Source organism: Schistocerca serialis, chromosome 7, assembly GCF_023864345.2.
Source record: "Schistocerca serialis cubense isolate TAMUIC-IGC-003099 chromosome 7, iqSchSeri2.2, whole genome shotgun sequence".
Classification (NCBI taxonomy): domain Eukaryota; kingdom Metazoa; phylum Arthropoda; class Insecta; order Orthoptera; family Acrididae; genus Schistocerca; species Schistocerca serialis.
In genome coordinates, this window is record NC_064644.1 from 389,456,547 (window position 1) to 389,600,725 (window position 144,179).

A 144,179-nucleotide genomic window follows, 5' to 3' on the forward strand; every position below is an offset into this window, starting at 1 on the left:
ATGTTCAACTGACCTTTGGAATATTTGTTTGAGCCCAGCTGCTGCCATCCCAACACTTGACCTCTGGTAATTCTTGCTGAACACTTTCTTGTGTTCTCACTGTCACCTTTCTTCTTCACTGTCATCACTGTTTTTTCTTGTGTCACACTGAGAGAAATATTTGTTCATTACTTGTAAGTTTCAGATTTTCCCTGTATCCACACTAAGGACAGATGACACACCATGAAGTGATGTATGGCCCCTCTTCATCCAGGTTCCATCACAAGCAACACACAAATCTTCACTACAAAGCGTTCTTCTCACCCTTCATTGTTAATATCTACAGCTTCTTCAACAGCTGCTTTCATGTCCTCCTTTCACTCGACTTCAAGATCACTGAGGAGTGTTCTGTTGTAACGACTGTATCTAGTCACTGGAGTTCATGTTCATCAAGCCACAAAACAAATTTTTGCCTTCTCTGCCTACACCTGAGTATCTCATGGCGTAACATAATCTTTTATTTGCCTCGTACATCTACCCATGGAGAGCAGGAGTCTTGAATTGAACATCATCTTTACAAATTTTACGCAAAATATGTATATTACTTACAGTGCCAATTCTCTCACTGTCATCATAGAGTCTGAGGCCCTTTGAGCCACGATTATTACACGCACATGAAACATTAATCATGTGAGCAAGTATTTCTAAGTCAGTGAACCTAAAATCCACTGGAAAACTCGTCTTTGGCATTGTACACAGCATCATCAATTCCTTCACTAATTTTCTTATTCGATGAACTTAGTGACTTTTCCGCAAAATTGTTCTTCACACTTAGCATCTGTAACACTATTATTTAAGTTTCCTATACCTTCTCCAAGTGAAATTTGACATTTCCTCACTTTTTTGATTCTGAGTCAACTGTTATGAGTCATATCGAACAAAACAGGTTGATATATACAAAACTGGAAACTAAGTTTGTAGCATGTAATATTCAAAAAACCACGCTAAAACATTGGAATACGGAATTATAATCTTCCTCACAGCCTTCTAGACTCATCTGCAGCTCGTTTTTCGATTGTGTGAACGAAAAACTAACGCACAAAAAATATCTAGCGTGGTTAAGGTGTGGATCACAGTATAGAAAAAGTGGGCGTGCCAGGTGCAGACGGCCAAACAAGCTTTTCTAAAACATATTTCAAGCCAAAATTCGATTATGAATCTTTGCAACGTTATTCTTAAAGAATCAGTCTCATAAAATCCGCATTAAAAAATTCGAATTTTTTCGCAGTTTTGCGTTATATGTGTCCTTAAAATTAATCAAATAAAGAAAAAAAGCATTCTTACGATAAAACTGAATATCCGCCTTTCAAAAATCTAGCTTAATTCGGATTTTACGTTCAAAAACACGTTTTTTGTGTTTTTCTGACGTGCTCCACTTCTATGTTTCAGACTTGTGCGAATCGATTCAAATTTTTTTAAAAAGGTAGACACATTAAATTAATGTTCATTCTGTTGTTTTTCGAAAGCTTTATCCGTTGCCATTATATATAGTGGTCTAAAGTTACACATAAAATGCACATAAATTCCAGTTTTACGCAAATCGCACGTCATGAAGGGGTTTAAAGTGAAATAGATAAAATAAAAAATATATTATTATGGTAATTATAAGAAGGGTTTGCAAAACTTTTATTGCGTGCGAAAAATTACGTATTTACACACGAAACTGTGTTTCGTAGCAGTGCGTTGCATTCTGAGTGCTACATTTGAAATTTAAAAATAATTGGTTTTACAGTTGATTATCGTTTCCTTGTTTATGTGTTAAAGATTTTATTCACCGGTGACTTAAAATCAGCGAAAAATCTTTGGACGCTCAAAACAATGCATGTACCACACCAGAATTATCCCAGCTCTATACAAAATGATATACTGTTTGATCGAACATTTAAAATTTTACCGATAAACTCACAGGAAATTAAACTAACCAGAAAACTGCTATAGAAATAATAATCAGAAAAATGTCACCTTATTTCTAAGCAGTATAAAATGTTTTACTGAACTTTCTTCAAAAACTACTATGCTGTCTTGTAGAAAATTTATTTTCGGACAAAACAAGCTTAAGTTGGGCAGTTTTTGTACAGGATATGAAACGTTGATAGCTTTTTGTCGTGCACTCATTGTTTCGCAGTTCTCCAGCTTATTTCAGCCAATCATACTCATATTTAATTCGGATTGCATACTTTAAAATAAACGATGACAAAAATCTTAAGACATAATGCCCAGCTCAAGTAACATGGTTCGGAAGGCAATAAAAAAAAATCTTATACTGGATCAGTCGTCGCTCGAGTCGACAAAACTTACATCGTTTGCGGAGCTATGGAAGTCTAATGTCAAAATCATGGTAGTGTAAAAGTTGGGAATTAGAACAAAAAATACTCTTATCACAGCACGAAAAAGACGAATATGTCCTGGGCAGCATTAAGAACGTAAAAGAAGAGAATTAGCTTTCGACTTATCTGGCACCTTCAAAGACATTTAAATGACAACATCTTCACAAAGTCGCGCTTTTTTGCGAGTTCGCTCTACTTCTCCAGATCAGTAAACCCTGCTTAGTTACAAGGTGTTGGCACACCTGTATCTTGCAATTTTTAGGCTAAAACCTATGATCCTGAGTCCAATATCCAGAAGATTCGTTTGTCATAGTAAACAATATATATCGTATGGATGAATTGCGTACATGTAATATGCGATTGATAGTGAAATATATAAAAGACAAAATTTCAGCTAAAAGGTGTATACACAGGGAAAATTAATTCAAGTTTTGTAAGAAAATATTATATTGAACCTGAGATAGTCAAATGTAGTATCGATTGTGTAGTAGCGTCGCTGCTCAACAGCGATCGCTGATAACGCGTTATGGGTAATGTGTTAGTGTAACTTTAGATCGAGAGATGTATGGAGGACACTTAAGTGTAAAGGCGTGTTGTACCTGATGTGTGCTCGATATATACTTACTCGCTATGGGCAGTAATGATTTTTTATTTGCGAGAGACTATGATGTTTGCTAACTGTAAAACGAATCTCAACAGAAGTTGGAAATCGTTGTTTTGTTACTAATGCAATGCTCGTATTCATAAGTGATGATTGGGACAATGTATAGCAATCACATCCAATGATTTTGTAAAGCAAATTGTTAATACTCAGTTTATTGGATGTGTTAATTGTGAGCATTATTAATTTTAAAAGAGTCAAAATACAAGTTTTAAAGTTAGTGTCAGATTGTTACTTACCCCAAGTCAATATTTTTCCTTTTGAAATCGATGATCCAGCGGCATCTGCTCAATCAAATGGTTCCGCGGTAAATGGTTCAACTATAATGAAGACCAAAATTAAGCTTGTTAATCTTAGTCGTACTGTTAAAACAATTATTAACTACTATTAACATAGAATGTTCAACCCACACGTATGTAGTGTCTCCCAAAGATCTCAGACTGCCTACAAATCCAGAACAATAGACAAAATCTACGACTGAACTAACATTGAGCGAGCGAGACGGACGCACTACTTTTATTAACCGCCGGCCGAAGTGGCCGAGCGGTTCTAGGCGCTACAGTCTGGAACCGCGCGACCGCTACAGTCACAGGTTCGAATCCTGTCTCGGGCATGGTTGTGTGTGATGTGTGATGTCCGGCATCCGTGGTCTCTTAGGCTCATCAATCACACAGAGTTGTCAGAAAAAGTCTGAAAAGCTTATAAGGAGTTGCAGAGGTGGTTTTGTTGAGAAATAACTGTTAGGAAAAAAATTCGATACGTTACACCGCTACCTAGAAATTTAACATTGAAGTTAGCCAGTCAGGTCATCGTGCGGGCAAATTCAAGCAACCTGCCAGAGGAAGTGTCGCCAAACGTGTTCTTCATTTAGTTTCCTCCAACCGAACAAACGTAGCTTTTGCTCACCTAGCTTAAATTTACCACTTCCAAAAAAGGCACGTTTGAACTGGTAATGAACATTTCAACAAGTGGTAACTCGTGGACCCACAGTTGTCTGTCGAAGGAGGTGAGTTAGAAAATTTGCGAAATCCCTAATCACGATGGATGAGAAGTGGAGGTTATGGTTTGTGTGCGTTGGAGAGAGAGAGAGAGAGGGAGGGGCGGTGAAGTAACTGGACCCTCATATCCACAAATAGGTGATTCAAAAGAATCGTGCTATAATAAGAAGAGTTCCCTGAGAAATGTAATTCGGCATCGAAAGCGACGTAAGATTAACATGATAGTTCCCACATTATTTACCACCCGCTAAACAGAACACTTCTGTACAGCGAAGAGCACAAACGATTTTCTTTCGCTAAAATGTGCCGGGTTTGTGTGATAAAATTCAAAGATCCCCAGATACCTTCGACCTCGGATTTTTATCACTCAGCTACCAACGAGTATCACGCATTATCTACCAGGGAACACAGCTGACATCAACGATAAAGAGACTCTTAAAAAAAAAAAGGCTGTGACCTGCAGCAGCGCAGTGGTGCCGAGCAGCCGACAGGCGTACCGCTCCTGCCGCCGTCATCTGTCGCCAAAAGGGCCGCGTGGCACGCACCGCAGATAACCACGTGTCCAAACCTAGCGTCACACAGCAGTCCGGGGAAATAGCAGTAGTTGCAGAAGTGCTGGAGGAGCCTAGACACAACGGTGAGTGCTTCGAGATCATCGGCGCTGTTTGCGAGGCAGGTATGTTGATAGGCTATCGTGTGCAAAGCGGGAGAGAGTACGTTTCGATGTGACGGCCTGTGTCAAAAGACTGTATCGCTCAGCTTAGGAGCAGATTCTACTAAATGATCTTCCTTAAACTGAAGCCGGCAGATATATCTTATTTGCTTACAGACAGGCAATTAGATTTTAAAGTGATTGCGAGTTAAATTTCGTAAGACATCTAGTTTTAAAAACATTTTTGTCACACGAATTATCATATTACTGACATTTTTTATTGTCAAAGTGACAGAAAAATCTTTTTTTTAATGTTTTTTTGAAGTTAGGTGAAATTAGGGTATTGTGGCACAACATTTACATTTGTAATTCTATCGCCAAATAGAATTCTTCTTAGATCCCAAAGACACTTTGCTATGATTCAAATGGCTCTAAGCACTATGGGACTTGACATATGAGGTCATCAGTCCCCTAGACTTACAACTACTTAAACCTAACTAACCTAAGGACATCACACATACCTATGCCCGATGCAGAATTCCAACCTGCGACCGTAGCAGCAGCGCGGTTCCGGACTGAAGCGCCTAGACCCGATCGCCCACAGCGGCCGGCCACTTTATTATAAACTTCAGTTATCCGCCAATTTGCATTTCTCTTGATAAAATTTAAAAATTTATCACCGATAAAACACTTCCGAAAGGGAGTTGCATTTGGAGGCTAATATGGATCAGTTGGGAAACGTGGAATAGGATTGTAAAAAGGCAGATGATGACGCAAATTTAGCGATAAAAAATTTTATGTAGACAAAATACAGTTCAGACAGTGATATTAATATAAACTCTTAATTAATTATCAGTGGTAGAAAATATAATTAGATTCAACCACAAATCTGTTACGTTTAGTAACTTCAAAGCAAAGTTCTGAACTACAAGTGATTCGTTTTACATTGATCTGTTTGCAAAAGTCACAAATGTAGTCTTCATTCTCACCTCCCGCAAAGTCAAGGTGAATTTCATCCAATAGCAAATATTCCACATAACCGGACATGCCATCTAGGACTTGACAGCGGAACAGCAGAACCAGCTGTAACAATAGTCAAAAATCGAGAAATAAATAACGATCTACCGGTCTGTTACTTAATTACATAGTTTTAATCTTTAGTGTACATTTTCAATAAGTATGGCATATTTTTGATAACTTCACTCAGAAAATTTTGCCAAACTAAGCAAACAATTTTTCTGCGCCATAACACACGCGATGTCGGGAGACGAACTGGACTCGGTACAGAGCTCCACAGAAACACTTTGAGGTAGATCATGCGTCTCCTGCTTTTGTGCACCACTCGGTGGCCAAAAAATCACGGTATTCCATATTACCCGACTATACTATAATACACGAAGAAGGAAGGAACATTAGGGTTTAACACTCCGTCGACAACTAGGTCATTAGAGGCGGAGCACAAGCTCGGTATGTTGTAATGCATGGGGAGGAAATCGGCACTGCCCTTCCAAAGGGACCATCTCGGCACTTGCCTGAAGCGATTTAGGAAAATTACGGAGAGTCTAAATCTGGATGGGCAGATGCGGATTTGAACCATCGTTCTCCGGAATGAGAATCCAGGATGCTGACCACTGCGGTGATACCCGATTTTCTCCTACTCTACACTTAATACATTGCAAGGTATTAAAGTCGCAACACCATGGATGTAACCAGGGCCGGTTTAAGGCCTAAGCGACATAAGCCGCCTCTTAGGGCACCGAGCTGAGAAGGGCGCCAATGTGCATGGTTTGTATACTGTTTGTGTCACAATTAGTAGCGAAAGTTGGCAAGGGTGAAAGAGTACTAGGTAAAGGAGAGGCCGCAAAATCATAAGACGTTACTGGGGAAAAGTGTTCTCAAACTGGCCCTACATCGAATACACGCTAAACTGTCATGAAATGTTACTACAGGGATGGATTCGCAAATGATAAGTGTCTCTGTGCAGCCGCACAATGTATCTACAGCGACAGACATACTCCACAAACTATCGTACGGTGTGTGGCAGAGGGTACCCTGTGCCACTACTAGTCATTTTCTGGTTTCACTTGCAAAGAGAGCGAAGGGAAAAAGACGCTGGTGGAAGTAGAATCGTTCTTCAGTCAGCCGAAAATGCTAGTTCTCCACACTTTCTCAGCAGTGTTCCTCGGAATGAATGTCATCCACTCTGCAGGGATTTCAGTTCCTGAAACATTTCCGTAATACGTGTGTGCTGATCGAACCTACAATACTGGCCATTAAAATTGCTACACCAAGAACAAATGCAGATGATAAACGGGCATTCATTGGACAAATATATTATACTAGATCTGACATGTGATTACATTTCCAAGCAATTTAAGTGCATAGATCAGAAGAAATCAGTACCCAGAACAACCACATCTGGCCGTAATAACGACATTGATACGCCTGGGCATCGAGTCGAACAGAGCTTCGATGGCGTGTACAGGTACAGCTGCCCATGCAGCTTCAACACGATACCACAGTTCATCAAGACTAGTGACTAGCGTATAGAGACGAGCCAGTTGCTCGGCCACCATTGCCCAGACGTTTTCAATTGGTGAGAGATCTGGAGAATGTGATGGCCAGTGCAGCAATCGAACATTTTCTGTATCCACAAAGGCCCGTTTAGGACCTACAACTTGCGGTCGTGCATTATCCTGCTGAAATGTAGGGTTTCACAGGGATCGAATGAAGAGTAGAGCCACGGGTCGTAACACATCTGAAATGTAACGTCCACTGTTGAAAGCGCCGTCAATTCGAACAAGGCGTGGCCGAGACGTGTAACCAATGGCACCCCATACCATCACGCCGGGTGATACGCCAGTTTGGCGATAACGAATACACGCTTCCAATGTGCGTTCACCGCGATGCCGACAAACACGGATGCGACCATCATGTTACTGTAAACAGAATCTGGATTCATCCGAAAAAATGACGTTTTGCCATTCGTGCACCCAGGTTCGTCGTCGAGTACACCATCACAGGCGCTCCTGTCTGTGATGCAGCGTCAAGGGTAACCGCAGCCATGGTCTCCGAACTGATAGTCCATGCTGCTGCAAACGTCGTCGAACTGTTCGTGCAGATGATTGTTGTCTTGCATACGTCCCCATCTGTTGACTCAGGTATCGAGACGTGGCTGCACGATCCGTTACAGCCATGCGGATAAGATGCCTGTCATCTCGACTGCTAGTGATACGAGGCCATTGGAATCCAGCACGGCGTTACGTATTACCCTCCTGAACCCACCGACTCAATATTCTGCTAACAGTCATCGGATCTCGACCAACACGAGCAGCAATGTCGCAATACGATAAATCGCAATTGCGATAGGCTACAATCCGACCTTTATCAAAGTCGGAAACGTGATGATTAGCATTTCTCCTCCTTACAGGAGGGATCACAACAACGTTTCACCAGGAAACTCCGGTCAACTGCTGTTTGTGTATGAGAAATCGGTTGGAAACTTTCCTCATGTCAGCTCTGAAAAGCTAATCATTTGCATATCACACCATCTTCTTCCTGTCGGTTAAATTTCGCGTCTGTAGCACATCATCTTCGTGGTGTAGCAGTTTTAATGGCCAGTAGTGTACTTGTAGCAAATTAAGCAGCACGCCTCTGAACTGTTTCTATAATTGATTTTAATCCGACCTAGTGCAGTACTTAAGTAGGGTCGCACTAGCGTTTCTATATGCCATTCCCTTTGTGAATGAGTTACACTTTCCCACAATTCTCTCAATAACGGGAATTCGAACATTCACCTTCCCTGCTACCAATCTGATGAGCTTACCTCATTTCATATCGCTTTGCAACATCATGCCTAGATATTTAATCGATGTGACTGGTCATACTGCACCCTACTAGTGCTGTTTTGGAACGTTACAGCATTGTTTTCCCCATTTGTCCGCATTAACTTAAGGTACAACATCTGGAGTGGTACATTATCTATATTCTGTAGATAAGGAAAGATTAGGCAGGTTGGCTTCTCGATCAAAAATCGCTTTTGGATACAGTTGCTTTGGAGAAGGTTGTTTCATGCCTCGTGCAAGAAGGACGTTTATCAGCACATGTACAAGTTAGACAGCAGCAGGACTGTGACCTGTTGGGAATGCGGTTTACTTTCTGCGATGTCGCTTCTTACGTTGGACGGAACCTTACGTAACAACGTGAATATGGAATCCACGGGTTCGGAACGGCCATTCTGAACACTATGCAGGATCTCAGCTGCTCCGATGACCGAGAGGACAGACGTTTTACTGGCTCGGTCCTGTAGGGTCATACAGCCACGGCACGTGCAAGAAACAGACTTGTTTACAGCAAGGCAAGCACCCACACGGACGGTGCGACGTCTGGAGAGCAGTGTCAGCAGAGCGACCATCAGTACTGCTCCCTTGACGCGGCGTCAGAGACAGTAGCGCCGAGCTGCAATCATGAACTGTGCAGCTGGTGCCGGCGGAGTTCGAGTCCTCCCTCGGGCATGGCTGTGTGTGTTTGTCCTTAGGATAATTGAGGCTAAGTAGTGTTTAAGCTTACCGACTGATAACCTTAGCAGTTAAGTCCCATAAGATTAAAATAAAAAAAAGAAAGGAGCGCCGACGTCGGTGCTGGACCAACGAGATATACGGGCCCCTCAACGAACTTGTAACGTCACGCTAGGCAGCTTGTCCGCCACACTTCGCGAACGCTCGGCCTCATCCAGGGCTTACGAGAAACCAATATGTAATTGAAAAGGTATCCACTAAAGGTCTTCCTTTTGTCTTGTGCTGTCGAGAACTTGCATGCATTTAAACACACAGTCGAGAATTATTAAATTCTTCTGGACTAGTTACTCACCCCCCGACGGAGACGGCTGCTGGCACTCGTAAGACCTGCCGAGTCACGTCCGTGGTGTACGCGCCACGGCGTGTCTTTCTATTGAGTCTCGCGTTGGAGCAGCTGACTACAACACTGGATGCAGCGGTGGCACCATATCGTCTTTCCAGGCAAATCCTGCTTCTAAGTGCAGCGTCAAGTTAGACGTATCCGTGTGTGGTGATTCCGAGGATAGCGAACACTGTCAGATTCCACCTGTCGTCGTCCTATGGGGCCAGCGTCTATCATTATGGTGCGAAACTCAGCTTGTCCCTCAGCTTGTCCTTTTCTCAGATGATATCTAGCGAATTATGGATAAAGGGTAACCGGCAGATTCCATATTTCAGAAAAGCATTTGACACTGCAGGCTATTGACGAAGGTATTAGCATGCTCATAGGTTCCCAGATATGTGAGTGCTTCGAAGGCTGCTTAAGTAATAGCACCCTATACTGTTCTCCTCGATGGCGAAGGTTCATCGGAGACAAAGATATCGTCAGGAGTGTCCCAGGGAAGAGTAGCACTGTTATTTTCGTGTACACAAATGATCTGATGCGGCTGTCTGCTGATGTTCAAATGTTCAAATTTATGTGAATTCCTAAGGGACGAAACTGCTTAGATCATCGGTCCCTAGACTTACACACTACTTAAACTAACCTATGCTAAGAACAACACACATACCCATGCCCGAGGGAGGACTCGAACCACGGGCGGTAGGGGACGCGCAGTCCGTGACACGACGCCTCAAACCGCGCGGCCACTCTGCTCGGCTGTTTGCTGATGATTCTGTTGCATACGTGAAGGTGTCTTGTTGAGTGACTGTAGGAGAAAAAAATGATGAAGACAAAATTTCTAATCAATTTGATGAATGGCAGATAGCTCTAAAAACAGAAAGATGTAAACTATGTTGATGCAGCCAGGTCAATAAAATATCCAGGCGTAAAGTTGCAAAGCGATACGAAACGGAAGGATCATGTAAGGTGAATGGTCAACTTCGTTTTATTGGAAGAGGTTTAGGAAAGAGCGTCTCATCTGTGAAAGAGACCGCAAAGAACACTAGTGCGACCCATTCTTGAGGATCAACACCAGGTCAGATTTAAGGGAACATCGGAGATGCTTCGTGAACTGAAATGGGAATCCCTGAAGGGAATGCGATGTTCTTTTCGAGAAACGCTATTGGGAAAATTTAGAAAATTGGCATTTCAAACTGACTGTGTGTCGATCCTACTGCCGCCAACTTACATTTCTGCGTAAGGATCGCGAACATAAGAGAAATCAGGACTCGCACGGAGGCTTATAGTCGTTTCTCCGTCGCTCTATTTACTAGTGGAAGAGGAAGTGAAATGACTAGTACTGGGTAAACGTACCCTCCGCCACGCATCAAATGACTCTGAGCACTATGGGACTTAACATCTGTGGTCATCAGTTCCCTACAACTTAGAACTACTTAAACCTAACTAACCTAAGGACATCACACACATCCATGCCCGAGGCAGGACTCGAACCTGCGACCGTAGCAGTCCCGCCACGCATCGTACTGTGGCTTGCAGAGTATGTGTGGATACGCACGGTTAGATTTAGATCGTATGGGGTAAACACTCTAATTACTTCCAGTGTGCAGAGCCGGTATTTTGGACTCACTCATTACGCTCCTGATGTGTTAAGTACGATGACGTTATCATTCAACAAGATAACATAAGACCGCATGTTTCCTCGCCTTTCTTGACCCCCCCCCCCCCCCCCTCAATTCAGAGCGTGTTCGAGTGTTGGCCTGGTCTGTAGGTCTCTAGATACCCCTACCATTAAAAGGCATAGTCACAGGCTGCTGACAAACTAGCATGCCAACACTTGCCAGTCACTGTGATTGACAAACTCTGTACAGAGTTGAAGCAGCATGGAATTATACACATGTATTTGTCATCCAAGCTCTGTTCGAATAGATACCTAACTGTATTGCTACCACTGGTTGCAGTTCTGTGTACTAAATTTTGCATCCTGCAACCAACAAGTCACATACAAAATTTAATAATGTATCCTTCGTACTATAATTTCATTAGTTAATTGTATGTCATGTAGATTATTTCAAAGTTTCTTTTACATAAATGATGTGGAAGGAGTCAGTTTACAGGCTATGTATACACGATTAGTGTTAACATTAAAGAATACGTTATTTTTAGACGTAATTATCCAGCTACACTTAAAAAAGGTTTTTTTTATAGCAGCCTACCTGTTTTTAAGCACAATTTCGACCAGGAGAAATTATTTTAGGTTGCAAACTGTCAGACATTTTATGTTATTGGGCAAATAATCAAAAAGTCTTGTTGCTGCTTATTGAACACCTTTGTGAGTGACTGACGGTTTTAATAATGGCCAGTTAGTCATTTCTTCCTCTGGGCCGGCCGCGGTGGTCTAGCGGTTCTAGGCGCTCAGTCCGGAACCGCGCGACTGCTACGGTCGCAGGTTCGAATCCTGCCTCGGGCATGGATGTGTGTGATGTCCTTAGGTTAGTTAGGTTTAAGTAGTTCTAAGTTCTAGGGGACTGATGACCACAGATCTTAAGTCCCATAGTGCTCAGAGCCATTCTTCCTCTGGTGTTACAGATATGGACACCACTGTTCTCCTGAAATTATGATGTATTGTTTAGGACGACTTCCATTAGCAAATGAATGTAATATGATGCTGCAGTTGCCGGACGTGATGGCCGTGCGGTTCTAGGCGCTACAGTCTGGAGCCGAGCGACCGCTACGGTCGCAGGTTCGAATCCTGCCTCGGGCATGGATGTGTTTGATGTCCTTAGGTTAGTTAGGTTTAATTAGTTCTAAGTTCTAGGCGACTGATGACCTCAGGAGTTAAGTCGCATAGTGCTCAGAGCCATTTGAACCATTTTTTTTATGCTGCAGTTAAAATATAATGACCGAGGCTGTGCTGAAAAGCAATATCTCCGAATTTTTTATTCTGTTCTCAATGTCGGTTGAGATATTAGACGTCATGGATGTTATTCGGTCGACTTTACCGCTTCGTTGAAGAAAGTTGCATACCTGTGCCACTAGAGGGCTTCGAATTGTAGCGTGTAACATGGCGGTGTGTAACAACTACATCGGTACGAGAGAATCAGCGTGGTGTAATCGAGTTTCTAACCGCAGAAAACGTGCCTCCGACTGAAACCCATAGAAGAATGAAAGCAGTGTACGATTATGATTGTTTTGAGATCGGTCATGTGCACCGTTGGGTTGTTCGTGCTCATAATGAAAGAAACGGTAGTGCTAACCTTATCTTGACCCCATCCGATGTCGATGTGTTTGCAAAACTTAAAGAACACGTTCGAGGACTTTACTTTGATAGTGATAAATGCGGTACAAGCAGAGGTGAGAGTGTGGCTCCCTCCAGAAAATCAAACATTCTAGAGTTACAGTAACAATAAACCGGTCTCTCGTTGGGAGAAACACATTCGTTGCCAGAATGACTATGTTGAGGAATAAATATGTAGACATGAAGAATAAAGATGCAGAATTTGAATAAAGTTTCTTTTATCTAAAAATCTTTGAGAGTTATCACATGAATAATTCGGAGGCATTACTTTTCAGCACTCCCTCGTACACGAACAGTAAGTAACAGTCTGTTATTTGACATCCTTTCTAATGTTAGTGTGGTAACTGAAGTTGACAGGTTCTAATTGTTAATGTACTGTGAGCAATAAGGAAATGTATTTAGGACAATTAAAGACTGCATAGTTGCTACTCAGAAATTACTACAATACACACTGGCCAGTAAAATTGCTACACCACGAAGATGACGCGCTACAGACGCGTAATTTAACCGACAGGGAGAAGATGCTGTGATATGCAAATGATTAGATACTTAGAGCATTCACACAAGGTTGGTGACACCTACAACGTGCTGACATGAGGAAAGTTTCCAACCGATTTCTCATACACAAACAGCAGTTGACAGGCGTTGCCAGGTGAAACATTGCTGTGATGCCTCGTGTAAGGAGGAGGAATGCGTACCATCACGTTTCCGACTTTGATAAAGGTCTAGATTCAGTAACTGTTAGCAGAATTTGGAATCGGTGGGTTCAGGAGGGTAATACGGGACGCCGTGCTGGATCCCAACGGCCTCGTATCACTAGCAGTCGAGATGACAGGCTTCTTATCCGCATGGCTGTAACGGATCGTGCAGCCACGTCTCGATCCCTGAGTCAACAGATGAATACCCGTTTATCATCTGCATTTCTTTTTGGTGTAGCAGTTTTAATGGCCAGTAGTGTAATTCATGTGTGGCTGGTTAGTGAAACTGCCTAAACTGCCAACATTCACTGAAGAAATTAATGAATCATTGCCGTCTTTTACGCCACAATGAATTAAGATTACTTGTCATTTACTCAGTAATGAGATCCCTATCAAAACCTGCGTTCAACCAATCCAGAAGCAGATTTCATCTGTCTGACATCCTTTACAGTTGGGATTAACAGAGTGTGAGGAGATACAAAGAACAGCTGGCCGATTCGTCACCAGTTAGCTATTTCGAATTTGAGGCTCTACAAGAAGGGGCTGTGCATCGTGGCGAGCCTTACTACAAAAGTTCCAAGAGCTTACGGTTCAATATGACTGAAATGACAGAATACAACTATGTCTCCCGTAATTGCTACGACGGAAATAAGATGGTTTTGGACTTACACCGAAGATTACAGACAATGTTTCTTCCCTCGGGCATTCGGGAATGGAAACGGGATGGGAAGACGGGATTATTGAAGTACGTTAACAGAGAGTGAGAAGATACAAAGAACAGCTGGCTGGTTCGTCACCAGATAGCTATTTCGAATTTGAGGCGCTACAAGAAGGGGCTGTGCATCGTGGCGAGCCTTACTACAAAAGTTCCAAGAGCTTACGGTTCAATATGACTGAAATGACAGAATTCAACTATGTCTCCCGTAATTGCTACGACGGAAATAAGATGGTTTTGGACTTACACCGAAGATTACAGACAATGTTTCTTCCCTCGGGCATTCGGGAATGGAAACGAGATGGGAAGACGGGATTATGGAAGTACATCAGGTACCCTGTGCCATACACAACTGACTACACGATGGCTTGCGGAGCGCATATCTAGGAGCGGGTTAACAAAGGCTAATGGGCGTTGTAAAGGCGCAAGGTTCACCCGAGATAAGTTCATCGCAATAGTTACCTAATACATTCATCAAGTGTTGAACCTTGCTCTAGTCTAGCATTGATGTGCCTTCGCAGCCACATCTTACAAGAGATAACAGTGCAGCTTTCTCCTAGTTCTGAGTTTATCATTTTAGATTATAAAAATCAGTGTCCAGAATGAAATTTTCACTCTGCAGCGGAGTGTACACTGATATGAAATTTCGTGATACATCAGAACCGTTTGCCAGACCGAGACTCTAACTCGGGACCTTTGTCTTTCGTGAAAGGCAACTGTCCCTACTTCAAGTCGCGGTCCGCCTCATGATTTTAATTTGCCATTAAGTTTCATAAATCAGTGTCTTGTTCACATGCTACTTTGCTAAAATTGGTTACCGGTTTCAGCTTTGCAACCATCATCAGATCTAATGATACAGCAGCGATACGCAAGGGTTTAGTTAATACATTTTACATGGTTTAGTGATCTCTGGATGCATTTGATATCTACATACCGAAAGTAGACGAGAGGTGGGTGTCAACGAGATCAAGCTTTTGTCGAATATTTATGGCGGAAATATGTGTCGCACAATGATTCGAACGCAGATGCCTGTTACTGGCAAGTTAAATCACGAGCGCTGATCAATGTGAAGTGCGTTTTCCGAAAAAGAATGGTGTCCAGGGTTCTAGTTCTGGTGCAGCGCGCAACTGTAGCTTTTCGTTCCACACGGTGTACACAGAGTAAGTGGTCCCACCTCGAGAGTTTGTAGATTATACATGACAGACTGTAAACCTCCATACACTTCTTAAAACCTGAATAATTCCGTAGATGCGTACCGAAGCCTTTGATCATTGAAGAAATACGATCGCTATAGTTGTGGTCGGTAAGGTTGTTTCAAGGACGGAATTGCTAGTTACATTTTTCTTGTAAATACAGGTTTTCAGTGTACTGAAAAGTTTGAAATGTAGTATGTCCATATAATTTCATACTGACATAGTGTAACGGAGTCGATTTCAACATATGAGGCACTTGCATAATCTAAATTTATTAGGCTTCCAAGTATGTAAACTATAAAACTTTTTGCGCATGGATCCCTCATCGCAAGTAAACAATGAATCAGAAGCTATAGTTAGTTTAGTGTTTTAATGTTAGACGTAGTACGACGCGACCAAACAAATACAAAAACTTCATTCATTCAATTTGTCACATTCTAAAGCCTCTCAGGAATCGACAAACAAATCACACGCGCTCGCGGTAGGCCATGTGTCTCCACCATCAATCACAAAGAAATCAACGAAACTATTCATTACAAATCAATGAAGCTATGCTCACTGAGCTCCTGTTTCTAATGACAATTGTTTAACGTTAAGGTAACACACACAAAACTCTGATTGCTAATCTTTACATGCTGCTTCCGAAAATTGCGGCGAAACACGTGGTCACAGACAGAGAACAAAGAAAACAACACTAAATACACAAAAATCACAGAAAAATTATTTTAACCCAGTCCCTTAGCAATCATTCAAAATAATAAACTCGAATAATATCACGAATTTCTGAATGTTAAACCTCACACACACAATTGGCGCGAACTTGTTCATCACCAAGTCACAAAGAAATACCACAAAATTCCGAAAATAATCCCTTAAAAATATCCTAACTAACTTTCTATTGGTTATAGCAATTTTTAAACGTCGATAAGCACCTGCGAAATCTGAATTTCAGTGGCTTAAGGCTCACTTACGCCTACACCTCCGGAGTGAACATGTATTTGGCACCAAGAAACAAAGGATTGATCGTTAAAATTAAATAAAATTCACAAAAACCGTACATAGAAATGCATTATATCGACCGTTCTCTCAACTGAGCGGCTACTAACATTCACAAATAGAAATGCTAAGCTGATGGCTAACGGTTGTGACCACATTTAGTGCAATCACATCATTTATCAAAATTACGAGAATTATCACTTCTTCCAATATTTACTCATCTGTACTGACACTAAACAATACATTTCAGCAGGATCCACAATAATATAACTCATGTTATAACCGTTTTTCTTACCATACCAGCGCACCTGTCACTGAGACGTCCTCATTCCAGGACCCCCTGCAGAACAGTGGCTAAATATGGTGCACCCACGGTCAACGCTACCAGTTCTAACAAGGGAACCTCCCCATCGCACCCCCCTCAGATTTAGTTACAATTTGGCACAGTGGATAGGCCTTGAAAAACTGAACACAGATCAATCGAGAAAACAGGAAGAAGTTGTGTGGAACTATGAAAAAATAAGCAAAATATACTAACTGAGTAGTCCATGTGCAACATAGGCAACATCAAGGATAATGTGAGCAAAGGTGCGCCGTGGTCCCGTGGTTAGTGTGTGCAGCTGCGGATCGAGAGGTCCTTGGTTCAAGTCTTCCCTCGAGCGAGAAGTTTACTTACTTTATTTTTGCAAAGTTATGATCTGTCCGTTCGTTCATTGACGTCTCTGTTCACTGTAATAAGTTTAGTGTCTGTGTTTTGCGACCGCACCGCAAAACCGTGCGATTAGTAGCCGAAAGGACGTGCCTGTCCAATGGAAACAGCAAACATTTGATTGCAAGGTCATAGGTCAACCGATTCCTCCACTGGAAAACACCTCTGATATATTCTATACGACACTGGTGACGGCATGTGCGTCACATGACAGGAATATGTTGTCGACCCACCTAACTTGCACACTTGGCGAGTGGGTAAAAAGATTCTTCTACCTTGCCCGATTTAGGTTTTCTTGTGGATGTGATAATCACTTCCAAAAAAGTGATGAAGACATAAGAATGTGTCACATAAACTGCAACAAATGAATGCAACAGTTTCACAGTAGCAAAGTTTTCTCTGTGCTCTGTCAAAACATATGTTTTTAACGTTTTCAAATTTTTCCGTGTGTAGACCGTTAAATCCTGCATATGTCCAAGCAAATGTGAACATGTCCTGGAATTTTGGAGAGCGAAGTTGATTATGTGTGAGTGCCTGAACTCTGATAATTGTCTGAAAATAAAAAATTAAATTTTTCACTCGAGGGAAGACTTGAACCAAGGACCTCTCGTTCCGCAGCTGCTCACGCTAACCACGGGACCACGGCTCTACTGTACTCACATCCTCCTTGATGTTGCCTATGTTGCCCATGGACTACTCAGTTTGTATATTTTGCTTATTTTTTCATAGTCCCACACAACTTCTTCCTGTTTTCTCGATTGATCTGTGTTCAGTTTTTCAAGGCCTATCCACTGTGCCAAATTATAACTAAATCTGAGGGGGGTGCGATGGGGAGGTTCCCTTGTAAGTACTGGGAGAGCGGACAGGGGGGGGAGGGGAGGGGGAGGGAGAGGGGAGGGCTGCGAGAGGAGTAAGTTTTCTGTTGGTTGAACCACCTGATGTCATGAACTGTCGATACCTTGCAAAACCTCCTTAAATCTTTTTGTTTAGCCTTGCCCACAGATTCCTTTTTATCAAGATCACCACCTTCTACCAATCTCTGGCTACGCCTACCATTCTGTTACCCAAACATTAGTACTTCATTCACTCACTCATACTCTCATGGAGGGGTAAAGGACCGTTGTAGGATGTGCGACAAGTAAAAATAAAACACAGTTCTATCCATTCTCAGATCCAATCTCCAACGTATGTGAAAATGGAGTATCATTTCCTTGTGATACACAGAACTCCGATGATCAACACAGTGAGCCTCTCATGTTATTAGCTAGCAAGGCTTAAATGGAGCATACTAACAGTACCGCCTCAACCGTAAACTCTAATTTCCAACTTTTATCTCTGTATCCAATAACATCTCGTGCATATTACAACACCAACCAGTTTCTCTTTTTTGTACCTCAGTCAGGGACTGCAAGAGTGCTGTACACGTGGCACTTTGTTGTCGTGGTCCTCATTCCGAAAACTGCTTTGGCACAGCTTTCCTCCCTTGCCTCTTCTGTGCGAGCTTGTTCCACCCTGTTGTGTCCTAATACAGGATAGAGGGAAGGCAGGGGTTTCTGAGGTCAGTCATCCTGGTGAAGTCCTGCAAGAAAGAGAACACGGACTCGAGTGGGAGGAGAACTGTACTACGCAGTACGTTCACCTCGTCTTCCATGGTACCAGTTGCAGTAATCCAAGGCTCCATGACTGCTGCTGACAACTGAACATTACTTTGAACTGCCTGCATCGCTTCATGCTTAATGCATTCCGCGAAAGCGATGGCATTTTCCAGCAGGTTAACGCACACACTCAACTAGCCTGTCTTCCACTCACGCCGTAGAATAGACGTGCAGGGTTCGAATGGTGCCATCAGAAGATCACTTTAAGGTTCAATGGCGCGCTGTGGTCTTCACGGATGAAAGCAGATTCTGCATGCACGGGAACGACGGTCGTTTGCACGTACGGCATAGACCTGGTGAGCGCTGTCTCACAGAGTGCTTTCGTCCAAGACGGGTCTTAATGTCTGGGGTGCGATAAGCTACAACTCTCTCACCTTTGGTGTTTCTGGAGGGGACGATAAGCAGCGCTTGAAAAGTCCAGAATGTTGTTATATCCGTTCTTTTGCCGTTCTTGCAACAGGAAGATGATGTGTTGTTCCAACAGGACAATGTTCGACACACACTGCCCGTGAAACTCAACAAACTACGCAAGATGTGCAACAACTTCCACGGCCAGCACGCTCTCCAATTGTCTCCAATCCAGGATATGATGAGACGACAAGTGTCTATTCCGACTGTTCAACAAACAACTCTACAGAAGTACGAAAACAGGTAAAACAGGCGTAGCATAACGTACCCCAGGACAGTATTCGCCATCAATACCATCGACTGGATGCCAGAGTCAGCGCCTGCATTCCCGCCTGAGGAGGCTACACCACGTACTAATATGGGCGTTTCAGTATGAGTCAGTACCTGGTGCCTCAAAATGTCTTGTCCTATTGATCTGTAAATCTACTCATTTCAAGTACTCCCTATGTACCGTTGGAAAAATAAATCTTGAGTAAATTGATAACCTCTAAAAGTGCCTACAATCTTTTTTTTCCGGAAGGATATATATACTACTGGCCATTAAAACTGCTACACCAAAAATAAATGCAGATGATAAACGGGTATTCCTTGGACAAATATATTATACTAGATCTGACACGTGATTACATTTTCACGCAGTTTGGGTGCATAGATCATGAGAAATCAGTACCCCGAACTACCACCTCTGGCCGTAATAACGGCCTTGATACGCCTGGGCATTTAGTCAGACATAGCGTGTACAGGTACAGCTGCCCATGCAGCTTCAACACGATACCACAGTTCATCAAGAGTAGTGACTGGCGTATTGTGACGAGCCAGTTGCTCGGCCACCATTGCCCAGACGTTTTCAACTGGTGAGAGATCTGGAGAACGTGCTGGCCAGGGCAGCAGTCGAACATTTTCTGTATCCAGAAAGGCCCGTACAGGACCTGCAACATGCGTTCGTGCATTATACTGCTGAAAAGTAGGGTTTCGCAGGGATCGAATGAAGGGTAGAGCCACGGGTCGTAACACATCTGAAATGTAACGTTCTCTGTTGAAAGCGCCGTCAATGCGAACAAGAGGTGACCGAGACGTCTAACCAATGGCAACCCATACCATCACGCCGGGTGATACGCCAGTATGGCGATGAAGAATACACGCTTTCAATGTGCGTTCACCGCGATGTCGCCAAACACGGACGCGACCATCATGATGCTGTAAACAGAACCTCGATTCATCCGAAAAAAATGACGTTTTACCATTCGTGCACCCAGGTTCGTCGTAGAGTAAACCATTGCAGGCGCTCCTGTCTGTGATGCAGCTTCAAGGGTAACCGCTGCCATGGTCTCCGAGCTGATAGGCCATGCTGCTGCAAACGTCGTCGAACTGTTCGTGCAGATGGTTGTTGTCTTGCAAACGTCCCCATCTGTTGACTCAGGGATCGAGACGTGGCTCCACGATCCGTTATAGCCATTCGGATAAGATGCCTGTCATCTCGACTGCTAGTGATCGTTGGGATACGGCACGGTGTTCCGTATTACCCTCCAGAACCCACCGATTCCATATTCTGCTGACAGTCATTGGATCTCGACCAACGCGAGTAGCAATGTCGCGATACGACAAAGCGTAATCGCGATAGGCTGCAATCCGACATTTATCAAAGTCGGACACGTGATGGTACGCATTTCTCCTCCTTACACGAAGCATCACAGCAACGTTTCACCAGGCAACGCCGGCCAACTGCTGTTTGTGTATGAGGATTCGGTTGGAAACTTTCCTCATGTCAGCACGTTGTGGGTGTCGCCACCGACGCCAACCTTGTGTGAATGCTCTGAAAAGCTAATCATTTGCATATCACAGCATCTTCCTCCTGTCGGTTAAATTTCACGTCTGTAGCACGTTATCTTCGTTGTGTAGCAATTTTAATGGCCAATAGTGTACATGTCGGTTGGCGCCGGTGGCGACACCTACAACGTGCTGACATGAGAAAAGTTTCAAACCGATTTCCCATACACAAACAGCAGTTGACCAGCGTTCCCTGGTGAAACGTTGTTGTGATGCCTCGTGTAGGGAGGAGAGACGCGTACCATCACGTTTCCGACTTCGATAAAGGTCGGATGGTAACCTATTGCGATTGCGGTTTATCGTATCGCGACATTGCTGCTCGCGTTGGTCGAGATCCAATGTCTGTTAGCAGAATATGGAATCGGTGGGTTCAGGAGGGTAATACGGAACGCCGTGCTGGATCCCAACGGCCTCGTATCACTAGCACAGGCATCTTATCCGCATGGCTGTAACGGATCGTACAGCCACGTCTCGATCCCTGAGTCAATAGATGGGGACGTTTGCAAGACAACAACCATCTTCCCGAACAGTTCGAAGACGTTTGAAGCAGCATTGACTATCAGCTCGGAGACCATGACAGCGGTTACCCTTGACGCTGCATCACAGACAGGAGCGCCTGCAATGGTGTACTCAACGACGAACCTGAGTGCACGAATGGCAAAATGTCATTATTTCCGATGAATCCAGGTTTTGTTTACAGCATCATGATGGTTGCATCCGTATTTGGCGACATCGCGGTGAACGCACATTGGAAGCGTGTATTCGTTATCGCCATACTGGCGTATCACCCGGCGTGATGGTATGGGGTGCCATTGGTCACCACTTGTTCGCATTGACGGTACTTTGAACAGTGGACCTTACATTTCAGATGTGTTACGACAAGTGGCTCTACCCTTCATTCGATCCCTGCGAAAGCCTACATTTCAGCTGGATAATGCACGACCGCATGTTGCAGGCCCTATACGGGCCTTTCTGGATACAGAAAATGTTCGATTGCTGCCATGGCTATCACATTCTTCAGATCTCTCACCAATTGAAAGCGTCTGGTCAATGGTGGCCGAGCAACTGGCTCTCACAATACGCCATCACTACTCTTCATGAACTGTGGTATCGTGTTGAAGCTGCATGGGCACTTGTACCTGTACACGTTATCCAAGCTCTGTTCGACTCAATGCCCAGGCGTATCAAGGCCGTTATTACGGCCAGAGGTGATTGTTCTGGGTACTGATTTCTCAGGATCTATGCACCCAAACTGCGTGAAAATGTAATCACATGTCAGTTCTAGTATAATATATTTGTGCGATGAATACCCGTTTATCATCTGGATTTCTTCTTGGTGTAGGAATTTTAATGGCCAGTAGTGTATATGAAATTTGCAGTATGAAGCGGAAAATAGTGAACACTGTTGAAAAAGTTTTTCTTCAACTTCGTGTCTCACTCTAAATTTTAAAAATGTCTGCTATGACCCTTAATATGACTGTTTTTTGAAAAGTTTCTGCTATGACACTTAATATGACTGTTTCTAATATAATGCCTATGTCACATCAGTGTTGTTGAAGCACAATTTCAATATACATTTATGTCCATATTCTGCAAGTCCTTGTGGAGTGCATGCAGAGGATTTTTCCAATTGAACCAGTTGTTAGGGTTTCTTCACGTTCCATTCATGTACGGAGCGCGGGAAGAAAGATTGCTTAAACGCGTCTGAGTGCGCTGTAATTAGTGTAAACCCGTCACCGCGATCTCTACGAGAGCGAGGCACAGGGAGTTGTAGTATATTCCGAAATTCATCACCTAAAGCCGGTTGCTTAAACGTGGTTAACTACGCATACACGAAATATTTAGCGACTGTCTTCGAGCATTTACCTGTTCAGTGTTTTCAGCATCTCCGTGAAACTTCCTCGAGCATCGAACAAACATGTGACCATTCGTGCTGACTTCTCTATACGCATTCAATATCCCCTGTAGTCCTGTTTGTTACTGGACCTCCACACTTAAGCATTATTCTTGTGTGAGTGGCATGAGTGTTCCGTAAGCAGTCTTCCTGAATTTTCCCCCTAGCCTAACAATGAACCGAACTCTAGCACTTGCTTTATCTGTCATTCAACAGTATGTGCTCGTACATTTCATACCCTACATCTTTGTATCAGTCGACTGATTCCAATTGTTACTTACTGATATTACGGTCTTTTGTTTTGTGAAGTGCACAGCTTTACATTTCAGAACATCTTTTGATCACTTCGAAATCTTATCGAACCCAATTGAATATTTGTGCAGTTCTTTTCATTAGAGCTGACCGCAGCATTTGTCAAAGTGCAGAGATTACTATTAATATTGTGTGCAGTGTCATCAATATACAACGCGCACAGAAAGTATCCCAATATACATTTCTTAGGCATATCGGAACTTCCTTCTACATCTGTCGATGACTTTCCATTCAAGATAACGTGTTGCGTCTGCTCTAACAAGAAATCCCCAATCCAGTCACAAATTTCGGTTAATATCTCAGACGGTCGTACTTTCGGTACCAACCGTACATGTGGTGCTGAGCAATATGTTTTCGGAAGACAATAAATGACCAGACTGCTTTGATGCATGACTCACGATATCATGCGGACAGCACAAGCTGGGTTTAAAATGATCGTTGTTTTCGGAATCCATGAGGGTTGGCATAGGGGAGATCATTCTGTTAAATAGTTGCAGATTGGTTGGTGAGATAGAAAAATGTACATTTAGCGCTGTAAAAGTAGCAACAAGTGCACATGGTTTTAACAGAAACCATCAGTGACTCTAAAACAATTTTCTGTAAGATGGGCATTAGTTGTCTTCGAAAATAACGGACAAAAACAAAAATACTACGATTTATCGACAGAACTTTTTGTCAGTAAAATAAAAATGAGAGTTTTTGATGAAGAAAGATGGTTGTGATGCAGCTGAGTTTTGCTCGAGTCACGTTGACAGAAGGAAACTGAGTGGCGCTGAAGCGAAATTTTGTCTTCCAGGGTGATAGGCTCAGCTCGAACAATACATACACACTTCAGTCTGTGGTAGAATAATTCTAGATAATATGAACAAGCGTGCGCTTCTGTGTTGAAATAGTGGAAAAATGCGTAGCAAATTCTGTTGTTAAATTTTAGTTTTAATACAAGGAATGTACGGAGCAAATGGAATTTTAGCCGGTTGATCTTGTGTAATTTTGAAGTATTGTTCCATTGTATCAGGTAGTAACTATACTTTTCAAGTTTGTGTATCTGTTGTTCTAGAAGAAAAGGCAAACAACCAACCTGAAAAATGAGATGCACAGTAAGAACGAAGAAAACTCTCGTCTTTGGCATTGGAGGGGGCATGCTCGTAGTGGGAGTGTTCTTGGGAGGATTCATGAGCATGATAGTGGACAGTATTTTAAAATCTGTGAGTATTTAATATTTAATGAAATTGTTTTATTTAAAAATATAACTTTCCTAACAATATTTTTTCTCTCTCGCCAGCAACTAGTTTTATCTGAAGGTTCGACGAGCTACAACAACTGGATAGAACTTCCCATCCCGATGTACATGGAATTCTACATTTTCAATGTTTCCAACGCAGATGAGTACGAACAGGATCCAACAATTAAACCGAATTTAGTGGAAATGGGACCATATGTATACAGGCAAGTTTTTTTCTTCTTTTGGATTATCTGAGAATCTAAAATCTGGAAATGATCAACATGTGCCGTTTGACTATGGAGGAACAATCACTTGTAACTTCAAAACGTTCATGTTTTCAGGGAATATCATAAAAGAAATATCACAGCCTGGAATGAGAACGAAACGGTAACTTTTCAGAATATAAGAACATGGTACTTTGATGAAACAAATTCTGTTGGCCCTGAAGATGATCTTGTCACAACTATAAACGTCGTTCCTGCGGTACGTAGAGACTGTTTTCATCGCAATTGACTGCCGAGTTTACACAATGCTATTACAGAGAAAATTCTTCCTTGGCATGCAAATTTGCTGGTTTTGGTAGTATTAATTATAACTGTCTTTTTTGTAGGTTTTTTTTTTCGATTTTGTACCATTCTCCCAATTCTGCATGATTACTAGAGTCTTCATGAGTTCCATAGTCTGAATAGTATTTGATACATATCCAATCTGTTTCTTATCTCACAATTCTTTGGGCCTATTGAGCCCTCCCCCCTTTCCCACTTTCCCTTATTGGCTAACTGAAAGTTATAGATGCTTTAGTAGATAACCCACAACTTTCTCATAGTGCTGGTACAGTTTAATTTTTTCCTTTTTTAATACCTCCCCGTCCCGTCTTTTAAATGACTGCTTAATTTGGATACTCTCTTATAACATTTCCAGTTCCTCTATACGTTACACTTGCATAGCTTGTTCTGATCTAAATATACAGTGTGAAGAACTTCTTTAATTATACTTTAATACATTCTACCATCGGAACTCGTTACTTGAAGAAACTTTTGGTGTCCTAGATCTGGCTGTCCGCAGTGGTCGAGCGGTTCTAGGCGCTTCAGTCTGGAACAGCACGACCGCTACGGTCGCAGGTTCGAATCCTGCCTCGGGTGTGGATGTGTATGATATCCTTAGGTTAGTTAGGTTTAAGTAGTTCTAAGTTCCAGGGGACTCATGACCTCAGATGTTGAGTCCCATAGTGCTCAGAGCCACTTGAATCATTTCCTGGATCTGCCACTTCATATGCCCGCTTACTTTGCTCTTCCCGTAATGTTGCCTCTTATGCTTGTGGAAAGGCTCAGTTCTCCTCCCATATGAGTAAGGCTTTAATGTTTAGATTGTTTTAATTCTCGTTTGTCTCAATTTTAATCACTTTATTTAAGTCATGTATTTCAATAATCAGAATTTTGTTCTAAACTTAATGTTGTTCAAATGGCTCTGAGCACTACGCGACGTAACTTCTGAGGTCATCAGTCGCCTAGAACTTAGAACTAATTAAACCTAACTAACCTAAGGACATCACACACATCCATGCCCGAGGCAGGATTCGAACCTGCGACCGTAGCGGTCGCTCGGCTCCAGACTGTAGCGCCTAGAACCGCACGGCCACTCCGGCCGGCAAAGGTAATGTGGACGGACTCCGAAATTTCTCCGAGGAAACTGATCAAACATTCAGTGGTATATTGACTTGAATTAAATGTCATTTTTCTTAACTGTTTACACAATCTGACTGTTCCTTTGACTTTTGCTCTTGCCACATTTTCTATTGTATTTCCTGTTTAACAGAGGTGTCCATAGTATTATAATAATTACACTGAAGCGCCAAAGAAACTGGTACAGGCATGCGTATTGAAATACAGAGATATGTAAACAGCTAGAATACGGTGCTACGGTCGGCAACGCCTATATAAGACAACAAGTGTCTGGCGCAGTTGTTTGATCGGTTACTGCTGTTACAATGGCAGGTTATCAAGATGTAACTGAGTTTGAGCGTGGTGTTATAGTCGAAGCACGAGCGATGGGTTACAGCATCTCCGAGGTAGTGATGAAGTTGGGATTTTCGCGTACGACCATTTCACGAGTCTACCGTGTACACCAGGAATCCGGTAAAACATCAAATCTCCGACATCGCTGCGGCCGGAAATAGATTCTAAAGAACAGGACTAACGACAAATGGCCGCCTCAGGAGACACCGCCTTAACGTAGCGCTGTCCGTGCGGGCGAGGAGGTTTGCGTGCTCTGGATCCAGAGAGCTATGCCAGCGGTAGCGTAGCTACCAGCATGGTCACTCATGCTGGACAGGCCGAAGGAGAGGAACCGGATCAAGTGTGTCTCACAACGACCTATCAATCCTGTCTCCTGTCCTATCCTATCCTAAGCCTATCCTTTTACCTTGTCATTTTCAATTCCCTACAACATGGAGCAGGGAGGGCTCTAGAGGCGTGGTGAAGCCAGTCTCCCTAAGAGAGTAAACCCGATACAAATCCAGATCCTCCAGGTTGTGGGTTGGTCATGGGGCTAACAATATCATATCGGAAAAAGCTCATTGTACAACAACCAATTCACAGAGAGAACCGGACTGTCTCAAGACAACCAAGGCAGGTCAAACGACAACGATTTTGGTATATCGGAACAGGGAATGTAACAAGTATCTTTCAAGCGGGAGCCAGTAGGAAGCTCGAGGAGGAATTACTGAGGTACCGAGTTGCTGTATCAGCACTGCAAGAGATAAATTGGAAACAAACAGGGGTGGTTGATCTCCAGCATTATACCTTGATCAATAGCGGGGAAGAAGAAAATAGATTGGGAACAGGTTTTATGGTTAAGAAGTCCGTCAGTCACGCCATGGTGGAATATGAAACAATAAACCCCAGATTATGTCGATTGAGGCTGAAGGGAAAATTCTGCAGCTTGTCGCTGATTAGTGTGCATGCCCCAACGGAAGATGCAGCTGAAGGAGAGAAAGACGAATTTTATGAGAAATTGGAGCAAGAATATGATAAGCTGCCAAAATATGATGTCAAAATTATCCTGGGCGATTGTAATGCTAAAGTAGGTAAAGAAGGAAAGACGAATTTTATGAGAAATTGGAGCAAGAATATGATAAGCTGCCAAAGTATGACGTCAAAATTATCCTGGGGGATTGTAATGCTAAAGTAGGTAAAGAGAAAGGCATATATTCATAGTAATCACCCGCAATCAAATAACAATGGTTGGAAACTGACTGAATTTGCTTTTAGCAAAAGACTAGTGATTAAAAGCAAGTGTTTCCCCACACAAAGACATTCATAAGGAGACTTGGATATCACCAGATGGGTTGACGAGAAATCAAATATATCATGTACCGATAGATGGACGACATGCCTCAGATATTTTGAATGTGATTAGCCGCAGAGGAGCGGATATTGACTCAGGCCATCTTTTGGTAAGAATCAATACCTTAGAAAGGATTGCAGTTAGAGCCAGAAGGGCTGGGTTGGAGAAAAGTAAGGTCTACAGTGTGAAGACAAAGAATGTTACGGAGACCTACATGAAATAATGTGGCTATGTTTAAAGAGAAGAGAAGGGTAGCTAAGAATTTAGCGCGGATTAAAAAGAGAGTAGAGGAAAGGGAAAGGATGGATGAAATACAGTGAAAATAAGCTGGGCAGGAAATTCTTTTATGGAGTGGGACAAATAAAGAGAGGATGGACATGGTGAAAGATGAGACAGGGAGTTTGATAGTTGGGAAGGAAAAAATAAAAGAAACATGGGCACAACAATTTGAAGTGTTGCTGTCAAACAGACACGTCGTAAGTGAAGAGAGAAATGAAGGGGCTAGAGAAGAAACTGAAAAAGAACAAGAGATGGATGGAGATGATGATGCAGCAGACACACAGCCACCATCGATAGAAGAGCTAAGAGTAATTATAAAGCAACTTGGGAATAACAAAGCTCCTGGACACGACCTGGTAACGGCGGAAATGATAAAACCCGGAGATGAAATATTAGTACGGAGGATACATAAAATAATTACAATGGCCTGGGAAGCAGAGAAAATGCCAGAGGACTGGACGTTAGCAACCATCTGCCCTATACATAAGAAAGGATCACATATGCAATGTAAGAGCTACCGAGGAGTATCTCTGCTCAGTATCGTGTACAAAATCCTTTCTACGGCTATAAAAATTTTCAAATGTGTGTGAAATCTTATGGGACTCAACTGCTAAGGTCATCAGTCCCTAAGCTTACACACTACTTAACTTAAATTATCCTAAGGACAAACACACAAACCCATGCCCGAGGGAGGACTCGAATCTCCGCTGGGACCAGTCGCACAGTCCATGACTGCAGCGCCCCAGACCGCTCGGCTAATCCAGCGCGGCTCTACGGCTATAACATGGAGAGTAAGTAGAAGAGTAGAAAAGATTCTAGACGAGTACCAGGTAGGTTTTAGATCTGGGAGGTCTACAGCTGACCATACCTTTACAGTAAGTATGATGCTGGAGAATACTTACGTATTTAATGTAAGATTCGAACATCACTTTATAGACTTTCAACTGGCCTATGACAGAGTTAAAAGATCAGCACTGTGGGAAACAATGCAGACATTCATATTTCCTAAGAAGCTAATAAAATTAACTATGATGACCCTGGAAAACATCAAAAGCCAGGTTAAAGTTCAGGGTTGTCTGTCAAGATCGCTCCCAACGGAAGAACGCCTAAGACAGGGAGACCCATTATCCCCAGTACTATTCAACCTGGTATTAGAGAATGCAGTAAGATCAATAACCACAAACCCAGGAGGCAATATTTACAATAGTCTACTGCAAATCTTAGGCTATGCAGATGATGTAGTAATAAGTGCTAGAAGTATGAAGGCACTCACATCAGCCATCAAAGAGTTTGAAGCCGCTGCCAACAACCTTGGTTTAGAAATTAGTGAGACAAAATCTAAGAATATGGCCACTGAGAGAGTTAGTAGAAACACAGATGATCTACATTTGGAAGGGTACAGTTTTGAAAGAGTAGATAACTTTATTTATCTTGGCTCAGTAGTAACATCACAAAACGAAGTGGAGGCAGATATAACAAACCGAAGTAAGGCTGCAGACAGATCATATAGATTACTATATACCATGCTCAAAAGTAAGAACCTAAGTAGAAAACTAAAACTGACATTCTACAAAATAGTGATCAAACCAGCAGTGAGGCATGGGTACTGACGGAAGCTCTGGAAAAAAAGTTAAATGTATGGGTAAGGAAAGTGCTGAGGAAGATGTTTGGTCCTGTAAAAGAAGGTGAGATATGGAGAATTAGGACTAATGAAGAAATAAGGCCTCTGTATAAAGAACCTGATTTGGTAACCTCAATCAAAATGGGAAGGCTTAGAACATGTCCAGCATATGACAGAAAAAAGGCTCCCGAAGAAGATGATGATGGGACATGCTGGCGATAGAAGAAGGAGAGGAAGACCGAGTGTGAAATAGCTGGAAGATGTGGAAGCCGACCTGAGAGCAGTGGGAGTGACGAGGTGGCGCAGGCGTGCTGAAGACCGAGACGATTGGAAATCTGCGATTGAGGAGGCCAAGGTCCTCAGAGGACCGTAGTGCCGTGGATTAAGTAAGTAAGTGAGTAACGACATCTGAAGAGAATCGTTCAGGGTGGCAGAAGTGTAGTCCTTCCGCAAATTGCTGCAGATTTCAATGCTGGGCCATTAACAAGTATCGGCGTGCGAACCATTCAACGAAACATAATCGAAATGGGCTTTCGGAGCAGAAAGCCCACTCGTGTACCCTTGATAACTGCCCGACACAAAGCTTTACGCCTCGTCTACGCCCGTCAACACCATTATACTGTTGATGACTGGAAAAATGTTGCCTGGTCGGGCGAGTCTCGTTTCATATTGTATCGACCGGATGGACGTGTACGGGTATGGAGACAACCTCATGAATCCATGGACCCTACATGTCAGCAGGTGGAGGCTCTGTAATGGTGTGGAGCGTGTACAGTTGGAGTGGTTTGCGTCTTCTGATACATCTAGATACGACTCTGACAGGTGACACATACATAAGCATCCTGTCTGATCACCTACATCCATTCATGTCCATTGTGCGTTCCGACGGACTTGGACAGTTCTAGCAGGACAATGCGATACCCCACACGACCAGAATTGAAGCAGAGTGCCTCCAGGAACACTCTTATTTATCAAAACTAGACATGATTGTCTTAATGGGATTTCCGCGATCGTTCTTTAAATAAAAATATGGCATTTCAGTCTTTGATCGCTATTTTTTATTTTCAATGACCGGTTTCAGGCTAGCTGCCCATCTTCAGATCATATATTGCAGTTACAGAGTAACTTGTCAGTACAGAACTATCGGTTCACTGTCACTGCCCATCTTCAGATCATATATTGCAGTTACAGAGTAACTTTTCAGTACAGAACTATCGGTTCACTGTCACTGCCCATCTTCAGATCATATATTGCAGTTACAGAGTAACTTGTCAGTACAGAACTATCGGTTCACTGTCACTGCCCATCTTCAGATCATATATCGCAGTTACAGAGTAACTTGTCAGTACAGACCTATCGGTTCACTGTCACTGACAGTGAACCGATAGTTCTGTACTGACAAGTTACTCTGTAACTGCAATATATGATCTGAAGATGGGCAGCTAGCCTGAAACCGGTCATTGAAAATAAGAAATAGCGATCAAAGATGGAAATGTCATATTTTTACACACTTATTCGTTTAAACACTTCCGCTGGCCATCAGACTTCCCAGACATGAACATGAGCATATCTGGGATGCCTTGTAACGTTCTGTTCAGATGAAATTTCCACCCCTTCGTACTCTTACGGATTTATGGTCAACACTACAGGATTCATGGTTTCAGTTGCCTCCAGCACTGCTTCAGACATTAGTCGAGTGCATGCCACGTCGTGTTGTGACACTTCTGCGTGCTCGCGGAAGTCCTACACGATATTAGGCAGGTGTTCCAGTTTATTTGTCTCTTCAGTGTATTACTGTACTTTAATTTTCTAATTTGACTGTTTCAGTCATACAGAACTTTATGATAACAAGCACTTTGAAACTTCCTGGCAGATTAAAACTGTGTGCCGGACCGAGTTTCGAACTCGGGACCTTTGCCTTTCGCGGGCAAGTGGTAGAGCACTTGCCCGCGAAAGGCAAAGGTCCCGAGTTCTAGTCTCGGTCCGGCACACAGTTTTAATCTGCCAGGAAGTTTCATATCAGCGCACACTCCGCTGCAGAGTGAAAATCTCATTCTGTAAATATCATCCCCGCTGTGGCTAAGCCACGTCTCAGCAATATCCTTTCTTTCACCAGTGCTAGTTCTGCAAGGTTTGCAGGAGAGCTTCTGTAAAGTTTGGAAAGTAGGAGACGAGGTACTGGCAGAAGTAAAGCTGTGAGGACGGGGCGTGAGTCGTGCTTGGGTAGCTCAGATGGACAGTCTGCCTTCGGCAGTGACACAGTGCGGACCGTGTTGCCCGCCGGCCGCGCTGTGGTGCCCGCGCCTGTTTGTTTACGCCGGAGGTGCTTCGCGTTTGCGGTATTGTGAGACCAGAACGAGATGGCACACTCGTAAAGAAAAACGACTTTGAAGTTCAGTTTTGCGAACGACTATACACGACCAAAGGCACACGAGATTGAACGTTTTTTAATAGAAGACGTAAAAATCGATCCACAGGAAATCGTGGGAATCCATCTATCGATCGTTTCAAGCGTCGTCTATGTCAAGCTTATTGACGAGGCTGCTTGCGAAAGACTTCTACAACGATCACCGAACGGGTATCGTTTCTGTCATGCCGACGGGAATGTTGGTGCGGTTACTGTCGATCTCGCGGGAATGGGGACACGCACTATACGGGTCTTCGAACTTCCGTTTGAGGTCCCGTCTGAACTTTTGAATGACGCCTTTCGACCATACGGTACAGTTCTATCCCATGTGGCCGAAAAATCGACGAGTTTTACCACATACCCCGTCCTAAATGGGGTGAGACAAATACGGATAAAACTGCGAAAGCACGTCCCCTCTTATTTGTACGTAGGAGGTTGTCGAGCGATTATAATCTATTATGGACAACCTCGCACATGCTCGGGGTGCGGGAGGTCACGTGCGCTCGGAATGCCTCCAGCGACGTTTAGTGCAAACCCCACGGGATGACGTTCAGGTGCCACAACAGATGACTGTATTACCGTTGACCTTTGTGGACGCCCTAAGAGGAGACGTGAGGGAGATTTCCGATGGGCACCAACATCTGCGCCCTATAGAGAACATGGACACCAACGGACTGGAACTCCGACCACCGGTTCCACCACAGCAGACACAGGACACCACACAAGAGATGCATCTGACGGGCGCTCCAAGCTCTACCGTGGTGGCTGCCAGTGCTTCCACCGAGAGCGTGATAGGCCAGGCCCAAGACGGAGGATACGCAACCCAAACAGCCGATGCGGAAGCAAGGCAACGGAAACAGCGTTCGCCGAATAGAAGAAAGAAACGTCGACTGACTTCCGCTGACGATAACCATAGTCCCGAGGGGACAGTGGACGACAACTACAGTATCGATCTGAGACCAGTGGATTCAACAGATACCGAGATGACGGTGCAGGAATTGCACAGCGACGATAACTTGGATTCTCCTTCTGATGACCGGAAGGCAGAAGTGGAGAAGATATCTGTCAAACATCAGAGCGGTGACAATGTTGCCTACCATCCTTCGGCCAATTCCGGAAATATGCTGGGGTACTGGGCGCAAGAAATGGACCGACAGGAACAGAATGAAGATACGAACGCGACGATTGAGGATAGTCCTGGCCAGACGCCGGGAGGGGCCGAGGAATATTGAACAACTTAGTGTGGTGAGGAGCGCCGGGGGTGCAGATAGACGACAGCAGTCTGGTTTTCAACACCATCGCTTGATGACATCCCTCTACAACTGATGAACACACGCCAGGCGTACCGCATTGCAACGATAAACATTAATGGCATTCGGACACCGCTTAAAATTCAAATGCTGAAAGATATGTCACACGCTGCGGACGTGGGTCCTATAAGAAGTGCGTTTCACATCGCCGCCGGAGTTCTACGGCTACGAAGCACATTATTCAGTGCACGATGAGAGTGGATGCGGTGTGGCGATCCTCACCAGGGAAGGAATAGGATCGGAGAAAGTCATGTTTCTCCCTTCGGTACGTGGAATAGCGATCACTGTCGACGGCGTTCGTTTCATCAATTTATACGCACCATCTGGCTCCACAAAACGAAGAGAAAGGGCGACCTTTTACACCGAAGAGACAGCACCGTTGTTCGCTGGACGCTATGATAACTATGTTGTGGGCGGGACTTTAATTGTGTCCTCGACCAAAAGGACCAAGTACCTCATTATGTGCCATGCATGGAAGTGCGTGCTTTCATTACCGAAATGGCGCTTGTGGATAAATGGGAACTGCAGCATGGCGACAGAACGGGTTATACATATGTAACGGAACACTCGGCGAGTAGAATTGATAGAATGTATGTGACACGAGCTCTACGGACGGCGATACTGGATGCCGAAATCTGGTCAGCGGCTTTTACGGAGCATCTCGAGTACGTCTGTACGATTTAAACTAACACGTCAGAAGATATGGCGGAGTAAGGGTCCCTGGAAAGTGAATAGTGCCCATTTACGTGACACTGCATGTCGCCGGTCGATAGAGGAGGTCTGGGAGACCTGCGTTCGCCGCCAACGAGCATACACCTCGGTTCTCCAGTGGTGGATCAAATGCGCAAAACCGACGTTACGGAGAACGTTGATACGATACGGGCAAGACAAATCGCAGTGGAACCGCACGACGACGGATTTTTATTTTACAGCCCTGAGGGAGCTGATGACCCAACAACCATCGCTGGAAAGGCACACGGCCATGCGCACGATAAAAGCCAAGTTATTACAGCTGACGAGACTAAGAATGGAAGGGATAATGGTACGGGTGAGATTGGCGGACACAGTTGCTGCCGAAGCCCCCTCCATGCACCACGTAGTACGTGAACGCCAACGGCGACGAAGGACATTGATCAGGGAACTAATCTTTGAAACTGGCCAGCAAGTTGTGAACCAGCGTGATATTGCGCATGTGTTTACTGACTATTTCCACCAGTTATACGGATCTGTACAAGTGAACCACGAGACACTACATGATGTCATCTCCGAAATGCCAGATAAAGGACCGCCTCTGGATACAGAGGCTTTGATCACAGCGATAACGGAGGAGGAGCTGACAGACGCAATTGCCAGGGGGTCTCCGAACAAGTCCCCGGGGCAGGACGGCTTCCCAATTGAATTTTAACGCGCCTTTGCGTACCTCATGGGAGGAATGTGGATTCAGATGTACAACGAACTCCTGTTACCGCAGACTGAGATACCTGTCGAATTCAAGGAGGGTATCATCATCCCAATACCCAAACCACGCGGTGGCAGAAGACCAGGAGATTATAGACCACTCACTCTCTTGAACTGCGACTATAAGATTTTCGCGCGCATCCTTGGGGCTCGCCTACGGTCCTCAATTTCTGATAGACTCCTCATAGATCAAACATGCCTCGGCGGTAAGAGTAACGTACATACGGCGCTCGGTGACTACCGAGATATCATCGTATTATCAGCGGCATGCCGAGTGCGTGGGGCACTAGTCGCTATTGACTTCGATCATGCGTTCGACGGAGTGGATCATATCTTTTTGCACGCAGTGATGGGCACATTGGGAATCCCACAGGCCTTCATTCTAGTGATCATGCGACTGTTACACGGCGTGCGATCAAAGGTCTCGGTGAATGGGCGGGGCACTGACTACATTCTTATTTCAAGGTCAGTTCGTCAAGGTTGCCCCCTTTCGATATTTTTGTATGCAATGGCTTTCCAACCCTGTCTATATGGTCTCCGAAGACGGCTGGAGGGAGTGCCGTTGCCACAACTGACCTTTCGTTGCCGCGCTTATGTTGACGATGTGATGCTGATGGCAAGGACAGGCGACGAAGTACGTACGGCGTTGGCATGGATACAGCGATACGGGATGGCGGCGGGAAGCGTGCTTAATCTACAGAAGTCGCGCTGCGTGAATGTCTATCGAGGATTAAAACCGGGGGAGGAAGGCCCGCTCATGTTAGTTAACACCATAAAATGTCTAGGTGTTCCATACGGATGTGCAGCGGACAGCAGCGGATAACTACCGACGCATATTGAAGCTGATGCGGACAATGGTTCTGTTACAGAAATTAAGAGCGTTGGATATGATTCAGAGGGTGGCCTATGTTAACGTATACCTAGCACCGAGACTCACTCACGTAGCGCATGTCCTGCCTTTAAGGCGCACAATGGCATCACGGATACAAGCAACTTTCGGAACTTACGTGGGTGTGGGACACCTGTTTAAGATCCAATACACAACGATTACGCTACCACCTGGAGAAGGTGGACTTGGTCTAGTGAATGTATATGAAAAGGCACGGGCGTTATTCGTCAGTACGATTTTACGACAGTGGCGCGGTCAATTTCGCAATAGCTCGGGTGCGTTGGCCGATATACTAGCGCCCACTTCAATGCTACCCCCCGTAAATGTGGGCCATATTTCACCGAAGATGCTTTTTTTTTTTTTTTTTTTTTTTTTAACTATGTCAGAGAATCCTTCCCAACAACGACTACCGACGGCGCGAGATGTATACCAACTCTTACTGCGCCTGTGCCCCAGGAATACCCTGGAAAAGAAGTACCCAGACAAGAACTAGCGACAGATATGACACGTTATACGGAACTTTTACCCCCCAACGTCGATACGCTCAACATGGTATGTGGTGGTAAATAGGAAGTTCGCAACGAACCAACGGCGGCACGCGATTCATTTGGCAGACACTTCACTATGTTTAGGCTGCGCAACAGTGGACACTGATGAACATCGTTTAGCATGTGGTCGGACGGCTCCGGTGTGGCACTTGGCACGACAGATATTGGCGTTCCTGTTACGCTCCGCCCCTCACACAATTTCATCAGACACACCTTTTTTCCCCCAAGAATCTTATTTTCCGGCCCAAAAAAACAAAGCAGTGACATGGGTACGGGTAATGGTTGTGGGCTACGTCTATAGCGAATCGGAAAAGGAAAAAACGGATTTTTGGCATTTTCTCCTGGATGGACACACGAAGCTGCAAAAGCGTAAGAAATACAGGCAACACTTCGCTAATTACCTGCGAGCCGGCCAGATGGGGTGTGACGGGTGAGAGATGAGATACACTAAGAAGCCGAGATAGACATCGATCACTCTTACGGACCCTTAGTTAAATTTCGAGAAGACGACCCAGTCTTACACCAACGTCTGGAGAACGGGTCGATAGATGGCTCTCTTGCTCTATCGAACGTCGGGTCGTGATGAGGTGTCGCCCCCGAGACGAATTTCATTTCATTGCTAGAGGAGCATGTTTCCTTTGTATTTGTACTACCCGCGATGTTTTCGTGTCTTTTTCATTTGGACATTTTCAGTTTTATTCATTTCCTTACTTACTTAATTTTCTAATGAGCCACTATTTGTCAACATTTAGATATTGCAGACACTATTTATGCGGAAGTATAACAAAATGTATGTCAGCAAAGGTTGTAAGTCTGACATTGGGAAAAAAAGTAGCGTTGAAGTCTCAGTCTGAGCTTCAAACCACCTTTACCCCATTTTTTCTTACTTTAACACATTAAAAAAAAGATGGTAGAGCACTTGCCCGCGAATGGCAAAGGTCCCGAATTCGAGTCTCGATCCGGCACAGTTTTAATCTGCCAGGAAGTTTCATATCAGCGCACACTCCGCTGCAGAGTGAAAATCTCATTCAACAAGCACTTTGTGTGACGGAACAATGTTATTGTCATTATGAATACCATTGCCAAAATTTGCTCGCCTACGTCGGTGAGTGGGAAGGATATCCAGCTGCCCTGTGGAGGAGCCAAATTCAATACCCTGAACTGCTAGAGATTTTTCGTTGCTGGGAGGACTGTAACGAACAGCAATCAGTCTCGTGATGCTAACTGAGAAGATACTTGAGTGAGAACTAGCGGCCCCACGATCTGAAAAGCTGACAGAGACCGGAGAGCGTTATGCTGACCCTACACCATCCGTACCACACCCGAATGACGGCGTTGAACAGTCTGTCAGGCGCGGAACGAGTAGCTGGTAAAGATTTGTGAAATAGCCGTATGTCGTAGTACCACTGCTACGATCCGAAACAGCCTGAGTACCACTATATCTCGATTGTTTTCAAATAAAGTAATTCTGGAGACGAGGTAGAAAGTGTTACTTCTTTTTCACGCTCATGAAACCATTATTCTACATTTTTAGTGGAAGAGATGGAGGCGTTACTCCAGGAAGATGCAGTCCTCAAATTGAAACAGTGTCTGTGTTGTAAAATGAGCTCAGTGCCCTTATAAAGTTTCATGGCATTCGTTACCTTACCTCTCAGGCCGACCACAGGTTCCACTAACGATTCCTATATTGCCGCCCCAAACGTTAAAAAGTGTCACCATGTTCAATAGTTGAAAGAAAAAAATCTGCATTGTGGTGCTGAATATGTAAACACGTCCTCTGGTAAGGAACAACATTAAAGCAGACCAGTCGAACTGTATTAAATATTTGCCAGCCGCTACATTGGTTCACGAAATTGACTTTGACTGGCGTGCTTAGGCCAGCTACATTGCTTCTCATTTCTCTGCAGGTGCCGGTCAGAACCATGTTGCAACTGAAATATCGTATCAGATGTGAAATTAGTTGTGTAGTTCGGTTTTTGGAGGCAAAAAATCTCAAAACTTTTGACAATCATCGCGAAATTTGTTCTGCATGCGGATCGAATGTGATGAGTGAACATGTTGGGTATCAATGGCGTCATTTGTTTAAAGGTTACAGACTCCCCTACAATATTTGAACCTGCACAGAAGTTCCTCGGTTCAATCGCAATTCCGTAGAAAGCGGTGTAGGTGACGTACAGTATACTGGAGAAGTCTTCCCATCGGAGACTGTGCTGGTTAAGATGGTGCTTTCTTCGATTACCTTAGTGAACCTGCGCGTAGATTTTCCTCCTACCTCTACTATACCAAACTCTTGTAGGTGATGTCCCCAAAAGCAGATCTGGTAGCGTATTGGATTCTTCAGAAGACGTAAGCAGACGACGTGTAATTCGGATTAGTGGTGCGGGTACCCAGTTTCTATTAAATAAGCCCCAGGGTGCCATTAAATTGCATTTGTTTGCCACCACAGTAAAATAGTATCAGTTTAGTGTAATGAAATGATTCCTTTCACAACGTTAATAAGTTCTCAGAGCATGGTAAAGCCGAATATTATACATGAACAGTATCTGCGTGCATTCTATCACTAACACTCACATGTGAACAGGCTCAGAGTACACCCTGTCGCCGACTGGCGAGCTTGCTGCACAACCGAAATCTCTTGCTTACATCGTAACAGTTATTCATCCTTTGTACATCTTCGGTAACTTAACAATAATCATTTGTGTACTGAATTCGCTAGTTTACTGCATAGCGTTAGTATTGTGGTGAAGCCCTAATGATTCAAAGCCTGCTCTTAGCACCAGTTATGCCAAAAGAGGACTTTAATCATTAATATTTAATAAAGTAAAACAGCAGTGGTTCCCCTACATATTTACTGTCAAGTAAGATCCGTTCCCAAGGCTCGCGTTCCCCCTCTCCACTCTCGTGATTCGCCATCGCACCTCGTTATCACTGCCTCCGTGGGAACCGGCTTATTTTTGAGACCTATTTAATGCAGTGAACTGACTTCGGCTGCCTTCCGAATTTCAATAAATAAAACATTTGTAAAAATAAATACCCCTCAAAACGAGGAACGCCTCACAGGGCAAAGGGACGAATGTTAATCATGATGACAGACCTTGGTTTACATTTCTAGTCAGCAACGATATCATATAGAAAATTGACGTAATAATTCGCGAAAACCGACGTTTTGCAGTGTCTCGTCATTAATCGCAGATTTCTATGATCATTTTACGTGAGATCGTGACCAAACAATAATTAGTGTACAACAAGTTCTGTGTTCGTTGGGTTGAAAAACTAAGAAGTATCAGAATTTTCTGCAGAGGGATTAAGTCAGCTCGTTAAGAGCTAAGACAAGAACTCAAATTCGAATGATGATTAATGTAGAGAGGAATACTAGGATTTAGTTTTAAGCGCAGATCATTTTTGGTCAATTGTTCTCAAACTGCAACTGATTGATGACAAGATTCATCAGTAAATAAACGTACTTCTTTTGCATTACTTGCTTTCTCTAGGCAGAGAAGGCAGTTTCAGTAATGATGCATGACATAGTCAGGGGCTTCTAAGCCAAATACCACGCGAGCTGGTAGTGAGGCAGAGCGATTCTCAGCTGGAAATATTTTCTAGGGGAGTTCCAGTTCCGGCATTTGCCTAACAATCAAGGGAAACCGAAAATCATGGTAGGAATCTGGGATGGCAACAACTTTTATTTAATTCTTGATCAATGTGGTTCAAATGGCTCTGAGCACTATAGGACTTAACTTCTGAGGTCATCAGTCCTCTAGGACTTAGAACTACTTAAACCTAACTAACCTAAGGACATCACACATATCCATGCCCGAGGCAGGATTCGAACCTGCGACCGTAGAGGTCGCGCGGTTCCAGACTCAAGCGCCTAGAGCCGCTCGGCCACACCGGCTGGTCAGTGTGTTCCAGACAAATTATATTAAAGTGTAGTGTATGTGAAAAAGTATTTTCTTTGCGTATACAGAGTAATCACAACGACTTTTATAGTATACCTATGTTCCGGTAGCACGAGGCTGTAGTAGACACATTCAGTTGGTTGAAGAGGTGCCTGAAAGATGCATGTCCACACACAGTGCTAATTACTTTCTTTTCCTCAATGAATATTTATGCCTATGTGTGAGTTGCCGAAGAAAATAGCCATAAAGAAAATCGAGTCAAACGTACAAAGAACTTCAAATCATAAGCCCACTATCAGTTACACGTTGCATCCCCTCTAGCCTGAATGCATGCACAAATTTGGTTGGACATGGTTTTCATGGAGCCATTGTATCTTCTCCTAAGGCAAGCTGGACCACAACTGTTGTAAATGGTCCTAGATACCATGGTTTGTCGCTGGGTATGATTTTGTTGCATTCTCCTTTTGCACACGCAGGAAGACACAGAGAAAAGTCAATTGATTAACAGACACACATGCACACACACAATCAATAAACACAACTCTTCATTTAGTAATGATCTTATCTTTTGTAGCTGTCCTACCTGCTATCCTTTGACTGAAGAAGCGTGGGATTATCTGTACATACATTGAAGCGTCTAAGAAACTGGTATAGGCATGCGTGTTCAAGTACAGAGATATGTAAACAGGCAGAATACAGCGCAGAGGTCGGCAACGGCTATATAAGACAATAAGTGTCTGGCGCAGTTGTTAGATCGGCTACTGCTGCTACAATGGCAGGTTACCAAGATTTAAGTGAGTTTGAACGTAGTGTTATAGTCGGCGCACGAGCGATGGGGCACAGCATCTCCGAGGTAGTGATAAAGTTGGGATTTTCGCGTACGACCATTTCGCGAGGCTACCGTGTACTTCAGGAGTCCGGAAAATATCAAATCTCCGACATCGCTGCGGCCGGAAAAAGATTCTGCAAGAACAGGACCAACGACGAAAGGCCTCCTCAGGGGACACCGCCTTGACGTAATGCTGCCCGTGCGGGCGAGGAGGTTTGCGTGCTCTAGATCCGGAGGGATATGCCAATTGTGATATCTGGCGGAATACCTGGTACCTCAAGATGTCAAAAGACTGCCGAAAGAGTCCGAAGAATTACTGTAGTACGTGCCGTTGTAACGATTTAGCGATATCTGTAAAATTAATAATAATAATTTGAAGTAAGAAAATCTTACGGCTGTTTCTCTGACACCTTAAAGGATGACCTGACTGAGGGTGGAAAGGGATGCCTTAAAAAGTACGTCTAGAGTTTCACACTCTAAACTTAATTCAGTGGTCAGAACAGAAAAATAAGAAAGGAAATGAAATGGATTACCATGAAATTCACGTACATGTAATTCCATATGTAACGGTCCATTGTTGTCATCAAGAAAGTAGACTGTGATAAATAAGTAAATAAAATAAATAAATAAACATCTGATCAAAGGGTCTTGTATAACCATGAATAATCTGTGGCAACGTGATGAATAACAAACAAAAATCACCTATGTTGTGTTCACAAATTAATACTCAAATTTTGTTTGATGAAAAGGCGTGACATGTAGTAAAAGTTCGAACACTGGTTTAACCTAACCATTGCACGTTGGCTAACTAAACTAGTAGATCAATCTGTACTGCTGTCTTTGACAGTTTCTAAGTTCAAGCTGCTAATAGATACACACTTCGACACATGAGTATGATTGTCTGACCATCGCAGACGGTAACTGACCGGCAACTAGAACTGCGAATGGTCGAATGAAGCAGTACGGCTCTTAGAACTATTTGGCTGATGAAGGAAGTAGTCTCGGTTTTCAGCGCCTTGTGTGATGTCACACGTAATAGCTGGAGGATGGATTCACAACTTTAATGTTTCTGTGTGCACAGCCATGCATCGCATCAGACGGTGAACACAGCAGAAAGGTTTTTAGCACCAATTTCTTGTAAACTGTGTAACCTCAGTGTTTATCGCGAATATATGAGGATTTCGTGTTTCCATGAAAGGAGTAGTTTTGTTAGAAGTACTTCAATATATTTGAGCTCAGAATATGTTCTGAGATTCCACAACAGATTGACGGCAATAAGATTGGCCACTAGTTTCGTGGATAACAAGTATTATCATTTTTATACACAGGTGCGCTTTTGTTGAATCACTGGGAACCATTTTTTGTTCAAGACATCTGCGGTATGTAAGGGTTCAAAGGGACTAACACGTCTGCAAATTCTGTATAGAATCTGGCACGGATTCCACCGGGCCAACGGAATCTTGTATGATTGTAATGATTTTAGTTGTCTCTCTACGTCACAAACATCTACACCGCTCATCTTTGCAGTGGTGCAAGAGGTAAACTAGGACAGTACAGCCGGCCGAAGTGGCCGTGCGGTTAAAGGCGCTGCAGTCTGGAACCGCAAGACCGCTACGGTCGCAGGTTCGAATCCTGCCTCGGGCATGGATGTTTGTGATGTCCTTAGGTTAGTTAGGTTTAACTAGTTCTAAGTTCTAGGGGACTAATGATCTCAGCAGTTGAGTCCCATAGTGCTCAGAGCCATTTGAACCATTTTTAGGACAGTACATCTGCGTCTTCCTCAGAAAAGTAACATCGGAAAGCAGAGTTCAGTATTTCTGCTTTGTCTTTGCTACACTCTATTTTAGTTCCTGTGTCATCCGTCCCTGTCTGGACATCTTGGTGCTGCTGACAGCCTTTACATATGATCAGAATTCCTCTAGGGTTTTGTGAGGGACCCTTGTCTTCCTGCACTATCCAACGCCTTAACACATATAGTCCAACATCAACTAACAAACTGCCTAATTACAAACAATCTACTAGACGAATACCAATCAGGTTTGTGTAGAAGTCGCGGCGCAGCATCTGTGTTAATAAAGTAACAGGTGACCTGAAGCTTGCCACGGGTGCACAGGAAGTGACTATAATGTGATTCTTACACTTGAGCAAACTCTTTGACACTATCGACTTCGACGTAGTATTTATAGAATAAAAATCCTCTTCAGTTACCAGAAATTTCCTTAATTTATTCCACGACCGTTTTCGAAACTTAAAGTTTCGTCCTCAGGTGACACCAACTGAGATCAAGAGGAAAATCCACTAACGTACTAGTACCACAGGGCTAACAAACTATAATGAAAGCTACAGCTGTGAAAAGTAGTATACTCACATAATATGGGAACATAAATAAATGTGTGCCGATCGGATCAGCCAGTGATGGGCGGGAGGGGGTGGGGGGCGGCGGGGGTTCACACCCACGTCAAACAAACGAAAAGGACAAACGTTAACTTTGGGAAGGATTCCGGACAGAAGTGAACTCAACAATAACTTAAATAAATAAGTAGTTGAATTCAGACGTAGCAATAGCAACCACAGCTCCCTCCTAGACAGCACGACACGGAAGTGACTAGTCCAGCCGGCTCAGAAGCCACCTGACAGTGGAGGCGGAAGTGACTGACGTAGGAGCTAGTGAGGTGGGGATCTGAAGTAAACAGCCGCAGAAGTGCGAGAAACGGTGGCTGACTGGTCCGTCCGCTGATGTAAGTGTGGTTCAAAGATCGGTACAAAATAGAACTAAAACTATATGCCAAGTACAGTAACATACAAACATTGCGAATCGGCAAAAATGCCTAAAAGCCAACCAAACAGAGTGCATCAGATTAATAAAATATAAGATAAAAACAGTGTGCGATTTGCAGGGGGGGATGGGGGGGATTTCCCCTCCTCTGCATCAGACCATCCCATCTTCTGGCTTTAGGTTATGCATCCCAACCTGGGATGTTTATTTCCCACGCACTGGAGTAAAACTTTACATATAATTTAAATTTGTGGAGCTGAACACTGAAAGTTTTTAATAAGTCTTACTATTAATACCATTAATATGTTTCAATTTTCTATCATCATAATAAGTACAGCTTTTCACAAATGTGCCTCTACTTTTTGAATTCCCCTCGTATACGTGTATGTAGATGATTTTGTAAATAAGCTTTACCTATAACGTACTTTTAAAGATATAACAAGGGATGGCTTTTCTGATAGTGCGTACGCATAATAGTGAGTTTTGGCATTAACATCTATTTATAAATAGGTGTTTAACCATGCGTAGCACCACGGTCCAAGCTAGTAACATATATAATTCTACTAACCCCCTAAGACATCCCCCCACTGGTAAAAGCACAAATCGCACACTGGATAAAAATACAACTAAAACAGTGGGTGCGGATGATATATAAAAATATATCTAATAATTGAGCAATAAGGCAATGAGATGTGAGATGTGGTAGGAGAATGATGCTAAGTGTTAGGATAGGTGCCTATGTGCAGAGTCGTCCATGCAGAGCAAAAACATCTTAGTATAAAAAGTTTAGTTAGGCTTAAAATGATAAACGCAAGAGAAATAACAATGTACATAAAAAACACTCTGCATCCACACATACCACACGTAATGAAAATAAGAGAGGAGCAAAAGCGGCTATCAACTAGAACTAGGAAAAGCGAGTATAGAAATTAAGCTTAGGTGTAATGGATGGGATCCTCGTGGTTGTGGCACAATAGGATTAATTCAACGAAAAAGTCGTAGAAATTGAATAACGTAATCTAACTTAGATAGATGGGAGGGTCAATTTCAAGACACAAAATGTAATAACACATAAACATAAGTATAGGAGGACGAGACGGAACTCATGACGATAAAAAGATAAAAGATAAAAATGCGACGAAAACGTGGGGTACTGATGGTATCGTAAAGTATATCCACAAGTCGAGCAATAAGACGATACAGTTGTAAGGTGGCCAGAAAAAGATGGAACAGCTGAGATCGTTAATCATGTGTTAGGAGCCTAAACATGGTTTTAATATAAAAAGCGTAGTCAGGATAAAACTGATATACCCAAAAGGAATATCAATGTGGACATATAGAACAGAACGAGGTTTCAGGTAACACGAACCGTTATAAAAATAAGTGAGACACGAAAGAGTCTCTAAATTACAACAGGCGAATAACGAAACTATGTCTACACGTAGTCGAGAAGAACATTAAAATTCAGGTACAATAGCATCGATGTGACAACAGAGTCATTAAAATAAAATAGCAGAAAGTAATGTTACGTATATGGGAGTGCCAATAATAAAGTAAATCTCCGTTAATAAAGAATGGAAGCTCGGAAGATTTTTGCGTGGTAGCCGAAACATATTACCATTCCTTCAACATGCACAAGAAATTGTTCGAGTTAACCACCAGCATCAAGTTTAGAAAAACATGTTTATGGAATATGTTTATTTCAAATTATGTCAAACAATATTTTAATGGGACTAACGCTGCCCCCCCCCCCCCCCCAAGTAGCTCACGAGAACAGCTGCGAAGAAAGAAATTCGAGCACTGTATTCCAAGAGAGACCACTGGAATAAAAAACCGTACCTAGCTCACCTACGTTTACCTAAAGAACTCGAAAGTTTCACTTTCGACTATACTTATAAGTACATTATGTACAGTATAAAGGTCTTTGGTGATGAAATAAAAAGCACCCGCAAAGGCTTAAGTTACGAACTAACATATCTACTTCAAATAACCCCACCCCCCCAAAATGGTTCTTCAAATTTCATAATAACGTAGAAAATCGCACTAATATTTGTTATAACGCTGATGAGATGAAAATACATAACAAAGGCCTCTCTTATAACACGTACCCAAATTCAACCATAAAGTAGCAACGGGCTTAGTAGCACACACCACGGCAGATTTAGTCCACGCAAAAACGATTGTTGTTCAAAAAAGCCATATCGCCATTAAGTTAAATAAGGTCATCTCTCATGAATTAGCTCAACAACATACTCATGTATCATGTTGGCCTGACACTCAAACTAGAGATCAATTGTTAGTCTGCAATATTGACAAAAGCTGGGGAAGGATCAAGCCCTGGCCATATGTGCAGATACAGACCGCACCTGTGTTGTCACCCTGGAGGTAGACTACGTACAGAGAACTCATGACTTTATTATTAGTATTTTCACTGAAGCTTGTCATTTCGCTTTACCTTCAAAATTTTTAAGTGAAATCAAAAAACAAATTTAAAAACAAACAAAAATATTTGACCCCTTCCAAAAAAGAACGTTATTGCCAATGAATCCTAAAACTCCCATGTTAAATGGTACACTGAAAAAACATAGGCTAAGCATAATGCTCGCCTTTGAGACATTGTTAACGTCATAGATTCTCCTGATTACTGGCTCACCAAAGAACTCAACTCTTTTCTTGACAAGCATTACCATTAGCCAGCTACCTACGCCACTAAGACTCGGCACGAGCTCATTGTCTGCTTAAACAAAACTCGTGTTACCAACAACACGTACATTGCAAGCTTGGACGGCACCAACATGCACACTACGTCCGCACGAAAGGAGTGACCCTCACAATCGAGAATAATTTGAAACAATACCTTAATCTCGATACAAAAATCATTAATGATTTCGTTACGCTCGTCCGACTTGTTCTTGAACACAATTACTTTCGATTTGGGGATGCTGTCTACAGACAGCGCGACTGTCTTGCCATGGGTTCGCCACTCGCGAGCATAGTTTAATGAAAAAGATATGGGCTTATCGAGAATTGGACCAGATTTGCGACTGGATTTAAGACTTCCTTACAGACAGAATTCAACACTTCGCTCTTAACGGAACAAAATAGGTAGACGTAAAGGTAAGTTCTGGAGTACCCCATGGAAGTGTGATAGGACCGTTACTGTTTACAATGTATATAAATGAACTAGTAGAAAACGTCGGGTGATATTTAAGGCTGTTCGCAGATGATACGGTTGCCTATAACAAAGTAGCAACGCCAGAAGATAGTAACCTGCAAAACGATCTCCAGAGAATTGATGAACCATGGCAGTTGACCCAACGAAAATAAATGTAACATACGGATCATACACAGGGAAAATAAATCCAATACTGTAAAGCTACACTATTGATGACAAACAGCTGGAAACAGTTTCTATAGTAAAATATCTAGGAGTAACTATGCAGAGTGACCTTAAGTGGAATGATTACATAAAACATAATGGGATAGCAGATGCCAGACAGATTCATAGGAAGAATCTTAAGCAACTGTAGCTCATCCACGAAGGAACTGGCTTATAAGACGCTTGTTAGACCGATTCTTGAGTATTGTTCATCTGTCTGGGATCCCTACCAGGTAGAACTATTAGAAGAGACAGAAGATCCAACGAAGAGCTGCGCGTTTCACTACGGAAACGTTTAGCCGGCGCGAGAGCATTTAGGAGATGTTCAGCAAACTCCACTGGCAGGCGTTACAAAAGATGCGTTCTGCATCATGGAAATATTTAATACCGAAATTTCGAGAGAGCACTTTACCGGAAGTGCGTCTTGCGTATTGACCACGAGGAGAAAATTCGAGGAATTGGAGCCAACACGGAGGCTTACCTACAATCATTCTTCCCACGCCTTATTCGCGAGTGGGACTGGGTTGGAGGGTTTAGTTAGTAGTACAAAAGGACCCTTCCCCACGCACCATTAGCTGTCTTGCGGAGTAGGATGTAGATGTAGTTGCTAATAATTTCGTCACCTATATCGAATTCCAATTTTTTGAAACTAATCCTACCCGCAAATACAATATTGTATGTTACCGGCGTTGCGATGATAATCTTTTCCTTTATAACTGCCCGAAGGAACAAATTACCCAATTCCAACAAAAACAGAATGGTTGTTGTTGTTTTTGGGATGTACTGGCGCTCAACGACGAGGTTATCAGAGTCAAATTTGAATGGTGTGCTTCCGCAAATACATTTTACGTTGGAGCATCACGAAAACTTATCACTACCTTATTTAGATCTTCGTATCTCCATATGGGGCGGCAATATTATGTTACGCATCTACAGGAGGAAGTCAACCACCAACAGCGTTATTCATGAGTCATCTAACTATCCATACAAGTACAAGGCAGGCGCATTGTGCGCCATGGAAAAGCGTTTGCGTGATGTACCTCTGAATGTGCGAAGTCATAACAAGGAACTCCAGACCAACGGCTATTCAGCGCAAGTCGTTGATTCTCTCGAGCGGGGCAGATTCTGATAAAGAAGCGAACCGGTATTAGCCAGGCGATTACCCTCACACCCGTTAATGAAGACATGCACAAGAAGAAGTACTGCCAAGTACTATACCTAGAGACAGTACCTGCGAAATCAGGTAAATGACTAAAGAAGGCTGGTATCCCACCAGCTTTCCATATAACATACCAAGTAGGCCGTCCGTTCAGACGGCATGAAACCTGAAATAAAAAACCACATACCCACTCGAGTATCTATAAAATCAAGTGAGGTGGGCTGTCACTGACAATACACAGGGCAAATAAAATGGACGTTTGCTATCAGATTTAGAGAACATCGGGATCTAAGTAATTCAAAATCTGCTTCAAGCAGCCATCTTAAGGCATGTAAACACTCATTCCTTCACATCAACAAAAACCTCAGCATCCTTCACCAGCATCCAAATGGACGCATCCTTGACATCCTTGAATAAATCGAAATTTTGCACAATCTCAACCAGAACTCCGAGTTTGCGCTAAATGAACAAATTAATATTTAAACACAATTTTATTCTAAATGACTATGGATTTCTCAAGCGCTAAATGCTGTGCACTTGTTCTAAGTGTTCCAAGCATCTTCTTTATTAACGGATAATTTCTTTTATCATTGACAGGCCCATCATGTGACATTACTTTCTGCTATTTTATCTTAATGACTATGTTGTCATATGGATGCCACTGTACCAGAATTTTAATGTTGTTATCCTCCACATGTGACATAGTTTCGTTACTCGCCTACATTAGTTGTAATTTAGAGACTCTTTTGTGTCTCACTTATTTTTATAACGGTTGGTGCCACGTGAAACACCGTTCTCTTTATATGCCCACATTGATAATCCTCTTGCGTATATCAGTTTTATCGTGACTAAGCTTCTTCATATTAAGACCTTGTTTATGGATCCTAAAGAGGAGGCCATACATGATTAGCGATTTCAGGGGTTGAGCAACGGTGTTCATGTCATCTGTCGTCTTGAAAATGGATCAGTTCCGAAGGTCTCTTGCCTTTCGACCGTTACAAATGAAACCATCAGCATCGTGTGTCCCAGCAGAAATCAGAAGTCCGGAACCACACTTATGACTGCATATGATTGAATGTACAGTAACGAAAATGGAAAGAAATTGTACAGTTTGGAAGAAAAATGCAAGGAAGAATACTGTGTGTGTAATGTGGCACTGCGTATTGACAGTTATACACTGTCTGACATCCAAAGTAAATGATATTGTACTATTAAATGGCATTTTCCTCTATTCCCATTGAAAGACCGATCGAAATAAATTATTTTTTAATTAGTATGATTTTTAATACATATTTATTTTGTTACACTCAGCACCAAGCAGCTAAATTAAAAAATAAAATATGAAGAAAATTGACAGTTTATTGTTTAATCAGAAGTGATAATGCTATTTTAAGTGCATGGGACATAAACACATAAAGCATAAAGAATGAGATATTTATTGTTGTTACTTAGAAAATGGGTCTACGAAATCTTCTGTGTCTTCAAAACGATTGTTGTCTTTTACAGGTTCTTAACTACATGTCTCGTCACATGAGTACTGGGAAAAAGCTGGTTGTTTCGTCACTTTTGGATATCACTAACGAAACAATGTTTGTGACTAAATCTGTGAGGGAATTAATGTTCGACGGATACTTCGATCTTCTGCTCAACTTTACAAATGAGCTGTCATTACCAATTCCATTTGAGGAGTTCGGATACTTTGTTGATGTACGTAAGCAAGATAACATTATTTTTACTGAAATTAAGCAACCATCAAATAATGACAATCAAAAGCATGAATATTTGTTACAAACTCTTGCCAGAGTGTTTCACGTTGTCACCGATAAACGCTGAGAGGTGGTAAGTCACATGCAAAGGATAATTTTTTGTCAAGGAACATTTCCTTTTAATCCATCGTTTATGTGCTACTCTGTTCACACGACCATAACATACTGAGAATGAACAACAACAGTTGTGCATACGTCACGTTATTTAAAGACGTCTAGGAGCAAATTTACGGCAGATGTTCAGAGAATCTGTTCTGAGCCTCATTGCGTACTTGATACTTTCCAAATAATGGCCGTCGGACTCCCTCGAGTGTAGTCGTATTCTGTCTCTGTCGAGAAGTGCATCATCGATCGGAACAGTCAGTTCAAATCAGGTACCTTCCTTCATTTTCTGCCAGTCTCATGGTTTAGATGTCTGTATTCTCTTACGCCTGCTTCAATATTTTCTCCTACCGTCGTTAAATTCAACATCTCCTGTGTTATCCAGAAATTTCCTCAAGGCCTTGCCTTTTTACCTATGTGATCGTCTGCTGTCTTCCCCATACCCTGTTTCATCTCTCAAAGCTACCTATTTGTCTTGTATTGTAATATTTCCGACCGCCCTTTCCTCGCCCCGTTTCAATCCAATATTGTCTGATCCTTCCTCTGTAGCTCTCAACAACGTCTGACTTCTTCAATTTATCCAACTCTCTTCTCCTTCATTTGCTACTTTTCTGTAATTTTTCCAGTTTTAATCTCCAGTTAATAACCAACAAATTGTGGTCAGAGTCTGCATCTATCCCTGGAATTGTGTAGCAGTTAAAAATCTGGTTTACAAATCTCAGTCTTACGATTATACACTCAATCTGAAACCTTGCAGTGTCCCCAGGTCTTTTACACCTACACAACCTTAAGCCAAGTGTTAGCCATGGTCAGATTATTCTCTGTGCAAGATACTACGAGACAACTTTCTCTGTCGTTTCTTTCCTACTATATTTCCTTCCCTTTCTTTTTCTACGATAGCAAATTTTCGTCTCCCTAAACTATTTGAAAGGTTTCTTTCACCTCATCATACATTTTCATCTCTTGACACGTAAATTATTATTATTTTGGTGGTTGTTGGTTACTGGTTACTGTAATGTCGGTCATTGTAGCTTACCCGCCCTCCTACTTTGTCATTCATTATTAGGCCTACTCCTCCATTATCCCTATTTGATTTTGTGTTCATAAACCTGGCCTGACAGAATGTACTGTTCTTCCTGCCACCGCAGTTCATTAACTCCCACTACATCTATCTTCAACCTCCCTATATCCCTTTCTAAATTCTCTAAGCTACCCTCTAATAGGCCCGTAGTACGCCAGTTTTATTTTTCCGATGGAATGTCGTCCGGCGATTCGAATGGGTGACTATTTTACCTCCGGAATATTTTAAAAAAGAGGATGGCATCGTCAGTTACCCGTACAGTAAAGCTGTATGCCATCGGGAATAAAATAACGGCTGTAATTTCCCCTTCCTTTCTCTAGTTCGCATTACGAGCACAGCAAGGCCATGTTCGCTAATGTTTAGAAGACCAGACCAGTCAGTCATCCAGACTGTTGCCTCTGCAGCATCGCAAAAAGACTGCTGCCCTATTCAGCAACCACGGATTAGCCTGGCCTCTCCGTTGAGGTCACACGTTATGGGTATCTCTATCACTGAGACACCAAAGTCACCCCACCTCGTCAAGGTCCATGGTTCGTGGAGGTTCTCGAGCTTTCTGACTCCAAATGTCAATTGCATGTAGTTCCCTTTGCAGTGTTCACTCGGAAACTGGTCGGTTGGACCCGCATTCACTTACAGCAGCAATACCTGTCGGGTTTCAAATCGATTGTCATTGGTAAAGGCGTAACACTTGTCTCTGGTCCCTGTCGGTTTGGATATTTATTACGACCACTCTTCTTACGCCATCTTACATGGCTGCGAGTGGTACCCAATCCCTGTAGACACGTCGGACAGCATACGCTAGTACACCAATAAATCGGGGAAAGTCATTCACAGTATGTTCATCGGCATGTGCAAACACGATAGCTCTTTTCAGCGATTTTGTCACGTCCCTATGACGAAAATTTCACTGCCCTGATACGCTATGGCAGACCTGCACGTACACATCATTTCACAGCCGTTGATGGTCATATAATCACCTGGTTCAAGTTCTACAACGCTAGAAGCGCTGTTTTAAGTGGGTAATTAATATTTTATCCGGCTCGCTTACATGAAACGTGACATTCACATTTCACGAGTGAAAAAGATTATATGCGAAAGAAGTAAATCTTTACAATTACGTAAGTGAGCAAATCTACGAAGACAATTAAACTTTTTTTTTTCTCCAAAAATTTGATTCCTATGACTTCGTCATTACTGCGTTTCTTTTGAACACCTACGGGTTTTGGAGACCTTACCTATTTTTTACCTCATCCCTTCGACGCTTCAACATACACTCCTCCCTTATCTGCAATCCGTCAGCTGCCCCTTTTCACAGTTGTAGAAGAGTGCGCTTCCTCCACTTCTGCTTTCTTTTGCAGCACGCTCCTTCTGAAACCCGTCGCCAAGCTATTAAAATCCTGCCATTATTCAGCATCTACGCGAATTCTTCCACTTCTATCTTACATTGTACCAAATTCCACACCTAAACAGAAAGCCCCTGGTCTTTTACACTTCATCCTTATTCCAGATAACACACTATTAGCTTTTCAAGGAATGGTTAACACCGCAATAACTGACACTCACCGCAATATGGTCACCAGTAATCGGAAGACATTTAACACACAGTCTCATAATTCCTGAAAAGCATCACTCATGATTGCCACTTTTAGCCCAATATAAAACTTTAGTGTTTTACCCTGCAGAGTGAAAGTCAAACAGATTTTACAAGGTGATTGGCGCAGGAGTGGGAATAATTTGCTACCTGCAGCAATTGTCCGTGAGAGAGAAAAATGACTTCTGTTGTGCTTACGGTATCTATTACCCACCCGAAAATGAACACAAGGTTGACGTTGCGATAGTGGATTCTTAATAAAAGTTCAGTCAATGGCGAAAATGAAGTCCTTCAAATTAAGTAAATCTGGGAGAGATGGTGCACATTTTCAAAATCGCATATGTACCCAAGTCCCATAGTACACATTCAGTAAAACTTCGATTTGTACAATTAAACTCACCAGTTGTCTAAGACATGAATTGTTTTGGATTTTTTTCACTGCAGCATCATTTAAACGTACTATTTGACCATAAAAACAATTTTACATTGATATGCGACAAGCTAAAAACTGCAAAACTACCCTGTTTCCAAGTCATATATATACACTCCTGGAAATGGAAAAAAGAACACATTGACACCGGTGTGTCAGACCCACCATACTTGCTCCGGACACTGCGAGAGGGCTGTACAAGCAATGATCACACGCACGGCACAGCGGACACACCAGGAACCGCGGTGTTGGCCGTCGAATGGCGCTAGCTGCGCAGCATTTGTGCACCGCCGCCGTCAGTGTCAGCCAGTTTGCCGTGGCATACGGAGCTCCATCGCAGTCTTTAACACTGGTAGCATGCCGCGACAGCGTGGACGTGAACCGTATGTGCAGTTGACGGACTTTGAGCGAGGGCGTATAGTGGGCATGCGGGAGGCCGGGTGGACGTACCACCGAATTGCTCAACACGTGGGGCGTGAGGTCTCCACAGTACATCGATGTTGTCGCCAGTGGTCGGCGGAAGGTGCACGTGCCCGTCGACCTGGGACCGGACCGCAGCGACGCACGGATGCACGCCAAGACCGTAGGATCCTACGCAGTGCCGTAGGGGACCGCACCGCCACTTCCCAGCAAATTAGGGACACTGTTGCTCCTGGGGTATCGGCGAGGACCATTCGCAACCGTCTCCATGAAGCTGGCTACGGTCCCGCACACCGTTAGGCCGTCTTCCGCTCACGCCCCTACATCGTGCAGCCCGCCTCCAGTGGTGTCGCGACAGGCGTGAATGGAGGGACGAATGGAGACGTGTCGTCTTCAGCGATGAGAGTCGCTTCTGCCTTGGTGCCAATGATGGTCGTATGCGTGTTTGGCGCCGTGCAGGTGAGCACCACAATCAGGACTGCATACGACCGAGGCACATAGGGCCAATACCCGGCATCATGGTGTGGGGAGCGATCTCCTACACTGGCCGTACACCACTGGTGATCGTCGAGGGGACACTGAATAGTGCACGGTACATCCAAACCGTCATCGAACCCATCGTTCTACCATTCCTAGACCGGCAAGGGAACTTGCTGTTCCAACAGGACAATGCACGTCCGCATGTATCCCGTGCCACCCAACTTGCTCTAGAAGGTGTAAGTCAACTACCTTGGCCAGCAAGATCTCCGGATCTGTCCCCCATTGAGCATGTTTGGGACTGGATGAAGCGTCGTCTCACGCGGTCTGCACGTCCAGCACGAACGCTGGTCCAACTGAGGCGCCAGGTGGAAATGGCATGGCAAGCCGTTCCACAGGACTACATCCAGCATCTCTACGATCGTCTCCATGGGAGAATAGCAGCCTGCATTGCTACGAAAGGTGGATATACACTGTACTAGTGCCGACATTGTGCATGCTCTGTTGCCTGTGTCTATGTGCCTGTGGTTCTGTCAGTGTGATCATGTGATGTATCTGACCCCAGGAATGTGTCAATAAAGTTTCCCCTTCCTGGGACAATGAATTCACGGTGTTCTTATTTCAATTTCCAGGAGTATATATATGGTGTTTCACTAAATGTGTTTGCCTCTGTAAGTTACGAAGTAATAGGCAACGGAAATGTTTATTGCGGTAGGTCACCATAAGAAACGTTACACTGCCTGCGGAACTATGAACATAGTTTGTTGTGTTATTATCCAGAGTTACAGCAAAAAGATACAATTTTTTAAATGAAACAATAGTTGTTTCTATCATCCACTGGAAACAGTAACATCAGCTGTGTATACATCAATTTAAATTACATTCCTATCACTTTTAGTTTGGGAGCTACAACCCTTCAAAGTTTCAGGGGCAGATACCACACGCTGTACATAATACGTGGCTGTGCGGTGGGTGATGGATGTCCTGGCGGTGTTAAGTTGATTTTAATGAGATGTTCAAATGTGTGTCCATGTTCCTGAATGCACAATGCAATGCGCCTTCTAAAGGATCCGCGGACTATATTTAACAATGCCGGTGTCACGGAGCAACATGCGACCACGATGCGCCGTTTTAGATCTTCCTTTAGATATCCCCACAAAAAGAAATCTAATGGTGTTAAATCGGGCGAGCTTGCAGGCCATGAATGAGGACCATGGCGCCCCAACCACATTCCTGCTAACCTGTTGTTTAGTTCTTCCTCAACAGCACGAGCAGAATGGGCTGGGTGACCATCGTGCTGTACCCACATATGGACTCTCGTGTGTAGACACACATGTTCAAGGAGACCACCCAAACTGTCGACTATAGACGCGCGATATAACTCACCTGTCAGTGTACCTGGGAAGTAGTGTGGACCGATGATTTGATCCCAAAGGATTCCACACCACACGTTAATAGACCACCTACGTTGACGGTCGACCGGTCGTACACACCGAGGGTTGTCCGCGGCCCGGTATTGCACGTTATGGCGATTTACTGCGCCATAATTTCTGAACTTGGACTCATCAGAAAACATTACACCTTGTAAAGGCTCCACCGTGAAATTACGCATGACCCATTCACAGAATGTAACTCTCGCACGGAAATCGTTCCCATACAGCTCCTGGGTCAGTGACAGGCGGTACGTGTGAAACCTGTGGCCGTGTACTATACGCCACACAGATGTGAGACTGAGACCAGCGACTGCAGCAACGGCTCGTAAGCTGACATGAGGATCGTGGTGTACTGCAGCTAAAACAAACACCTCCGTCTTCTCACTTCTTGCAGGTCTTCGTCTGTTACTGGGGCGCATTACCAAGCTGTCTGTTTCCCGAAGTCGTTGTTCGGCACGTAAGAACGTAATGGCTGCCGGAGCTCTTCGCCTAGGATATCTCGCGGCGTACGCCACGGCTTCTTCAGTGGCATCGTGTCAGCACTCGCCGAGCGTCAGCAACATGTCAACGTACTCGTTGTTCGTTTATGCCATCTTCATCCGATGTCAGTAACTGTGGTATATTGAACCCCGATTGTTTGTGTGGCTCGAACTGTCAGGTATACGGCCGTGTGCGAGGACTGTCAGCAGTCTAACAGCTCATCGAGGAAGCTTCTCGCTCCGTGACAAAAATGATGCAAATGGCTCTGAGCACTATGGGACATAACATCTGAGGTCATCAGTCCCTTGAACTTAGAACTACTTAAACCTAACTATCCTAAGGACGTCACACATATCCATGCCCGAGGTAGGATTCGAACCTGCGACCGTAGCGGTCGCGCGGTTCCAGACTGAGGCGCCTAGAACCGCTCAGCCACACCGGCCGGCGGCGACGTTACAACTCGGCCGCACCACATTTAGAAGGCACATTGCGTTATGCGCAGCGTGTGTGGTGTCTGCCCCTGAAACTTTGAAGGGTTGTAGCTCCCAAACTAAAAGTGATAGGAATGCAATTCAAACTGATGTATACACAGCTGGTGTTTCTGATCCCAGTGCGGGATAAAAACAACTACTGTTCCATTTAAAAATTATATCTTTTTGCTGTAACTCTTTGGATAATAACACAATAACCTATGTTCATAGCTCAGCAGACAGCGTAACGTTTCTTATGGTGACCTACCGCAATAAATATTTCCGTCGCCTATTACTTCGTAACTTATAGAGGCAAACACATTTAGTGAAACACCCCATATATCCACCCCACAATATATTTATAACGATATATATATATATATATATATATATATATATATATATATATATATATATGGTTATAAATATATAATGGGGCGGAGAAAAAAAACGATGAAATGTTAACAATTGTTTTTAATGATATCTTATTTATATAACTAGGTAATTCACTGGTTTGAATAAATAGTTTACTGACAGTTGAAAACATTAAAACTAAGACATATAATCCATTTATCTTTAGTTAATACACCCAGTAATTCCTAGTGAGATTTACGAACTTACTTCGTCTGGTTTTCTTTTTATTTCTTCTGCGACACTCGATACAGAACATATCAAAAATCGTGCACATTTCCTGTAACTGAAATTTACAAGTTGCACTTTTTTCGGTATAATTCTCCACACTCCTTACACATATGTAGGGACATATTTTTTTGTATTTTTGCTAAGTCATGTGAACGAAGATATAAACAAAACAGAAATGTTTTCACCTATTTGAAGCTGATATTCGATTTGTGCTGCCAGTATCCGCAACGAAAAAATGTGTGGCATTTGTATAGGGTTTTATTGCGATATGTATCTCAAACTGCAGGGGAGAGACGCTGCACCTTTCGTGACCTTGGAAGCCAAATTGGCAGCACTGGAACCAAAACGCGGCCAATAGGACTTACTGTTAATACAACTGCTCAATCATTTGGAAATACTTAAGTATTTAGCGTATACTAAGAACTAATAGTGACAATGAAAAAAGTTTTGAAGGGATATTTATGGACTTACCTGAGCTACTCCACCAGAGCACATAACTTCCTCGATCGAAATGCAAACATTTTTATTATGGCTCGGTGTCCACTGAGCAACTGCAATGCCCATACGTGCCCACTCTGTTGGTGCTTGCTAAAATTATGAGGGATGCGCTATACACCGCATGCGACATCTCTTGCGGATTTACCCTGATTATAGAGGTGTGACACTAAGATAAAACAGTCCAGTTGCATCATACAGGCGTATACTTGTTGTAGAGGCTGTGCGTGTATGTGGCTGTACAAGGAGTGTAGAGAGTATACACATGGACAAGCTTCAATGTACGGTTGTGACTATCAATGCTTTTAAGTTACTATTATTGCGACAAAGATCTGCATTATAACAAGTTTTTATCACTACTGTTCACAGAGGAATGGCTCGGAAACTTACGATGGTGTGTTCAACATGTACACTGGCGAGAGCAATCTAGACCTTCTGGGAACAGTGGCAAATTGGAATTATATGAATGAAACTCCTTACTTCGATTCGCCGTGCAACAGCATCAGCGGTACCACTGGAGAACTTTGGGCGCCAATCAAAAGCACAGCTGACGTCGGAATATTTGCTCCTGATGTTTGTTCGTAAGTACGCCGCTCTCCAAACTTACTAGAATAATTGGCGAGTAATGAATTACATTCGCACGCAGAAGAAATTAAAAACTTCACTGTTATTCGAACTTTAGTTGACGTAATTGCTTCTTTAAGCCTTTCATGTGGTAAAAAAAAAATTAGAAAGGAAATTAACAACAGCAAATTACTACCTATTGACTCCTGAAGTCTGAGGTTCAAATATGATTCACTATTGCGACCATGGACCTTGCCGTTGGTGGGGAGGCTTGCGTGCCTCAGCTATACAGATAGCCGTACCGTAGGTGCAACCACAACGGAGGGGTATCTGTTGAGAGGCCAGACAAACGTGTGGTTCCTGAAGAGGGGCAGCAGCCTTTTCAGTAGTTGCAAGGGCAACAGTCTGGATGATTGACTGATCTGGCCTTGTAACAATAACCAAAACGGCCTTGCTGTGCTGGTACTGCGAACGGCTGAAAGCAAGGGGAAACTACAGCCGTAATTTTTCCCGAGGGCATGCAGCTTTACTGTATGATTACATGATGATGGTGTCCTCTTGGGTAAAATATTCCGGAGGTAAAATAGTCCCCCATTCGGATCTCCGGGCGGGGACTACTCAAGAGGATGTCGTTATCAGTAGAAAGAAAACTGGCATTCTACGGATCGGAGCGTGGAATGTCAGATCCCTTAATCGGGCAGGTGGGTTAGAAAATTTAAAAAGGGAAATGGATAGGTTGAAGTTAGATATAGTGGGAATTAGTGAAGTTCGGTGGCAGGAGGAACAAGACTTCTGGTCAGGTGACTACAGGGTTATAAACACAAAATCAAATAGGGGTAATGCAGGAGTAGGTTTAATAATGAATAGGAAAATAGGAATGCGGGTAAGCTACTACAAACAGCATAGTGAACGCATTATTGTGGCCAAGATAGATACGAAGACCACACCTACTACAGTAGTACAAGTTTATATGCCAACTAGCTCTGCAGATGACGAAGAAATTGAAGAAATGTATGATGAAATAAAAGAAATTATTCAGATTGTGAAGGGAGACGAAAATTTAATAGTCATGGGTGACTGGAATTCGAGTGTAGGAAAAGGGAGAGAAGGAAACATAGTAGGTGAATATGGATTGGGGGACAGAAATGAAAGAGGAAGCCGCCTGGTAGAATTTTGCACAGAGCACAACATAATCATAACTAACACTTGGTTTCAGAATCATGAAAGAAGATTGTATACATGGAAGAACCCTGGAGATACTAAAAGGTACCAGATAGATTATATAATGGTAAGACAGAGATTTAGGAACCAGGTTTTAAATTGTAAGACATTTCCAGGGGCAGATGTGGACTCTGACCACAATCTATTGGTTATGACCTGTAGATTAAAACTGAAGAAACTGCAATAAGGTGGGAATTTAAGGAGATGGGACCTGGATAAGTTGACTAAACCAGAAGTTGTACAGAGTTTCAGGGAGAGAATAAGGGAACAATTGACAGGAATGGGGGAAAAAAATACAGTAGAAGAATAATGGGTAGCTCTGAGGGATGAAAGAGTGAAGGCAGCAGACGATCAAGTAGATAAAAAGATGAGGGCTAGTAGAAATCCTTGGGTAACAGAAGAAATATTGAATTTAATTGATGAAAGGAGAAAATATAAAAATGCAGTAAGTGAAACAGGCAAAAAGGAATACAAACGTCTCAAAAATGATATCGACAGGAAGTGCAAAATGGCTAAGCAGGGATGGCTAGAGGACAAGTGTAAGGATGTAGAGGACTATCTTACTAGGGGTAAGATAGATACCGCCTACAGGAAAATTAAAGAGACCTTTGGAGATAAGAGAACGACTTGTATGAATATCAAGAGCTCAGATGGAAACCCAGTTCTAAGCAAAGAAGGGAAAGCAGAAAGGTGGAAGGAGTATATATAGGGTCTATACAAGGGCGATGTACTTGAGGACAATATTATGGAAATGGAAGAGGATGTAGATGAAGATGAAACGGGAGATACGATACTGCGTGAAGAGGTTGACAGAGCACTGAAAGACCTGAGTCGAAACAAGGCCCCCGGAGTAGACAATATTCCATTGGAACTACTGACGGCCGTGGGAGAGCCAGTCCTGACAAAACACTACCATCTGGTGAGCAAGATGTATGAAACAGGCGAAATACCCTCAGACTTCAAGAAGAATATAATAATTCCAATCCCAAAGAAAGCAGGTGTTGACAGATGTGAAAATTACCGAACTATCAGCTTAATAAGTCACAGCTGCAAAATACTAACACGAATTCTTTACAGACGAATGGAAAAACTAGTAGAAGCCAACCTCGGGGAAGATCAGTTTGGATTCCGTAGAAACACTGGAACACGTGAGGCAATACTGACCTTACGACTTATCTTAGAAGAAAGATTAAGGAAAGGCAAACCTACGTTTCTAGCATTTGTAGACTTAGAGAAAGCTTTTGACAATGTTGCCTGGAATACTCTCTTTCAAATTCTAAAGGTGGCAGGGGTAAAATACAGGGAGCGAAAGGCTATTTACAATTTGTACAGAAACCAGATGGCAGTTATAAGAGTCGAGGGACATGAAAGGGAAGCAGTGGTTGGGAAGGGAGTAAGACAGGGTTGTAGCCTGTCCCCGATGTTGTTCAATCTGTATATTGAGCAAGCAGTAAAGGAAACAAAAGAAAAATTCGGAGTAGGTATTAAAATTCATGGAGAAGAAATAAAAACTTTGAGGTTCGCCGATGACATTGTAATTCTGTCAGAGACAGCAAAGGACTTGGAAGAGCAGTTGAATGGAATGGACAGTGTCTTGAAAGGAGGATATAAGATGAACATCAACAAAAGGCGTTCGATACAGTTCCGCACTGTCGCCTGATAAACAAAGTAAGAGCCTACGGAATATCAGACCAGCTGTGTGGCTGGATTGAAGAGTTTTTAGCAAACAGAACACAGCATGTTGTTGTCAATGGAGAGACGTCTACAGACGTTGGGGTGACCTCTGGCGTGCCACAGGGGAGTGTTATGGGACCATTGCTTTTCACAATATATATAAATGACTTAGTAGATAGTGTCGGAAGTTCCATGCGGCTTTTCGCGGATGATGCTGTAGTATACAGAGAAGTTGCTGCATTAGAAAATTGTAGCGAAATACAGGAAGATCTGCAGCGGATAGGCACTTGGTGCAGGGAGTGGCAACTGACCCTTAACATAGACAAATGTAATGTATTGCGAATACATAGAAAGAAGGATCCTTTATTGTATGATTATATGATAGCGGAACAAACACTGGTAGCAGTTACTTCTGTAAAATATCTGGGAGTATGCATACGGAACGATTTGAAGTGGAATGATCATATAAAATTAATTGTTGGTAAGGCGGGTACCAGGTTGAGATTCATTGGGAGAGTGCTTAGAAAATGTAGTCCATCAACAAAGGAGGTGGCTTACAAAACACTCGTTCGACCTATACTTGAGTATTGCTCATCAGTGTGGGATCCGTACCAGGTCGGGTTGACGGAGGAGATAGAGAAGATCCAAAGAAGAGCGGCGCGTTTCGTCACCGGGTTATTTGGTAACCGTGATAGCGTTACGGAGATGTTTAATAAACTCAAGTGGCAGACTCTGCAAGAGAGGCGCTCTGCATCGCGGTGTAGCTTGCTCGCCAGGTTTCGAGAGGGTGCGTTTCTGGATGAGGTATCGAATATATTGCTTCCCCCTACTTATACTTCCCGAGGAGATCACGAATGTAAAATTAGAGAGATTAGAGCGCGCACGGAGGCTTTCAGACAGTCGTTCTTCCCGCGAACCATACGCGACTGGAACAGGAAAGGGAGGTAATGACAGTGGCACGTAAAGTGCCCTCCGCCACACACCGTTGGGTGGCTTGCGGAGTATCAATGTAGATGTAGATGTAGATGTAGATGAAAAGCAAAACAAGGATAATGGAATGTAGTCTAATTAAGTCGGGTGATGCTGAGGGAATTAGATTAGGAAATGAGGCATTTAAAGTAGTAAAGGAGTTTTGCTATTTGGGGAGCAAAATAACTGATGATGGTCGAAGTAGAGAGGATATAAAATGTAGGCTGGCAATGGTAAGGAAAGCGTTTCTGAAGAAGAGAAATTTGTTAACATCCAGTATTGATTTAAGTGTCAGGAAGTCATTTCTGAAAGTATTCGTATGGAGTGTAGCCATGTATGGAAGTGAAACATGAACGATAAATAGTTTGGACAAGAAGAGAATAGAAGCTTTCGAAATGTGGTGCTACAGAAGAATGCTGAATATTAGATGGGTAGATCACATAACTAATGAGGAAGTATTGAATAGGATTGGGGAGAAGAGAAGTTTGTGGCACAACTTGACCAGAAGAAGGGATCGGTTGGTAGGACATGTTCTGAGGCATCAAGGGATCACCAATTTAGTATTGGAGGGCAGCGTGGAGGGTAAAAATCGTAGGGGGAGACCAAGAGATGAATACACTAAGCAGATTCAGAAGGATGTAGGTTGCAGTAGGTACTGGGAGATGAAAAAGCTTGCACAGGATAGAGTAGCATGGAGAGCTGCATCAAACCAGTCTCAGGACTGAAGACCACAACAACAACAACAACAACAACATTGCGACGTCAGTGGTTTGCACCCAATAGAATACAGTATTTGATTCAAAGTGTCCGGACACCTGTTAGTGGATACTGATGTGGGGCATGTTTACCCTTCGTCTTTATGACACTTTTAACTCTGCTGGGGACGATTCCGATACGGCGCCTGAATGTCTGCAGACAGACGGCAGACTTTTCCTCCTTAACAATCGAGGCCAGTGAAAGTAGTAACGTTGGATGATCGGGTCTGGAGTGAAGTCGACATTCTGATTCATCCCAAAGAGTTTCATTGGGTTTGTGACCGCTCAATGTCATTCAATACGATCACTACACTCCTCGATCGACGTTAGCACTCGTGGTGTCATTCGTCTTCATACATGGCAGTGGACGTTTGAAAATTCGTGACGCTAGCTCAATGGTCGTCAATTGATTTAAATGTTATTCCCGGCTGACTCATAATTCAATTACTGCCACGGGGGTGAGGAGAAAGAACACATCCTGGTGATACCAGCAATATGCGTATTTAGATGTTCGTTTAATCTTAATGGTTTGCAATGTTCCAGCGATTCTATTCGAACTCTATGCTCATGTACCGACAAGGACCATTTTCGCAGATAAACATGCAAGTATGTTCAGTTTCCAATATAGTTCGTAGCACTCACACATTATACATCCGTTGTAAGAACAATTTCATGCATTTACATTTTTGGTGTCCCACAATATTGCTTGGTTAAATATTATGACGATACGTTGTATGCAACTTCCACAGATATTGTTTATCATGTAGTCAAGACTACGTAATGAAGCCAAAATCGTGGATAAATTTGAAATGTAGTTTGTTTATTAACACTATTCTTTTCAGTAACTAAATATGAAATATGAATCGGGATTGGGGGTGATGATCCTAGCCTTCTTTTCAGTATTAAAATGGTCGATATCGTGTTCTGAATAACGCGTGTTATATAATGTCCAAATATCGACACTACCCAGGCTATCAATTCAGCACTTAAATGTCTATTCTTCGCTCTCGAAATGTTCGATGTGATTGTCTTTCACACACAGGGTTCAATTTAACGGTGTATGCACTGTTTTTAGTATTTTAGGTCCCCGTTAATTAATATCTGGTAGTTAATAAGCGAACTATTTTTATGCTGGCGCGTTGTTTGTATCAGTTCCCCCGCAACCGTCCAAGGATAAGATTCTCTTAATGTTCCGCGCACACGCGTTTCACAATTTTACAAAATGCAGAATTACGTAAGCTATAGCTTTCGTTGGGTACAACTTTCGTGGGTCCCACAACCATAATAGTTTCCCAAGAGTATTTTTCCCAGCTAACACAAAGTTCGAAATATGTTGTCGGAATTATTTTCACTTCACCCGACAATAAACGTCTCTGATCACTTCGTCACACGTAACGTATTTTAAACGTGCTTGAAGAGTCTTTAAATAATCTCCTTAATGAATTTCGCCATCGCGTACCACTTTTTAATCGACTAGCCCGATCGCGATAACTGAAGGTAAAGAGCTCAATAATGTGTTACATGTTCTTTTATATGTATTAAAAAACAAACGCGCCCCTATATCTTTCTGTCCCGCTTGGTCTTTGCTACTTTGCTTTTTATTACTTTTCATTATATTGCTACTTAGTAATACTGTGCAGTTATTAAAGTTTCGTATTACTTTCCCCTTTTTAATTCTTCCAAAAGAAAGTCTATTTATCCCCCATTTTAATTAATATGATGCTAATTGACACGCCTGCCCGCAAAGTACCGTTATAGGTTCAGGTCTGGACTCTAGGCAGATCAGTCCATTTCAGGAATGTTATCAACTTATTGTCCATAAACCATTACTCCACAAATTCTGTTTCATGACAGGGTGCACTATGCTAATCAAATCATCGTCTCCTGATCCCCTCTTGTACGCAGACATAATGCTGTAAAATATGATTCATACCCTTTCGCAAATAGCGTTTTCTTAAGCGCAATAAGGGACTGCACATGATGCCACGTAACGTTCTTCAGGCATTCACTAAATCCAGACCCACCCATCGGATTGGCACAGGGTGTAGCGTGATTCATCACTCCAAATCATTCTTTTCCAGTCATCCACTGTCCAGTGCCGTAGCTCGTTAGAACGCCTCAAACGTCTCTTAGCAGGAGTTGCTCGACCGTTGTATCCAATTCTTTTTAACTCCGTAGCACAAACTCCCTAGCATAGTCACTGTATTAGCTGGACTGCTAGCAGCACTTTGCAACTCACGAGTGATTCCTTCCGCTGATTTCATGCGGGATTTTAGAGTTATCCTCCACAATGCTCGCCGGTCCAAATCCGTCAGTACATGAAATCTGCCTAGTCTTGGTTTAGATGTGTTTGTTCCTTTCAGTTTCCGCGTCACAATTAAATCACCAGTAGGTACACTGGCGACAAGTATGTGCCGAAAAAGTGGGCTACGGACGGGAAAGACCCACCGTGTTTTAACAGCGCAATTCGGAGAATGCTCAGGAAGCAAAGGCAGTTGCACTCGCGGTACAAGAAAGATCGGGAGAATGAGGACAGGCAAAAGTTAGTAGAGATTCGTGCTGCTGTAAAAAGAGCGATGCGCAAAGCATTTAACCACTACCACCGTCATATCTTAGCAAAAGATCTTGCTGAAAACCTAAGGAAATTCTGGTCTTACGTAAAATCGGTAAGCGGGTCGAAGGCTTACATCCAGTCACTCACTGATCAGTCTGGCCTGGAAACGGGAGACAGCAAAACGAAAGCTGAAATTTTAAATTTAGCTTTTGAGAAATCTTTCAGACAAGAGGATCGTACAAACATACCGCCGTTTGAGTCTCGTACAGATTCCCGTATGGAGGACATACTGATAGACATCCCTGGGGTTGTGAAGCAGCTGAATGGGTTGAATATAAATAAGTCGCCAGTCCTGATGGGATTCCAATTCGGTTTTACAGAGGGTACTCTACTGCATTGGGTCCTTACTTAGCTTGCATTTATCGCGAATCTCTTGCCCAACGTAAAGTCCCGAGCGACTGGAAAAAAGCGCAGGTGATGCCTGTATATAAGAAGGGTAGAAAGACGGATCCTCAAAATTACAGACCAATATCCTTAACATCGGTCTATTGCAGGATTCTAGAACATATTCTCAGTTCGAATATAATGAATTTCCTTGAGACAGAGAAGTTGCTGTCCATGCATCAGTACGGCTTTAGAAAGCATCGCTCCTGCGAAACGCAACTCGCCCTTTTTTCACATGATATCTTGCGAAGCATGGATGAAGGGTACGAAACGGATGCCATATTCCTTGACTTCCGGAAAGCGTTTGACTCGGTGCCCCACTGCAGACTCCTAACTACGGTACGTGCATATGGGATTTGTTCCCAAGTATGTGAATGGCTCGAAGACTTCTTAAGTAATAGAACCCAGTACGTTGTCCTCGATGGTGAGTGTCCGTCGGAGGTGAGGGTATCATCTGGAGTGCCCCAGGGAAGTGTGGTAGGTCCGCTGTTGTTTTCTACCGACATAAATGATCTTTTGGATAGGGTGGATAGCAATTTGTGGCTGTTTGCTGATGATGCTGTGGTGTACGGGAAGGTGTCGTCGTTGAGTGACTGTAGGAGGATACAAGATGACTTGGACAGGATTTGTGATTGGTGTAAAGAATGGCAGCTAACTCTAAATATAGGTAAATGTAAATTAATGCAGATGAATAGGAAAAAGAATCCTGTAATGTTTGAATATTCCATTAGTAGTGTAGCGCTTGACACAGTCACGTCGATTAAATATTTGGGCGTAACATTGCAGAGCGATATGAAGTGGGACAAGCATGTAATGGCAGTTGTGGGGAAGGCGGATAGTCGTCTTCGGTTCATTGGTAGAATTTTGGGAAGATGTGGTTCATCTGTAAAGGAGACCGCTTATAAAACACTAATACGACCTATTCTTGAGTACTGCTCGAGCGTTTGGGATCCCTATCAGGTCGGATTGAAGGAGGACATAGAAGCAATTCAGAGGCGGGCTGCTAATTTGTTACTGGCAGGTTTGATCATCACGCGAGTGTTGCGGAAATGCTTCAGGAACTCGGGTGGGAGTCTCTAGAGGAAAGGAGGCGTTGTTTTCGTGAATCGCTACTGAGGAAATTTGGAGAACCAGCATCTGAGGCTGACTGCAGTACAATTTTACTGCCGCCAACTTACATTTCGCGGAAAGACCACAAAGATAAAATAAAAGAGATTAGGGCTCGTACAGAGGCATATAGGCAATCATTTTTCCCTCGTTCTGTTTGGGAGTGGAACAGGGAGAGAAGATGCTAGTTGTGGTACGAGGTAACCTCCGCCACGCACCGTATGGTGGATTGCGGAGTATGTATGTAGATGCAGATGTAGGCGGCTTGGACAGTGTTAGAAAGATTGAAATGTCCCCGATGGATTGGTTACTCAGGAGACAAGTCCACGTTCGAAGTCGCTGAGTTCTCCTTGCCGACCCATTCTGCTACTATTGCTTCTCTACTGACAGCGCACCACTCCGCACCTCCTTTTACACTGACGGGTTCACATCTCGTGACTTCGAGCAGTCATTTGCGCATTACATAAGGGTGGCCGGATACGTCCGATCGGATAGGGATTTCCACATTCTGGCAGTAACTCGTCCTCTGACTACTGGCATTAATTCTGAAAGCCCTTTCGTGGTTTTGATATGGAGTTGCCTCCGTGACACTTCTGCCTTTTCACTTCCGTTCTCAGCTATAGCGTCGTCTAGCTCCTCCGCACCATACGTTTTCTTAAGCCTGCGTATAAGATGAACGCAACTCTGTGATGTGACTGAGATCTCAGTAGACTCCCCAGAATACAACAACTTAACGCGCGGGAGGAAGGTGCAGGCTGAGTTTACGGAAAGCCATTTGTTGCTTCACAATAGTTGGTTATCCTTTAGTTAACAAGAAATACTTCAAACATCAATAGCATACAAATCAACAGTAACTGTTGGAGATTGATTTCAGGGCGACAAACCAGAAAGACCAAACTTATACTTATGTATACACACAAATCAGAAAAAGTTTTGCGTCATCCCGGTTCCCAGAACTCCTGAAGATAGACGTTGAGTGTGGATATTGTATCACAGACACAGTCCCTTTGACTTTTCAGAGATGTCACTAAACCCGCCCAAAGATGTAAACAACCATGCATGAGCAGTGCCTATTAGACGAAGGGGGTCCGACAGCCGATCAGTTCCAGTCATTCCGCCAGGGAGGAGGTACACGGCTCGTGTTGTCTGTAGTTAAACCATGCCTAGACGGTCAATACCGCGGTTCGATCGCGTCCACATTGTTACTTTGTGCCAGGAACGTCTCTCAACAGGGGAAGCGTCCAGGCGTCTCGGAGTGAACTAAAGCGATGTTGTTCGGACATGGAGGAGATACAGAGAGACAGGAACTGTCGACGACATGCCTCGCTCAGGCCGCCCAAGGGCTACTACTGCAGTGGATGACCGCTACCTACGGATTATGGAACCCTGACAGCAACGCCACCATGTTGAATAATACTTTTCGTGCAGTCACAGGACGTCGTGTTACGACTCAAACTGTGCGCAATAGGCTGCATGATACGCAACTTCACTCCCTACCTCCATGGCGAGGTCCATCATTGCAACCACGACACCACGCAGCGCGGTACAGATGGGCCCAGCAACATGCCGAATGGACCACTCAGGATTGGCATCATGTTCTCTTCACCGATGAGTGTAGCGTATGCCTTCAACCAGACAATCGTCGGAGACGTGTTTGGAGGGAACCCGGTCAGGCTGAACGCCTTAGACACACTGTCCAGCGAGTGCAGCAAGGTGAAGGTTCCCTGCTGTTTTGGGCTGGCATTATGTGGGGCAGACGTACGGCGCTGGTGGTCATGAAAGGCGCCGTAACGGCTGTACGATACGTGAATGCCATCCTCCGACCGACATTGCAACCATATCGACAGCGTATTGGTGAGGCATTCGTCTTGATGTACGACAATTCGCACCCTCATCGTGCACATTTTGTGAATGACTTCCTTCAGGATAACGACATCGCTCGACTACAGTGGCCTGCATGTTCTCCAGATATGAATGCTATCTAACATGCCTAGGATAGATTGAAAATGGCTGTTTATGGACGATGCGACTCACCAACACCTCTAAGGGTCTACGCCGAATCGGAGTTGAGGAGTGGGACAATCATGACCAACAGTGCCTTGATGAACTTGTGGATAGTATGCCACGACGAATACAGCCATGCATCAATGCAAGAGGACGTGCTGCTAGGTATTAGAGGTACCGATGTGTACAGCAATCTGTATCCCACCTCTGAAGGTCTCGCTGTGTAGTGGTACAATATGCAATGTGTGGTTTTCTCTATTCCAATTTTCTGTAACAGGTTCCGGAACTCTCGGAACCCAAGTGAAGGAAAAACTTTGTCGGTGTGTAATACCTCGCAGCCGTGTTTGTAGATGGAGGCCTGTCGACATTAACAGAGTGATGGGTTGTATTGTCCCTAACAGTGACAGAACCTGGATGCAAATAACGGCTGAAAGAGATGTGATTTCCGGCGGCATGGTCCCGGGATGAACTAAGATGGAGGGTCCTGTGACTTTGAATATCGTCTTAATAAAATTTTGTTGAAAAATACGAAAAATGCCTTACCAACAGGCTGGAATAAAATTAATGGCAGTTCTGTAACTGCAGCAATGGGACGAGCTCATTGAACATAAATCCATGTTTGTAGCTTTAACAGCTAAAAGTTGTTAACATTATTACTATAATTGTTATAATAACTTGCAACAGCTGAACCCATTACGAAAGTTGCACATACAGGGTGGTCGGAAATTCCCGTTACAGACTTCTAGGACTTGTAGAGGGGAGTGCGTATTTTGAATAAGAACCCATGTCTGGAAACGTCATCCAACGAGACTACAGAGCGGCAAAATTATAGGCGCGAGCGTCTGTAAATGTACGTATACACGGGATGATTCCGTGATGATGTTACGGACTTTCTAGGATGATGGAGAATGATAAATGTATTAATTTGAAGTCAGGGTCCATGTACCGGAAACGAAGGAGTCGAAAGTTATAAACGAATACCGTTCTGATACCGCTGACAGTTGAATACATGTACTGGTTCTTGTGTTGAGATGAGTGTCGGGTTGGTAACTTTCAGTGGTGGTAGGGTGGACAAAATGGAGAAAAATGTCCAATAAACATGGGCTCTTAAGTGCGTACCTTAACAGCTATGATCACTTGCTCAGTAGAGGATATGTGTTTCACATTAGCGAAGATGAACGAATGGTCCCGTCTGTAACGGGAATTTCCGACCACCTTGTATAATACACTAGATGAAAGAGGATAATGTGAGCAATTTAATAAACTATTTTTCTAATTCTGTATATATCAAATGAAACTATATGGTTTCAGAAATTTTTTCAAGTCTCAGACTGAATAGGAATCGACGAATGAAAATTTGTAGTAAGTCCAGGATTCGAACCCAGGTCTCCTGCTCACTAGGCAAATGCGTTAACTACTATGCCACCCTGTGGCTTTGCACAACTGCACGGTTAACCCTAGCACCCCTCCCGTCTCAATCCAAATACCATTCACGCCTCATCCCACTTAGTATTCCCCCTAAACTCAAAGAGTATTGCAGAGGCTCTCCACCTGTGTTGAAATCACACCTCAGCATTGAATAAAACGGGGATCCTGCCTGAAACCCAGGCATAGATGCTTCAGTCAAATGAAACTACAGGGTTCCAGAGATCTATGATGTGCTGACCGCTGTGGCCGAGCTGTTCTAGGCGCTTCAGTCTGAAACTGGGCGTCCGCTACGGTCGCAGGTTCGAATACTGCCTCGGGCATGGATGTGTATGATGTCCTTAGGTTAGTTAGGTTTGTTCTAAGTTCTACGGGACTGATGACCTCAGATGTTAAGTCCCATAGTGCTCAGAGCCATTTTGAGATCTATGAAGTATGCATGCAGACTGCAGCGACAAATGAAAATTTGTATAAAAGGCCAGGATTTGAAGCTGAGTCTCCTGCTTATTAGGCAGATGTGCTAACCACACCACCACTATGCCAGAAGTGACTTTGCACAGCTTCACGTACCACCCTAGCACGCCTCACTCCTCTGTCCAAATTCCGATGCACACCTCAGTACGCTTGGTATTCCCCTTAAACTCGAACAGCATTGCGGCGCCTCTCCAGCTGTATTGGAATAGCACCTCAGCATCAAACGAAATTTTCATTCATCAAGCAGAATTCCTCATTTCGTTCGCCCTTCTTTTCCCAACCAACCTTGAAGAAATTATGCTACTAATTCTTCTTCTTCGTCACTTCATGTATCAAGCAAAGTCCCTGTTACGGTACTCCACCTATTGTGTGGTATTACACATTTCGTATTCCAGTGCGTTTGTAACTGAGAGCCTTGTTGGGAGTCTCTCTCTCTCTACCCATACAGTTCACAAGTTCCTTCCATTTTCTCCTATTTTGTCTTCAGGTGACAAAAGTCATGGGATAGCGATATGCACATATACAGATAGCGGTAGTGTCGCGTACTCGAGGTATAAAAGGGCAGTGCATTGGCGCAGCTATTATTTGTACTTGGGTGATTGATATTGAAAACTTTCCGATATGACCGCACGACGGGAACTACCTGACTTTGAACGCGGAATGGTAGTTGGAGCTAACTACATGGGGAATTTCATTTCCGAAATCGATAGGGAATTCAATATTCTGAAATCCACAGCGTCAAGTGTGCCGATAATACACATTACCTCTCACCATGGACAACGCAATTGCCGTCTGCCTTCACTTAACGACCGAGAGCAGCGACGTCTGCGTAGGGTTGTCAGTGCTAACAGACAAGCAACACTGCGTGAAATAACCGCAGAAAACAATGTGGGACGTGCCGCGACCGTATCCGTTAGGACAGTGTTCCGAAATTCGGTGTTAATGCGCTGTGGCAACAGACGACCGACGCGAGTGCTTTCTGTAACAGCCATTGCCTGCAGCGCCTCTCCTGGGCTCGTGACCATATCTATTGGACCCTAGACGACTGGAAAACCGTGGCCTGATCAGGTGAGCTGATCGTAGTGTTCGAGTGTGACGCAGACCCCACGAAGCGATGGAGCCAAGATGTCAATAAGCCACTATGCAAGTTGGTGGTGGCTCCATAATGGTGTGGGCTGTGTTTACATGTAATGGACTGGGTCCCCTGGTCCAACTGAACCCATCATTGACTGGAAATGGCTGTCTTTGGCTACTTGGCGATCATTTGCAGCCGTTCTTGGGCGTCATGTTCCCGAACAACGATGGAATTTGTATGGATGACAATGCACTGTCACTGGGCCACATTTCGCGACAGGTTTGAAGAACATTGTGGACATTTAGAGCGAAGTATTTGGCACCCAGATCGCCTGGCATGAATCGCATCGAATATTGGTGGGACATAATCGAGAGGTCATCTGTTCGTGCACAGAATCCTGCACCGGTAACACTTTCCCAATTATGGACAGCTATAGAGGCAGCATGATTCAGTATTTCTGCAGGCGACTTCCAACGACTTGTTGACTCCAGGTCTCGTCGAGTTGTTGCACTACTCTGGAAAAAAGAAGTTCGACACGATATTAGGAGGTATCCCATGAGTTTTGACACCCCAGTGTATATTCCTATATCTTTCCTTGTATCCTAATTCATTCTACGATCCTCCCCTTGTGCATCCTTCCGCTCTTCTTAGAAACGTTATTTTCTGAACCTGTAGTCTATTTTCTTGTCTCTTGCTGTCACCTACGCTTCACTTCCGTAAGAAGGGGTTGGTACTGCTGTGGTTTATAAAACTTCAGCTGGGTTTGTTTCCTGGTTTAATTCTGTATGCTTTGAACGACAGTTATGGGAATAAATGTATTTAATTTTTGTTCTACGTCATGGTTATATTCGTAAGTGATGTCGCAACTTGGGTATTTAAAACGTACAACTTTCTCAAAGAGTTTAGTATTCAACACTATTTTACATCGTATTGGTTAAATGCCCTGAAATGCCATCACTTTCGTTTCATCTACAGACAATATTAGGCTGTAATATGAGGCTGTCTGCTGCAACTTAAGTACCACTGGTCATAGGACTCCAAAGTCTAAGGTTTGGCGCTGCTCTTGCCGGCCAGGCTCAGCGACGCTTCCAGCATAGCGATTAGAGCTAGAAATGTTGTGTTCCCCATGCAGTGGCCCTAAACCTGCCCATTCACAGCCCACTCGCCAACTACAATCGCGACCCACCTAACCTTATTTGCCTGTATTGACGCAGTGTGGACTGGTTGTTAGCGGTTGGGGTAAATAGACAGTGGCCCACTGATGGAATTGAGACACCCAAATCATGGATCCGACCCGAGCCCGTTGCCCACACACACAAGCGAGTGGGTCGACGTTGACCCGCTATGTAAGCATCTCGGCTAGTGTGTCAGAATGTATGTCGGGGCCTCTGTCTACAGCAGGCTGTTCCAGCTTGAGTGTATACCTCTGGGCAGCTGGTCACCTGCATGCAACAATGGGCATGGGTGGGCTAATAGTTGACATGCAGCAGCAGGTGAATATGGCATAGCCTATGCGATCATCTATGACTGGAGGTGACCAAGTGACTGGCAGATGTGTAGTACAAGTGCAATAATGCTACCTAGCTAGCTGCCTGGCTCTCAGTGTCGACTGTACCCCATGGAGAAATATTGCAAAAGAATGGTCTAGGTCATCAGCACCAGCTGGCACCTAAGACAGCACTTCCTAATCGTCCCCACTCACAGCCCGACTCCTCAAAATGTTCAAATGTGTGTGAAATCGTATGGGACTTAACTGCTAAGGTCATCAGTCCCGAAGCTTACACACTACTTAACCTAAATCATCCTAAGGACCAACATCCATACCCATGCCCGAGGGAGGACTCGAACCTCCGCCGGGACCAGCCGCACAGTCCAGCACTGCAGAGCCTGAGACCGCTCGGCTAATCCCGCGCGGCACTCTTCAAGTGCACCGCTAGCCAAATGAGTCTGCTTAGACCTCCTCGCCTGTGCGTGGACGATGGATTCATGGTTGGGTTAGCAGTCTGGATCCATCGTTTCCACTCGTGTATCGCTACCCTTACGCTTACCACTACCTGCTACCCACACTCTGTCAGTGACTCATTCGTTTTTTTTTCACTGGCTCTATTGCTGTTTTTGCTTGTACAATGTTTTGGGATATTTAAGAATATGTATAGAGTATAGCCACGTTTGTGGGAAATAAAATCGAAAGAGATTCCAAGAAGAATGTGGGGAATACGGCCTAAGAAGCTCTTGTAGCAAAGTGCAAAGAGATAAATCGTGCTGCAGACGAGACCTTTGTTGTGACAAATTTGTTCGCTCTGGGCGTCTTTCCGGAGACAGGACGCTAAATCAGCAACAGCAAATGCTGCTGAAATCGTGTGAAAGCCAATGCGCTTGTTGTACGCTCTGCTACGTTTCATCCTGAATCAAGGAGGTGTGTGATGTGGAACATCATCACTAGCACAGGGGAGAGATCTGGAGGACGCCCACAGTGGGGAACCAAATGCTGGCTGCAGTGAGTCAAAGATGGCCCAGCACGTTCCAGGGCTGACTTTTCAATGCAGCTGAGGCGAAATCGCACAGCTTGAAAACTTCTCCCTGTGGCCTGAAACCGTAATGTTGCTGACTAGCTGGTTTTAAGCAGTGAAAGTAGCTCTCATGTACATTTCATTCTTCTCGGTTTTAGGTCATACTAGTTCCAGCGCCGCTTCCATACCTGAGTGGTCAACACGGCAGAATGCCATGCAAGGGGCCAGGGTTCGATTCCCGGAGATTTTCTCTGCTCGGAGACTAGGTGTTCTGCTGACTGCATCATTATTTCACCCTCATCGACACGAAAGTCGACAAAATGGCGTCAACGAAAAAGACTTGCGCTAGGCAACCAGTCAGCCCAACGGAAGGCCCTTCCCACACGCACATGATCATCATCAACATTTACAGCAATTCATAAAAATTGTTATACCGTAATAAGTTTTTATGGTCCGTAGATTCTTGAACTTGATTTTGCTATAGATTTATGTGAGAAAAGTTAGATTTATCTTTCAATTATTCTTTCAGTCATAAACGTTTCTTTAGTTTGTCTTCATCTAAACATAACATCAACGCTACAGCCGCAACAACGTTTCCCTTTTTCTTGGCATGATAAATCCTACCAAGCGACTGGCTTCTCGGCAGGAAGAGCCGCACGAGTGATCGCCGGTGCCCACTGCCGCGACTTTGGAAGTTGTGTCCATGCGTGCTGTTCAGCCGACCGGTCGAGCCGAGACCGTCTTGGCCTACACGGACTGGACACGCAGTCTTATATCGGCGTTCCCGAAGGGCCCATCACCGCCACGCCAACTCCGAATGGTCTGTGGCATGAAGCTAGCCCGCGTCCGTTAAATGTAAGCGCCTATTCTTCTCTGGAGGAGGAGGAGGAGATTAGTTTTTAACGTCCTGTCGACAAGGAGTTCATTGGAGCTCGAATTGGGAAAGGATGTGAAAGGAAATCGGCCGTACGCTTTCAAGGGAACCATCCCGGCATTTGCCTGAAGCGATTTAGGGAAATCATAGACAACATAAATCAGGGTGGCTGGAAGCGGGTTTGAACCATCATCCTCCTTAATGCGAGTGTAGCGTGATAACCACTACGCCACCTCGCTCAGCGCCTGTTCATCTCTGTAAGGCGTCTTTGAGTTGCTGCGGCCTCTGTTCCCGCCATCCAACTACCATAATTTGTTTTTTTCCTTCATGTACGGATCCAAAGCCTCAATGTATCGTCTAAATGGTGGAGCCATTTTAACCGCTGGAGCCTGTCAGTTTTATTCCTTTAATGCACCATGCATATGAATTACATTTCTGGCCAGTTTCAACCTTGAGGCATCATCAAATGCCTGCAGTATATTACCAAAGGTACAGAAATAAGTAAGACATATTAGTTTGCCTATTTCTGTACTTTTGGTGTCCTTCCCCAGCAGCTGAGTGGTCTGCGTGACAGACTGTCAATCCTAAGGGCTCCGGTTCGATTCCAGACTGGGTCGGAGATTTTCTCCGCTCAGGGACAGGGTGTTGTGTTGTTCCAATCATCATCGTTTCATTCCCACGCGCAAGTCGCCGAAGTGGTGTCAAATTAAAAGACTTGCACCCAGCGAACGGTTTATCCGACGGGAGGCGCTAGTCACACGACATTTATCTGTTTGTACTTTTGGTATTACATTTCTAACATTTGATGGTACCATAAATTAGACTCCAAGACGGTTATTCGAATATGAAATGCCTGGATGGGAAGCAGCTATGACATCCTTACAGACAGAACAACTTCGCACCCCTCCAGCAGCAGTCCTACAAAGACAATCGCTATACTTAAAGTGAGTTTTACATAACTACTTAGGCTTCCGCTGTCGGTGTCTTGATAATTAAAATTCTTCTGGGTGTGGGACCGCGTCATTGCATAAAATATAATAATTAGAAACAGTAAAACCAACATTTGGACTGTATTACAACGACCTCTTCAGGGCAACGCTGGTTTGGTGGAGGAAAGGTGCCTCTGCTTATTGAATAGGGTCCGTGATTGTGGATAGCCAATCGTGTTTCAGGAAGCCCGTGTGCTGGCGAAAGAGTCGTGGATGCACCAATGCAAAATTCAAGAGGCTGTTGAAATTATTACGCAGAATGACAACATCAATAGAGGGTGGCTATAAACTTCCGCCGCCCTGGCCGCTGGCTATCCCAGTTCTACGGGTAGCGAGCGGTCGCAGAGCAGAAGCCTGACCGGGCACGCACGTGACAGCCCGAACAAACAGCTATAGAGGGCATTTCCGCGCTCACCGGGAAGACAAACATGCTCACCAGAAACCGAGAGCCGATTAGCATACCGTCGCGAATCACTGACAAGGCGGACTAGTCAACGAATAGCTTCTTTCCTATCCTCTCCCTTTCGTCACGACTAGTCTGTTATATTCTAGCGACAATAAAGTTTCACAAATATGACGTATGACCCCAATCGTCTGCAATAAACTGAGGCACTTTTCCTTCACCGAAAACCAGCCTTGAACTGAGGAAAACCGTTGTAATACCGATGAAACGTTCGTTTTAGAGTTTATAATTAAAATATTTCATACGGTGACGCGGTACCACATCAAGAAGAATTTTGATCATCATAAAGAGTGTTACAGTTTATGTAGTTCCGAGTTTGGGCACTTCTCTGTCAGAGCAATACTGCAGTTAAGAAGTCTCAAAAAAAGTATTTACAGGTGGACAATTATTTAATTGTTGGAAAACAAACGTAAATTAGTTACAAACTACGGTGTGCACACACTTTATTCAACATTTAAACGTCACTACAGATATTCGGATATAGGTTATGACATATTCGATATGCCTGCCATCATTGGTGATGATGTGGCTCAGACGAATAGCGAAATTCTGCGTGACCTGCTGAAGTGCCAGAACACCATTGCTGAAGATGACATACTGAATGGCCGTTTCCAGCTCAGCAATTGTTTTGGGGCTATTACTGCACTCGTTGTCTTTAACATCGCCCCACAAAAAGGAGTGGCATGTGCTCAGATCTGTAGAATATGGCGGTCAATCGAGGCCCATACCAGTAGCCTCTGGGTACCCCAGGTGAAGAATGCGGTCTCCAGAGTGCTCCTCCAGGACATCAACACTCTCCTGTTTCGATGGGGTCGATCTTCGTCTTTGTATGAACCACATCTTACCAAAATCAGTGTCACTTTAGATAATGGGGGTGAAATCATCTTCCAGAACATAATTGCATAGGCTTCCGCGGCCAGAATCAGTCGACATACAGGTTTTCTGGGTATGGTACCGCGTCATAATGTAAAAAAACTACTGCTGCTGGAGAAAAACCAACGTTTCGGCCACGATTGCAGCGGCCTTCTTCTGGGTCTAATGGTGCGTTCTAGCTATGCCGTGTCCAGACAACAGAGGTCACGTTCTCCCTCCACCGCAATAACCTATTAAAATAAAGTTCCCTCTCCTTCTTCCTTAAGTGACCAATGAAACTAACTACCTTTTTTAAAATTATGACGTAATGGCATACGCAGTGAACACTAACAACAAAATATAAAGGACACTGCATAGTTATAACGCACCATTAGACCCAGAAGAAGGCTGCTGCAATCGTGGCCGAAAACGTTGATTTTTCTGCAACAGCAGTAGTTTTTGCATTATGACGCGGTACCATACCCAGAAAACATTTATGTCGACATCTTCCAGAACCTTCACACACCGTTCGGTAGTCACCGTGCCATCAAGGAACATCACACCACTTATTCTGTGACTGGACATTTCGCACCACAGTCAGTTGTTGAGAGTGAAGAGATTTCTAGATCCCGAAATGTGGATTCTCAGTCCCCAAAATGACCCAAATTTATCTTATTGACGAACCCATCAAAATGAAAGTGGGCTTCGTCACTAAAGCAAACCATATTCACATCGAACTCCTGTTCTTCGGTTCTGTGGACAACAGTGTTGGCGAAACACAACCGCTGCTCCAAGGCTGATGGGTTTGAATTTTGTACGGGAAGAGATACAGGTCTTCAAATTAAAATGGTCAAATGCTTCTAAGCACTATGGGACTTTCTGAGGTCATCAGTCCCCTAGACTTAGGACTACTTAAACCTAACTAACCTAAGGACGTGACACACATCCATGCCCGAGGCAGGATTCGAGCCTGCGACCGTAGCAGCAGCGCGGTTTCGGACTGAAGCGCCTAGAATCGCTCGGGCACAGCGGCCGGCTGCAGGTCTTCAACAACAACTTGTCGCCGTGTCTTCCACTCGATTCTCACCTGTTGTGCAGCACGTCTGATCGATTTCCTGGTGCTGGTTTGAAACACAGCGCGTATCTTCTCCATGTGTTCAGGCGTTTTCACCCTTTTTGCACTACCGACGTTGCCAACACTGTCATCACGAACAGCAATCGTTCTCTCAAACTTTCGAATCAAATTCTTGATTGTTAGCACACCTGGACCGGTTGCCTTCAGCTTGAACTCTGTAGTAAACTTACTTTGAGCCGCAGTTGGGCTGTTATTGCTCACACAGTAGGCCTTCACAAGCGCTATATGCTCAGGCACGCTGTACCGTGACATTTTCACGTGCAAATGGCCGCCAACGACAAGGCGAGTGTGCATGCACACACTAATTCCCATCATGTCCCGCGGCCAAACATGCAGTTTGAATGTCCTAACGCAAACCGTTCAGAAGTTATGGCGATTTTATTTCACACGGTTCGATAATTGTCACGCTTTATTTATGTGCAGGACACTGAAGATGAGGTACAGCGGCGAAGCGAAGATCCACGGGCTGCGCGGCTACGGCTACCTGCTGTCGGATGACGTGTTCAATGCGAGCAGCACGGAGGGCGCGTGCTTCTGCCTGACGGGCAAAGACTGTGCGCCGGCGGGGCTCATGAACGCGTCCGCCTGTCGCTTCAACGCGCCCGTCTTCGTCTCGAGGCCTCACTTCCTGCTCTCGGACCCCTCGCTGGGCGCTGCCGTCCATGGGCTGCAGCCCGACCCGGACAAGCACAACTTCACGCTCGGCATTGAACCGGTCAGTTAGCTGCCGTACGCACACACGTTAGACGCTCTATGTATTCGCTCGTGAGTGTGTGAGTATGCGTGAGCGCGCGCGCCCATCTGTGTGTGTGAGTGTGTGTGTGAGCGAAAGTGCGCCTGTATCCCTTCCTGTGCGCCAGCGTTCGTTAACGCGCTCTTTAATGCATGCAGCTACATAACAAGGAGACAGAAGGAAAAGAGATAGGTAGGAGGTTGCACGTAAGGTAACTGCTTGTAACGTCCTTCGGATCTTCGGTAGATCAATGAGATTGTTCTTTCTTATGTATCGGTATCGACATTGCAAAAAGAACATTGATGAACTGAACTCGCGACTTGTGGGAGATATTTACTTCACCAAATGTCGTAATTAAATCGTTTATAATCGATGGTTTATCAGTTGCTATTTAAATATTAATGATAAGTTCAAATTAGTTCCAGCGACACCAAATTCTCTATAGACTGGTTGTAATCTCAAATCTATAATCAGTCGTAACAGCGTTTTTAATTCCTAACGTCAAGGAGTTTCTATATGAGCGCCGACGCTTCATTCAGACAATATAGCAGCATGTTATCTCTATAAATAGCGCAGAGCATAACTTAATCATAGCTAACACTTGGTTCAAGAATCATAAAAGAAGGTTGTATACATGGAAGAATCCTGGAGATAGTAGAAGGTATCAGATAGATTATATAATGGTAAGACAGAGATTTAGGAACCAGGTTTTAAATTGTAAGACATTTCCAGAGGCAGATGTGGACTCTGACCACAATCGATTGGTTATGAACTGTAGATCAAAACTGTAGAAACTGCAATAAGGTGGGAATTTAAGGAGATGGGACCTGGATAAGCTGACTAAATCAGAAGTTGTACAGAGTTTCAGGGAGAGAATAAGGGAACAATTGACAGGAATGGGGGAAAAAAATACAGTAGAAGAATAATGGGTAGCTCTGAGGGATGAAAGAGTGAAGGCAGCAGAGGATCAAGTAGGTAAAAAGACGAGGGCTGGTAGAAATCCTTGGGTAACAGAAGAAATATTGAGTTTAATTGATGAAAGGAGAAAATATAAAAACGCAGTAAATGAAGCATGCAAAAAGGAATACAAACGTCTCAAAAATGAGATCGACAGGAAGTGCAAAATGGCTAAGCAGGGATGGCTAGAGGACAAATGTAAGGATGTAGAGGCTTATCTCACTAGGGGTAAGATAGATACTGCCTACAGGAAAATTAAAGAGACCTTCGAGAAAAGAGAGCCACTTGCATGAATGTCAAGAGCTCAGATGAAAACCCAGTTCTAAGCAAAGAAGGGAAAGCAGAAAGGTGGAAGGAGTATATAGAGGGTCTACACAAGGGCGGTGTACTTGAGGACAATATTATGGAAATGGAAGAGGATGTAGATGAAGATGGAATGGGAGATACGATATTGCGTGAAGAGTTTGACAGAGCACTGAAAGACCTGAGTCGAAACAAGGCCCCCGGAGTAGACAACATTCCATTAGAACTATTGACGGCCTTGTGAGAGCCAGTCCTGACAAAACTCTACCATCTAGTGAGCAAGATGTATGAGACAGGCGAAATACCCTCAGACTTCAAGAAGAATATAATAATTCCAATCCCAAAGAAAGCAGGTGTTGACAGATGTAAAAATTACCGAACTATCAGTTTAATACGTCACGGCTGCAAAATACTAACGCGAACTCTTTACAGACGAATAGAAAAACTGATAGAAGCCGACCTCGGCGAAGATCAGTTTGGATTCCGCAGAAATGTTGGAACACGTGAGGCAATACTGACCCTACGACTTATCTTAGAAAATAGATTAAGGAAAGGCAAACCCACATTTCTAGCATTTGTAGACCTAGAGAAAGCTTTTGACAATGTTGACTGGAATACTCTCTTTCAAAATTCTAAAGGTAGCAGGGGTAAAATACAGGGAGCGAAAGGCTATTTACAATTTGTACAGAAACCAGATGGCAGTTATGAGAGTCGAGGGGCATGAAAGGGAAGCAGCGGTTGGGAAGGGAATGAGACAGGGTTGTAGCCTCTCCCCGATGTTATTCAATCTGTATATTGAGCAAGCAGTAAAGGAAACAAAAGAAAATTCGGAGTAGGTACTAAAGTCCATGGAGAAGAAATAAAAACGTTGAGGTTCGCCGATGACATTGTAATTCTGTCAGAGACAGCAAAGGACTTGGAAGAGCAGTTGAACGGAATGGACAGTGTCTTGAAAGGAGGATGTAAGATGAACATCAACAAAAGCAAAACGAGGATAATGGAATGTAGCCGAATTAAGTCGGGTGATGCTGAGGGAATTAGATTAGGAAATGAGACACTTAAAGTAGTAAAGGAGTTTTGCTATTTGGGGAGCAAAATAACTGATGATGGTCGATGTAGAGAGGATATAAAATGTAGACTGCCAATGGCAAGGAAAGCGTTTCTGAAGAGGAGAAATTTGTTAACATCGAGTATAGATTTAAGTGTCAGGAAGTCGTTTCTGAAAGTATTTGTATGGAGTGTAGCCATGTATGGAAGTGAAACATGGACGATAAATAGTTTGGACAAGAAGAGAATAGAAGCTTCCGAAATGTGGTGCTACAGAAGAATGCTGAAGATTAGATGGGTAGATCACATAATCAATGAGGAGGTGGCGAAGAGTTCTCGGGCTTCCAGCCGGGTGGCGGTGTCTTCAAACTGCGACGTTTCGACGAGTGACATACTCATCATCTTCGCTAGAAGGATAGAGTAGCATGGAGAGCTGCATCAAACCAGTCTCAGGACTGAAGACAACAACAACAACATTGCGATTTACTATGATTTTGAATTTTGAGTTTGATTTTACTGGAATCCTATTTTTCTTTCGTATGTTAATAAATTACTAAGTATTAGATTCCTGATTCAATTACTCGTTAATATCCAAATATTATCTGGAAATTTGTCTGCTTGTTCATTTTTTATCGAATTAGGAACTCGTTTTGGGAAAATCTTTGGGAATTTTGGAGCTAATTTTTTATTTTCATTTCTCGTCCGAGAAAGTTGCATTACATGCTACATTATTTAATTGAAATGAAAGGCCGGCCGGGGTGGCCGAGTGGTTCTAGGCGCTACAGTCTGGAACCGTGCGACCTCTATGGTCGTAAATTCGAATCCCGCCTCGGGCATGGATGCGTGTGATATCCTTTGTTTAGTTAGGTTTAAGTAGTTCTAAGTTCTAGGGGACTGATGACCTCTGAAGTTAAGTCTCGTAGTGCTCAGAGCCATTTTTTAAAATGAAAGTGGAATATCAAACAGGATTCTGAAAAGTTGTTCCATTTTAACCCTTTCGTGGTTGATGGGATACAAAAACTACAGTCTGGAAAAAGTGGAACACCAAGACCAAGAGATCTGATCACAATGTAATTTATTCCACTCATTAGGGACATGATACTACACCAATGATTAGCATTACAGACTGGTACACGCACTGTGACTGTGGATATTCAGTAGGGTCATCTCGTGCCACCGACAGAGCTGCTAGACATCGTGGTACGGAATGAAAGGGCACCTGAATGTGCTGTTGGGGAATACTCTGCCACGAAGTTTGTAGGCGCGTCCACAAAGCATCAACTATGGCTGTAGGAGGACCATATCCCAGACATGTTCAGTTGGTAATATGTCAGGCGAACGGGCAGGCCAGGAAAGCAGTGGACCCGTCGCTCCTCGAAGAAGACTTGCACATTCCTTGAGGCGTTATCCTGCTGAAATATGGCATATGGAACGACCTGCAGGTGGGACAGTGCTTCGGACTGTAAAATCTCCCTGATGTGGCGGTAGCCGTTCAGATTGTCCTCAAGACGTAGGAGGCGAGATCGTGTGTTATAGGCAACGTGCCCCAAACCATCGTAGATTGCGTTTCCCCACTATGCCGCTCAACAACACAGTCTGCCCGACTGTGTTCATCACGGCAGCATAAAACGCGTATGCATCCGTCACTGTAGGACATGTTGGAGCGAGATTAGTTGGAAAACATTTTCCCACTCAGCACGCCAGTGTCGACGTTCACGTGCCCATTGCAGTCTGCAGTGTCGGCTGGTTCTAGTCAATGGAAGCTGACGCAGTGCCATGCATATCACCAGTCCAGCCCGCAAAAGACATTGAATATCTGAAGAAGCGTGTGTACTCTCTTCCTCGTCGTATTGAGGCCATTACCAAAGCCAGCAGCCGTGATATGCGGTATTTTCGTGATGTCTGGCGGCGGTAAGGTATGTACAATACTGGCCATTAAAACTGCTACACCAAGAAGAAATGCAGATGATAAACGGGTATTCATTGAACAAATATATTATACTAGAACTGACATGTAATTACATTTTCACACAATTTGGGTGCATAGATCCTGAGAAATCAGTACGCACAACAACCACCTCTGGCCGTAATAACGGCCTTGATACGCCTGGACATTGAGTCAAACAGAGCTTGGATGGCGTGTACAGGTACAACTGCCCAAGCAGCTTCAACACGATACCACAGTTCATCAAGAGTAGCGACTGGCGGTATTGTGACGAGCCAGTTGCTCGGCCACCATTGACCAGACGTTTTCAATTGGTGAGAGATCTGGAGAATGTGCTAGCCAGGGCAGCAGTCAAAAATTTCTGTATCCGGAAAGGCCCGTACAGGACCTGCAACATGCGGTCGTGAATTATCCTGCTGAAATGTAGGGTTTCGCAGGGATCGAATAAAGGGTAGAGCCACGGGTCGTAACACATCCGAAATCTAACGGCCACTGTTCAAAGAGCCGTCAGTGCGAACAAGAAGTGACCGAGACGTGTAACCAATGGCACCGCATACCATCACGCCGGGTGGTACGCCAGTATGGCAATGACGAGTACACGCTTCCAACGTGCATTCACCGCGATGTTGCCAAACACGGATGTGGCCATCATGATTCTGTAAACAGAACCTGGATTCATCCGAAAAAATGATGTTTTGCCATTAGTGCACCCAGGTTCGTCGTTGAGTATACCATCACAGGTGCTCCTGTCTGTGATGCAGCGTCAAAGGTAACCGCAGTCATGGATTCCAAGCTGATAGTCCATGCTGCTGCAAACGACGTCGAACTGTTCGTTTTCTTGGAAACGTCCCCATCTGTTGACTCAGGCATCGAGACGTGGCTGCACGATCCGTTAAAGCCATGCGGATAAGATGCCTGTCATCTCGACTGCTAGTGACACGAGGCCGTTGGGATCCAGCACGGCGTTCCGTATTACCCTCCTGAACCCACCGATTCCATATTCTGCTAACAGTCATTGGATCTCGACCAACGCGAGCAGCAATGTCGCGATACGATAAACCACAATTGCGATGGGCTACAATCTGACCTTTATCAAAGTCGGAAACGTGATGGTACGCATTTCTCCTCCTTACACGAGGCATCACAACAACGTTTCACCAGGCAACGCCGGTTAACTGCTGTTTGCGTATGAGAAATCGGATGGACACTTTCTTTATGTCAGCACGTTGTAGGTGTCGCCACCGGCGCCAACCTTGTGTGAATGCTCTGAAAAGCTAATCATTTGCATATCACAGCATCTTCTTCCTGTCGGTTAAATTTTGCGTCTGTAGCACGTCTTCTTCGTGGTGTAGTAATTTTAATGGTCAGTAGTGTATATATTTCAGACGGTAGTGCGCATGCGTCCATTCCTACCCCTTCGCGTTGGGATCATAACAATCACCATATTTTATAAACAGTTCAAGATATCGAAACGAAGTATTTTGCAAATGAAAGCAAGAGACACATATATTTCATGATAAATGCTCTAAACTGTTTTATTCGTCGAGATATGGAAATAACTCGTCCGCAGCAATGACAGGGCTGGTAGAACAGGACACCAATAGTACTTCGTTCTCTAAGCGTAGGATATGATGGCTTTTCGAGTGGTAGTACATGAATCAGTTCCGTAACGTACTTGTTAAGTCCATCAACTGGCAAGCAAAGCTTTAGTTTATGGATTAGAGTGAAACATTATGACCCCTTACACAGCAAAAACGGTGCTGGTTTTACTGGCAACCCATCTGCGTAAGTCGTTAGCGCATGCTTGTGTGGTTTTATTCGACTCAGAAGTAGCCCGTTCGAAACTTGGTCATGGAATAACTTTATATTTATAGCCTCTTATACAATCACTCAATGTGTTACCTCAGTGCCATTTGTAACGATAATTGTTATACGACTTCGTGAACTTGTGCTTTCAGTAATATGTGGAAGCCCTTTATGTGCCTTCAGTATTTAGAATCGTGCATATCTAAAAAGTCTGTAATTGGAAGCCTAATTGCTATTTAGAATTTGACTTGACAATATGTTGATTTATACTAGATTGTTTAGCGGTTGTTTTAATCCAAGCCAGTAATCGTTCGCATCTTCCCTTCTACGTCTCTCTAAAGTAATAGTTAAACACGTTTGCGACAGCTGACGCAATGCACATTGTGAGCACAAATATGAATGTGTTTCATTTCAGTATGCCAGTTAAGTTCGTCATTGTACGAGTCTATGAGATGCAGGATAACACAGAGAACGTCCGTTGCACATAATCACAAGTCAAGGAAGAAATGTTTTCAGTTTCTGGATATGGTTTCGTCAGAAAATTCACGTTAATGTTAAACATTGTCAAGGAATCAGTTCAGTGCATTCAGATAATGTCGCACACAAGTCAGATTGGAGTCTAAATTATACGGCTTTAAATGATTTTTCTTGTTAGAAGAAATTAATTGCAATATTTTTCAGGAGAGTCATTTAGAAGCATTATCCTAAATACAAAATTTAGTCAGTCACTTTCATTGTGCATTTGCATCGTTTTGTGGCATACGTTTGTCCAAAATGTTCCAGTAGTCAGGGTCTTTCATGATACCATGTGCATTAACTGCCCACATCTTTGACGGAGAAACATCCCTATACAACAGTGTCCTCTTATCCATGCTTCATGAGCGGAATCTTCTAGCGTGGATCACATCTTTCCACCTGTAGGACGACGAAGGTACATAGTCTCATGAGTAGATATCAAATTAAATTTCCTTATGTTTCTCCGTTAGCCTTTGGGCCAATATGTGACAGTCAACGTCCGCAGCTCGTGGTTGTGCGGTAGCGTTCTCGCTTCCCACGCACGGGTTCCGTGGTTCGATTCCCGGCGGGGACAGGGATTTTCTCTGCCTCGTGATGACTGGGTGTTGTGTGCTATTCTTAGGTTAGTTAGGTTTAAGTAGTTCTAAGTTCTAGGGGACTGATGACCATACGTGTTAAGTCCCATAGTGCTCAGAGCCATTTGAACCTTTTTTTTTTCTTTGTACCAGTCAATTTGCAATGTTCTTCAGCAGAGGAAGTTCTCTTCTTCCTACTTGCTTAAACGCGAAAAAGTTTCTTGCAAGGACTGCAGCCTGTCAAGCTATGATCGCAAATTCAACACTTTCTTTGTAGTTTGTTGCTCGTATGACCAGAGATTCTGTAACTTTTATTGTAAAAGGACCCCACCTGTCTAGGTACTTCTAAAGCACAGCCTCTGTTTTACCTTCTTTCAAAGAATGTATGACTGTCTCATTAAATTCTGTGGAATTACCTTTATGTTTTAACTTTTCTGGAAAAGATAACCATTCACTATTATGAAAATGAGACCTTAAACCGTTATTAAAAACACTTTAAAACTACAGTTGATATAGTCTCCACAGGTTACTGGTGAAATGTAATCATAATTTAATTAATTTTCGGCAGTCGAAATGTTTTATTAGTAATAGAGCTCACATTCGTTGGTCATATTCGGTTCTAACAATGTCCCCGGTTCGATTCCCGGCGGGGTCAGAGATTTTCACCTGCCTCGAGATGACTGGCTGTTTGTGTTGTTCCCATCATTTATGAATGGTTGGGAATTTGTACGGACGCTGATAACCGCGCAGTTGAGCGCCCCACAAACCAAACATCATCATCATCGTCTAACAACGATCACTGTTAAGTAATTATTATGACCATGTAATTATTATCAGCATGTACTGTTAACGACTGGGAAAGCACTGAATAATCCTAGTTCAAGTTTCAAGACACTTTCGGAATTTACTATCGGTTATAGTCGCAATGATTTCTAGCCCTTACACCCACACACTCTTGAAATCCGAATTGTACCTCTCATACAGTGGCGAGGCGTGTGGTATGCCCAACTGTAATCGCTTTTAAAAATTGTTAAAAGTGACTATTTTTATTGTAATTATTATTATTGTCATTGTTTTTATAATTATGTTATTGTTTACGATTATCCGTTACTTGTCGCGTCACGCCCTAGTATTACACTGAGTAACGTCGTATGCTGTCTATTAAAGTACAGGGCCCAACCTCGCAAAGATTAGGCCTAGTGAGTGATACTGGACACTCGAAAAATACCTGTTATTCCACCTAGGTGAATAAGTATGACATTAAAAGTTTCGATACGCACAGTTTTATTTATATCTGAAGTTAATTCTGCAATCCTTCTTGTCGAAAACTTAAATCACGCAATCGTTGAATGACACTTGCTTTCTCACGGATTTGAGCAATCGTTTTTATTGGGTAACAAAGCAAGGTGAGAAAATCATGTTTGCATCTGTTTATTTCGAAGGTAAGTCTTGATCCAAGGCCGAAAATGGTGTTTCCGCCGAAGCATTGGTTGGAGGAATGATTACATTTAATTTCATCATATTTGGTGCTTCAGGTACCGCTTCACTGAGGCAACAGGATGTGAGATATTGACTTTGCCTAGGTACAAAACATATGGCCAACACTACAGTTTTTGTGTCTCTTTACAGCCACATAACCATTTGTAGGAGAAGTACCATGATTTTTGAAAATGTGTGACGTAATTTTTAGTTAGTGTATTTAAATGCTGAAGATTCGGTGTGGGCCGTCCATGTACGATCAAGTCGCTTCTCCTCTCAAACTAAGTCATCCAAATGGATGTTTCTACGGACTTTGAAGCACATATTTATTTGACTGAATTTTCTCATTTTTGACATATTTACTACGTCCATATTGCTTCAGCAACCCACCTTCACAGTTACGCAGAAAATAATTTAAAATCATTAGAAAATACACCTGTTCACTAAAACTACAATGAATAAATAATAATATGTACTAAAACAGTATGAAACACTGAAATATATATCCTTTCATCTCTGTAGCGTGCTAAACCACGTGCCTTTTAGAAGAGCTAGAGAGTCGTAGGCGCTATACGATTATCAGCCGGCTTACAGCTGCACAGCCCGCCTCCTCTTTCTCTAACGAAAACGAGACAAGGGGAGGACCTTGCAGTGGGATGCGTTAATCGCTGTTGCTGGGAAGTTACGGGAATGTAGCGTGTAGCTGACCCGCCCCTGTTGCCTTTCAAACTGGCGCCTGTCACACCGACAGCCATTTATGTCTTAAATTCCCCCGGATTAATAGTGCATTTTACGAATATGAAATATGGATGCAACTGAAATTGTAGAAAAAATATATTCCAGGAATGTTTAAATGTGAGGAAATGCGTCTTATTTGTAACTGTAACTGGAAATTTCTGTAACTGTAATTGACAATTACAGCAGTTACTAGGACACAACTATCAGTGAGAATTCTGTCCGCTTACTTAGCTGAGTGGTAACGTGCTCGCCTCCTGTGCGGCGCGCCCGGGTTCGATTCCCGGCCGGGTTGGAGGCGTTTCTCCGCTCGTGGACTGGGTGTTGTGGTGTCCTCATCATCATTTCATCCTCATCATCGGCGCGAGAGATGGCCAATGTGACGTCGACTGAAATAAAACCTGCACTCGGCTGCCGAACTTCCCCGCTTGGGGCTTCCCGGCCACCAATGCCACACGCTCATTTCCATTTTCCAGTGACAATTCTTCCAGTTATTTGTAATAACCAACGTAAAATGCAATTCTGCGTAAATCACTCGCTGTATCGTTTCGTCTCTCCTCTGTTAACTAACTGCATTATAGTCACTTTAATACCTTTAACACGACCACATGCCCAGCGCCCATTCTCCGGTTCCATCCCGTTGTATCAAACAATACCTGTCGCCCGCACTAGCCGTGCTGTAGTTCAAATTGAGCCAACGCAGGAGGAAGGTTACGCCCTACACCGCTGTCACAAAAGTGAGAGCTATGCTTATTTACTGCACGTACGTACAAATATCCACCCATACTGACTCCGCTGTGCCGTGGAACAAGCACTGAATCCCTTATGCGCTTAACCCTAGCAATAACAACGCATTTTCCGTGACGCACATTTCTGATGGTGGATATGCCCAACCTCAAAAAATTGAAAAAAAATTACAAAATTGTTTTATTGTTGTGAAATTTTATCAACAACATACATTTTCAAGAGATACTGGTGTGTAAGCAAGGTTCAGAACTTGGAAATATCTTCTGCGTACTCTTAACAATATCAACACACTTTCAGTAACGCGTACCACCGATACTGGGAGGGGTTATGTACTTTATGCTCACTGCAAATTTTTTTAATGGAAAATTCGTTCATTGTTGTTGACTTTTACTAACAACACACTTTTTAAACTGCTATTGATGTGTAAGTAATGTCCTGGACCTGAAAATATTGAATATGACATTCATCGGGGTGGGTGACATCCACCACTAAGACTTAAATTTTTTAGTTAAGTTTAACCGAAAAATTTAAAATACTTACGGTAACTGTAGAATTCATTAAAGACAATAAATATTTCCTTTTCAGAATTTTAAAACATAAAGTAACTGCCTAGACGACACAATGTTTTCAAAAGATGACCGTAAAGTATCCCCTCTCACGTAATATTACGAAGGTTCAGTCTTCGACTTGAGCAGTTTGTTTACATGCTGCCAACTTTATAGTACAAAAGTACTGTGTTGAAATCCTTTTGAGAGCCACTGCATCTCAAACTTTGGTAAAGGATTACGAGGGACTCGTTTTATTGACCAGTGTATTTGATAACCTTGTGTTATTTTTATTATGAGTCATTCCCTTCTGGACTCAACATATATGTTTTCTGTTCCTTTTATTTAGTCCCTGGTGCAGCTTTACTGCCTTAACCTTCTTGGTGACATTCATGCCCAGCCACATGATTTTCGTTGACGCAGTACTGAAAACTGTGCCATTGGACTTTTGAATCCAGGGTGAGGAAATGACAGCTAATGGAATGAGTTGTAAAGTCACGTGCGCTGGCGCCACTTCACGTTCGCGTTAGAAATCTGCTCAATATGTTGGCATGTCCAGTGTCGTAATGGTACTATTTTTTGCACTCCACGACAGTAAATGACAGCACGCGACGTAGATTTTCGCTGTTCTTGGGTGAATCTTCTGCATACGGAATCTGTGGCTAGATGTGATTTTTTTCCCCAGCAGTCTGTGAACAACGGAATGACTACCAATGAACCGTCTACTTGCAAGTGATTTTGACTATGGGAATGGATACGTTGCTTTAAAAAATCAAAGAAGTCTTCGATATTTTAATTAAGAGAGTAGCTATGTATAAGTGACTGTAATGTACTACATATACATAAACATAGACATAAATAACAGCATTTTTTTAGTGAACGCTTCAGAATATAGATACCAAATCTAAAATGTTTGAAGTACCCCACAGACAGTACGTGTGACTAGAAAAAATTCTCTACTTGAATAATTCCTTTTGTATTCTGTAAACTGTTATTTTAAGTCATAAATTGTTCAGTGCGAACGTCTGTGGGCAACAGAAGGTTCAAATAGTTCAAATTGCTCTGAGCACTATGGGACTTAACATCTATGGTCATCAGTCCCCTAGAACTTAGAACTACTTAAACCTAACTAACCTAAGGACAGCACACAACACCCAGTCATCACGAGGCAGAGAAAATCCCTGACCCCGCCGGGAATCGAACCCGGGAAGCAACAGAAGAACTACCAGTTAACCATCTATTCGAAATTTCTAAATCTATTCTAAATTTGCTTAGCTGTGAACAGTACTTCTAAGTGGACGTTTCCCTACCAAAATCGACAGAAAAGAAGCCGCAGTTGCTCTGAGACATAACGCAGTTATCTGAGATTTGGATGAGGGGGTCCAGCTGGTTTCGGAACTGTGGAAGTGGATTTCTGGTTGTAGAATTCGTACTACAATAGAGTGGAACATACCGGATACGTGGTCAGAGCTTCTGTTTCAGATCAAATTTTGTGTTATTTCTGATGTGCCGTCCTAGGCGAAAGTAAGCTTTTCTAAACGAAAATGACAAAATTCTGTAAGTTTATCGATAGATAAATGGTTTCTTTGGTGGATGAAAAACGAATTCGCTATCTAATTTATTCTTGGGCTATTAATTCAATGTTTATGTCGCTAAGTATCTGTTGCCTGTAGTCATTCTATAATGATAAACAAATTCCTCACCATATGAATTCTTGCTCGAACTTCAAGTTATTTTATGTAAAAACAGCACTTGACTTCCAAGACGTAAGAAATAAAACAAACTAAACTGTTTCCTTGCAATTACAGCCCTGAATTGATTCTAATTGTGCCAGGCCAATATCTAAATACTCTGTTCCAAGTTAAAGTGAGTTCACAAACACCGATGCGCCTCTTCTATTGCATGCGATCTCTTTTTATGTTTTCAGTTCACGGGAATCCCCCTGTACGTGAACGCGCGTCTCATGCTGAACGTCATGCTGGAGCCTGTGGAGCTAGTTTCGTGAGTATTAACCAACCAGCCTCCAGTTAGTGCATTTTCAGTGTGAAACCGAGCTCCACAATGAAAGCTCGGTTTCTTAGGGATACTTGGGCTGATTTATGTGTGGTCTTTGGTGGCTTGTTACAGAGTAATTGCTTGTAGCTAGATTTGTTACTGCCGCGCGAAGTGCCCGCGCAGTTTGGGGCATCATGTCACGGACTGCGCGGCCCCTCCCGCCGGAGGTTCGAGTTGTCCCTCGGGCATGGGTGTGAGTGTTGTTCTGGCCACGACAGAATATTTGTGGGACCAGCTCTGACGTCATATCCGTCTCAGTGTCAGTTGTGAGCTGTCTTGCCTCAGGACAGGATGCCACTGCTTTATGACACCCTCCCCAACCGAATCAGTGCAGGGTGCAATGTAAAACTCGTAAGTAGGCTCGCACTGCCAAGTTCTTTGTAAAATACACTACTGGCCAATAAAATTGCTATACCACGAAAATGATGTGCTACAGACGCGAAATTTAACCGATAGGAAGCAGATGCTGTGATATGCAAATGATTAGCTTCTCAGAGCATTCACACAAGTTTGGCGCCGGTGGCGACACCTACAACGTGCTGACATAAGGAAAGTTACAATGAAATGAACACCCTTAACAGCTTACAAGCGTTGACATACGTCAACGGGGACAGATGAAAATGTGTACCCCGACCGGGACTCGAGCCCGGGATCTCCTGCTTACATGGCAGACGCTCTATCCATTTGAGCCACCGAGGACACAGACAACTTGTCCCGCACAACATTCGTAGTGCCCCCGCCCACGCGTTGCCGATTCCCGTAAGAGTTCGGGCACTGTTTGTGCATTCGCACAGAAGAAGAAGATGGCCAAGTGGCCGGTGAGCCTTAACTATATATATATATATATACTAAGATGGTATCTGTTCTTTCGGACATCTTAGTATATATATAAGGAAAGTTTGCAACCGATTTCTCATACACAAACAGCAGTTGGCCGGCGTTGCCTGGTGAAACGTTGTTGTGTTGCCTCGTGTAAGGAGGAGAAATACGTACCATCATGTTTCCGACTTTGATAAAGGTCGGATTGTAGCCCATCGCGATTGCAGTTTATCGTATCGCGACATTGCTGCTCCCGTTGGTCGAGATACAATGACTGTTAGCAGAATATGGAATCGGTGGGTTCAGGAGGGTAATGCGGAACGCCGTGGTGGATCCCAACGGCCGCGTATAACTAGTAGTCGAGATGACAGGCATCTTATCATCATAGCTGTGACGTATCGTGCAGGCACGTCTCGATTCCAGAGTCAACAGATGGAGACGTTTCCACGACAACAACCATCTGCACGAACAGTTCGACGACGTTTGCAGCAGCATGGGCTATCAGATCGGAGACCTTGGCTGCGGTTACCCTTGGCGCTGCATCACAGACAGGAGCGCCTGCGGTGGTGAACTCCACGACGAACCTGGGTGCACGAATGGCAAAACATCATTTTTTCGGATGATTCCAAGTTTAGTTTATAGCGTCATGATGGTTGCATCCGTGTTTGGCGACATCGTGGTGAACGCACATTGGAAGCGTGTATTCGTCATCGCCATACTGTCGTATCACCCGGCGTGATGGTATGGGGATGCCATTGGTTACACGTCTCCGTCACCTCTTGTTCGCACTGACGGCACTTTGAACAGTGGACGTTACGTTTCAGATGTGTTACGACCCGTGGCTCTACCCTTCATTCGATCCCTCCAAAACCCTACATTTCAGCAGGATAATGCACGACCACATGTTGCAGGTCCTGTACGGGCCTTTCTGGATACAGAAAATGTTCGACTGCTGCCCTGGCCAGCACATTCTCCAGATCTCTCTCCAATTGAAGACGTCTGGTCAATGGTGGCCGAGCAACTGGCTCGTCACAATACCCCAGTCACTACTCTTGATGAACTGTGATATCGTGTTGAAGCTGCATGGGCAGCTGTATCTGTACACGCCATCAAAGCTCTGTTTGACTCAATGCCCAGGCGTATCAAGGCCGTTATTACGGCCAGAGGTGGTTGTTCTGGGTACTGATTTCTGAGGATCTATGCACCCAAATTGTGTGAAAATGTAATCACATGTCAGTTCTAGTACAATATATTTGTCCAATGAATACCCGTTTATCATCTGCATTTCTTCTTGGTGTAGCAATTTTAATGGCTAGTAGTGTATATCTTTTAGTCATTGAAATCACATCACAAATCCTCTCAACTCGTGAAGTTTCATTGCCTTTCCTCCTCCCCCTTTACTTTTCGTCAGGCAGTTAATATTCACCAACAGGAAAGTAACTTTGGTTCTGAGTCGGACGACACAATCCTGACAGGAGGGAAAGTTGTACTGATACAAAACAGAAGACCGGACCGCCAAAGATAGTATCTCAGTTTTTCGATGAGTTGTTACTCATGAAGCACTCACCAGCTTTTTTTAATACTATCCAATATTTCAATTGCCTACATGCCTCTCATCTTCAGGTGAGTGACAAAAGTTACGGGATATCGTTTTACACATATACGGATGGCAGTAATATCCCTTACACAAGGTGTAAAAAGGCAGTGCATTGGTGCAGCTGTCATTTTTTCTCACATGATTCTTGTGACGAGATTTCCGACGTGATTATGGGAGTGCGATGGGAATTAACAGACTTTGGACATGAAATGGTAGTTGGAGCTAGACGCATGCAGCATTCCGCAATTGTTAGGAAATTCAGTATTCCGAGATCCACAGCATCAGGAGTGTGCTGAGAATATCAAGATTTCAGGCTTTACCTCTCACCACGGACAACGCAGTTGCCGACTGCCTTCATTTAACGACTGGAGGCGGCGGCGTTTGTGTAGAATTGTCAGTGCTAACAGGCAGGCAACATTCCGTGAAATAACAGCAGAAATCAATGTGGGACGTACGAAGATCGTATTCGTTATGACAGTGCTACGAAATTTGGTGTTAATAGCCTATAGTAGCAGACAACCGAAGCGAGTGCCTTTGCTATCAGCGCCTGCAGCGCTTCTGCTTGGCTCATGACCAGTCGGTTGGACTGTAAACGACTGGAAAACCGAGGCCAGGTCAGACGAGTCCCGATTGCAATCGCTAAGAGCTGATGGCAGGGTTCGAGTGTGGCGCAGAGCCCACGAAGCGATAGACCCAAATTATCAAGAAGGTACCGTGCAATCTGGTGGTGGCTCCATAATGGTGTGGGCAGTGTTTGCATGGAACGGACCTGGCCGTCTGATCCAACTAAACCGATCATTGAGTGGAAATCGTTATGTTTGGCTACTTGGAGACCACGTGGAGCCATTCATGGACTTCATATGCCCAAACAACGATGGAATTTTTATGGGTGGCAATGCGCCATGTCACCGGTCCACACTAGTTCGTGATTGGTTTCAAGAACTTTCTGGACAATTCGACTAATCATTTGGACACATAGATCGCATCACATTTATAGCATCGAAACATTATGGGATACAATCGAGAGGTGTACCGCTCCCCTTAGTCCCGGGTTCGAAATCCGCCACCGCTTGTTGTTGTTGTTGTTGTTGTCTTCAGTCCTGAGACTGGTTTGATGCAGCTCTCCATGGTACTCTATCCTGTGCAAGCTTCTTCATCTCCCAGTACTTACTGCAACCTACATCCTTCTGAATCTGCTTAGAGTATTCATCCCTTGCTCTCCCTCTACGATTTTTACCCTCCACGCCGCCCTCCAATGCTAAATTTGTGATCCCTTGATGCCTCAGAATATTTCCTACCAACCGGTCCCTTCTTCTTGTCAAGTCGTGCCACAAACTCCTCTTCTCCCCAATTCTATTCAATACCTCCTCATTAGTTAATTAAGCCACCGCTTAAATTTTGAGTAATAATCAACATGTCGGCCGAAGATTTCTGGCCTAAGAAATCGGTCTCATTCTCCCAATGGCCTTGTCAAAGAAGGTGGAGGAGCGGACACAGGTACAGGGCACTCTCTTGTTCTTGGGGTAAGAAACAGCCCCTAAAGGCGGAAGAATCAGTAATTGTCAACGACATGAGGATGCAGAAGGCAATGGAAACCACTGCATAACAGACACATAATGTCTATCTTCAGAACATGCGGCCTGTAATTGAAAAAGTGTCATGATGACCTCTCTATTGGCAAAAGAGTCCGGAATAGTCCCCCTTTCGGATATCCAGGAGGAGCAAGCTGAAGATGATGAGATAGGGTAATACAGTACGTACAGGAAGACGAAAATCTAATAGTTCCGGGGGTATAGAATACATTTATAGGGGAAGGAGTAGAAGAAAAGGTTGCATGAGAATATGGGCTTTGGGCAAGGAATGAGAAAAGAGAAATACCAGCTGAGTAATATCGAATACTCTGTTCAAGAATCACAAGAGGAGGAGGTACACTTAGTAAAGACCGGGTGAAACGGGAAGATTTCAGTTAGATTACGTCATGGTCAGGCAGAGATTGCGATATCAGATATTGGATTGTATGGCGCACCCAGAACAGGATATAGACTCAGATAACAATGCAGTGATGATGAAGAGGAGGCTGGAGTTTAAGAGATTGGTCAGGAAGGATCAATACGCAATGAAGTAGGATACGGAAGTACTAAGGAATGACGAGATACCCTTGAAGTTCTCTAAGACTATAGGTAGAGCAATAAGTAATAGCCCTAAAAAAGGGCGATAACAGAAGTTGGGAAGGAAAACACAGGTACAAAGAATGTAACTGCGAAGAAACCATGGATAACAGAAGAAATATTTAAATTGATTGATGAAAGGAGGAAGTACGAAGATTTTCCGGGAGACTCAGGAATACAGAAATACAAGTCGCTGAGGAATGGAATAAAGAGGAAGTGCAGGAAAGCTAGGACGAAATGGATGCATGACAAATGTGAAGAAATCTAAAGAGAAATGATTGTCGGTAGGACTGACTCAGCATACAGAAAAGTCAAAACAACCTTCGGTGACATTAAAAGCAATGTAATGCGCTATGTTGATATTGCTTCCCACATACCAGTTCTCAGATCGTGCAGTAGTGTTTCAAGGACTGCTCTAGGATTCTCGGTTGACCATAATCGTGTGTATTGTGTGTTAACATGATCAGAGAGGTGGAACCAGTCCTCGTCTATATAGAAGGTGACGTCAAGTAGAACAGTGGCATTACTCCTAAGAAAGAGATGTAAACCATTTGCAGTACGGGATTCACTTTTCATGACCCGCATCTTCCAGTTCTTGCACTACTGTCGCTTCATATGGCAACAATTTCAGCGTTTGCCTAATACATCATGCGTGGTTGCAATCCCGATATCCTGTTCTTGTGGCAACTTGCGCAATGATTTTTCTGTACTCTGCTGCAAAGAGTCAGAAATCTCCAGCAACTCCTACTCGTTTGGTTTAGATGGTCTTCCAGTTCGTTCGACATCTAACACTGAACCTACCCATCGAAATTTCTTAATTAGTCGACGAATCGCATTGCGCTGAGTTACGGCTTTCCCGGGAATTTTTCAGCAAATTCCTCCTGCAGTTAATCCATCTATCTATCACTTTATCGAGACACATGTTCAACAAAATAATACGTTCCTCATTTGAAAGCACCATAATTTAAAAAATTTGACATCTGAACGGTGCACATCGTATTCAATAGCTTTCATCAGTTGATCCAAACAGTTCATGTTACTCAACCAATTAAAGGACCACACATTCGGGTTACTAATCGCGGCTTTCCGAAGCGTGCCATTTGCCAAGGAATCTCAGCCCTTATTACGAAGCTTCACTACGAAAATGGACTGCTATGTTTAGCAGCAACTGCAATAGATCTCCATATTCCCACGAATACATGCAAATAACAAATTTCAAAAAAATGGGCACTGTAATGTAGTAACTTGTTTTGAAATGCTTTCCTTGCGGATCGTATGTTACTTAATACAATATATTATTTTATCCACTGACGTTAAGTGGGTTCCTTTCATCATTCCAGTGTCCTAATACAAGGTGTTTTTTCGTTTTGTAGTTCTCAATTCATTTTTGATTCTTTAGTCCTATCGTTTAACTGCAAGTACAGTACTTGAAGTACTTGCAGTCTTAACGTGTCTAGAAAGTTTTCGATATCAGTACTGCCGATTACCATAGCTTTCTTTACGAAGTGTTTGAATGAGTATAACTATATAATAGATTTGTCCTGAACATTTAAATTAAAACATACACTTAACATTATGACACGTCATTTGTTTAGGAGTTAAGAACTTTAATAATGCGTGTGATTGTTTCATAAATAACCCAAATTATCAGATGTACTCCATGGCACCGTAAATATTACTATGAACTTCCCATCAATTCTAATTCTACAGAAAAAGTTTCAAAATGCAAATCCCTGCAAAATAATAATATAAACTGCAACCCTGGTCTCAGCTTCACTTCTCAAAGTGGCTCATGGTCCCTGAATAATTGTAAATTCTAACGCAAGGTTCTTACACTGCATGCGCAAAGTGAAACGAAACAAAACCACACAAGCACGCTTACTGGTAACTAGAAAGGCGAGTTGCAGCCACGCGTGCATACCACCACACTTCACATGCGATTCATCAGATTGCTTGGGATTTCCCTGCCATCAGCGATCAGCGACCGATCGCTGCGATTTGCGCTCACACAAGTGGTCTACGAAGCGATCGCATGCGACGGATCGCTGTGATCCGTCTTTCATGTGCTTCGCCCTTAAGCAGTCTCGCTTCTATGAAAACACAGGTCTGCAAACGTGGTTTCGAATTTCCAATGTAATCTACAGCGTGGTCCATCTGAAGCTTCGGATGAGATTATCTCGAAAACTATACATCGGGTAAAAATAGTAGGTAAGACAAGTTAGTAATCTGAAAGGGGGACATCAAATGATACTAACACGTGACCCCCAGCCCCCGCCCCCTTGGGTGGGGCGGGGGATTACTTTTAAATCTTAAATGGAAACATCCATTTTTTTATTGCAGATTCGGATTCTCAATAAAAAGTAATAAAGTTTTGTCTGAAAATTGTTTTAAACCATTGACAGATGGCGCTGAAATCGAGAAAAATTAAAATTGCGGAAGGACTCTGATTTATTTAGAATGATTGGAGAAGGACGCATCAGATCGATACAAAATGTGCACCAATTCTTTCATTACGCCAAATTAAGCTATTTTTTTTTACAAAACGTATCCTACCTGCCGCAGTTTTTAATGGAGGGAGGCGGAATGGTATTAAAATCTCCTTAGGGAACTCTTCACAATTACATTACTCACCCGACTTTGGCGCTACCGTGGCCAAACTGTGAACTATGGCTCAGTATAAAGGTCAGTGTAATGCGATCAGACGGCACTTCACTTTCAGATTGTGAACTGTAAACATCAACTGACGAAAGTAAATTATTCTTTAGCGGAACATTGCTCACTATCCTTCTGCATAGATTGTAGATATGATGTTAATTTTAGGTGAATGCCATAACAATTACGCTGCAGCTCCTCAATTGTATGCAGATCGTTTCCCAAACAGACGACATCCCAGCGAAAACATTATTCGAAATTGCACTCAACGAGCTCGAAATGGCTATATGCACCGCCCCCCCGTCATCGCGAATACAATGAAAATGACGCTCGTGCCCTCACCGTTCTCGCCTGTGTTCAGCTGGATCCCGAAATCAGTAGTCGTGCGATTCACAGACAAACTGAAATACCGAAATCAACTGTTTTGAGGATTTTTACGGCACATAAATATCATGCGTATCATATCACACTGACACGGGCATTCACGCCAAAAGATATGCAAATAAGCGTGCATTTCTGCCAATGGGACTTGGAAATGATAAGAGGTGACAATGACTTTTTTAGATACATTATGTTCACCGATGAAGCCATTTTCAAAAACAATGGCGAATTAAATCCTCAGGATCGTCGTTATTGGTCCACAGTCAATCCATACTGGCACAGACCCGTTGACAATCAACACAAATGGTCGTTAATGGTCTGGTGTCGAATTTTAAACGGTTACTTGATAGGACTGTATTTTTTGACCAAAATGTTACTGGGAAATCTTATTTACAACTTCTCCGCAATGATTTGCTGGAGCTAATGGAAGATGTTGATTTAGAAACTAGGCAAAGAATGTGCTTCTAACTGGATGCAGCAGCTCCCCAATATGCTAAAAATGTGCGGAACGTTTTAAATTTACGGTGCCCTGGTCGGTGGATAGGACTCGGAGGACCAATTCAGTGGCCTCCACGTTCACCAGACCTAACATCTCCTGACTTTTTCTTGTGGGGGTATTTAAAAAATATTGTTTATGAAAGACAGCCCACAACCCGAAACGATATGGAGCAACGCATCCGAAGAGCGTGTGCAGCCATACCACGGAATGTGCTGCTCAAAACTGCGGACAACTTTCGCAGGCGATTGACTTTATGCATTGAAGCAAATGCGGATAATTTTGAACAATTTCTTCGTGGCTAATTTCATTAATTAAGCACCCCAACATGTCAGAGGCAAGGTGACTCACACTAATGAAGCACCCCAACATGTCAGAGGCAGGGGGACTCGCACAAATGAAGCACCCCATGGGAACGTCATTCTACTACGTCCATGTCGTTGTTCCTGGGTAACGTTAAAAGTAGGATACAGTACATTTTGTACAAAAATAGCTTAATTTGGCGTAACGAAAGAATTGGTGCACATTTTTTGTCGATTTGATATGTCTTTCTTTGATAATTCTAAATAAATCAGAGTTGTTCCCCAATTTTACTTTTTTCTCGATTTCAGCGCCATCTCTCAATGGTTTAAAAATATGTTTCCGGAAAAATTGATTCCTTTTTTATGGAGAATCCAAATCTGCAATAAAAATGGGTGTTTCCATGTAAGATTTAAGAATTGCCCCCCGCCCCACCAAAGGGGGCGGGGGCTGGAAGTCACGTGTAGTATCATTTGATGTAACCCTTTGAGCTTACGAATTTGTCTTGCCCACTATTTTTACCCGATGTATAGTTTTCGAGATAATTTCATCCGAAACTTCAGATGGACCACCATTTTTATGTTCCAGTACACAGCGACTTGCCGAACGCACCGTATTACAAGCTTTTTGTTTTTTTGTTTTTTGGTGAGTGGGCAACAACGAAAATACTTACGGTAAAAAAATGTAAATGCTGCATTGCTGGCTGGGCTATTTAATGGAGTGGGTTCAGCAGCATAGCGGCAAGGGCGTTCTTTCTCAGCGCACATTGTCCCCTTTCCTTCTAGAAATGTGATGGTTGTACCGTGTGTGTCTTTGTGGAGTGTAGGAGAGTTTAATGGATGGGTGTATAGTGCACTGTTATGTTGGAGTTGTCTGATGATGATGAGAGGAAGATTAGGTTGAAAACCCGGTGTCGGCATGTGGCGTCTTCCGGAGAACGCAAAGCGGGTCTCGAAGCGATGATGATTGTACAGTACGTTTAAAATATGCCATCTCTGTAAAAAGTTTTACTCCAAAACCCCTTAAACGAGGGCCACTCCAAAAGAAATGCACACTATTTTTTTTTAAATCCATCTTTTATTCTACATGTTTGAAAGTTTTATAGTGTGTAGATACATCGTTTAGGAACAATATTTTCATTTCTCCACATAATTTCCATCCCTCTCAACTGCCTTACGCCATCTTGGAACCGGCGCCTGTATACCCGCACGGTAAAATTCTGGACCAACCTGTTGGAGCCATTGTTTGGCAGCGTGCACAAGGGAGTCATCATCTTTAAACCTTGTTCTACGAAGAGAGTCTTTCAGTTTCCCAAAGAGATAATAGTCACATGGAGCCAGATCAGGACTGTAAGGCGGGTGTTCTAGTGTTGTCCATCCGAGTTTTGTGATCGCTTCCATGGATTTTTGACTGACATGTGGCCGTGCATTGTCGTGCAACAGCAAAACATCCTGCTTTTGCCGATGTGGTCGAACACGACTCAGTCGAGCTTGAAGTTTCTTCAGTGTCGTCACATATGCATCAGAATTTATGGTGGTTGCACTTGGCATGATGTCCACAAGCAAGAGTCCTTCGGAATCGAAAAACACCGTAGCCATAACTTTTCCAGCAGAAGGTGATGTTTTGAATTTTTTTTCTTGGGTGAATTTGCAAGATGCCACTCCATTGATTGCCTCTTCGTCTCTGGTGAAAAATTATGGAGCCATGTTTCATCACCTGTCACAATTCTTCTAAGAAATTCATCTCCACCATTCTCGTACTGTTCCAAAAGTTCGCTGAATACCGTTTTTCTTGTTTCTTTGTGAGCCACTATCAACATCCTGGGAACCCACCTGGCACAAACCTTTTTTAACGCCAACACTTCCAGTATTCTGCAAACACTTCCTTCCCCTATCCCAACATAGCGTGACAATTCCTTCGCTGTGATTCGTCTGTCAGCAATCACCAATTCGTTAACTCTCTGCACATTGTCTGGAGTGTGTGTAGTACGAGGCCTGCCGCTGCGAGGACAATCCTCAATATTGCCGTGCCCGCTTTCTTCACGTAACCTGCTTGCCCACCGACTAACTGTACTGCTATCGACAGCAGCATCTCCATACACCTTTTTCAAGCTCTTGTGGATGTTTCCCACTGTCTCGTTTTCACAGCACAGGAATTCTATGACAGCACGTTGCTTCTGACGAACGTCAAATGTAGCAGCAATCTTGAAGACATGCTGTGACGGCGCCACTCACGGGAACAGGTTGAACTACGTTTGAAAACAAGCGGGAAGGATTTATCTACACACTGTAAGACTTTCAAACATGCAGAATGAAAACTGTATTTTTACAAAAATAGTGTGCATTTCTTTTGGAGTGACCCTCGTATATTCAAAACTGCTCACTGGTAATGAAACTGTCTCTAAGGTAATTCTGTCTATTCTTTGGTAGCATCAATTCATGCAATGGAAATAATCATTTTAAGTCCAAACCTTAACGAAACATTTGATGAGCTGTTGCTCGAGCCGATGTTTGGACGTTGACACAAAAAGCAGCAATAGTCATATTACTTTATTACTAGTGCTGCGTCGTTTACCAGTCATGACAGGATGGACTCGATCAAAATTACGTACATAAGACTTTTTACAGTTTTTCATATAGTTTATGAAGAAAATTGTACACGGTAACGATATATATATAACAGATGAAAAGAACATTATTTTGTCCAGTCACACTGTTGACTGTTGAAAAATTCTTCTGTAGATTATAAAGGATGTTGTTTCTCTAAGTCCTGCGCAGTTTTCCTTTTGAATGCTGCTGGCGGCAGACATCACAGATCTCGAGACAGTGTATCGGACGTTTCTTGTGTTTCACACAGTAGACAGTTTGGTACTTCAAAGTTCCTCTTGTTACTTGTGTTATAATTATGAATTCCTTGCCTCATGCTAAAGTCTCCTTGGTTTTCTTTTCCACTGAGGAGGCACAAAAATACATACATACATACATACATCCGCCATTATTCCTAAATGGGTGAATATTAGCTTGCAGTGTTCCAGTCTTCCTGAATGCAGCATCAATACGTTCTTGCAGCCTGAAGAGTGTCCCCATATCAGCAGCCCATAATTAATTAATGTGGCTATGAAGTAGTGCACAATACACGGTTAGGTACTGGTCAGTTAATACACCCTTTAGTGTCCTCAAAAAGTACAGTACATGGGAGAGATTGGAACGCACGCACACTGTATGCACATTCCTTGATAGTTTGCTGTCAGCGGGGAAGCCGAGCAGTTTGGCAGCCTCCACATTATCCTGGCATCTAACGGCCCTGAGGCTGTTATCAGATGATGTGTTTTTGCTTCGTTCGTCTTCATTTTATTTTTGACTAACTACTCTTTGACGTTTTCAAAGAGCACATCTGTTGCTTGCAGAGTTTGTGATGAAGTTTTTTCTTTGACAGAAAGAGTGATGTCACCTGCAAGCTGTAACACGTGATTGTTACAGCCTGTATCATTGAGATAAATAAGAAACAGAAGTCCTACGTCAGATCCCTGGGATACGCCATGCTCCAATTTTTGTTCTTGGGCTTTTGCCCCCTGCACTGATACCACCTGCGTTCGGTTTTCAAGATAATATTGAATAGTTGCCAAATAGCAAGCACAGTCACGAAGAAGTTTATCGGAAATAATGTATGAAATCATAAAATTTACCAGGGTGGTTTGATAAGTCTGATAAAAACTCAAGAAAAAATCTTTGTTTCGTAAACAACTCACCCTACTTCTCGACATTGTCTCCTTTGAGAGATATACACTTTTTCATCTCTTTGGAAAAATAGATTATGTCAAAGCATGCAAAATATTCGTTGACCGCAACTATCACCTCATCATTTGATGAAAATTTGTTCCCAGCAAGCCAAAGTTTCAAGTCAGGGAACAGGAAGAAGTTACTTGGGGCTAAGTCTGGTGAATAGGATGGATGAGAAACTAACTGAAAGACCAATTCATGCACTTTCCCCACTGTTACCGCTAATCCAAAAGTAAACGGTTTTCAATGATGGTGCGGAGTCCGCGTGAACCCCGTCCAGCTGTTTTGATTTGTGCCGCAGTCCAACACTTCAAATACAAATGTTTAATCACAGCACAAAACACTTTTTTCTTCATCTTGAATCGCAATCGACACACTGACCAATTCAAAGGGCTGTCAATAATGAATTGTACGCTGCAAATTACTGAAATTCTTTACACGATCCTTCGAATAATCAAGCTTACCAACCATGAATGTGCAACAAAAGTATTCCATTCTTTCGTGGAAATTTACCAGACCTATCAAACCACCCTCGCAGGTCTGGTATTAAATGAGCATTTTGTCGTTCCTCCTACGAGTATTTAGTATAAGGCAAAGCAGTAACAATTTTATGTCGAGAGTAAATATTTGACAGAAATACGAATTCCATAAGGAGGAAATTTTATTTTTCTCTTATCTTTTGGTTGCACCGTTATTAGTGATTAATGGACCTTCAGTGAAATTTCGAGCTATTGTTGTCGATTCTCTATAATTTAGCCCCTGCGATATTTTTTAATCAAATAATGCTTAGCACTTAAAATAATGGCGTCGGGCTTCATAACGAATTGGCTCGTACTGCGGGTTTCCAAGGGTACAGCTAGCGCTGTGAAACGATGTATTCAGCAGAGGAGTATATTTTATTAATTACATTTTCGTTCTGCTTTTTATCAGTTCTGTTTGTCCACAGGTTCTACGAAAAGCTGCCCGGAAGAATTTATTTTCCGGCTTTCTGGTTTAATCAGAAGGCAGTATTAACAGAAGATTTAGCTATGCTGGCAAAGTTTATTAAGAATGCGCCTGCCCTCGGTATGGGTCTTTTCTTTGGCATGGCAGGCATCGGCTTGATAATGGTGTTCGTCGGCGGAATCTTGACGCTGCGCCATGGATGGAAAGATTCGTAACTGGAGCATTCACCCGGAATAAACTGCGCCTGGAGTCGCCGGTATGACATTTTGTGTCGGATATGACAAGTGCAGTGGACGAGGACTGTCTTGCTAAGTACGCCTCACGACGCGCATCACATCGAGCCACGGCCGTCGCTCCCGCGGCATCAGATTCAGCAGCATCTCACATAAGAAAGACAAGACTAGACAAATACTTTTCTGAACGAATTCTCAGTCCTGGTACAACCTAACATAGAGTCTGTGGTGTATATCACCTGCCTGAAGCTTCTTTTGTGATTTTTAGGGGTTCTCAAATGACTGCTTGAAGTTATGCACTCGGGAGAGTCAGATTTAATGTCTGTTATGCCACACAGTCTGAACCAGCCGTCACTTCATTACAGCAAACACTCGACTGCCCGTTGAAAATTTGATCCTGGGACTGAATTTGACGCTGGTGTAGATGCTTAATGCTGATTAAAAAGTAAATATACAAAACTGACTAATATTTTAATTTCTTCAATGTTATACGTTTGTTACAGAGTCTTTGTGATACTTTTATACTGCCAATTATCTTGTCTACCACGAGCACTTTTTCTTTGCCTGTCAACAGCGTCCAGCTCAGCCGGACGAGTTGGAAGAATTCAGCACCTATTAGTCACTGTAGTTAGACAACTTTTAACGCTATAACAGTCAATGTGTAAGACGTAACTTTTTGTGTACTGTTTTCTACATCATAAAAATATACACCAATCGGCTTTTTATGACCATAGAAAGCAAATTTCATTAAGTATTGAAGTTGCCATTTGCTATGTGTGTCCACCGTAGTGGATGGAGCAGTCAATAAGGCAACAGATTAGTACGCAGGAGAACGGAAGCCTAACTCTACACTTGGCTATACTGACCAAGACTTTTCTTTGGTTCTTTAAAATGCCACATGTTTCTCTTCACATGACAGCCATATTAATCACGATTGATAACACCGGCAACACTCGTAACAAATTTTTATTTACCAATAAAAAGAAAGGAGAACCAGGCTTCAGGACAACAGTCCCAGCTTCAGGTGAATGTTAAAAGTTACAACTAAAGTGTGAAGACTACACAAACTGTCAAACTGTAAAAGAAACAACAGAATCATATTATAAAGAGGATACAACATATATGTACAGAATATCCGTACTAGCCGGCCGCAGTGGCCATGCGGTTCTAGGCGCTACAGTCTGGAACCGCGCGACCGCTACGGTCGCAGGTTCGAATCCTGCCTCGGGCATGGATGTGTGTGGTGTCCTTAGGTTAGTTAGGTTTCAGTAGTTCTAAGTTCTAGGGGACTGATGACCAAAGAAGTTAAGTCCCATAGTGCTCAGAGCCAGTCATATCCGTACTAGTCAGCTAACAGGGGTTAATATGGTGGTTATCTGGTATATGGCATGAACGCAAAAAATGCATCTCATAGGCCTATATTTCTAGGCCGGACGGAAAATCTCTCGAAAAGCAAGGGCTATGTAAAATACATTAGATCCCCACATACAGAAGAGCGCAACCACCGCAAATGAGATGAAATGATAAACTGTCGACGATCCCACATCCCATAAATACAAAACCGTAAAGGGTGTCACTAATGTACTTCTGCAAGCAGCAAAATAGCTGGAATTTCATCCAGTGGAACCAGAAAAAGAAAAGATACGTAATCATTGCATCTGATACGGGCGTCAATGTTTAACGAAATGTCTCATTATGCAAAGATTCTAACTTACCAGTACTAATGACACGACCGTCTAGTATCGTACCAACCACGCACCGATGTTAAAATGTCAGAGGACTGGCCGTGATGCCGCTATATAACCGGCAAGTGATTCCACTTGCTGGTTATTGGCATGTAGTAGAATAGTAATGTAACACATAGTATATTAAATACAGTGTTGATAAAATTATCTTGATTGCAACAACTTTAAATTTGAATTGAATATTTGTTCCTAGGTACAGCCGGTGACCCAGTTCGCGGGATCCCCTCGCCTTATCGTTATGCTCAACTGCACAGCTCTGCTGTCTCTTACACTACATAACATACAAGGAGACGAAGTGCTACCAGCATATTGTCTAAAGGCGTGCAGTCGAAAACCTATCTCAACACTGTCAGAATGTTTTAGATAATTTGGAAGACTATACTGCTGCTGATTAATTTATCGATTATGTTTATCTGTTGTGGTCAACAAACTAACGAAAAGACGCTTTAGTGTGCCGATTACTAATACAAATGAATTCCAGCTTTTCATGATAACGTTATGAAAAAAAGTCTTTTTCAGTAAGACGAAGTGTCTCAAATTCTCGCGAATTAGCAGGATAACACACACTTTCGAATCCGAAACGGTCTGAACCTACGTTCAAGCCACAGTCGTAGTGAAGAAGCGCTACAGAAAGGACTACCATGTAAGTATGCAAATGTAGCAGCAGTAGTGGCAGATACGTTACTGGCCATCAAAATTGCTACACCACGAAGATGACGTGCTACAGATGCGAAATTTAACGGACAGGAAGAAGATGCTGGGATATGCAAATGATTAGCTTTTCAGAGCATTCACACAAGGTTGGCGCCGGTGGTGACACCTACAACGTGCTGACATGAGGAAAGTTTCCAACCGATTTCTCATACACAAATAGCAGTTGACCGGCGTTGCCTGGTGAAACGTTGTTGTGATGCCTCGTGTAAGGAGGAGAAATGCGTACCATCACGTTTCCAACTTTGATAAAGGCCGGATTGTAGCCTATCGCGATTGCGGTTTATCGTATCGCGACATTGCTGCTCCCGTTGGTCGAGATCCAAAGACTGTTAGCAGAATATGGAATCGGTGGGATCGATCCCTAAGTCAACAGATGGAGACGTTTCCACGACAACAACCAACTGCACGAACAGTTGGACGACATTTGCAGCAGCATGGGCTATCAGCTCGGAGACCATGGCTGTGGTTACCCCTGACGCTGTATCACAAACAGGAGCGCCTGCGATGGAGTACTCAACGACGAACCTGGGTGCACGAATGGCAAAACGTCATTTTTTCGGATGAATCCAGGTTCTGTTTACAGCATCATGATGGTCTCATCCGTGTTTGGCGACATCGCGGTGAACACACATTGGAGGCGTGTATTCGTCATCGCCGTACTGCCGTATCACCCGGCGTGATGGTATGGGGTGCCACTGGTTACACGTCTCGGTCACCTCTTGTTCGCATTGACGACACTTTGAACAGTGGACGTTACATTTCAGATGTGTTACGACCCGTGGCTCTACCCTTCATTCGATCGCTGCGAACCCTACATTTCAGCAGGATAATGCACGACCGCATATTGCAGATCCTGTACGGGCCTTTCTGGATACAGAAAATGTTCGACTGCTGCCCTGGCCAGCACATTCTCCAGATCTCTCACCAATTGAAAATGTCTTGTCAATAATGGCCGAGCAACTGGCTCGTCTCAATACCCCAGTCAATACTTTTGATGAACTGTGGTATCGTGTTGAAGCTGCATGGGCAGCTGTACCTGTACACGCCATCCGAGCTCTGTTTGACGCAATGCCCAGGCGTATCAAGGCCGTTATTACGGCCAGAGGTGTTTGTTGTGGGTACTGATTTCTCTGGATCTATGCACCCAAATTGCGTGAAAATGTAATCACATTTCAGTTCTAGTATAATATATTTGTCCAATGAATAGCCGTTTATCATCTGCATTTCTTCTTGGTGTAGTAATTTTAATGGCCAGTAGTGTACATAACGAAATCTAGTTAACAAATAATTCAGAGTCACAATTAAGTCCATACAATTAACAGAAGCAGAAACAGTAGGCGTTAACAAGTGTGCAAGCCTGCAAAGTTTTTCACATTTAGATCTGCAGGATTCAGAATCAAGATAACGAGAAAACGTATGGGGGAGAAGTTGTCCTGAGACGGTAAAAATCTTGTCTCCAGTGAGATTAGAACCGAAAGCTAACAGTCTTCTTCTTGAAGGGCGAACACTTTACTGACAATCTAGCATACGGTTATAGCAGGTGTCGCTCCCTTCTTATGTCAGTGATGGTTAAGAGGAGACTTCGCAGTGGATGTGGTGAACTAAGCTGCAGTTTCTGTCGGAATGAGCTTCGTGGGGTCAAAAACATAAATTTGGTATATCTATATCATCTTTTAACTCAGTCATTCAGAACAATTATTCTACGCGACAAGAAAATATCGAGTGGATTTATCAGGATAATTCTGAACCACACCAGGAAGTAAATCGATGGTCACATAGTTGCCAAATGTATTCTACAGTGTTGCCAGTTCCCCATTAGACGAGCGACAGAATGCGTTTGCTCATCTGATGTGCTGCTTGAGTTGGCTAGCACTGGGGAAACATGAAGACTTGTCAGCGCCTGCTGCCACTGCATTGATTAGGAGCAGGAATACCTAGTATAGGCCAATGAGTTTCATTGGTATTTCTGTAACTATAATTTGAGTCTAAAGCGTAATATCCAGATACACTGACTGCAACTCGAATATCATAAATAATTAGCAGAGGAACCTGCTAGTATCGCAGCTATTTTTGTTTTTCTGCCTTAAGAAACAAATGTGTGGAAATCTTATGGGATTTAACTGCTAAGGTCATTAGTCCCTAAGCTTTCACTCTACTTAACCTAAATTATCCTAAGGACAAACACACACAACCATGCCCGATGGAGGACTCGAACCTCCGCCGGGACCCCTCCCTGCCTTAAGAGAACTGCAAACAAAAAACTCATTCACGAGAAGCGGTTCGTTTTGTAGCATTACAGACGCTATTAACATTAGAGTAAATAACGTTCGTTTAAATATTATATACCTGAAAACAGTTTTCCTTATGAGTGCTCTCACTGGCACCATAACAACACAGATTAAAAGACCACATATCACTGATTACAAGACGTGAACATTCAGAAAGAAATTTCGTAACCTGTGAATAACCTACAGCAAGAAATCAGAAAAGCAAACCATGTGTGGAATTCTTTCGCAATGACAGAGAAACAGGACTCAAAATTCGCGAAGAAAATTGTTGTTGTTGTTGTGGTTTTCAGTCCTGAGACTGGTTTGATGCAGCTCTCCATGCTAATCTATCCTGTGCAAGCCCCTTCATCTCCCAGTACCTACTGCAACCTACATCCTTCCGAATCTGCTTAGTGTATTCATCTCTTGGCCTCCCTCTACGATTTTTACCCTCCACGCTGCCCTCCAATGCTAAATTTGTGATCCCTTGATGCCTCAGGACATGTCCTACCAACCGATCCTTTCTTCTAGTCAAGTTGTGCCACAAACTTCTCTTCTCACCAATCCTATTCAGTACCTCCACATTAGTTACGTGATCTACCCACCTAATCGTCAACATTCTTCTGTAGCACCACATTTCGAAAGCTTCTATTCTCTTCTTGTCTAAACTATTTATTGTCCATGTTTCACTTCCATACGTGGCTACACTCCATACAAATACTTTCAGAAACGACTTCCTGACACTTAAATCTATACTCGATGTTAACAAATATCTTTTCTTCAGAAACGCTTTCCTTGCCATTGCCAGTCTACATTTTATATCCTCTCTACTTCGACCATCATCAGTTATTTTGCTCCCCAAATAGCAAACCTCCTTTACTACTTTAAGTGTCTCATTTCCTAATCTAATTCCCTCAGCATCACCCGACTTAATTCCACTACATTCCATTATCCTCGTTTTACTTTTGTTGATGTTCATCTTATATCCTCCTTTCAAAACACTGTCCATTCCGTTCAACTACTCTTCCAAGTCCTTTGCTGTCTCAATGTCATCGGCGAACCTCAAAGTTTTTATTTCTTCTCCCTGGATTTTAATACCTACTCCAAATTTTTCTTTTGTTTCCTTTACTGCTTGCTCAATATACAGATTGAATAACATCGGGGAGAGGCTACAACCCTGTCTCACTCCCTTCCCAACCACTGCTTCCCTTTCATGCCCCTCGACTCTTATAACTGCCATCTGCTTTCTGTACAAATTGTAAATAGCCATTCGCTCCCTGTATTTTACCCCTGCCACCTTTAGAATTTGAAAGAGAGTATTCTAGTCAACATTGTCAAAAGCTTTCTCTAAGTCTACAATTGCTAGAAACGTAGGTTTGCCTTTCCTTAATCTTTCTTCTACGATAAGTCGTAAGGTCAGTATTGCCTCACGTGTTCCGACATTTCTACAGAATCCAAACTGATCTACCCCGAGGTCGGCTTCTACCAGTTTTTCCATTCGTCTGTAAATAATTCGTGTTAGTATTTTGCAGCTGTGGCTTATTAAACTGATAGTTCGTTAATTTTCACATCTGTCAACATCTACTTTCTTTCGGATTGGAATTATTATATTCTTCTTGAAGTCTGAGGGTATTTCGCCTGTCTCGTACGTCTTGCTCACCAGATGGTAGAGTTTTGTCAGGGCTGGCTCTCCCAAGGCCATCAGTAGTTCTAATGGAATGTTGTCTATTCCCGGGGCCTTGTTTCGATTCAGGTCTTTCAGTGCTCTGTCAAACTCTTCACGCAGTATCGTATCTCCCATTTCATCTTCATCTACATCCTCTTCCATTTCCATAATATTGTCCTCAAGTACATCGCCCTTGTATAGACCCTCTGTATACTCCTTCCACCTTTCTGCTTTCCCCTCTTTGCTTAGAACTGGGTTTTCATCTGACCTCTTGATATTCATACAAGTGGATCTATTTTCTCCAAAGGTCTCTTTAATTTTCCTGTAGGCTGTATCCATCTTACCCCTAGTGATATGCGTCTCTACATCCTTACATTTGTCCTCTAGCCATCCCTGCTTAGCCATGTTGCACTTCCTGTCGATCTCATTTTTGAGACGTTTGTATTTCTTTTTGCCTACTTCATTTACTGCATTTTTGTATTTTCTCCTTTCATCCATTAATTTCAGTATCTCTTTTGTTACCCAAGGATTTCTACTAGCCCTCGTCTTTTTACCTACTTGATCGTCTGCTGCTTTCACTACTTCATCCCTCAAAGCTACCCATTCTTCTTCTACTGTATTTCTTTCCCCCATTCCTGTCAATTGTTCCCTTATGCTGTCCCTGAAACTCTGTACAACCTCTGGTTTAGTCAGTTTATCCAGGTCCCATCTCTTTAAATTCCCACCTTTTTGCAATTTCTTCAGTTTTAATCTACAGTTCATACCCAACAGATTGTGGTCAGAGTCCACATCTGCCCCTGGAAATGTCCTACAATTTAAAACCTGGTTCCTAAATCTCTGTCTTACAATTATATAATCTATCTGATACCTTTTAGTATCTCCAGGATTCTTCCATGTATACAACCTTCTTTTATGATTCTTGAACCAAGTGTTAGCTATGATTAAGTTATGCTCTGTGCAAAATTCTACCAGACGGCTTCCTCTTTCATTTCTTAGCCCCAATCCATATTCACCTACTATGTTTCCTTCTCTCCCTTTTCCTACTGTCGAATTCCAGTCACCCATGGCTATTAAATTTTCGTCTCCCTTCACAACCTGAATAATTTCTTTTGTCTCATCATACATTTCTTCAATTTCTTCGTCATCTGCAGAGCTAGTTGGCATATAAACTTGTACTACTGTAGTAGGCATGGGCTTCGTGTCTATCTTGGCCACAATAATGCGTTCACTACGCTGTTTGTAGTAGCTTACCCGCACTCCTATTTTTTTATTCATTATTAAACCTACTCCTGCATTACCCCTATTTGATTTTGTATTTATAACCCGACATTCACCTGAGCAGAAGTCGTGTTCCTCCTGCCAACGAACTTCACTAATTCCCACTATATCTAACTTTAACCTATCCGTTTCTTTTTAAATTTTTTAACCTATCTGCCCGTTTAAGGGATCTGACATTCCACGCTCCGATCCGTAGAATGCCAGTTTTCTTTCTCCTGATAACAAGGTCCTCTTGAGTAGTCCCCGCCCGAAGATCCGAATGGGGGACTATTTTACCTCCGGAATATTTTACCCAAGAAGACGCCATCATCATTTAACCATACAGTAAAGCTGCATGCCCTCGGGAAAAATTACGGCTGTAGTTTCCTCTTGCTTTCAGCCGTTCGCAGTACCACAACAGCAAGGGCGTTTTGGTTAGTGTTACAAGGCCAGATCAGTCAATCATCCAGACTGTTGCCCCTGCAACTACTGAAAAGGCTGCTGCTCCTCTTCAGGAACCACACGTTTGTCTGACCTCTCAACAGATACCCCTCCGTTGTGTTCTACCTACGGTACGGCACGCAAGCCTCCCCACCAACGGCAATGTCCATGGTTCATGGGAGGAGGCGGATAAAATTAAATAATTGAATGATTGCAGTGCAAGTTTGTTTGCAGCTTCTGATTATATGAAAGGAGAGGCAATTGTGATAAAAATGTGAAACAAGAAACAAAAAATGCTATCAGTAATGTGTCGAATATGTCATTCTTAAGCGAAACTGTCATTCATCTTACAAAAACCAAAGGGGTGAAAAGCATTACCCAGTCTTAATGATTACATTATAACTGCTGGTGTTGCTTTCTCAAGCAAGATGAAAACCTCTTGCTGAATGAGCTTTTTAGTTTTCAGATAACTTAAGGCAGAGATGAGTCAAAGTAATAGCAAGAGGTTTGCCTAGGTTAGCGTTGGACGGAATTTCTGTGCTGTACCTCGCATTTGGCGTACTTTACTCGCAGTTGGTTTCCCAGTTGCTTCACACTAACGACGCCTCTAGGCTTTCATAACATGCACACGAGAATTAGTGAAGTGTAATTATTCAAACAGACTGCTATGTTAAATGTTACGGAACTTTCCACCAAATATGACTCAGAGGACAAAGATAATTGTAATTAAATTTTACCTTGGAAACTGCTGGAAACGCTTAGGAACACTTTTACGATTCAACTGCACATCAGCTCTTGCTTAATTAAAAGGTTGAGGGTCACATATACAGGGCAAAACCAGAAGGACAAATAGATATGAAGACTAGACAACTTACTCTTTACATCACGATGGAATAACCTGAAAAAGTTGAATACTGGTAAGGCAACTAATTTGAGATTGATTAAATTTTAAAAAATCACACCAAAATAACTGCCTCTGTAAGTATCCTCTTTTTGAAACTATCGCTACAGGGCTAACAGACGACAAATACTTGTCACTGAAGATCTCTTCAAGTCGTTTTAGACACTTAACTTGATAACTCGAAGTCGTGGAAGAGTGTCTGCCACCCAATACAGTCTCAGTGCTGTGTAACATGCGACCTCACTAAGTGACGCAATTATACGGATATCCTAAAAATGTGTAGTTACACTCGGATCAACTCTCTTCGCGCTGGTACTAAGAAAGCAGTATAGATAAAGCTCGCCCGTTCCCGCTATGATCCGCAAGGTGAGGATACCCAAGTGATCAGTTCTATACCACCATCATCTGTAAGCAATTGGATTACGTTACGACGATATATCAATATTTTTTCTTCTTTTCCTATGCTAGTAAAATTCCTTTTACCAGATATAATGAATTAATTATGCACTGAGCTATTAATCACAAAGAAAGTAGTCTTATCATCATTTGTCTGTCTTTCCTCTTCTGTCACTTCCTTCATTACCTTTTCTACTCCTGGTCTCGGTCTGTTAAGATGTATGTGTCATTGTCAACAGATATAAGTGCGAATAATTATTTATTTGGTTCAATTAAGTACTTCTGTTTTATTATTTCTTAAAATTAGTCTCTTAATATGTTACTGACAGATTCCAAAATGAAAATTTGATTGAGTCTTGTTCCTTGAGTGCGATAATCAGCTTAATCAATATCTGTTGAGTTGCCATTACGGCCATCTCATCGAGATAACTACGAATTGCAATAATTGCTTAGAACCTGCATATTATTTAATTAAAAAGTCCGAGTGTCCAGTGTGAATCGAATTAACGCCCTTAAAGTATTCCAAATTTTCACGGTCGCGAGAATACGAAGCCAAGTTAGTCATTCCGAGAGGATAGTATTTTGTGTCTTACAAATTTTAACCTGTAGACCTTTTCATCAACTGAATTCGCTCGTTGTTAAGTATAGTGAGTTAAACTGGTGACGGTGACAAAAATATTTAGAACAGATAATTACCATCGTGTATATTATAATGTCCTCCTCTACTTGTTGTGCATATTTAGCGAAGCAAAAATTAGGCCGTACTTACTATTTTGTAATACGAACAAATTTAAATAATTTAATATGGTCAGAAACATTATATTTGCAGATATATAGTACTTATCTTGCAAAGTCGGTCACAGTGTTTAGGTGGGCACCTATGTTCCTATATAACCTATTAGAAAATTTTGTCCAGGGTTGTTGAAATGACAAGTCACTGGAATATTATGTTTCTTTTAACTTTTTTTCTTCATTTACTCATATGTTCTTGACACACTTTTACAGCAACACTTTTCACATATATATTATGGAACTTTCGTGAGCCACAAATAAAGGTGGTCCAGCTGAGAACATCATCTACCAAACTCAATAGGTACTAAAACCACTTGACACACTTTGCGCCAAAGATACACTACATCTATTATGAAGCCAGTCTCCAGTACCTTCTAGAACATGATGTAGTCCAAATTGATATTAATATGACTGTCTTAACTGAAATTTTCTTCAGACTGAATATATATAATATTTTCTGAAAATAATTAATTACATAAAGCTATATAGGTCTAATGGTTAGTAACACAGTCAGAAAATTCTGACAATCAGAAAAATAGTAGCTTCCTCTTATTTTCTAAGATCAATTTCATTGTCGATGGCAAAATCAGAAAAATTATAAATGAAAACAGAAATTTTGTTTGCATGAAAACTGAACCATGACAATGGTATGTTTACTGTAACTTCGGTTTTAGATCATTGAAGTTGACAGTTGTGATTACTAATAGTCGTGGTACAAGATCGATACTACAAAATGGATCAATATGAATACAAAAAATTACTATCAGAAAACTAATTTTTAGCAGTCAAATATATTCAGAAATATCTCCAGATTAGAAATATATAATTTAAGTAAGAGAATTGACCCAAATCTTACATCAATTTGTTCAGAATCGAACACGTTGTGAAAGTATAAGTTCCAAGGAGGCGATGTTCATTACAATACGTAATTTTATTTCAGATATGTTTGTTTCATAAATGTCTGTTTCTTTCTCGCGCATTGCAACAGTACGAATGTGGATTTCAACTGAACTGACATGTACGGGTATTTAGTTTTCTGAAAGCTGAAAAACTTTATCTCTAAATGGATGGAGATTATATGAAAACTTATAATTTACATACAACTGTGGAAGGCAAGATTTGTAAACTCTTAATATTACAACATTGTTAATAGTTACAACATGAGATAAGTCAATGTAATGCTTATTCAACCAGAAAGCACTGTACCGCTTAAAATAGAGCTAAAATTTTTTCATTTGAGGCTTTAAGAGTAGGAAATTTTAGCAATGCTAAAATTTGTAATTGTTACGTAATTATTGTGCACTTTGTAAAAGAAGACAAAAAGATGGCGGATATTCAAAATCAAGGTGTTGCAGCTTGTAGTAGTAATTAGTGTTTGTCTAGTATTTTATAGGGAGCTACACGCAGATGCCATCTATATACTATTTAGATGTTAGCTGCATTACGGTAAGTAATAGATGTGTCAAACCGTGTTGTATGGTAGTGCATTGATAGCCCGTCAGCAGTTCAGGATAATGGCTTCACACCGAGAAACTGAGTCTGATCAGATACCAGAAGACGAATTCAACACTGAAAATTTAAATAACATGGCAGCTGCGACGAGTGAAATTACGTTTCCGGCTGCAGACGATAATTTTATGATCAGGATTTTCACTCACATGTGGTAATTTTAAATTCTTAGAATAGAGTTCCATGGTTTTATTCCTCTAGAAAGAGTATAGTTCACTCACAGTGACTCTGATGACTAAAATTTCTTTACATTTAGTTACATTATTAATACAAATAGTTTACAGTGAAATTTCTTTACTATTGTTTTTACAGGTTCTATTCATTAACCTGAGGAAGTTACCTGTATAATGGAAATAGTTCCCCCAAATAACTCACCAGCCTGCATTTCATAAGTTAAACGATTTCCAAAATAAAGAAATAAATATGTCGTGTGACTAGGGCCTCCCGTCGGGTGGACCGTTCGCCAGGTGCAAGTCTTTCGACCTGACGCCACTTCGGCGACTTGCGCGTCGATGGGGATGAAATGATGGTGATTAGGACAACACAACACCCAGTCCCCGAGCGGAGAAAATCTCCGACCGAGCAGGGAATCGAACCCGGGCCCTTAGGATTGACATTCTGTTGCGCTGATCACTTTTTCTCTTTTTTCGTTTTGTTCGTTGTTGATCGTTGTGTTTGGTCGTTGTGGACGTCACATAACATCCGTTCAATTTCGTTTGTTGATCCTTCCACTCAGTTTTTTATTGCAGAGGCCAACCAGCTCTGACCCAACACGCTGAGCTGCCATGCCGGCAACCATTCAGCTACCGGGGGCGGACGGTTTCCACAATACTTAGATATTTACTCTTACTATGATAATTCAATGCAATATTTTCACTCAAAGACTGTGCATGAACATTGCTTGACAGTTTATAACTAAGGCTTCAGGAAATAGTAAGCCTATACGTACGTCTTCTGTTACAAAGGAAACTCCCCAACGGTCCGCCCTCAGATTTAGTGGTAAGAGGTGCCAGAGGACAGCCCGTCATAAACTGAACACAGGTCAAGAATGGAAACGAGATGAAGGTGTACTGGATTGTGAAAAAAAAACGCAAAATAGAAATAGTGAACGGTCCAAGAACAGGAAGTGCAATTTAGAGCGGCCAGGAGGATAAATGGCGTTGTGATTAAGTGGTCAAGCAGTTACGGTGAGGTTGATGAGGTTTGGTTTGTGGGGCGCTCAACTACGCGTTCATAAGCGCCCGTGCAAAGTCCCAATTTTTCCACAATCCAATTTTTTTTTTCACAGTCCAACCTAGCCACTGAAACTAATGATAAGGAAGACGATGAAATGATGAGGACAACACAAACACCTAGTCCCCGGGCAGAGAAAAAGTGGTTACGGTGTTGGTCTACCTAGCGGGCAAGCTGTGTTGGAATCTCCCTCGTGTCAGCTTTCTTTTTTTTCGCTTTATTCAAATTTGTGTCTGTGTCGTGGTGTAAGATCCGTTTGCAACAGCGGGATGTTGGGCAGGGCCCTATAATGATAGTTGGTTCTGTACTGCTGCTCTATTACCATCGGAAAGGAAGTGGCTTTCGAATGGGAACGGCAAACATTCGATGACAAGGCGACAAGTCAACCGAATCCTCCACCGGGAAGCACGTCTGGTGTGTCATACACGGCATGTCGTAAGATAGACATCTCTTACCGACGCACCTAATTTGTACGACTGGTAAGTGAGTGAGATAGATATGTGTCCTCGCCCGATATAGGTGTTCTTATGAAAGTGAATGTGGTCGCTCCCAAGGAAATGAAGAAAACATAACAGTTTGTCACACAAGCTGCAACAAATAAACTCAACAGTTTCACAATCACGCAGTTTTTCTGCACCCTGTCAAAGCATATGTTTGACAGAGTTTGAAGTTGCGTTCCGTTTTGGAAGTCTTGACTCTTGAATTCCTTCGTTCACACCCGCTTATATATTGTTTTCATTTCTGTGAGACGTCTATGTGGTATCTCGCCTGCTCTCACCTTTCATCACATTTACTTGTGACGGTAATGTATTCTTGCCATATGACTCATATTCTACAACCAATGTATAGTATGACAACTGCCTTGAGAACAGGAAGAGGACAAACGTTTAAGTGACCGGACGGATAGTTCATAACGTTCTGAAAAATAAAATAAAATGAAATAAATGGCACGAGGGACTTTTGCACACGGCTCGCCCGAGACGCCGTTGTTGTTTCACGCTGCTTTTCATTGCACTTCCTGTTCTTGGACCGTTCACTGTTTCCATTTTGCTTCTTTTTTCACAGTTCAGTACCCCTTCTTTCTCTTTTATGTTTGACCTGTGTTCAGTTTTTAACGGGTTATCCACTGAGCCATTTTGTCACTAACTCTGAGGGGGGCGCGATGGGGAGCTTCCCTGCTAGCACACTTAAATTTCTATTTTCATATCTCTGAGAACATTACTATTTAGCTAATGTAGATAATATTGCTCTTCTTTCTCTTTGTTTTAGGTAATGTAGTATCTGCTCTGTCTTATATATATATATATATATATCACAAAATTCTTGCACCTCTGCTTACTTGCTCATGAATTAAATTCCATTCTTTATGGAAATTCGACTCATTCGTCACCTACAGAAACTTCATACACCTGACCAAAGTGCATGTAATTACTTATTTGGACCATGTCAACTGACTAAAACTACAGTAATCGCAATACCAGTCTACGTTCGCTGCAACAGGTGTGTACCTACCGAATAACAGCAACTAGCCACCAATGTGTCCTAGTTAACTTATAAAAAGCATTATTACTAACATAGTTAAATATATCCATAGTATCTCAGAGATAAATAGATCATTCATTTTATAGCAATTAGACAACAGCTGTTGGTTTTTGCTTTGCCGTAGTTCGGTCATAGTTTGACTGTATTCATTGGCGCCTAGCTGAACAGATAGAGCAATTCCTGAGCCTGTCATTTGCTTTTCACCTTTCAGGGGCTTACTTTTACTTGTGGAAAGTATTTCTTAAGGTCTCAGTGCGAATAAAGTCCTTTAATCCTTTCGGTAGTCGAATAAACTAACAAATAACCGTTTTGCAATTAAATCGCCCCCTTTCATTCTAGTGGTTCGTTGTGATTGGTCATTGTGAGGGAACCTGCACAAGTAACATAACCTCCAATGAATAAAGCTTTGACCACAACTCAACAAATAGCAACGTTTCCGTCTTATTTTCTGACACTTAATAAAAGCGTGAATTTCATATACACAAAATTTACAGTTGGATTTGGGGGAGGGGGGCGGGCGTTTACTCGTACCTCCCTGTTAGACAAGAACTAATTTGTTTGATGTAATGAACAAAAAATGACATAAAATGTTAGTTTTGCCTCAGAGGCCTGTATGAACATACTTCTAAGGTTGAGTTCATGCACGGTACAATTGCCCCTCTGTAAAATGACACTGCCGCATTTCTTAAAGCACCTACTTACGATTAAAGCATGAACACTACTTTTGCAAGTGTCTACATACGTGCAAAAACTAACAAAAAGGCACAGGTTGTTACAGCATAGCACCCATATTTGAAGACGTTGTTACCGACTTCTCAACTCATCACATTTAATATTCACAAACTATGACGCAAGTTCCGAGCCTGCATTTTTATAGCAGTGTAATAGGCATTTCAATTTTTCTGTTATATGAAAAGGGCTTTCTAAGTATTTCTATACACATTAATTACTGTTACGTACACTACGGACATGCTGTATCAAATATTTTATAAGAAGTACTGTTGCATGAATAGGTTAACCACCCGAAAGGTAAACATCGCCGAATCATCAGAGTAGGGGAAAACATGACGGACGATTCAGCCTATTGTGTAGGAGCTCTAAAACTGAAGTCTCCATCTTGTGACGTAGCGCATCAACAAAACTTTACATGCACTGCGAGAAGTAATTCGCACCACAACTGTTATTGTACTTTCTATAACTGTCATTATTGCTGCTTGCCATAAAGGCGAGCAGTTGAAGCTGCTTGTGTCTGAGCAGACCTTTGTCTGGCAGAATAACAGAGAAAGATAGCTCTGCCACCATACTCCCACTTTTATGGTTTTGAGGCAACAGATCACTACAATGCATCTCATCAACATAAATATCTTCATTGAACAGTGGACTATGACAATCATCACAGGCCTCTGAACTGCCTAGGGTGTGTCATTCCTAACTTGTTGTTTTACTGTATTTAATTCTTTTTCTATGTTACCTACCTGAGCATTAAGCTGAGTCTGGACACTTTCTTGCCATTTAGGCAACTCTTATGTCAATGTATTTTGTGTAAGTCCTAATTCCTCTTCAACTGCCTGTGCAGAAGTGTTGTGTTCGAAATACGCATTGGTAACAGTTTGCTGCACGGCTTTCTGTAATTCTGATACTAATGTTTCGGTAATTTGTTCGCCCTTTTTCTTTAAAAATTCTTCTAATTTTCTTTCGTGGTCAATGGAGATACACTCTACTTGAGTTACTAGCTGTTGAAGGGTAGATTTCAAAGTTTCTTCCTCTAGTTACGAAGTACTAAGGTGATCAATTTCTCGATTGATACAAGACTACCTGTGATGGTGGCTTTCAGGTCTGTAATCTCGCTAGTTACAGTTTCTAGATAGGTTCGCAATCTTTCGGTCACGTGAATAGCAACCTCGGTTTTTAATTCCTCTTGCCTTTGATTCATTGTACGTATTGCATCTTTTATTGGATTTGGATTGGATTGTTTGGGAGAAGAGACCAAACAGCGAGGTCATCGGTCTCATCGGGTTAGGGAAGGACAGGGAAGGAAGTCGGCCGTGCCCTTTCAAAGGAACCATACCGGCATTTGCCTGGAGCGATTTAGGGAAATCACGGAAAACCTAAATTAGGATGGCCGGACGCGGGAGCATCTTTTAATTCCTGTAACATTAACATAATAGGATCTGGTGTGGCATTAACAGAGTCACCCATATAATAAAGATATCTGACTGGGTAATCTAACCTTTAGCCCTGTATATAGCAGATATAAGAAACTTATCAACTAGTATTAATTATCGTGCTCTTGCGGTAGCGTTCTCGCCTCCCGCGCACTGGGTCCCGGAGTCAGGGACTTTCCCTGCCACGAGATGACTGGGTGTTGTGTGTCCTTCATTATCATTTCATCATCACTGACTCGCAAGTCGCCGAAGTGGTGTCAACTAAAAAGGAGTTGCAATACGGCGACCAAACTCCCCCACATGGGGCCTCCCGGCAAACAATGCCATTCGATCATTTCATTTTTCAGTAACTAATAATATGATGCTTAGTATGTAACACAGAAACCTCTAACTGAAATTTTGGGGAAAATACGGAATTTTGCATAGTATAAGATAAGATAAGATTGTATATATATAAAGCTCATGGAATGTGTGGAAGTGAAACATGGACGATAACTAGTTTGGACAAGAAAAGAATAGAAGCTTTCGAAATGCGGTGCTACAGAAGAATGCTGAAGATTAGATGGGTAGATCATATAACTAATGAGGAGGTATTGAATAGGATTGGGGAGAAGAGAAGTTTGTGGTACAACTTGACTAGAAGAAGGGATCGGTTGGTAGGACATTTTCTGAGGCATCAAGGGATCACCAATTTAGTACTGGAGGGCAGCGTGGAGGGTAAAAATCGTAGAGGGAGACCAAGAGATGAATACACTAAACAGATTCAGAAGGATGTAGGTTGCAGTAGGTACTGGTAGATGAAGAAGCTTGCACAGGATAGAGTAGCATGGAGAGCTGCATCAAACCAGTCTCAGGACTGAAGACCACAACAACATATATATATATATATATATATATATATATATATATATATATACACTCCTGGAAATGGAAAAAAGAACACATTGACACCGGTGTGTCAGACCCACCATACTTGCTCCGGACACTGCGAGAGGGCTGTACAAGCAATGATCACACGCACGGCACAGTGGACACACCAGGAACCGCGGTGTTGGCCGTCGAATGGCGCTAGCTGCGCAGCATTTGTGCACCGCCGCCGTCAGTGTCAGCCAGTTTGCCGTGGCATACGGAGCTCCATTGCAGTCTTTAACACTGGTAGCATGCCGCGACAGCGTGGACGTGAACCGTATGTGCAGTTGACGGACTTTGAGCGAGGGCGTATAGTGGGCATGCGGGAGGCCGGATGGACGAACCGCCGAATTGCTCAACACATGGGGCGTGAGGTCTCCACAGTACATCGATGTTGTCGCCAGTGATCGGCGGAAGGTGCACGTGCCCGTCGACCTGGGACCGGACCGCAGCGACGCACGGATGCACGCCAAGACCGTAGGATCCTATGCAGTGCCGTAGGGGACCGCACCGCCACTTCCCAGCAAATTAGGGACACTGTTGCTCCTGGGGTATCGGCGAGGACCATTCGCAACCGTCTCCATGAAGCTGGGCTACGGTCCCGCACACCGTATGGCCGTCTTCCGCTCACGCCCCAACATCGTGCAGCCCGCCTCCAGTGGTGTCGCGACAGGCGTGAATGGAGGGACGAATGGAGACGTGTCGTCTTCAGCGATGAGAGTCGCTTCTGCCTTGGTGCCAATGATGGTCGTATGCGTGTTTGGCGACGTGCAGGTGAGCGCCACAATCAGGACTGCATACGACCGAGGCACACAGGGCCAACACCCGGCATCATGGTGTGGGGAGCGATCTCCTACACTGGCCGTACACCACTGGTGATCGTCGAGGGGACACTGAATAGTGCACGGTACATCCAAACCGTCATCGAACCCATCGTTCTACAATTCCTAGACCGGCAAGGGAACTTGCTGTTCCAACAGGACAATGCACGTCCGCATGTATCCCGTGCCACCCAACGTGCTCTAGAAGGTGTAAGTCAACTACCCTGGCCAGCAAGATCTCCGGATCTGTCCCCCATTGAGCATGTTTGGGACTGGATGAAGCGTCGTCTCACGCGGTCTGCACGTCCAACACGAACGCTGGTCCAGCTGAGGCGCCAGGTGGAAATGGCATGGCAAGCCGTTCCACAGGACTACATCCAGCATCTCTACGATCGTCTCCATGGGAGAATAGCAGCCTGCATTGCTGCGAAAGGTGGATATACACTGTACTAGTGCCGACATTGTGCATGCTCTGTTGCCTGTGTCTATGTGCCTGTGGTTCTGTCAGTGTGATCATGTGATGTATCTGACCCCAGGAATGTGACAATAAAGTTTCCCCTTCCTGGGACAATGAATTCACGGTGTTCTTATTTCAATTTCCAGGAGTGTATATATATATATATATATATATATATATATATATATATATATATATATATACACTCCTGGAAATGGAAAAAAGAACACATTGACACCGGTGTGTCAGACCCACCATACTTGCTCCGGATACTGCGAGAGGGCTGTACAACAATGATCACACGCACGGCACAGCGGACACACCAGGAACCGCGGTGTTGGCCGTCGAATGGCGTTAGCTGCGCAGCATTTGTGCACCGCCGCCGTCAGTGTCAGCCAGTTTGCCGTGGCATACGGAGCTCCATCCCAGTCTTTAACACTGGTAGCATGCCGCGACAGCGTGGACGTGAACCGTATGTGCAGTTGACGGACTTTGAGCGAGGGCGTATAGTGGGCATGCGGGAGGCCGGGTGGACGTACCGCCGAATTGCTCAACACGTGGGGCGTGAGGTCTCCACAGTACATCGATGTTGTCGCCAGTGCTCGGCGGAAGGTGCACGCGCCCGTCGACCTGGGACCGGACTGCAGCGATGCACGGATGCACGCCAAGACCGTAGGATCCTACGCAGTGCAGTAGGGGACCGCACCGCCACTTCCCAGTAAATTAGGGACACTGTTGCTCTTGGGGTATCGGCGAGGACCATTCGCAACCGTCTCCATGAAGCTGGGCTACGGTCCCGCACACCGTTAGGCCGTCTTCCGCTCACGCCCCAACATCGTGCAGCCCGCCTCCAGTGGTGTCGCGACAGGCGTGAATGGAGGGACGAATGGAGACGTGTCGTCTTCAGCGATGAGAGTCGCTTCTGCCTTGGTGCCAATGATGGTCGTATGCGTGTTTGGCGCCGTGCAGGTGAGCGCCACAATCAGGACTGCATACGACCGAGGCACACAGGGCCAACACCCGGCATCATGGTGTGGGGAGCGATCTCCTACACTGGCCGTACACCACTGGTGATCGTCGAGGGGACACTGAATAGTGCACGGTACATCCAAACCGTCATCGAACCCATCGTTCTACCATTCCTAGACCGGCAAGGGAACTTGCTGTTCCAACGGGACAACGCACGTCCGCATGTATCCCGTGCCACCCAACGTGCTCTAGAAGGTGTAAGTCAACTACCCTGGCCAGCAAGATCTCCGGATCTGTCCCCCATTGAGCATGTTTGGGACTGGATGAAGCGTCGTCTCACGCGGTCTGCACGTCCAGCACGAACGCTGGTCCAACTGAGGCGCCAGGTGGAAATGGCATGGCAAGCCGTTCCACAGGACTACATCCAGCATCTCTACGATCGTCTCCATGGGAGAATAGCAGCCTGCATTGCTGCGAAAGGTGGATATACACTGTACTAGTGCCGACATTGTGCATGCTCTGTTGCCTGTGTCTATGTGCCTGTGGTTCTGTCAGTGTGATCATGTGATGTATCTGACCCCAGGAATGTGACAATAAAGTTTCCCCTTCCTGGGACAATGAATTCACGGTGTTCTTATTTCAATTTCCAGGAGTGTATATATATATATATATATATATATATATATATATATATATATATATATATATACACTCCTGGAAATGGAAAAAAGAACACATTGACACCGGTGTGTCAGACCCACCATACTTGCTCCGGATACTGCGAGAGGGCTGTACAACAATGATCACACGCACGGCACAGCGGACACACCAGGAACCGCGGTGTTGGCCGTCGAATGGCGTTAGCTGCGCAGCATTTGTGCACCGCCGCCGTCAGTGTCAGCCAGTTTGCCGTGGCATACGGAGCTCCATCGCAGTCTTTAACACTGGTAGCATGCCGCGACAGCGTGGACGTGAACCGTATGTGCAGTTGACGGACTTTGAGCGAGGGCGTATAGTGGGCATGCGGGAGGCCGGGTGGACGTACCGCCGAATTGCTCAACACGTGGGGCGTGAGGTCTCCACAGTACATCGATGTTGTCGCCAGTGCTCGGCGGAAGGTGCACGCGCCCGTCGACCTGGGACCGGACTGCAGCGATGCACGGATGCACGCCAAGACCGTAGGATCCTACGCAGTGCAGTAGGGGACCGCACCGCCACTTCCCAGTAAATTAGGGACACTGTTGCTCTTGGGGTATCGGCGAGGACCATTCGCAACCGTCTCCATGAAGCTGGGCTACGGTCCCGCACACCGTTAGGCCGTCTTCCGCTCACGCCCCAACATCGTGCAGCCCGCCTCCAGTGGTGTCGCGACAGGCGTGAATGGAGGGACGAATGGAGACGTGTCGTCTTCAGCGATGAGAGTCGCTTCTGCCTTGGTGCCAATGATGGTCGTATGCGTGTTTGGCGCCGTGCAGGTGAGCGCCACAATCAGGACTGCATACGACCGAGGCACACAGGGCCAACACCCGGCATCATGGTGTGGGGAGCGATCTCCTACACTGGCCGTACACCACTGGTGATCGTCGAGGGGACACTGAATAGTGCACGGTACATCCAAACCGTCATCGAACCCATCGTTCTACCATTCCTAGACCGGCAAGGGAACTTGCTGTTCCAACGGGACAACGCACGTCCGCATGTATCCCGTGCCACCCAACGTGCTCTAGAAGGTGTAAGTCAACTACCCTGGCCAGCAAGATCTCCGGATCTGTCCCCCATTGAGCATGTTTGGGACTGGATGAAGCGTCGTCTCACGCGGTCTGCACGTCCAGCACGAACGCTGGTCCAACTGAGGCGCCAGGTGGAAATGGCATGGCAAGCCGTTCCACAGGACTACATCCAGCATCTCTACGATCGTCTCCATGGGAGAATAGCAGCCTGCATCGCTGCGAAAGGTGGATATACACTGTACTAGTGCCGACATTGTGCATGCTCTGTTGCCTGTGTCTATGTGCCTGTGGTTCTGTCAGTGTGATCATGTGATGTATCTGACCCCAGGAATGTGTCAATAAAGTTTCCCCTTCCTGGGACAATGAATTCACGGTGTTCTTATTTCAATTTCCAGGAGTGTATATATATATATATATATATATATATATATATATATATATATATATATATATACCACTCACCACTTGTAGAAATAGGTGAGTAGTAGTATATAATTTGTAGTAGTAGGTAAGTAGTCTCACACCAAAATAGTTATTAAGCACTGATATATGAATAAGTGAAGGAACGAAGTTGTGGCTTTAAAATGCCAGCTTAAGATAACAATATTAATGATAAATGTACATTTATAGTAATATTGCTGACTTATTTCCACGAACAAATAAGTAAATAATGGGTACTATAGCATTCTATGCAAAAGCCTCAAATAAATGGATCTTATTTATGTTTTATATTTCCGTTAGTTCTGCAGTTGATATTTTCATTTCTTGTCTCCTACGGTGAGACTGTTTACTGCACTCGCTGGTGCTTGGAATGAGTTGTTTCGTGGTTTAGCAATCTATTACATACACTGCTCAATAAACGAATGAGTGCCGTTGCCTTGCTAAGTGTAGTTGACAAGAACACTACACCAGATCTGCTCCAAAAATTCAGGAACTTTGTCCACAAAATTTTTCTACGTGTACCTTTTACTTATTGTGCATGGTCTCCTACGAAATACTGTCCTCCACAACTGATACACAGCTCCCAACGCCGTTTCCACTTCCGGAAGCAGTCTTGGTACGCCTCTTCCTTGATCGCGCGAAGCACCTTCTGCGAGTTTTCTTGTATCTCGTCTGCCGTTGCAAATCTTCATCCTTTCAACGGGGTTTTTAACTTTGGAAATAAAAAGAAGTCCGCATGGGTCAGGTCTTTCACTTGCGCCATCCAATAGTTCTTCACAGATTGCGAGGCGAAAGTCTTTCTGGTCTTGATTCACGAGCCGTGGAGAAAACTTGGCGGTGACACGATGCATTCCAAAATGCTGTGTCAAGATTTCATGACATAATCCAACTGAAATGCTACATTCTTCTGCAATCTCTCGGACAGTCAGTCTTCGACTGGCACGCACCATTTCGTTGACCTTCCTGGCATGAGCGTCGTCGATGGACGTTGAAGGGCGTCCTGAACGGAAGCTCCGTCCGGCCATTTTTAAACCGTGTGAACCATTCGTAACACCGAGTACGACTTAAGCACTCATCACTCTGGACTTCCTGCATCCTTTGGCATGTCTATGTAAAGGTGTTCTAAAGTTTCACGCAAAATTTAATGCAGACGCGTTGCTCCTCAAGCTTTGTCATCTCGAAATTCGCAAACTGTGTTACACAACGTTTTACTAGCAACTAGGACAGCACTGAAAAATATCTAACAGACATACAACAACGAAACTTCCGGCAGTTACACATTAAACACATGCATGTGCAGGGATGCCAACCGCATTTCGCTCCAACATTTAAATTAACTGATTCACCACTGCCCATACCTGCACTAACGCAATGTAAAGGCATCAAATTAATGAGTCGTTGGTGAATAGTAAATTAATATACTCGTGAGTGAAGCTTAGCGCATATGAAGTAAGTAAGCCAAGGAGGAAAGAATGAACTTATTTTACCCAGTCTAAGCAGTTGTTTGTGGCAGGTGCATCTAGGACTGTTTGTGATGAATACAAGGTGAAACAGTAACAGGTGGTGAGGCGATGTAACTGTCTCATCCACTGAATAAAGTATGTGAAAACTAAAGAGCCTTTCACTTACCTTGTTTTGAAGTTGAACGGCAATTCCAGGCACAAAAGAAGTACAAAATTTTTTTGAACACTGTTATAGAAAAAACAGCGATCTTTACAGTAATATTAGTTATTTCAGTACACACAGTCGTGATCGCGTTTAAGTTGCTTATTTTTATTTTCAGATGACCGGTTTTGATCTTCTAAGAGGTCATCTCCAGATCTTACATTCCTTGATGATCGTAGGAACTGTTGGCGTGGAGCAGTGTTCTCCACACCTACACAAATGGACGTGCTCCATGTCAGTGCTTCCTACGGTCATTAACGAATGTAAGATTATCTGTTAGAACATTGAAACCGGTCAACTGAAAATAAAAATAAACAAATTAGGGGCGATGACGACTGTGTTTATTGAAATAAGTTACAACATAAGAAGTCGCTGCTTAATCCGGTCACACACACATCCAGAACGTTCACTGAATCGGCACTATACGTGAGCACCGTTCACTCTGACAGCATGGCGTGATTGAAACCGAGGCACAACCGGTGTGGTAGTTTTAAACTCAGTTGTTATCGTTATGCTATCTCTGACGACTACATTTTAAAGTTTACGGACCGATAGGAAGTGAGTGAGAAAATGATGCAAAAAAATGCGCAGAGACGCCGTGTTTAGTTATTCCTAGGCTGTCTGTAAGTAATAAAGACAATTTAAAAACTGTCTACCACGTTCTCAAAATAAATTGCGCTATAGCCAAGACTGTCATGGTCACACAATAATGCTGCGGCCTCAGTTAAGACTCACGAGAATTTTTTACAAATAAATCCTTTTATAAGTGGCACCATGATCGCACTTTACTCTTCCCAGGCAGGTTCAAGGTTTTCTTGCTCTCGGGGGGAGCAAAGGCTCGAAAACTGAACATCGTTAACAACGATTATCACTAATCGAAGAGAAAAGAAATTAGCTGGACGCTAATATAAGTTTTTCTTGTCGCGCACGTAGGAATATGAGTCTACCTACTCTACTGGCCATTAAAATTGCTACACCACGAAGATGGCGTGCTACAAACGCGAAATTTATCCGACAGGAAGAAGATGCTGTGATATGCAAATGATTAGCTTTTCAGGGAATTCACACAGGGTTGGCGCCGGTGGCGACACCTACAACTTGCTGACATGAGGAAAGTTTCCAACCGATTTCTCTTACACAAACAGCAGTTCACCGGCGTTGCCTGGTGAAACGTTGTTGTGATGCCTCGTGTAAGGAGGAGAAATGCGTACCATCACGTTTCCGACTTTGATAAAGGTCGGATAGTAGCCTATCGCGATTGCGGTTTATCGTATCGTGACATTGCTGCTCGCGTTGATCGAGATCCAATGACTGTTAGCAGATAATGGAATCGGTGGGTTCAGGAGGGTAACAAGGAACGCCGTGCTGGATCCCAACGGCCTCATATCACTAGCAGTCGAGATGACAGGCATCTTATCCGCATGACTGTAACGGATTGTGCAGCCACGTCTCGAGCCCTGAGTCAACAGATGGGGACGTTTGCAAGACAACCATCTGCAGGAACAGTTCGACGGACAACATTTGCAGCAGCATCGACTATCAGCTCAGAGACCATGGCTGCGGTTACCCTTGACGCTGCATCACAGACAGGAGCACCTGTGATGGTGTACTCAACGACGAACCTGGCTGCACGAATGGCAAAACGTCATTTTTTCGGATGAATCCAGGTTATGTTTACAGCATCATGATATTCGCATCCGTGTTTGGCGAGATCGCGGTGAACTCACATTGGAAGCGTGTAATCGTCATCGCCATACTGGCGTATCACCCGGCGTGATGGTATTGGATGCCATTGGTTACACGTGCCGATCACCTCTTGTTCTCATTGGTGGCACTTTGAACAGTGGACGTTACATTTCAGATGTGTTACGACCCGTGGCTCTACCCTCCGTTCGATCCCTGCGAAACCCTACATTTCAGCAGGATAATGCACGACCGCATGTTGCAGGTCCTGTACAGGCCTTTCTGGATACAGAAAATGTTCGGCTGCTGCCCTGGCCAGCACATTCTCCAGATATCTCACCAATTGAAAACGTCTGGTCAATGGTGGCTGAGCAACTGGCTCGTCACAATACGCCAGTCACTACTCTTGATGAACTGTGGTATCGTGTTGAAGCTGCATGGGCAGCTGTACCTACACACTCCATCCAAGCTCTGTTTGACTCAATGCCCAGGCGTATCAAGGCCGTTATTACGGCCAGAGGTGGTTTTACTGGGTACTGATTTCTCAGGACCTATGCACCCAAATTGCGTGAAAATTTAATCACATATCAGTTCTAGTGTAATATATTTGTCCCAATGAATACACGTTTAGCATCTGCATTTCTTGTTGGTGTAGCAATTTTAATGACCAGTAGTGTATTTTGTCATGCAAACCATCGAATGTTGACATCTTTACAGTCACCATGGAACCCTGTCCTGAACGACCTCCAGGTATCAAGTCCACTAACTGCGAGTAACCTGCCTGGATGGTCCTTGCTGCGGTAAAGGTTCTGGGACTTCAAACCGCCCTGGGACATCACGCCATCGCGTCTGCAGACTTACGCACCTGGTCCATCGGCTGCACTGCTCATGTCGCCAGTTCTATCCAGCTGAAACTCCTAATTAAAATTTCAATAAACAATATGACTGTTAAAATTTGTCCAAACTTAAAAAAAACTCTAAGGGGAAATGAACCATTTTTGTTTTGCTGTTACGTGTTAATTAATCGTAAGAAATGAGTGTAGTGTACAGCTATTGTTGGTGGTGATTGCCTGGCTGATCTGACTAATAATATTTAAAACTACTGAACATGATGATTCAACATTATGAAAGACAGTCTTACGTTTTATCTACGTATATCTGAACAATGTATGGGTTTGCTAACGAAAATAGTGAAAAACTCTATTTTTGACCATGGATAAGCACTCATTAGTACTTTTAGTCTCTTTAAGATACTACATACGTGTATGTATCATTTTTGGACATTTGGAATTAGTGAAAGACATTTAAGTTCGATTTCGACAAGTAAATTAATCAAAGGAGACAATACAACGAAATATCAGTATTTTCCTTGCGCCCTTTTAACAAATATCTATTAATTATTAATATGTATTAGTTATAATTTGAGTTATTAGGGCCACACAGAAATTACGTCACACGAATTTCATTATTGTTGGAGACCCATCCCCTCCTTGTCACAGGTGGTTACATTTGTGTGACCCCTCTCCTCCAGTGGTGTGACGTTAAATGTATTAGAGTTTCAAATTTCGGAATTATTAAATTAAAACTGCACTTCTAAAATTATTTATATATTTCTAAACAAAATCTTTTTTCATAAAATCAAGAAGGAATCAAACGTTTGAGAAAACTTACGAAACACAACAAATCAAATGAAGGTACAACATTTAATTATCTTGTGTCCAAGGACTTTGAACCCATTCCTTTATTTTATTTGTGATTAGCATCGCAGTCACTTAGTTCTCGATTTGTATAACGTTAGAAACATTCGATGTTTCCACATTATCTTCATCCAAGCACATAGAGTCACCATCGATCATCAAATGAAGAACTTCCCTGGCACGTCTATCTCCAACTCAATGTGGATGAATCTTCGTGAAGGGCAAAGCCTCTTGTTGGTTCTTATATGATTGATTATGTTGGTTCGTTGCTCCGCATAACGAAAAGTATAAGCCACATGTGCCACACGATCGTTTAAATAAGTTTGCCTCGACGCTGGGGCAACAGCCATGGTACGGATCTTGCTTCAAACGTGATGACTCTCGAAGATCTAAAGATTGCTGTAATAACAGCGGAGCAAATTTACCTGCGGAGTCATCATTTCCTATGGGTGAATACCACTCTAAAGTCAGTTTAATCAAAACAGATAGTGATAAAAAACATCTCTCGTAATAATCGCCACAGGCTAGAGCATCACACACCGCAACACGCGACAACCTCGCATTTTACAATTTGTAAAAAATATTATGATTCACATAAGGTGTGATTTGAGTACCAAGCGGCATCGGTTTTCCCACTATTGTAGCCTGTACGATACCCAGTCTGGTATCTGTTGGCACATTGTATGTGGCAACCACAGAAAAATTGTCAATTGAGTATTGGCTCCAAATATTAGCCAGCACGAAGCCTGCACTCTCAAGATTCCGTTTTTATAACTCCAAATCAGTAGTTCGATTACTGGAATCAACATGTGAACAGAAACTGTCATGCTTTAACACACCACGAGTAAGTCCGCGTGTAAGAGGCGCCATTCGTTGCTCCAAACTATTAAATGCACTTCTTTCTGGAACATTTGTGGCGATGTAAATAGCATCCAAGTCGAAACCTTTAGCTGAAACTATAACTAGCTCGTGATCATGGATTTTCGTCGGGACCACCATCGCAAGTGCAAACAAAAACAGGTTTTACAAAACTTTTCGAATTCCAATTAACGTTTCGATAGCTGGTAATTCAGAATGTCCATGTACGTCTGTGGCATGAGGCTCTGCGCGAGATGAAGAACGTTTTCCACCACGAATCAGTACCAATGTAGGCCCAAAGTGTAACACACTGGGAATATAAAGGCACATTTGCATGCCGAGCGTGAGTTTCCTCGGAAACGCGAAATATTAATTAAATAAATAATCAGTGACAAATAAATAAAGCCTATGGCACACAACTGCAGCGCTGTGTCGCTGATAAAACAAAAGCACAATTACGTTACTCTTATGTTTGATTAAGAAAGAGGAGAGCTCTGGTTGAAGTGGTGCGAGAAGCACGTATTTTATTTTATTGTCTGGCACACCGCCATATTTCATGTTATAAAAGAATACTGCGAGTTGCAACCACACTAGGCACTCGATTCTGTAAAGAATTATATTTATAAAAGTAAGTAGGATTATGAACTGTAGGCTTATTCATTGAATATATCTGATTTAACTAACTGTGTAACTTTTTTATGTTTAGTAGACAATCACCTCTGTACGACGTATTGGCATGGCTGGCAAATTATTGTAATATTGAGATTTAGATTATGAGTCCGCACCTACCGCAGCAGTCTTTGGAAACGATTTAATTACGAAGTCCGATTATTCAGTTTTATTTCACGGTCAACTACGAGTAACATTGCCTTTACGAAAAAGCCATTGTCAAGCGTCTGATACCGAATAATTAAACGTCCACGTTCCAGATAAGCAATTACAATTGCAATCACAATCACCATCATACAGATAGAATAATCAATAACAAATAACAATATATTTTTATTTTTTTATTTATTTTATTTATTTTATATTGGCGACTGCGTGTCGGACTTGTTATTTTGTCATTTGTTACATTGTTCTCTTTGTTTCATGTAAAAAAAAATCAACTTTCTGGACCTGGACGTCAATGTATGAGAGATAACAAAATCTGAAGATATTTTCCAATTCTGAAATTTTGCGGGAAGACGCAATGAAACTTCCAGCAAAATAAGGTAAGACGCAGCATCTTTGCATTGGTAGGCTTGACCAGACGTATAATTCACTGTATTAGCTTTTCAGTAAATTCTGTAGTGTTTCTTTTCTGCATAACAGTTTCAGTGATAAATTTCATTCTCAGTACTTTTCCCTAAACAATAACGTATGCAACAATACCAATACACGAGTGTACAATATGGCCGACTTCTGTACGATATCATGTAACATGGCCAGCAGCCATTACCAATAATCTCAAATTCAGTTTATATTTTTAAATTAACAGACAGCCATTGTTGCTACGAGCGATTCATGCTCAACTACATTTTATTTTAAAATCAGTGTCAAAAATTTTCTTGAAACATATATCACGTGTGGCATGGTAATAACTAGAAAACAATACGCAAAAATGGAACAGCAAGGACGTACTATTCAGACCCAATCCGACTCGGACGTGAGACAAGTGTTAGAAAATGACTTTACGACAGCAACCGGAGGTGACGATTCATCAAATATTGACGCAAGTGTTGACGAAAATTTTGACGTTAGGCCGTCCACTACAAAAATTTCAAAATCTCAATCAGAGCCCATGTTAATGCATCACGTCACGTCTAATGACGCGGCGGGGGCAGAGACCTTGCAAACGGTAAACATTGGCGACATGTTACAAATGCTAATGAAATAAAACGCAGAAAATATGGCAACCATAAGGAAACAGAACGCCGAAAACATGGCAACCTTAAAGGCACAATTAGAGACACAAAATGAACAGTTAAAAACACAAAATGACGAAATCAAATCTGATCTCATAGCAATCAAGATAGGTAATGACACTTTAAGTAAGCGTGTGGAACTTATAGACGCCACACTGACCAAACAGATGACCGAACTCAGTACTAAATTTTCCCAGCTCAATACGAGACAAGAAAAGACTACAACTGACGTAGCACTTTTACAGACACAAGTAAAAAACCTTAATGTCACGTGTGAAGTTCTTACTGAACAAATTCAAACATATCCTTCAGTACATGACAACCTTGAAAAACGAATTACTGACGTACAGAATAAATTTGACAATGTTGAACAACACCTGACTGACATCTTACAATCTGATGCCACAGCTCATTTTCAAAATATTAATAAAGAATTTCATGATTGGGTTGAGAACAAAGACAAACATTTTGATAGATGCTTACGTGAAAATTTACCAACAATTGTGCACGACTCCGTAGCGCAATACATTACTAATAACAAACAGCTGATCAGTGACGCAGTACAATCCGTCACTGCACCCATGAGACAATTCACCGATCAACTACAGTCTGAATGTAACGAAAATATCAGTCAAAATGTACAGTTCAGAAACCAATATACATTCGAGTATGATACACACATTCCGCACACGACAAATACACAAGAACAAAACACACCACGACTACAACACATACCACGATGTGGAAACACAAACACAAGCTATTATCATGGTAAACCACAGCAACATTATCGTAATTACTCGCCAGCTGAACATACCAGTAATTACAGTGGAATAAATCCATATCACAATGCGAAGGAAGATGAAAGCTTAATGAAACACAGGCAATTTCAGATTTTTATCCCAGAAAAACGAACCATTCATCCGGTGATTTTTCTTAAATCTTTTAGTAACGCATTTCCACGCACTTGGAGTGACCGGAAAAAGATTTCATATATTGTCGGTTACATCCAAGGCGATGCAGCTGTCTGGGCATACAGTCAAGCTGACGTATGTACCACGTACAGTGAGTTTGAGCGTGCTTTTCTGAACAAATTCTGGTCGCAATCCGTCCAGGAGCGACTCAGAAGACAAATTTTAGAACCTGAAACTTTTAACAGTAAAAATGGTAACTTACGCAGATATTTTGAAAAATACTTGAACATGGGCCATTTTTTAGACGAACCAGTCGCAACGCGTGATATACTCCGAGCGTTGAAGGCCAAATTGCCTTTCAACATTAAAGAAAAACTCCTACATATCCCGGATGACGATTCAGATTATTTTTTAACAGCTTTAGATTCGGTTGACATGTTACTTGAAGATCAGCGCTTCGCGCGGCAAAACAGCAGCCACAATGTTTACACTAGTGGTATGCAAAACATGCAGGCTTGCCAACACAATTCTGGCGCGCCCACAGTTCGATACGCGGTACAACAAAAACAGCAAACTCACATGCCGTCTCAGTACGGAAATCAAAATCAACACGCGTATTCCAATACAAACAATAGTTACAACAGTAATAACATTTCATGCGGCAATCCATACAAAAGACACCGCGGTAATAACTACAACGGTAACAACGGATACAATGATAATAACAAAAACACAAACAGAAATAGAAATAATAGTAACTACGAGCCAAGACAGCATCAAGGTTGGACTCGTAACGATCAGTACTTTCATTCAAACTCTGCTTTACCACAGCAGCCACCAGGACAAAATTGGAGCATACCTTACGACCGACAGGTAAGTTATAATGCGCAACAGCAACAACAACCGCAAAAGTTTGGAGATCATAATAGGCAATATCCGAATGTGAATATAATAGAAATGACACCTGATGCACAACCTCAATCTGTGTCAGTACCTAGTACAAATGATAATCCAACAAACTAGAAACAGTCACTACTTTGCCCCAGGTCGTGGCTGAAGAATTCTTGGGGGGCGACTTCAATGTTAATCAGTTATTTGACACCACACTTGAACAACAGAATAATGGTATGCCGAGTAATTCTAAACAAAAACTACCTGTTTTATTTATAAGATACAACCACAATAACAATATATCAGATGAACTTTTACAAGACAGTACACAATGTCGTTTAAACACAAATGAAATTGTTTTAGCATCTACTACTGGTGTAGTAGGTGGGATTCCAACTACTATTATCCTAGATACAGGTGCAGCTGTGAGCGTTTTGTCTTTTAATTTCTATAAAAAGATGTGTGAATTGGAACCTGTGCCTGAGTTTCCTGCCCAAAACTGTAAAATAACTACTGCACTAGGTAATAAGTCATGTAGGGTTACGAAGCAAGTTTTTGTAAACATTAAAATAGGGAATGGAACCGTACAATGGCCATTCCTGGTTGTACAAAACCTTGTGACAAATTGCATATTAGGAATAGATATTATGAGCGAGAAGGACTGCATTATAGACTTCTCCAAAGGCAAATGTATTTTAAATGATAAAGGCAGTGTAATTATTATTGATTTGGACAGGAGAACTCTAAAGCATGACAAACACTGTACAGGGTACAAGGTTCAGTTAGTACTTGACAATGACATTCAAGACATGCAAACACACTCATCTGACACAGAGCTAATGGACTTGAAAACATTGCTTGATCATAAGATAAGTGAAGCTACAGCTCTCAGTGTACATGAACGTATAAAACTACAGGAAGTGTTATCCAAATATTTACAAGTTTTTACCAAACGATTAGGTGTTATCAACACGTATGTGTACAAGATTGAAGTTAAGCCTCTCAAGATCTTCCACCATAAGACATAATAACGTACCGTTATCTCAACGACCTGCTGTGTGGCAAGAATTAAAACAAATGTTAGACTGGAAGGTCATTGAACCATCCACCTCACCTTATTGTAGTCCTCTACTTGTTGTCAAAAAATCAAATGGAAGCATTAGGTTAGTGTTAGACGCACGAGCTATTAATGAAATAATTTTACCGGTTCACACAAAACCTGAAAATTTAGAAGAGCAATTACAGAAATTTCTAGATGCAAAATATTTTTCCACAATAGATCTCGCTAATTCGTTTTGGCAGGTGGGTATCACTCCTGATTCTCGGAAATATACTGCATTTATGCTCGGGGGGCGAACCTATCAGTTTTGTGTTCTACCCTTCGGACTGAATGTCAGCTCTGGGGTATTCATTACAGCCCTGGATACCGTGCTTGGCGACGATTTAGTTGAGACAGTCACACACTATGTAGATGATATACTGATAGCTACACAATCTTGGAATGAACACGTTGACACTCTTCAAAGAATTTTAGAAAAATTTGCACAAGCTGGAGTCACAGCCAACCTAAGAAAATCAAAATTTGGTTGCAGTGAGATAAAGTATTTAGGACATATCATTAATTCACAGGGCATACGTCCGGATCCCAGTAAATTAGATGCTATCAGAAACTTTCCTAGCCCTCGAACTAAAAAGCAGTTAAAATCATTCCTTGGGCTATGTTCATTTTTCAGACGTTTTTTGCCACAACCACTTTTGAACAGTAAACATCTGCTAAATCTACTCAGAAAGAATCAAGTTTGGATCTGGTCGGAACAGTGCCAGAATGACTTTAATACAATTAAACATGCTTTAGTGAATGCTAACATATTGAGCCATCCAGATTTCAATTTAGATTTTTGTATGACTTGTGACGCTTCATGTACTGGCTTGGGCTGTTGCTTATTTCAAGTTGTAAAGAATAAAGAGGAGGAACAGATAAGAATTATTGGGTTTGCGAGTCGCACTCTAACTGAATGTGAGCGTACATACTCCACTACTGAGTTAGAAACACTTTCCATAGTATGGGCATTCAAGAAATTCAATTATTATTTATTTGGAAAACATACGGTAATTTAAACCGATCACCAGGCCCTGACATTTTTGTTAACTTGTAAACTTGTACATCCTAGACTATCACGATGGGCAGTTACACTTCAGAACTACTCTTTTGAAATTAAGTACATAAGAGGTAAGGACAACACCATTGCAGACACTTTGTCTAGACTTCCACAAGGTATGAATGATACCAACAGTGACTTAGAAAATATAAATGACTACAGGATTCTCTTAATGCAAGACAAGCAGTATCACCAATATTATATTGATATGTGCAGAAACATGGCTGAATTACAAAAATCTGATCCTCACTGGTATAAGATAATAACATTACTGGTAGAAAAACACAATCATCCTTTGACTAAGTATTACAAGTTACACAATGATGTGTTATTTTATCGCCGACATCCAAATGCTACTAACTGGTGTGTATGCATTCCCAAAGAGTCTGAACGTAATCTAATTTGGCACACACACTTAGTTTGGGGTCATTATGGGACGAAAAAGTGTTTTGCAAAGCTCAGCACATACTGTTATTTTAGCAATATGAGAAGAAAAATTTACAGGGAACTAAAAACATGTGTCATATGTCAAAAATCAAAACCTCAGAATTTATCCACAAAAACAGATTTACATTCTATTTTACCTAGTAAACCCCTGGAAATTCTGTGTACTGACATCAGTGGACCGCATCCAGCAAGCTCTGGAGGCGTCAAATATATCTTAGCTTTTTACGATATATTTTCTAAACATGTAAAACTTTATGCTTTAAAATCCGCCACTGCAAATGCTATAATACGAAGATTCTCAAGTGATTACCTGACGCACGTGGGAAAACCTAAAGCAATTCTATCAGATAATGCAGCATACTACTCTGGGTACAAATGGAGAAATTTCTTGAAGAACAATAACATCAAAAGTATATTTATTTCGAGGTTTAGTCCACAATGTAACGCGACTGAGAGACTTTTCCGAGAATTAAATCGATTCATGAGGACCTATATTTCATCAAAACATACTAATTGGGTGACCTACCTAAGTCTTTTCGAAGACGTACACAATAACTTAAATATTTACGATACGAATTACACACCTAACGAGATCATGTTCAATTGCAAACAGAACGATCAGTGGATAGAACCATTACCTAAGTTGTCAGACAAGGAAATCACACCTGAACAGAAAATAAAAGAAGTATTGACTACATTGACACATCACGCACAAATACGAAACAACCATCACAGAAACATAATAAAAAGAAAACAAAAATTCGAGGTAGGAATGCTTGTACTACTTCGTACTCATCATAAATCTGTAGCACTCAAACGACGCAACGCTAAGTGGCGTCTGCTATATGAAGGACCGTATATAATTGTTAACATACCCCATCCTGGTGCGTATCTGTTACAACATCCTAGAACTAACAAAATTATTGGGCTATACGCACACCGAGATCTTAGAGCATTTCATGCTGAATAATGTCAAAGTCATACCCATCAAAATATTGCTAAGCAACTCGAAAAACTCTGTTGTTACAACACAGATAATAAGTAGTATAGAAATTTTCATTTCAGCGGTTCCAGTGACGCAGTTGAAGACAGAAGAACTCTTCTTTCGGCGCGCGCCTCCACCTGAAAGACGGAATATTAAAGTAAAATTTATTATTACGTAGCAGTGGATGACATATTAATTTTTCACGGAACAATTGTTACTGAAGGTACCACTGACTTGGTGTGACACCTGACGAACTGACAGACGTCAACTGTGAAGCGATCTTTTACTTGAGAAATAGATTAGACACACATCTCTCAACACGAAAAGCATCTATCAGTAGTCAAGGCCACACAGACACTCTACACACACGCACAAAACGCGAGGAATCGAACATTTTCTCTCTCTTACTATTTTGAATATTTATTGAGTAGTGAAAACGCCTGGCCTTGCCTACTGATGTAATGAATGTTGTGTCTAACCTATCTTAATTTCAGATGACATCACAAAAAACATCGATAATATCCCAGCAAAACCGCTAAAGAGGATGTAAATATCTGCAATTCATGAAATCAAATGTGACACAATGTAATAACCTATAGCGATGTAATGATGATGTAAACATGTTTATGTGCAACTATATTATGTTTATGCTAAGAAAATATGTGACGTGTGTATGTATAATTACTTATTTTTTTAACTGATGTATAGTGTAACTGTTACTGTGTAAAAAATTTGAACAAAACGAGTGCCAAAAAGACATAGCATAGTGAACCTCTGTTCACGGACATTAACGAACATTACTAACTCTGCAACTACGCGGAAACCTATGTGAAAGAAACTGTTAATGCCATTCATTATGCAGCGTATCAATGTAAACGCGATGAACGATTTCCTTGATAAATAACTACGAACATTTAGGTGAGCTATATTCAGCAAAAAACTGAAAATGTGAAGTGCATAATTCGTGCATCGTCTAGTGACATTACTACAGTACCCAACTTCAAGATGTTAACTGGATTAAATGGACACAAAGTGCCTGTCCAGAAAACAACACGACGGGTGGAAGAATTTTGGTTGGAACTTCAGGGAATGAAATGTTCTCGAAATGTGACGGACACTCTTACCTGGACTGTCCAAGGATCGACGCCAGCTATGTGCCGTCCGAGGTTCTGCAGCCAAGCTTCCACGGAATGTAAAAAACGAACTGCACGTGGAACAATTACTCGACGGGTCACGTCTGATCTGTAATAAGCAATGCTTTTAGTCACAACGAACTGCATCACTACGACTATAATGGAAATGAGAAATGGACATGCTTATGTATTAATCACGTTGTTATACAACGATGTTACTGTGATCAAAAAACTTTATCACGACAATACTAACCTGTAAAAAATTATTGTGCAGCGGATGAATATGAACTGTAATAACGACACGATGTGTATAGGTCAACGCACCTGAAAAATACGGATATTTTTCTTTGAAGTATTTCAAAACAATACTATGTAACTAAGAACATTCAACAATCTAAGTTGTATTGTGTTATAACAAATATTGTAAATTTAAAACTAAGTTACCTGTCATAGAATGTAGTCTTCATATGTAATCTTGGTTGAATATTTTCTTTGTGCAACGACTGAAAAACGCGCGCACACGAACAATATGAACTGCAATACTGTGCCGCGTGATCTAACTGTACGATATAACGGCAGTGCCGCAGTTACACAGACGCTTCTGCGCATGCGCGCACTCTATCCGCCAACATTAGAACTTTTACGGCGCACCCGCGTCATTCAAATTTTGTATATAATGTGTATAATGTGTAATGTAAGTCATGTAAATAGTTGTAGATAACTTAGATTTTCTTGTGCCTTTAGGTGAATTGCTCGCCTGCAGGTGTGTCCTTTCGCCTCGCAATTCAGGGGGCAATATAAAGGCACATTTGCATGCCGAGCGTGAGTTTCCTCGGAAACGCGAAATTTTAATTAAATAAATAATCAGTGACAAATAAATAAAGCCTATGGCACACAACTGCAGCGCTGTGTCGCTGATAAAACAAAAGCACAATTACGTTACTCTTATGTTTGATTAAGAAAGAGGAGAGCTCTGGTTGAAGTGGTGCGAGAAGCACGTATTTTATTTTATTGTCTGGCACACCGCCATATTTCATGTTATAAAAGAATACTGCGAGTTGCAACCACACTAGGCACTCGATTCTGTAAAGAATTATATTTATAAAAGTAAGTAGGATTATGAACTGTAGGCTTATTCATTGAATATATCTGATTTAACTAACTGTGTAACTTTTTTATGTTTAGTAGACAATCACCTCTGTACGACGTATTGGCATGGCTGGCAAATTATTGTAATATTGAGATTTAGATTATGAGTCCGCACCTACCGCAGCAGTCTTTGGAAACGATTTAATTACGAAGTCCGATTATTCAGTTTTATTTCACGGTCAACTACGAGTAACAGTGCCTTTACGAAAAAGCCATTGTCAAGCGTCTGATACCGAATAATTAAATGTCCACGTTCCAGATAAGCAATTACAATTGCAATCACAATCACCATCATACAGATAGAATAATCAATATCTAAATAACAATATTTATATTTATTTATTTATTTTATTTATTTTATAGGAAGGAGTCTTAAATATAAGCCTGATCCAATGATAATATAGCCTTGTTTACATAGTTCGACTTATAAGTGATCCAATGTTTTGCAGTACCTTATAATTTCAGTGCGACGCCAATCATCAGCTGCACCACCAAAAACTGCTGTCTCCTTTATGACTTCAGGTAAACCAGATTAATTTTGTTTTTTACTTTAGACCGACCAGCGGTATATCGAATTTTAAGAGCTGTTGTTAAATTGAAATTACTTTCACAAATTTCTAGAATTGTTTTTGTTCTTTAGCACCGCGATTTTTTTCTGTAGTTTGGCTGCGCTGATCTTTCTCTACAGTTGGTTTCTTTCCTGTTGAATATCTTTTCTTAATGCTGTTATTCTTTTTGCCGCCTCATCTGTCGCTGTGCCAGCATCGCGTTCTAACAGCAGGCTATTGATCTCACGTTCTAGCACATTCTAAAATTGTATTCTTAGAAGTGTTCTGACTAGACGTTGATTTAGGTACTGTTTGAGTTAACTAGCTTCCACTTCGTTGCATACTAATATCTTTAGTGTCTTCTGGTATTCCCTGTTTGGCTCCTTCGTGCAGTTAGTAGTAAGCATGTAAAATGTTGACTATGGGCGTTTCACATAATAAGCGTATTAAATAACTCTGAAGAATCCAGCTACACGATAGTGAGAACTGCATTGCAATCG

The 144,179-nt window shown here is 42.8% G+C and overlaps 1 protein-coding gene across 1 annotated transcript; it reads left to right on the plus strand.

Annotated features, from left to right (window-relative positions):
• Positions 1 to 24,363: 24,363 nt before the first annotated feature.
• On the plus strand, positions 24,364 to 103,252 carry LOC126413120 (protein croquemort-like). Its single transcript, XM_050083012.1, has 9 exons — positions 24,364 to 24,483; positions 24,561 to 24,724; positions 24,842 to 24,983; positions 49,906 to 50,106; positions 58,156 to 58,367; positions 79,299 to 79,590; positions 92,191 to 92,264; positions 92,306 to 92,391; positions 103,161 to 103,252. The coding sequence occupies exons 1-9, from the start codon at positions 24,364 to 24,366 to the stop codon at positions 103,250 to 103,252; spliced, it is 1,383 nt and encodes a 460-aa protein (XP_049938969.1).
• Positions 103,253 to 144,179: the final 40,927 nt, after the last annotated feature.

Excerpts from the sequence above, each read along its gene's own strand:
- LOC126413120 (XM_050083012.1), top strand. The coding sequence starts at position 24,364 with ATGAGATGCACAGTAAGAACGAAGAAAACTCTCGTCTTTGGCATTGGA. Across the intron at positions 58,368-79,298 it reads TTTGCTCCTGATGTTTGTTC|GACACTGAAGATGAGGTACA; the intron begins GTAAGTACGCCG and ends ATTTATGTGCAG. Across the intron at positions 92,265-92,305 it reads GAGCCTGTGGAGCTAGTTTC|TGTGAAACCGAGCTCCACAA; the intron begins GTGAGTATTAAC and ends GTGCATTTTCAG.